Raw genomic sequence first — 109,833 nt, 5'->3', positions numbered from 1 at the left:
CCTGCAGTACTGAGCTCCTGCAAGCTTTGCTTGAAAGAGAGAGTGAAGTATTTTACACTATCTAAAGTGCTTTGATGATCACTATCTCCTCCCAACAGTTAGGTAAGAGGCCAGACAATGGATGTTTTTATTTGACAGAGGAAGCTCCTGAGATTCAGAGGAGTGATAGTCAAGTGACTCGCTCAAGGTTTCCAGAAGAGACAAGGTTGCAGGATGCAGATTTCCAATCCAACTCCGTGTTAGGTTCACGTACCACCTGACTGCCCACCTTCCATGTGGTGGGCTGTAGTCAGGTCTTGTTTTTATTTCCAGCCTTCTTGTGCAATAGTCCAAACTCATCTCCCCCTGGTCTAGCTCAGTCCCCTTATTCTCCACACAGCAACCAAAGCATTTCTCACCTCCCTTCCTCCTGCTTAAGTGCTTAAAGCCTCTCACTGGCTCCCCTTCCCATCACTCGTACTCCAGGACAAAGTCCATTTTCCTCTGCGATTTTTATGAGGCACTAGGCCCACCCCAGCCAACCTCTGCAGTTTCAGCTTCCCAATTTCTATTAGTTCCTGGAATATGCCTTAAGTGCTTCCCAATGGCTTCCTGGGCCTGCGCAAGGAAGACCGCCTCACCCTCTCGGCTTGGAGAACTTCAGCTCACTGGCAAGACCTGGTAAAATGTCATCTGGGCAGCATTCTCTGACTTCACTTCTCAGTCCCCACCAGGCCCCAAACATCTGAAAACACGAACTACTGTAAAGTGTCCAGGCTGTGGATTTAGCCTGTTCTAGCTAAAGTCTTGCTCTCTGTGTGACGTTGGTCTTAGCTTCCTCCACTCAAAAATGGGGATAATGTGCCAGCGCGGACGTGAGGACGCATCTGGTGGGGGGTGTCGAGGCCGCTGGCAGAGGGGAGCCCGTTGTGGCTCTGGACAAAGTTTGGTGGGCTCATCTCCGGTACTTCATCCCTATTAGCCACCCGCCACCCCTGCCTCTTGTGACCATGCCCTAGGCTACCCTCCACCCCCTCCTCAAGAAGCCAGACGCACACCCGCTCCACCCCTTCGGGGACGGCAAGCTCGGTGAGCACGGCGCTGAGGGTCATATTAACACCTCAGATTAGACACCGCGTGGTCATTTGGCAGATCTGCAATAGGAAGCCATTGGGGGAAGGGACTGTAAGCAATAGTAGTCCAGACGAGTCTCCCCGCAAGGTCAAGGTGCCCGCCCGACGGGCAACGAACCGCAAGGACTCCTCTCCGTAGCCCCGCCCCTCGAGGGGGCCCGAAACCTTTCTCTAGCCAGAGCCAGGGTACGTTCCCTTTAAGGCGTTCAAGAAAGTCACCACGTTGGTACACAGCGAACGAGGCGTGGCGTATTTTGTCCCTCGCCGGCCTTCGTGGGCCGGGCCGGGCGCGAGGGCGGGGCAAGGGAGCGGCGGTGGGGTCAAAGGCCATAGCGCGCACCACGTGGGCCGGTGACTCCGTCCTTCCCGCAGCTGCAGCGGCGCGCAGGGCACTTGGGTTAGTGGCGCGGCGGGCGGCGCGGACAGCCGAGGCGGACGCCCGCTCCCGCCGCCATGGTCATCAAAACAGACGAGTTGCCGGCGGCCGCCCCGGCGGACAGCGCCCGGGAGCCCAGCTCGCAGGCCGGTGGCAAGGGGCGGCCAGGCGCGACGGGTGAGCGGGGCCGGGGTCGGGGGGCAGCAGGGCGGGAGGCTGAATCGGGCCGAGTGGGCGGGGGGGTTCGGGGTTGCGCGGGGACCGCCGCCTTCCCTCCGCGCCTGGCTGGGTTGCATCTCGCCGAGCCCTCCACCGGGCGCCCCCGCCCTGAAGGTCACCTTCACTGTCGCCCCCGCCTGCGGCCCGGGCTTCACACGTGGGGTCCCGGGGCGGGCAGCGGCGGCTAACACACGCGTGCCAGATCGCGGGGAGACGTGCACGCGCATGCAGTTTCGGGGTGTGCCGGCTCCGCAGACGGACGGACGCGGCGGCCCCACCCCCTACGCCCCCGGGCATGGGGAACTCTCCGGACTGGGGTCACTTGACACTTGCTCCGTCAAGCACCCCCTTCGCGTCAGGATCCCAAGCATTCCCTGCAGGGCTGCAGGCTTGCGAGTTAGACTCAGCTTGGGACTTCTCAGGCTTGGTCTGTGGGAAGAGTGCAAGTTGGGGTGTGTGTTTCGTGAGGGGGTTTCTGTGGTTCGTTCCCGGAGGCAAGGCTTTAACCCCAGGTCTGCAGGGTCTGATCTCCGCCCTGTAAGATGTCGGCCTGGAGGGCAGACCTGGGGGTCTGCCTGTGTATGGGGGCAAAGCCAAACTCCTTGGCAGGAGGTGGTGTTTGTGCCAGAACTTGATCATTAACCCGCCTTATTGCGAAAAGTGGGTCAGCCCAGAGTTGCTGTTTTTAAGGCAAAGGTCATCAGCATGGAGTCAAGCTCCCAGCTCTCCCCCGTGGGGCTGTGTGGCATCGGCTTTGGGAGTGGCTGCAGTTTTTCTCAGGTGGGGCCTGCCTCTCTCCTGGGCCTCCTCTGTTTCCTCTGTTTCTTCCATCACATCTTTGACTACAACCCTGAGGTTGGAAGCCCCTTCCCAGCCCTTGGGTTGTCATCTCCAAACCTTCCTCAGAGTCCCAGGGCTGGGCTGTGTCCCTCTGTGCCCTGGGTGACAGTGGGAGTGCAGAACTCCCCGTGCCTCCCACTCCCCATAACTCTCCTCAAAAGGGACTTGTCATCTTCATCTCCCTTCCCAGCTTGGGTGAGTCAGGACGGGAACAGTGTTAGGTGGGTTCTCTGACCCTGTAACTGATCACAGCCAGGTTAGCTGATGGTGGGGGATAGGTACTGTGGCAGCTTTGCTGATTGCCTAGAGAAGGCCAAGGTTTGGGCAGAATGACAAATGCTGATGACTCCAGCCTGCCAGGCTTCACCCTGATGAGGTTCTGAATCAGTGGAGCAGGCTAGATAAGAGGAGGTCGATTTCTCCTCCAGCAAAGAGACCTGAAGAGATGAAGCGACTTGGCCAAGGTCACACAGCAATTCAGCATTTGGATTTCCAGCTCACAGCCAGATTGCCAAGGCTGCCCTGGCCTGTCCCAGAGGAAGCTGGGAGAGGCATGTTGGCTGGGATCATATGCTGAGAACATAGGGACTGAGGAGAGGGGAGAGTGTTGGAGAATTTCTTTGAGGGGGTCTGTCTGGGGCAACCTGGGTCAGGGGAGGGTACAGCTGTTCATTTTGGGGAAACTGGAAGCATACTAGCAGGTGGAAGGTGGAACATTGGCTCCCTAAGCCTCTGGGAAGCTTGTATAGAGCTAGGACTTGAATTATAGCCAGTCTGAATCTATTCAAAGGAGGAGGAGGCCTTAATGGAGACCCCCAACAGGCCCTCACCCAGGCTTCTGACCTCAGAACCCAGCTCTGGAAGTCCCCTTGAGGGGGACTAGTCCCCTTGAGGAGGTGATCAAGGCCTTTTATGGGGGGACCAAGGATCAGTTGCCTTGTTGGGAAAAAAGCTAGTTTTAGGGGTTAAGAGAATAGCAGGTTTTTCAAGTTTATGGTGGTGTGTCGAGTTTCTTCTGCCTAGGCGAGGGCTCCTTGGAGCTGAGGCCCAAAGCGGAGGGGAAGGGGGCTGGCAGACAGGAGAGGAACTTGGGGGCTTAGGGGAGCTCCTGGACAGGACCCCAGAGCTCTTCTTTTGGGTAGGTCTGAGCAGAGCAGCTCAGGGAACACTGGACTCTCCCCAGACCCTGCAGACCGCTTCTGGCCTGGGTGGAGATGGGAAGGAGGCAAACAGATGCCTACCTCCTTGGGATCTTCCTTAGGCTACCCGCCCCCACCCCTTTCCCTTGAAGCCCCTGGGATTCCTGGGATAGGGTGATACGCCTTCTGAGGCCTAACTTCCTGCAGGAGCCTCACCCTGTGAGGTTTTGGCTAGGGCGGGGCCTGGCCCTGGCACAGTCTACTGAGTGAGGCCATGCCAGGCTGGGAAACGCACACAGGGGCCACCTGGGATGGCTTACGTTTCTTTTCTAACTCCTTTCAGCTGCCCATTGGGTCCACGTTCTCCCGGGCCAGGCCAGGGCTGTGCTTTATCTCTTCATTCTGGGGGGCGGGAGGTGTATGCCATGCAGTTTGGGCAGCCCCTTCCCATTCTGCAGAGGATCACCTTTCTCCTTCCCTAAAGCCCAGATGCTCAGGGGTACCCCCTGGGGTAAGGAAGCAGGGGTGTAGAGGAAGGGGGTACTGTTTACCTGGTGGGTGCTGCAGCCTGGGGGCTGGCGCTCAGGCCTGGGCTTGGGCGTCTGACAGACCTGGTTGTTTTCTTGACCTGGCTTGGCTGCCTGTTGCCTCTGCGACCTTGGGCAGCTTGGTTACTAAGCTTCTGGAGCCGCAGTTTCCTCAAGTGAGATGGGCTGGTCGAGCTGATGGAGGGACCTGCCACGGGCTGGGCCTAGAGTGAGCGTTGGCTCTGTGGTAACCAGGGTGGGAGTGGTTGCAGCAGTTACGCAGGGGTCACTGCCAGGCTGCTCTGCCCCCCCCTTCTCCACAGGGCTGGGGTGTGTCTGGGGAGGGCGGCGGAAGAAGAGGGGCTCTGCCGGGGCCTGGCCCTTTGTGCCCTCCGCGGAGTGTGCGCGAGCCAGAACCCTCGGCGGGGCGGTGCGGGGAGCCGTGGGCCTGCTGGGTGCCGGCCCTTCAGGGCTGCCTGGAGGGGGCCTGAGGGAGCCTGGCTGCCGCCCCCACCCTGGTTAGTACGGCTGCCGGAGCAGGCCCGCCTGGGCCCTGGCAACAAGTCAGAGGCCCTGGGAAGGCGCCCTGGCAAGGCTGGGCATGTTCCTTCTCCACAGCCGCGCGGCCTTTGGTCTCTTGCTGCCAGCTCTGTTTTCCCCAGGGGAGAGACTTGGTTTTCTCCTGGCAGCGCAGGGGCTGCTGGGGAGGGAAGTCGGAGCCTGCCAGCTTCTTGGTGGAGCTGGAGGCCTGGGGCACGGGTGCAGTTGTCCTCTGGGCGCCTGGGGTTAGGGTTCCCACCAGAGCTAGTGACTCTCAGGAAGGGGAGAGCTGTCAGGTCACCTGCAGGGGGCAGCACGAGCCAGAGGCCCCAGCCAGCCTCTTGACCCAGGAGGTGGGCAGGGTGCTCAGTGCAGCCGGTGGACAGGGGGGCGGCCACCTCGTGGCCTGGGCCCGAGTCTGTGCCAGCTGTTGCCGGCAGCCAGCTGAAGCGGTCCTGCCCACCCCCACTGGGGTTGGGGCCGAGGAGAGGACCCCCTTGCTGGGCTCTACCCCTGCCAGCCAGTCCCCAGGGCCCTCGATCCTGAGGGGCCCAGCTACCCCAGACGCTGGGTTCTCCTGCCCCGCTGACTGCTTCACCAGCAGGGACCCTCTTTTTGGGGGTACAGGGAGATGGGCCTGAGCACTGGTGGCAGCTCCACCTGGGGTCCTGGAGCCACCAGGGCCTCCGGGCCCACGGCCGTCCTTCTGGCCGACCTTGAGCAGGATGCGAGGCCGGGGGACTGTGCCCTTCCCAGGGCCGCCCAGCAGGCCTGGCCCTGCTGAAACCCGAAGCCAGCCGGCAGCCAGCTGCATGGCGGCAAGGGTAGAGGCAGAGGCCGGGACGAGGCACCCAGGCAGTGCCGGGCCTGAGCTGGAGGGCTGGCTGACTCGCCGCCATGGAGGTCCTGTGACTCCAGAACGCGGGCTGGGGCAGCCGCCGACCACACCAGGTGGGCTGTGTGGACAGGGAGCCAAGTGGCTGGCCTCTGGTGGGGAGGCCACTGGGCCTTGATCCCGCTGTAGGGAGACCTTGAGGGTGCTTTGCAGGAGAGAGGAGGGGCAGGGCGGTCTGGCCTTAGGGGAGTGGAGGCCCCTGGGAACCAGCCACATTCCTTTGAAATCTGATAGGAGATTGGGTGCCCCCTGGGGCGGGAGCCTGCAACAGAGGTGCCTTCTGGGCAGGCTCCCTGAGCCAGGGGGGGAGTGGGAGCTGTGGCCACCCTTGCCCTCCTCTCTGTCCTCCTGGCCCAGACTCAGGGAGCACAGGCCACCTGTCTGGGTCCAGGCCTCTGGTTTCCCACTTTTGGGGTCTCAGAGACCTCAAAGCTGCTGTTCTGTATTGGGCAGGGGCCCCCTCATCCTGAGGGCTGGTCAACCAGCAAAGCCTTTCTCAAGGCCTCAACTGGGGGAAGGCCGCCTCATAGCTGTCACCCCTCTTGCTACATTTTGAAAACTGACCAACCACCACCCTTCTCCCACCCTCCTGTCCCTGTCTGCCGTGTCACAGAGTCAGCCAGGTTCTCCCTTTGGGGCCGGCTGCTCAGTGTCCAGGGGCTTGGGGTTGCCCCGCCTAGGACTGTGGGCTCACTTGAAGGAGAGGTCCTTGTGCGTCCTTGTAGTTGTTGGGAGTTTACCTTCAGGTTAGGAGCGGTGTGCTGGGGACGGAGGTGGCGACAGCTGCTGAAGGCCCGCCGTGGGCCAGGACTGAGGGCAGGGCAGCCATATGGTAGAGGGGCTCTCCAGGGGGGAATCTAGGGTCCACTCTTGACCCTGGGCAAGGCACTGAACTTCTGGGCCTCAGACATCCTTATTTGGGGGAAGGAGGAGGGGACCGTATCCGAGCTCCTGGCCGTTCTGTTTATCACTCAGTTGAGGGGACGCGGGAAGAGGGAGTGGCTTCTCTCCACGTCCCGTTCCCAGTCCCCCCGTGTGCCTTGTGTGTCAGGCTTATCTGGACTTTTATACATTTCCCGAGGCCCCTGCTCCATGTTTCTGGTAGGTCTGGGTAGAGCCCACACAGCTCTGGGGAGGTGCACCCCGTCCCCCCCCCTCACAGCTGGGTAGGGAAGAGGAGGTGGAGTCTGGATGGGTTGGGGTCCAGAGCAGAGCTGGCTGAGCTGACCTGTCTGGAGCTCCCAGATAAGCAAGGGGCCAGTCTGGCTGCCAGGCAGGCCCTGGGCCGGAAAGCCCCGTGGGCCAGTGGGGCTCCAGGCAGGCCTGTGTTTCGCTGGAGGGTTTCTGCGAGGACATCCTCCTCTCCCCCAGCGGGGCAGGGCGGGAAGGGCTCTCCGCTGTTCCCCTTAGTGCCTGCGGAGAAATGGGAGCTTTTGTCACCTGCTCCTTCTCCCCACAACATGTGTGTCGGTTGCTGGTCACGAGTGCGGGGCTTTTGCAGTAATTAATTCATTAACTCAGTGCCTTTCTGTTGAGTGCGGGCAAGACAGGAGGAGGAGGATAGAGCTGCTGGTGTGAACAGCCCCCCGAGTGCAGCACGACACTGCTGCCAGGGGTCATTGGTCAGGCTTCAGAGAAGAGAGTTTATTTCACCTAGGCCTTGACGGATGAGTAGGAGTCTGCCTGATGGAATGGCATATGGGGGGCAGCATAAACAAAAGCGCAGGTAGGAGGGAAAATGTGTGGCTTGTTCTTAGGCTTCCGAGTAGTTTGGTGTCGCTGCACCTTGATGGGGAGAACTGGCAGGGGCTGAGGTGGACTTTAGGCCTAAGATGTTCGGTTCCTGTGAGCGGTAGAGCATTGGAGAGTATTAGAAGGTTCTGAGTGGTACCTTTTTTTTTTTTTTTTCGGAAGAGGAAAAAGAGCTATATTTATTTGATTCTATGGATTTTCACTTATTCCTATTAACCATTAATTATGCAGATTTACCATTAATTGAAATATTTTATCTTTTTTACTATGGTCACCTTTAATAACAACTTAAAAAGCACTTTATTTAAAAAAGGAGTTATCTGTATTTACCAGAATTTCGTTTGTAGAAGCACAAGTGTTGTCTTTGGATCACCCTTAGCTACTCATCTAAGGATATGGTCACACCATGGAAATGAAGATCACTTGTAGACTTCGGATATAAAACATGAACAGTTCACAAAAGTTGGTATAAGAATTTGCTCGCTACAGTTTCAATGCCCTAGTTTTCTCAAAAAGCTCCTGATACCTTTTTTTCTAAATCGTACCCTGAAATAAACACTGGTTTAACAGTTGTGTCATACAATAATACAAGCTTCTTGTAAACACCTGGAAAGTACAGACTTTATAAGGAAAGGATTATATCACTCTTAATCCTGTTATTTAAGGAAAGCCACTGAATTCTGAGTCTTTCAGTCTTTCTACTGGAATAGATATAAATGTACATATACACACATAATTAGGACTAGTGCATGTTCTAATTTTTTTTTAATTGAAGTACAGTTGATTTACAACGTTATGTTAATTTCAGGTGTACAGCAAGCGGAATTCTTGAAATAGGGGAAATGGCCTGCAGCAGTCCTGTGACCAGTTTGGAGATTAGGTTGGGTGACTAGATAGGGATGAGGGGGGCGAGCATTCGCAGAGCAGGGGCTGGTTTGTGGAGGAAGATAAATTCCGTGCTGACAAGATGAGTCTGGTGAGGCCTAAGGGATGGCCACATGTTGAAAAACTGGAGCGAGGCCTGGATTGGTCACGTGAGCTGGGAGACGGGAGGGCATTTGCAGTCACGGGCAAGGGTGAGGTGGGAATGAGGAGAGGCTGGGGCCCGGGACACCCACAGCTGGACTGCCAGGAGGAGGGCAAGCTGGAGAGAGAAGAAAAAGAGCAGCAGAGTCCATCAGGGAAGAGGAGGAAGTGAGCGGTGGGGGAGGGGAGCCAAGCAGCTAGTTGCCTAAGGCCAGAGCAGACCCTCAGGTTTGGCCCTTAGGGTGGCATTGGTGGCTCTGGGGAGAGTGGTCTGGGTGGCCTATTCACACGGCTGCCAGACTGGGGGCCCGAGAAGCAGATAGGAAGCGAGGGCCCAGGGTGTGGAGGCGAGCGAGCGGGCAGTAGCCTGCAGGCGTGCCCTGGGGTGCGGTGGGACCGGAGTCTGGCGCAGGGCCGAGTCTTGGGAGGACAGGCAGACGCCATTCTGTAGGGCTGTGTCCACCCTGGTAGGTGAGGCAGACCTCGCCAGCGAGGCCCGTCTGACTCAGCTCCTTTCTTTTCCCCCGCAGAGCTGCCATCAGTCATGCTGTTGAACGGGGACTGCCCGGAGAGCCTGAAAAAGGAAGAGGGGGCTGCCGAACCGCCCCGGGAAAATGGACTGGATGAGGCTGAGCCGGGAGAGGAGACCACTGGACAGGAAGTCATTGTCATTCAGGACACGGGCTTTTCTGTGAAGATCCTGGCTCCTGGAATCGAGCCCTTCTCCCTCCAGGTGAGATGATAGAGGGGTACTGGGGGCCAGGGCCTGCGCCTGTTGGGGAGCATGAGGGTGCGAAGCCAAGCTTTGCCCTTGCCCGGTCTGGCCCCGTGTTGAGGCAGGAAACCGAGGGTCCTGTGCCTTCCAAGGTCACTCAGCTAACGTGGTGGACATGGGAGTCCAGGTTCAGGCCGTTGCCTCAATGCAAGGGGACAGATCCCAGCTGGGACTGCCAGCCCTGTCTGGGGATCGGTATGGTAGTGGCTGGGTAGTGTTGGGGTCCCAGGGCTCCCCACCCTCAGGTAGGTCAATTCTCTGGCTGGAGTTTTACCATCTGTCTGAGAGGAGAGTGGTAGTGGGTGGTCTTTAAGAGCAGAGCCGACCCAGAGGTCTTGTAAACTGTTACTCTTTGGGGAACCAGGTGAGGCCCTCTTGTGTCTTCTGGGGCCACAGGCTTCAGCCCCAGAGCACAGCTTCCTGAAGGGGGAAGCCATTTGCCCTGGGGACCTTGGCACTGGGCAAAGGAGGAGGCAAGATGACTCTTTTCTCTTCCTTGTTTTTACACCTCCTGCTGCTCTACTCAGGGCCTGCTCTTGGTCTGCAGGAATAGTTTAAGCTTGCGGGTAACAGGGCAGGGCTCTGTCCTGCACATGTGTGTATGTACCCTGCACACACATACACACACACAGGTGCAAGTGGGCATGGTATGTATGGGCAGGGCCTGGAATTTAAAATAAAAGCCAAAAAGGGGGAAACAGTATTTGGAGCATTGACTTTAGGCATCCAGGTGCTCTGGGCTGGGGAAGCAGTATGTTTTCACCAGGTTGGTCAGGGCCTTCTCCCTGGCAGGTGTCCCCCCAGGAGATGGTACAGGAGATCCACCAGGTGCTCATGGACCGTGAAGACACATGTCACCGCACCTGCTTCTCACTGCACCTGGACGGCAACATGCTGGACCACTTCTCAGAGCTGCGCAGTGTGGAGGGGCTGCAGGAGGGCTCGGTGCTACGCGTGGTGGAAGGTTTGTCCAGAAGTTGTGCGGCCCGCCGGGGGTGGGGGGGGGCATGAGGAGGCGGGGCCAGGCGGCGCTCACCCCCCCCACCCCTCCCGCTGGTATCTTGGTGTCACTGTGTCACAGATGAGCGTGTGGAGGCTCAGGGCAGCCTTGAACTTGTGGAGGCAGGAGAAGACGGGACAGGAGCACAGGTCTGCTTCGCAGGCCGTCACAAGCACACCCTCCAACTTCATGGGTTGAATATCAGAGTCGTGATTTTAAACAAAACAAACAGTACCAGGCAGGTGCTTGAAATCAGCCCGTTCAAATTTTATAGATAAAAGTTCAGTCTCTTAAGGAAACTAAGGTTTCACGGCTCTTGAGCAGGGAAGTCAGGCCCAGTGTGGGACGGTCAGCTGGCACAGTGAGTCTGGTTTGTTTGTTTAAAAAAAAAAAAAAAAATCACGTGAACTTAGGTTACCTGGGGAAAGGTGGCACTGCTGTTCTAGGCATGTCAGCCAAGGAGCAAATGTGGGAGAAATGTAACCCAGCTGTGCCCAGACTTACCTAATGACGAGACCTCTGTCCTTCCCCAGAAGAGCCCTCATTGAAATTTCATGAAACATGAGTTGGAGAGCAGTGTTGCAGTTTGAGGTCCTGTAAGTCCTCAGGCCACCCCCGGCCAGGGCTGCCCTGGGAGAACTGGACTGAGCCCATGGGGACCTAGCAGCTGTGCTGGGCTGCCCACCCGAGACACTCGTGGGCAGAGAGCAGGGGGCTTCTGTGTGCACTTCCAGAGGCATTTCTTTTGCCCTTTGGCATAGGGTTCTTTGCAAACAAGGATCCCTGCCCACCAGCAGGCAGGTGTATGTGTTGAAAGCAGAATTCCAGCTTATGTGTTCGTAAGGGAGTTTGTAAGTGAAAGCCTAAAACTAAAATCAAGACCACCCCTGGTAGTGCCATGGCCGACTTCTCTCTGCTGGGTGGGTTTTTGCCCTGGTGACGCCCTGCCCATCCCCCTCCCGACAGAGCCATACACGGTGCGAGAGGCCCGTATCCACGTGCGCCACGTTCGAGACCTGCTCAAGAGCCTGGACCCATCTGATGCCTTCAACGGGGTTGACTGCAATTCCTTGTCCTTCCTGAGTGTCTTTACTGACGGCGACCTGGGAGGTGCACGAGGCATTGGGGCTGGCGGTTGGGCAGACGGGCCGGGAGCAAGTTGTCCAGGGGCTGGTGAAGGGGCCAAGGGCTCGGCCTTCCCACCTGGAGGGAAGCGGGGCTGGAGGCACACAGACCGGGGCCACCTGAGCTGGGGAGGGAGTTGGCTCCTGGGTGGTCCTGGGCTGACCACCAGCCTCGGGTCCCTCAGACAGCGGGAAGCGGAAGAAGGGCTTGGAGATGGACCCCATCGACTGTACCCCGCCTGAGTACATCCTTCCAGGGAGCCGGGAGCGGCCGCTGTGTCCTCTGCAGCCCCAGAACCGTGATTGGAAGGTGGGAGCAGGTCTCTTTTGGGGTAGGGGATCGCCACACCAGGAAGCCTGGCCCACTCATGCTTGGCCGTTCCTGCAGCCCCTGCAGTGCCTGAAGGTGCTCACCATGAGCGGCTGGAACCCACCCCCTGGGAATCGCAAGATGCACGGGGACCTCATGTACCTGTTCGTGATCACAGCCGAGGACCGACAAGTCAGCATCACGGCGTCCACTCGGGGGTTCTACCTGAACCAGTAAGTCCTCGTGCGAGCCCGTTCCGAGTCCGTGGGCAGCTGCTTGGGGTGCCCTGCACAGTGGCCACCGTCTCCCTGCAGGTCCACAGCGTACCACTTCAACCCCAAGCCTGCCAGCCCCCGCTTCCTCAGCCATTCCCTGGTGGAGCTGCTCAACCAGATCAGCCCAACCTTCAAAAAAAACTTTGCCGCCCTGCAGAAGAAAAGGTAGCACCTTGGCCCACCTGTCCCTCATCCCACGTCCCATGGGGTGGGTGAACCATACAGCCTGAACTCTAGCCCTCCTGCCCTAAGCTGTGCCCCCCGCACCCCAGAGCTCCCTTCTAGGCAGCAGTCAGCCTAGCAGCCCTACGACAGGCGGCCGTGTGCTTCCGTCGGACTCTCCATGGACAGGGCCTTGGTGGGGAGACGGCAGAGCCAGTGGGACCTTGGAGAAGGGGCCCGGGGCAGGGCTCTGGGCTCAGCGGGCTGCCCCATCTCCCCTCTGCCTGCCACAGGGTCCAGCGCCACCCGTTCGAGAGGATCGCCACCCCATTCCAGGTATACAGCTGGACAGCGCCCCAGGCGGAGCACGCCATGGACTGTGTGCGCGCAGAGGATGCCTACACCTCCCGGCTGGGCTACGAGGAGCATATTCCAGGACAGGTGCCTGCAGCCTGGCGGCCCACCCTTAGCTCTTCCCTCCCTTCCCCTGGTGGGCGCCAGGCTGGGTTCTGGGTGCTTGGGGGGCTGTCTGTGGGGAGGCGGGGGACGGGACTGCCCCGAGCAGGTGCTGGGGGCTCAGGTTGAGCCGGTGTCTCCCTCCCTGTCCTGCTGTAGACCCGGGACTGGAATGAAGAGCTGCAGACAACGCGGGAGCTGCCTCGGAAGAACCTGCCTGAGCGGCTGCTGCGAGAAAGAGCCATATTCAAGGTGCCCGTGGCCCCTGAGGCCTGACCAGTGGCCGCAGGCCCTCCTGCCACCTACCTGCTCGTTTTCTGTGAACAAGACGGAAGCTGGGGTGGGCTGTCAGGGATCTTCCAGGGCGTTCTGCCAGCCTTCCGCCTCCTGGTAGATGACCCCAACTCCTCCTTCTGGCCTCTCTGAGATTTAGTGTCTGTGGGCCGGAACTGGTGGGGACACGCCTCCAGGATGGGCTGAGTGGCAAGGTCCATGACAGCTTCCCTCCCAGCACACCCACGTGGAGCCCTCAGCTGGACACACGTGCCCTACTGAGATATCCTTAGTGTTTTTCCTGAGACAGATGAGGAAAAAGCAGTGCTTTTGAAAAAAGTTTATTTGAAATCTCCCATAATCTTACTAGAGGTGATAATGGTGACGATAAGATCTAAAGTCCGGGGTGCTCACTTTGCCAGGGGCTGTGCCAGGTGCTGTGTAGGCATTACCTCTTGTAATCTTCCAGACACCTTGTAAAGGCTGATACTTTTATGTCACAGTTTTATAGATGAGAAAACAGGTCTGAGAGGTGATCCAGCCAAGATCACCTGGCACGTATTTAGTGATTCCCAGACCCACCTCAGTCCTCACTCTCCCTTTTAATCACTAAGCTCTGCTCTCTCTCGCATTATAAGTGTTACATTTTTTCAAAACTGGGGTTTCTTTTTTTTTTTAATAAATTTATTTATTTTATTTTATTTTATTTGTGGCTGCGTTGGGTCTTCGTTGCTGCGCACGGGCTTTTCTCTGGTTGTGGTGAGCGGGGGCTACTCTTCGTCGCGGTGCACAGGCTTCTCATTGCGGTGGCTTCTCTTGTTGTGGAGCATGGGCTCTAGACACGTGGGCTTCAGTAGTTGTGGTGCACAGGCTCTAGAGTGCAGGCTCAGTAGTTGTGGCTCGCGGGCTTAGTTGCTCCCCGGCATATGGGATCTTCCCAGACCAGGGCTCGAACCCGTGTCCCCTGCATTGGCAGGCGGATTCTTAACCACTGCACCACCAGGGAAGTCCAAAACTGGGGTTTCTTGCCCTTTTCCAAATGTGAGGAAACTTTGTCCTGCTTACCTCCACCAGCCCTGGGCGAGCTTGGCCAGGCGGGATGAACCCCGCGGCTCTCTCACCCTCCAACCTCGGGCCCCCAGGTACACAGCGACTTCACAGCGGCAGCCACGCGGGGCGCCATGGCAGTCATCGATGGCAACGTGATGGCCATCAACCCCAGTGAGGAGACCAAGATGCAGATGTTCATCTGGAACAACATCTTCTTCAGCTTGGGCTTCGATGTCCGCGACCACTACAAGGACTTCGGGGGGGACGTGGCGGCCTATGTGGCGCCCACCAATGACCTGAATGGCGTGCGCACATACAATGCCGTGGACGTGGAGGGGCTGTACACGCTGGGCACGGTGGTGGTGGATTACCGCGGCTACCGTGTCACGGCCCAGTCCATCATCCCCGGCATCCTGGAGCGGGACCAGGAGCAGAGCGTCATCTACGGCTCCATTGACTTTGGCAAGACCGTGGTGTCGCACCCACGTTACCTGGAGCTGCTGGAACGCACGAGCCGGCCCCTCAAGATCCTGAGGCACCGGGTGCTCAACGACCGGGATGAAGAGGTGGAGCTCTGCTCCTCCGTGGAGTGCAAGGGCATCATCGGCAACGACGGTCGCCACTACATCCTTGACCTGCTGCGCACCTTCCCCCCCGACCTCAACTTCCTGCCCGTGCCCGGCGAGGTGCTGCCCGAGGAGTGCACCCGCGCCGGTTTCCCCCGCGCCCACCGCCACAAGCTGTGCTGCCTGCGCCAGGAGCTGGTGGACGCCTTCGTGGAGCACAGGTGGGGAGCCAGGGCAAGCGGCTGCATCCTCTGGTGGGTGGTCCTGGGGCCTGATCCTTGACGAGGGGGGGGTTTTGGAAAGTGAAGAGGAGCTAGCTCTGGCCCTGGCCATCCCAGCCCCAGCGCCACCCACCGCGGCATCAGGCTCCCCAGCACGGACATCCAAGAGCCTTATGTGGGTCAGAAACTAGCAAGTGGCTAGACCAGCAGCTTTCAGCTGCCGGAAGCGGGGCTGTTCCCTCAGGCAGCACATAGAAACCTGCTTAGGTGTCTTTGAACCTCCCAGTGCCAGGGCCCTGGAGGAGGGGCGGGGGCGGGGTCCCTGCTGCTGCCGTTTCGTGCTTAGGGGTCAGCCCGTCAAATGCCCCAGAATAATCTCCCTGTCAGAATGCCAGGGGGTTTCCTGGCGCTCTCAAGAGCCCTGGGCTGCGTGTGAGCCCCCCACACACCAGCTGTCCTCTTCCTGTCTGGGAAGATACCCATTATTGCTGTGACCTGCTGCCGCCACCTGGTAGTAGTGCTGGACTGGCACACGCACACGTGTGTGGACGCTTGCACACTGGACGGGATGTGTCCCCAGGCCGGCAGGGTGTCCAGCCCCAACATCCCTCAGCCCCAGCAGGGCAGGAGCCAGGGCCTGGCTCAGGTCCCCCGAAGCCAGCAGGAAGCCGCCAGAGCAGTTACGCTTCTACATACCCCTCCTCCATTCCCTGCTCTGCCCCGTCCACTGTGCTCTAGGTACCTCCTCTTCATGAAGCTGGCAGCCCTACAGCTGATGCAGCAGAAGGCCAGCAAGATGGAGATGCCCCCGTCACTGGAAAACGGCGACCCCGCATCCTCGGAGTCCAAGCCTGAAGACCCTCCAGCACCCGAGGTGGGAAGCGAGGAGGAGGGCAGCAGTGCTAGTGGCCTGGCCAAGGTGAAGGAGCTGGCAGAGACCATCGCCTCGGACGATGGGACAGGTGGGGCTGCCGTGGCTGCCGGGGGAGCCCAGGACAGGGGAGGCTCGGCTGCTGCCCCACCGGAGTGGGAGTGGGGCTGCCTCCTAATGGGCAGTGTCTCTACAGCAGATCCTCGCAGTCGGGAGGTGATCCGCAACGCATGCAAGGCTGTGGGCTCCATCAGCAGCACGGCCTTTGACGTCCGCTTCAACCCCGACATCTTCTCGCCAGGTGAATGGTCCTCTAGGGCCCCAGCGCTGGTGGGCTTGTTCGCCCACCTGAGGGCTGCCGTCTGTCTGGCCACCTGCCTCTCTTCTGCCTGGCTCATGCCTCTGCCCTCCCTCCCCCAGGGGTTCGCTTCCCGGAGTCTTGCCAGGAGGAAGTTCGGGACCAGAAGCAGCTGCTAAAAGATGCTGCTGCCTTCCTGCTCTCCTGCCAGATCCCCGGCTTGGTGAGGGCACGGGTGGGACGAGGGACTGCCCAGAGGGTGCTGTTACAGGCCCTGGGGCCTCATCCATCTCCGACTCTGGAAGCTTGTGGAACCTTTGCGGGAGTGACTTAGGCCTGCTGACCTGCAGGGCAGGCAGGGTGGAGTTCTCCCCAGAATGGGGCTGCTGACACATAGGGGTCAAGGGAGGCATCAGGTTCTGCTCTGCGTGCCCTCCCCTGTAGGCTGGCAGCTGGGGTCTGGCCCTCTGAGCCCCTGTGTGATGGGATGGCTGATAGAGGGGCTGGGGGCATCTTCACCCCCACAAGCCTTGTACATAGGCCCTGTGTATATACACGGTGCCTGCTCCCCCTAAGGCAGCCCTGAGCTTAGGTGCCATGCTGTCCCCCGGTCTTTTTTTTTTTAACATCTTTATTGGAGTATAATTGCTTTACAATGGTGTGTTAGTTTTTGCTTTATAACAAAGTGAATCAGCTATATGTATACATATATCCCCATATCTCCTCCCTCCCACCCTCCCTATCCCACCTCTCTAGGTGGTCACAAAGCACCGAGCTGATTTCCCTGTGCTATGCGGCTGCTTCCCACTAGCTATCTGTTTTACATTTGGTAGTGTATATATGTCCATGCCACTCTCTCACTTCGTCCCAGCTTACCCTTCCCCCTCCCTGTGTCCTCAAGTCCATTCTGTACATCTGCGTCTTTATTCCTGTCCTGCCCCTAGGTTCTTCAGAACCATTTTTTTTTTCAATTCCATATATATGTGTTAGCATACGGTATTTGTTTTTCTCTTTCTGACTTACTTCACTCTGTATGACAGACTCTAGGTCCATCCACCTCACTACAAATAACTCAATTTTGTTTCTTTTTATGGCTGAGTAATATTCCATTGTATATATGTGCCACATCTTCTTTATTCATTCATCGGTTGATGGACACTTAGGTTGCTTCCATGTCCTGGCGATTGTAAATTGAGCTGCAGTGAACATTGTGGTACATGACTTTTTTTGAATTACGGTTTTCTCATGGTATATGTCCAGTGGTGGGATTGCTGTGTCCCCCAATCTTTGAGCTGAGCCTGCCGTGCTGGCTGCCCCAGGCCCCTGCGAGGCGCAGCACAACCGCGGGATGAAGCTGTGGCCCTGCTTCTTCCTCTGCAATCACAGGAGAGCCTGTGCGGCTCCCTCGTCCCTGATTCCCCGCCATGTGGGCCCAGCAGTCGCAGGGGTGATGGTGGCCTGTGCAGAAGGCTGGGGACAAGATCTCACATCCTTGCTTCCGCTTTGTCTCCTTCCCTCTTCCCGATTGGGAGCTGGGGTCTCAGTCCCCTCCTTCCCTCAGGGCCTCGGGATAGCGTGAGCTCCCTTGGGAAGACCCAGGGCGGGAGGAAGCGGAGGCCCTGGGCTGGGGGGGCCTGACGTGCTGCAGCCCGCAGGTGAAGGACTTCGCAGACCACGCGGTGCTGCCCATGGATGGGGCCACGCTGGCCGAGGTGATGCGTCAGCGCGGCATCAACATGCGCTACCTGGGCAAGGTGCTGGACCTGGTAGTCCGGAGCCCAGCCCGGGACCAGCTGGACCACATCTACGTGAGTGGTGCCCAGGGCGGCTGTGGGATGGCGGGGCTGGGATGGAGGCCGGGGCCTGACCAGGACTCCCCTCTCTGCACCCTTGCAGAAGATCGGCATCGGAGAGCTCGTCACCCGCTCTGCCAAGCACATCTTCAAGACGTACTTACAGGTACTGCGCTCCCTCCCCGGCCTGGGCCAGGGGGATGTCGGGGGGAGCCCGGGTGGTGACCCTGGTCCAACCTCCCTTGCAGGGGGTCGAGCTCTCGGGGCTCTCGGCTGCCATCAGCCACTTCCTGAACTGCTTCCTGAGCTCCTACCCCAACCCCGTGGCCCACCTGCCCGCCGACGAGCTCGTCTCCAAGAAGAGGAACAGGAGGAGGAGAAACCGGCCGCCAGGGGCAGCAGACAACACAGCCTGGGCTGTCATGACCCCCCAGGAGCTTTGGAAGAACATCTGCCAGGAGACCAAGAACTACTTTGACTTCAGCCTCGAGTGGTACGTGATGGGTGCAGGGGCGCTGGGCTCCCGGGCAGCGTCCGGGTCCTCCGTGGTCGTTGGCAGTGGAACGGGGAGGAGAAAGCAGGGAGCTATGGAGGGCTGCTTGCTTGGGGAAGTGGGGAGGGGAGCTGGGAGGGGGCTCGGGTGGAGGGGCAGCTGTGGAGAAGGGGGCAGAGGGGTGCTGGGCTGCCTGGGCCCACCCGCCGCTCCTCCCCAGTGAGACCGTGGACCAGGCCGTGGAGACCTACGGGCTGCAGAAGATCACGCTGCTGCGGGAGATCTCCCTGAAAACCGGAATCCAGGTGGGCTGGCTCAGAGCGTCCTACAGGGCTCCCGGGGCCACGGGGGGAACTGGGCGGGGCGGTGCCGGCCGTTTGAGCCCGGGCTGAGGCTGCCTGTGGGTGCCGGGCTGGGTCCCCAGATCCTGCTGAAGGAGTACAGCTTCGACAGCCGCCACAAGCCCGCGTTCACGGAGGAGGACGTGCTCAACATCTTCCCTGTGGTCAAACACGTCAACCCGAAGGCTTCAGACGCCTTTCACTTCTTCCAGAGCGGGCAGGCCAAAGTACAGCAGGGTGCGTGCCAGGTGCAGCCGCGGGGCAGGGTTGCGGGGGGGGGCGCCCACTTCCCTCCGGCCGGCCCTGACCTTCCGCCCCCGGGGTGCCCTGCAGGCTTCCTGAAGGAGGGCTGCGAGCTCATCAACGAGGCCCTGAACCTGTTCAACAACGTGTACGGAGCCATGCACGTGGAGATCTGTGCCTGCCTGCGCCTCCTCGCCCGCCTCCACTACATCATGGGCGACTACGCTGAGGTGGGCCACGCGTACCCTCTGGGCCTTCAGCAGGGGCCCAGGGCCTGGTCTGGCACCAGCGGGGCGGAGGGGGGCATGGGGGAGCTGGGGCTGCGTTCTCACCCCCGCGGCAGCAGGAAGCAGGAGTCCCGGCAGGTGGGACTGGAGCCCCTGTCACCCCAGGGGCCCGGGATGACCTCTGGGCCCCCCCAGGAGGAGCAGGTGGAGACCCGGGGAGGTGCTGGTTCTGCCTGTACGGCGGCCTGCCTCCCCTGTCCCCCCCAGCTCCCTCCACTTAAGAGCTGTATCCTGGGGAGAGCTGCCGTGCCCGTGGACAAAGTGGGTGTGATGGCAGGGCCTCCCTTCACAGGGATGAGGGAAGGGTAAATTCTGACTCAGTACCTAGAGCCCTGTAAGCGCCAGGGAAGCTGCTTGGGGTCTGTGCTGTTGGCCTGTACCATCCTGGGGCCTGTGGCGTTCACCTGCCTTGCTGGCCCCGGGGCTTGAGAGGCTGTTTCCTAAGCTAGGTGCACTGTAGGTGCCCCACTCCCGCCTCCAGCCATAGGACTCTTGTTTTCTTTCGCCTGTCTGCCTTTTCTTATTACGAATACTTTATTTTTAGCACAATTTTAGATTTGTATGCATGTGTTGGCATAGATTAAGACAAGTGTTTTAAAATGTGAACCGGCCTCAGAGCGGGCTGTCAACTTCCATGGTCACGGCAGCTGGATTTTGACCACTCTTCTGCTGCCTTTGTGCAAAGTAAAAATAGAAATTGCAGCCGAAGGTGAAGAGGCCGAGCTGCTGTGGAGGCTCGTGGGCCAGGCAGACTGGGTGTGGGGTGGTACCACCCGGGAGTGACAGCCCCCCACCTCCCCAGGCCCTCAGCAACCAACAGAAGGCTGTGCTGATGAGCGAGCGAGTGATGGGCATCGAGCACCCCAACACCATCCAGGAATATGTGAGTAGCCGCCGGCGGCACGGCCCGCAGGGTGGGTGGGACCCGTGGCTGCCCCGGCCTGACGCCGCTGCCCCCGCAGATGCACCTGGCCCTGTACTGCTTCGCCAGCAGCCAGCTGTCCACGGCCCTGAGCCTGCTGTACCGCGCCCGCTACCTCACGCTGCTCGTGTTCGGGGAGGACCACCCTGAGATGGCCCTGCTGGACGTGAGTACTGGGGAGGGGCAGCGGGACTAGCCTCGAGCCCGGGGAGTGGGAGCTGACCGGGGCCCTCCCGACTGCCCCCAGAACAACATCGGGCTGGTGCTGCACGGAGTGATGGAGTGTGACCTATCGCTGCGCTTCCTGGAGAATGCGCTGGCCGTCAGCACCAAGTACCATGGGCCCAAGTCCCTCAAGGTGGCCCTCAGGTGAGGCTGTGCTGGGTTAGGGGACAGGAAGGCCCCAGGCCACAGGGTGCCCGGGAGGCGCTTGCATTGAGGGCGGGCACGGGATCCAGCACTCTGTCCTCCATCTGACTCCTGAGGAAATGTCTCTCAACTTGCATCTCTTCTCTGAGTTCTGGACTTGCCTTCCCCCTTGGAAAGTTCCCAGAGTGGGTTCTGGGGTAGCCTGCACACCACCCATCCGTCTCCACCGGCCCATTCACGTCCCTCCCTCGCCTCCCCCTGCGCCGTGCCTGCCTGCAGCCACCACCTGGTCGCCCGGGTCTATGAGAGCAAAGCCGAGTTCCGGTCAGCCCTGCAGCATGAGAAGGAAGGCTACACCATCTACAAGACGCAGGTGGGCCACAGCGGGGCGGGGAGGGGCAGGGAGGGGCGGGGCTGCGGGCAGCACTGATATTTCCCGCCCCCGGCAGCTGGGCGAGGACCACGAGAAGACCAAGGAGAGCTCCGAGTACCTCAAGTGCCTGACCCAGCAGGCCGTGGCCCTGCAGCGCACCATGAACGAGATCTACCGCAACGGCTCCAGCGCCAACATCCCGCCCCTCAAGGTGGGTCCCCGAGCGGGGCTGGGTGGGCCGCACCCCGGCCTCCCGGCGCTCAGGCAGTGGCTCATCCTCCCTGCCCCTCAGTTCACAGCCCCCAGCATGGCCAGCGTCTTGGAACAGCTGAACGTCATCAACGGCATCCTCTTCATTCCTCTCAGGTGAGGCGCCCCACCCCCGCTTAGAAGTTGGCCTTATTTTTTTTCTTGGTTTTTTAAATAAATGATACATTGACATGGCTCAAAATTGAAAAGTATAGCCAGTGGCAAGGAGTTCCTTGTGAATCCTTCCAGAAATACTCTGCATAATTGGGCAGACACAGATTTGTAACCGTTTTTCCCCCTTTTTTCCCCAAGGTGCTAAATTGTAGCGAGCCATGCACTTAGGTATTTTTCTCCTGCACTTAATCTATCTTGGCGATCGTTTCGTGTCAGTGTGTAAAGAGCAGTGTCATTCCTTCTCTGGACTCCTGCTCTGTCAGTGTAGCGATGTGCCTTAGAGCCAGGCCCTGAAGGTCCCTGTGCGGCTCTTACAAACAGTGCCGTCTTCGAAAGCCCCTCGCGCCGTCTCCCTCCCACCTGTGTGCGGCATGGGTTTGGTCAGCTCAGTGTTACGGCGTTTACAGCGTATCTGCTCTGTGTTGCACTCTACACCTGTTTTTTTGGGTGCAATCAGCTATAGGAGCGGCCGGGGTGCAGTGGGTTTGAACTGGGCGTGAAGGCTGGGTAGGAGCCAGGCCTTAACTGGAGGCTGTCAAGTGTGTGCAGTTCGTACTTTTTCAGCACTCGGGGGCCTTTCTGTTTGCGGGAGGGAAGCACTTGTTCCACACGTGTGTCTCGCTGCAGAGAGCACAGAGCCTGATCTTGTTCTAAGTTTAAGCAGAGCCAGTAAGGGGACGGAGGGCCCAGGCCCACTCTGATCAACCCACCCTTCGCCCCGTCCTTCTACTCAGCCAAAAAGACTTGGAGAATCTGAAAGCCGAGGTGGCGCGGCGGCACCAGCTCCAGGAGGCCAGCGGGAACAGGGATAAGGCTGAGGAGCCCATGGCTACTGAGCCAGAGCCAGCAGGGGCCTCAGAGGATGCGGCCTCCCAGCCCCCAGCTGCCAAGGACCCTCCTTCCCTGAGCTTGCAGGGGTAGGAAGGGAGACACAGACAGACAGTCGGCCAGCTGCCCCGTTACCCAGCGATCCAGACTCCAGGAGAAGGGGGCGTGCCCTGCACATCAGGAGAGGCAGCAAGTCCTCCTCCTCCACGCTTCCAATCCCACCCTGCCCCCAGCATCCTCCTGGGACCGTGGCCTGGCCTGCCTGACCCTCTGAAAGATGTTCTTGCACTGGTTCGAAGAGTATACGACGCAGAGGCCTAATCGGAGACAACGTGAATGGAGCGCGTGGGCATCAGTTCCCAGCTGGCGGACAGGTGCCCCCTCGGGCCCCCCTCCTCAAGCAGGTGTGCGCGAGTGTGTCTGTGCCCGTGAGTGTCCCGCTGCGCCCTTCCTGACTTGCGCATAGCCCCGGGCCAGCTCCGAGTGGGTGGGTGACGTCAGGGGAGATTTCTCAGGTCATTCGTATGTTTGACATGGCTGCTGCTTTTGCTGCCACTACCCCGGGCCCGACCTGGCTGAAAGTCCAGGTTTGAAGCCGAAAAGAGGGGAGCTTTCCTGTGTCCTGGGTTGGGGAGCCAGAGCTCTGTGGCAGGGCTGGACGGCTGGGGAGCACTTTATGGCGGGGTGAGGGCCGCAGCAGCTTTACTAACCACCGGTGGGCCGGGAAAGGGTTGGGCATCGGTGGTTCCCCAGACACCCCTGTGCCCAGCCCCGGCTTGTCGGCCCTTGGGCCCCAGCAGGAGGTGCTGCCTTCCCACTCCCCGCACCCCAGCTGGGGCTAACCTTGGGGTATAGTCTGAATGTATCCTTCTCCCTGTTGAACAACCTCAGCTGCCTAACGCACAGGGGGGTGGGGGGGGACCCGGACTGAATCATGGATCCCGGGGGAGACGTCACAGATACAGGAGTGACTGTCCCTTGTTTGTGGAGCTTAGCTCCCTACCTGGTCCTAGGACACACAGGCACCTCCTACAGAGAGGAGCTCTGGGAGTGGAAGGGAGGGGGCTGCCCGTGCCGCTTCTCTGGGCCTGCTGTCAGAGCCCTAGCAGGTGGGCGGAGACGGCCACCCTTGGGAGCTGGAGGGCGCGGTCCTGCGGCTGGGGCCTCCGCCTGGTGGCTCTGCACGGAGCCGCGGCCGGGTATGGCCTGTCCCAACGCCTGGTTTCAAAGGGAGTGGGTGCGAGCTAGCAAGCGAGGCATCCCCACAGCTGATCAAGAACTTTTTCTTGTTTTTAAACCATCAGTCTTCATTTCACATTGGAATAAAGTGAGTTTTTGAAACCTGCTGTCCCGGCCTCTCCTGTGTGTTCTGTACCAGTCTTGTTTGGTTGTGAGAGCTGTTTCCAGAAGTGGTACTAGTAAAAGAGTTTAAGGCACATGAATGTGTAAAATTAGGTCACACTCAAAGCTATCCTTATAATGTCATTTAAGTGGGAGGAAAGGGGGTAGAGCTGCAGGCACCCACCTAGGGCTTACCAGTCTGCCCATCAGGAGACCCATGGGAGTGGCACACAGATGAACATCACCTGTTGTTGGCCACAGAAGAAAAGGCTGAGAATCGCTCCTATACAGGGCCCTGTGGTTCCGGCTGGGGTGAAGGGTGCTGCAAGGTGAGGGCCCAGGCCTGGGCGTGCTGGCCCTGGTAGGCCGTTGAAGACCTAACTGGGCATCCGCCCTTGTCCCTTTGCTTGTCAGGAGGACTGGGCGGCGCCCCTCAGAAAACTAGGAGTGCTAGAATGGGGGGTGTCTAAAGTTTGCCATCCTAGGTGGGCCCTCGTGGAGATCTAATGAACGGGGGGAAGTGGAGCCCACCTACGTGGGCTTGAGAGGCTGGGCCTGTGAGATGGGAGGGTTGTGGGCAGGAGGCCTGTCTCAAGAGAAGTGTCTACAGCAGGCGGGCCCTCAGCCTCATGCGTAGTTAAATGCCTTTTTGAATACTTGGAGAGTCCTTTGTGTCTGACGTTGTGGAAAAAAAAAATTCCAACCCTGACGTCTGTTTTCTGGAGCCAACTGAAAAAAAGATGTCCCTGACATCGTCGAGGTTTTCTTCTAAGTGATGCCCAAGGATGCTCGCTCCCACCCCGCTTTACAGTCTCCTGGTTGTGTTCTGAACGTGCATCCCTTCCTAGAGCATTTATCCCGTGAACGCCAGTCACGTGTTTCTCAGCACTTCTAGAATTGTGGGCATGATCTTGTAAAGCTGAGAAGGGATCAAGTGTAATTACCGTTGTACCTACTATCACCTGAGGCCCATTTTTCATGGTTGATCCCTTAAGCGTATTGGTGCTGTCAGGTGCCTTTTGACAACCGAAATGACGAGGGACTGTTGTTTTATGAAGGACACAGAGGTGTGAAATCCACCTTTTCTCCTCTTAGTTGACAGATGGCAAATTTTTGAAAAGGGTGAACAGTGGTATCCAGGAAGGGTTAGTGTGAGAACTGGCATGCAGGTCGTGGGGCAGCTGCGTGAGGTGGAATACAGGTCTAGCTTGTGTGAGCCTCTTTGTGTCCCCCACGCTGGTCTTTCACTTTCTGCTCTACTTTTCTTCCCTGTTTGCATTTCTCTTAACATGCATATTACTTTTACAACTTAAAAAATATTTTTAAAAGAACTGTTACTACTTTTAAGTTGTATCATCTGTCTCCACTCGCTCCTGCCCTCCAGACTCATTGGTTTTTTTTGTTTTAATTGAAGTATCGTTGATTTACAACGTTGTTTCTGGTGTACAGCAAAGTGATTCAGTTGTACATTATCTATACCTATGTATGTGTATGTATGTATTCTTTTTCATATTCTTTTCCATTATGATTCAGTACAGGATATTGAATATAGTTCCCTGTGCTACACAGTAGGACCTCGTTGTTTATCTAGTTTATGTATAGTAGTTTGTATCTGCTAATCCCGCACTCCTAATTTATCCCTGCCCCACCCCCTTCCCCTTTGGTAACCATAAGTTTGTTTTCTATGTCTGTGAGTCTGTTTCTGTTTTGTAAATAAATTCATTTCTGTCATATTTTACATTCCACATATAAGCAGTATCATATGGTATTTGTCTTTGACTTAACTTAGCATAATAATCTCTAGGTCCATCTATGTTACTGCAAATGGCATTATTTCATTGTTTTTATGGCTGAGTAGTATTCCATTTTATATATGTACCACATCTTTATCCATTCATCTCTTGATGGACATTAGATTGCTTCCATGTCTTGGCTACTGTATTGTGCTGCTATGAACACTGGGGTGCATGTGTCTTTCTGGATTAGGGTTTTCTCCGGATATATGCCCGGGAGTGGGATTGCTGGATCACTATTTTTAGTTTTTTAAGGAACCTCCATACTGTTTTCCATAGTGGCTGTATCAATTTACATTCCCACCAACAGTGTAGGAAGGTTCTCTTTTCTCCACACCCTGTCCAGCATTTATTATTTGTAGTCTTTTTAATGATGGCCATTCTGACCAGTGTGAGGTGATACTGCATTGTAGTTTTGATTTGCATTTCTCTAATAATTAGCAATGTTGAGCATCTTTTCATGTGCCTATTGGCCATCTGCATGTGTAGAAATGTCTGTGTAGGTCTTCTGCCCATTCTTTGATTGGGTTGTTGTTTTTTTTTGTAATTGAGTTGAATGAGCTGTTTGCATATTTTGGAAATTAAGCCCTTGTCGGTGGCATCATTTGCATTGTTAAATATGAATATTGAGAGAACTGTTAGACTTAGTTGAGGAATTCCTACATATCCTAAAGGTGAGAATAAGGTATCCTGATGTGGCCCCAGTATTTCCTGCCCCGCCGCCCCCGACTCCCAGTATCTACACTAGCGATCAAACAAGGCATGCATGATCAGGACACCTTACAGAGGACAGGAGGGCCTCCTCAAATGGAAAGAAATACCCCCATTAAACAGGGAAATCCACTGATTAAAAAAAAGAACTCAAGACACTGGGATGCAGGCCATTCAGGACACAGTTGCCCTGAGCATAGTCATTTCATATAGAATGAGTGAGGAGCCTTCCTATGTTGCAAGTGTGGGCAACGTTAATTCTTATCCATTCCCAGCCTCTACCCCATTCCTCATGGTCACCCCACAGTGGAGCTGGCAGTGTGGTGACAGAGAGGGGCTTGGGGATGGGATGAGGGTCTTTCCTGTATGGCTAAATGTAGGTTAAATGATTGTTTCAGAGATGTCAGAAGGCCCTCCTTATACATAAATAGCTAATTAGATGCTTAATACAGGCAGAACCAGATAAGGGAAAGAGCTAGTGCATTTGGGTTCAGGTCCCAGCTCACTCTTTAATTAGCTTAATACCCTTGGCATATGACCTCACCTTAAGTGAGCCAGTTTTCTTGTCTGTAAAAATGTGCTAATATCCACCAGCAGGGGATGTATGTGAGGAAGAAGGTATGTTGAGAATAAGGGTGTTGGCCTGACAGGCATTCAAATGTTGGGTATTTTCCTTCCTTTAGTCCCTACACCAGCCACTTTCATTTAAGAGGGCTGGTGACCAAGTGGGGCTGATGACAAAATGGTGTTTTGTGAAAATGATGGTTATTTATTATTTATTCTTGTTCAGAAGCAAACAGTGATCTCAAAACACTCTTAGGAGAGTGTTTGCATGATGTGTCTAAACAATTGCAGGAAAATGAAATCTTTTTTTAAATGCAGGTGTGGCAAAGTGCTGAATTTATTCATTTATAACATTCACTTTTAGAAGTTTGTGTTTCTGATACGATGGGGAAAAAATGCAGTGTTTCGGTTCAGCCTTTTCATTTACTGGATTTATGTATAAAAGATCTTGGAAAGGCAGTTACTTTGGTGTAAGAGAAAAATCCTTGCCCTTCGTCCCTGGATGTAACTATCCTGTATGTTTACATAAGAAATAATAAACTGGAGATGTGAGTGGAAGAAAAATATTCACAAAGGAACAAAACTTCATGTATGAAACTGTCGGCGAAAGAGAGGTTTGAGTTCAAACCCCAGCTGGAGGGCCCCGGGACCAATGACTTGTCTAAATTTTTGTCTTCAGTGAAAAGTTAGTTCATTTAGATCAGTGGTTCTCAAACTTGAGCCTGAATCAGAATCATCTGGATGGTTTATTAAAACGGATTTGCTGGGTCCCATCCTGTGACAGATACAGCAGGTCTGAGCTAGAGCCCAAGGACTTGCATTTCTAATGAGCTCCCAGGTGATGCTGATGCTGGCACGGGGAGCACACTGAGAATGACTTTCCTAGAGGGTTCTGGTACGTCAGCAGTGGAGCATCGTCAAGTCTGCGGGCAAGACAAGTTCCACCAAAGACTAACAGGGATAGAGCTGCCTCATCCAGGATGCAGCACCATTTCTCCAAGTCTTCCATGTTCCAGTCCTTGTCCTACACCAGGGAAAGACGCAACCATGAGTCTTAGAAGGAAGCTTGACGTGTGTGACAAACCAACAGGTTTGAAGAGCTAAGTGCACTTCTGGATAGTGATACTAAAGCTGGAAATCTCCACTCTCAGTGGTTAGGCTCATCATCTGGATCTCAGCCTAGGGGAAAAGAGGAGCCCTGCAAAGAAATGGAAAAGCTGCAAAATGCAGGAAGCTAACTTCAAGCAAATTATTTTGTGCTCTTGGCCCAGCTTCCCATTTGGAGGAGGGGGGTGGGTAGAGAAGCTACCTTCTAAATGGCAGGATGACAGTTGGGCTGTAAGAAAAGAGCCACCACACCATTCAACTTGTCCTTTGCGGGAGACCTCACGGGTGCCCTAAAACACTCACGCATGCTAGCTGGGCAGTAGTCCAGGGATGAAAGGCAGGACATGGCCGACATATGTAAAGCACATAGAAAGCCATGGGGCTTCTGGGAAACGGGTGAAGATTCTTGGTACATTTCAACCAAAATTTTTAAAACAGTATTAATAATCTCCAAGAATCCAAGACCACTGGGCAGAATTAAAAGGCTCATTCATTAACAGAACAAAGGCAGTTAGGGTCACTTCTCCCCGGGGCCCTGAGGCTGTAACAGGTCCTTCCTGGCCTCAGCTGTAGTCACTGTCAGAAAGGGCTGCTGGAGGGCAGGGTGGAGCCTTGGAAAACAGTCTGGAGCTGCCTGACCCAGTGCATTGTGCAAGCCCCTCAGGCAAGAACCCCTGCAGCTGTGCTCCTAGTTCCCTCCTGCAAATAGGGTGAAGGAAGCAAGACAGCAAAGGCAGTGCTGGCACTGCCCTGAAGAAAGGCCTTCCATCCAGGCCCTGCTAGCAACTTGCATTATCTTATTCTCCATATGACTGGTGCTGAACACAACCCTGCTTCCTATTAGGACTCAATTTGAAAGGTTTTAAATCTGTGCACAAAAAGACTAAAAAAAAAAAAAAAAAAAAACACATCTAGTTTTATAGGCATTTAATAGTTTACCAATTGGTACAATAAGATTTTTTTAATATGCAGAAAACATGAATAAATCTTGTTTTACACAGTCTGAGAGCAACAAATCTTACTGTAAAACACAAGAGCAATATTATATACATTCCTTTACTGATTTTTTTAAAATTGTGTCAATATCTTCAGTTAACTCTTACAATCTGGGGAACTGTTTTCTCCAATCACCACCTCTGTAACTGTTCGTTCGTATGAAATCAACGTTCGCCTTCATGTCAGTGTCAGGATCAACTTCTAACTCGAAGATTGTGTGTTTTGTTTCTACCATCTTCAGAGTGAGCTTTAGGGATGCTTGAAGGATAGGCAGGACAAGAAAGCAGCCACTTACATGATATAGTGGAAAGATAAAAAGGCCAGTTCGGTCCAGTCGTGACTTGTAAATCCAGCTTGCCCTCCCCCTCCCCCACTGAAAAAAACCAAAACCTTTTTCACCGATTTCGTACATGTTGCTTCTCTACCAGGCGATTCTTCTTTGCATCATCTAGGTTAGTTAACACACTGGACTTATATACAGCTGGACAGAGAGGAACCATTTTAAGTGCCTTTTCCTTCAACAATTTTATCTTCAGTTGCTTAAGGATTATCAAGCCACCACTGTCAACAAAACAAAATATCCTTTACTGCTAAATAGTTTTTCTTTAAATAAATATTAAAAAAAAACTATTTAATGAGTGATATTATCTGGAAGTTCACATAGAAACAGAAAGAGGCAAACAGGAGAGCAGGGCACTGACAGTAAGGAGACTGGGCTTGGTGATCTAGAGCCAAAGCTTCCGAAGGCTACAGCGAGCGCCCACAGCCCTGACAACGTGCTAACACTAGTGAGTTTTAGAGCAGTGCTCTGGGCACACCATTGGTCACACCACAATGGACAAAACAGGACAGTCTCAGTCTCCTAAAGTGCAAGAGGCCATGTCAAAAAGCAACTATTCTCCAAGCCATGTCTAAACCAGTTTCCGTGGCTTGCACTTTCAAGAGTGCAGCTAGGACTTCTTGGGCACGTTATATTAGGGTGGCAATGGAATGTCTGTTTTCACACACACAAAAGGTCAATCATCATCTGAGGATGCAATTCTACCAGCTTTTTATTTCTTAAATAAGTGGCCAATTTGATTGAGACAGTGACAAAGCAGCAGTGAACCTCTAAACCAATCAATAAATTCCTCTACTTACAATCCAAACCAGTAACCTCATCATTGTACTTATCCCAGGCAAGGCACAGGGTTAGACAGCAGACAGAGAAAACGCAGGAAACAGGAAGAAAGGGCATCAACAGGGCAGTGTCAAACAACAGTGCAGGAAACCTCTGCAAATCTGCTTCCGGATTGTGGATGGATCACTCTCCCCACCCCCTTCATTATTCAAACAGGGCTCGTTACACTTGGATCCAGTTGAGGACCATCCCTGAGATTCAGCGTTCGCTGCTTCGTAAATGGAGGATGTCTGGTAACTCAACTAAGCAGCAGGCTGTGGCAATCTCCCAATAAGGATGACTTTGTTTACAGAGTGATAGTTTCTCCTTGTCAGTGGAAGTCACTGCAGGCTGCAGGGAAAACCCAGCGACAGTGGCTTTGTTTCCTCCTAAATCGGTACCATTTTTTTTCCTTTATTGTTCGTATCTAGGAGTGATTTCTAGATGTTGTGGCTTACCCTTAAACAATTCGTGTTGCTACATGCTAAAAATGAATTAAAATACAAGACATTTATACATGTACAAACAAATGTTAAAGATGCACCATTTCTATGTATTTATATTTCTTAAAATAGGACAGGAAATAGCAGCAAACAAGAACAAAGATATCTTCCGTAGCTTCTGTAGAAAAATCCAGTCAGAACAGCTAAGGGGAAACAAAAAAAGACTTCTCAATGTGAGCAGGGTTGTGAGGCAATATTGTCCTGAAAGTTATTCTACTGTATTTAAGAAATTAGCTTAAGTTGTAATTTTTGTCCTCAAAAATAGCCATTAGTTTTCAAAACACTTCCTTCCAGAGACATCTCTCGGGAATTATTAAAAACAAACAAGCAAACAAACAAAAAGACAAAAGCTAGACATAAAGCTGCTTCTAGTAAATATATGGCCTGTTCTCTGTGTGTGTATCTACAGGACATTAACTCTAACCCTTTGTCTTTTTCAGGAACCAAATTTCCACTGAATACTAAAAGGGATATTTTTTTTTTAAAAATCACATATTACACAAATGAATAAATGCAATCCAGGATAAATTTCTTTGTTAAACTATCTTTGTTATTTCATTGTTCTGTTAACTTTTCAAATGACCTTCTTTAAAAAAATGTTGGTTAGCTAAGCAATGGGATTATTTATTAATAATCTGCAATGGAATATTGTTTTCAAAGTCATAGATAAAAATTTTCTTAAACCTACTTGTAGTAACTTTGGACCACAATATACAATATATCAGGGATGTGTAAAATGCTCAACAGCCAAACTGGGGGTGGAGGTGGCGGATAACGGAAGTGATTTTCCTTTAGCTGGGAAAAATTCCCACAGAGTCAGACCTGGTTTTCAGAAGCGTTAGGATCAAAAAGGATTTGTTCTAAAGCATGGTATTCCACAGCAAGATTTATTCTACTTATATGTTTTAGCACTTCTTCAAAAACCCAGGACCCAAGGACATGGAGGTTGTATGTGTGTGATATACATACATATACAGACTTATCCACTTATAGATAGGCCCATATACTCATAAACATTTATACATAAACAAAAGGTGAAAACACAGTACATTTTTATGCACGCTCCATTAAACCCTGTCTTTTTATAAACTTGTAAGTTAAACACAGTTCAAATCGATATCAGATTCATGTTGAAAAACAAACTGCTGTATTTCTCCCACTCCCTTAAAATGGGCAACATAACCTTTTCAATATTTCTTTGTCATTATGTTATGCACATTGCACATCCCTAAAAAACATCAAAAACAAATAGTGATTTGTACCATGACACACTCAATGGGAAGATTAAACTCTACTTGGAAGTCACATCACTATACAGTCTAACAGTATGGAGAATACAACTAGAAGTGTGTCTAGTGTGGAAAATAGAAGCTTAGAGTATTACAGTGTTTTTTAAACCTGTTTACAAAGCATTAAGACCCAAATGAAATAAATGATTTGTTATTAGCTGCTGAGATTTTTCTTATTTCAGATTTACAGTCATTTTCTTACATAAATATACCACTAGCCTTTGCTTGATAGGCTGCCAAAACAAATGTATCCTACTGATTTGGCAAATGTGTCATGACAAAAATTCCAATGTGTAATCCCCATTAATTACATAGATGGTTCAGAAGATTCTGAATTGTAGCCTTATTATCTAACATCCTTAAAGAAGATTTATTAAGCACACTTAAGTGATGTTACATAGATACACATTTCAGAAAAAGCCCTAGTAACCACCACTTTCCCCCAAATGAGGCCATCAAGTCAGGCACCAACAGACAGCAGAAAGGAAAACAGGAATTAATAATCCAACATAAAACGACACTGTCAACTATTCAGTTTAGTGCCCTAGTTCAATTTATTCAACTTCTGCCTTCTTAGGCCTGGTGTGACCAATGCCAGCCCAGGTTTTTAAACCCTATGGTACTTCTAGACAACATATGTAAATTTACAGTATACAATTTGGATTCACCATGCATGAATACTTTGTGTGTAACATTTAATAAGCTCAATCTACATCCAGAATAATTTACATGAAAGGACAATATTTATTTAAACAGAGCTCAATGGGGTAACCATGGTATCATCAGAGTGCATCCAGAGGAAACAAGGGAGGAGGGGCCAAATGAAACTCAATCAACGGCACTCCCACACCTTTACTGTTTGATCTACACTGCCAGTAACCACATATGGTGCCGTCTTATGGAAATCTGAAAGAAAAAGAGAAGGCTTATTTTAAAATCAGACTGAGCCAGATACAATTTTTAATAAGCCACAAAATAAGCGCATCCAAGTGCCAGGAATACTCATTCTTTTTCTCTATACAGCCACACATCTACCCCTAGCAGGTACATCAAGCTTATCAACTAGGTGAAGGAAGCTGAGCCTTCATGATTAAATCCTGTACTACTAACACCCTAAAAAAATACTTCCCCCACTATCCTCATCCCAACTGAGGTTGAATGAACACTGAATTCTAACAACAAGGACAGCCTCAATGTATCCATTTATTGAACACTTACTATGTTCTAGGCTTAGTACTAATGCTTTATATTCACATTTGATCCTTCTAATGACCCTGTAAGGTTAAGCATTAGCCCTATTCTACTGAGGCTTTACCTTCATTATTAGATCCATCATACCCTAGTGTATTGTATTTTACTTTATTCACTATCTTAAATTCTAGATTCAGGTCCAGATGATACTGAGGATGTTTATTAAGTGTAAATACAGTTCCCTGAGTTTACAATAGTATATATCTGCCAGAGTAAAAAGGTTGAGTAAGATTTCCTCTGAGAAACTTACAAACTAGTAGGGAAGAAAAATTACCCATCATAGTGCTCAGTAAGCATCCTCTTCATAATTCTAGCTTCCAAACCAATGTTGTGCAATGGAGAAAATAATTTTTTTTTATTATAAGGCTGATGATGGAAAGAGAGAGTTAAGAAAGGAGAATTTAAAACAAATGGCAGGAATCCATAAAGTTTTTAACCTGTCTTCTCTATTCTGCCCTGAAAGAACATGTTCATTTCTTACCTGGAAACATCCACATGGTTACATAAAACTGTTAGGTCTGGCACCCCAAAACCTAACTGCTCAGAAACCTCGTAACTTGTACATACCCAAGGAGGTAACAAAGTGTTCATGCGCATTGAGGGTCTTCATGCATCGCTTGTTCTTGTAATCCCACACACGCAGGGTCTTGTCATCAGCGCAACTCAAGATAAACTTCCCCCCAGAATGGAACAGAACTCCACGTACCCAGTTATCATGACCCACCTTAAAAACAAAGAGGTATTTGACTTAATAAAGGGATAAATAATTTAAAAAGCATCTATGACAATAGTAAGTCATTACTCAAAGTCGATTGGAACTACATACACTAAAAACGTCAATGCCAAAAAAAGACAAAAGGGGGAAAAAGTCTAAGGAATTCTAGGTTAAAGGAAAGTGGAAACTAACAATATATGACCAGTAAATGCAACATATAATACTTGACTGGCTCCTGGACAGAGGCTAAAATAAAGTTATAAAGGACACTACGGGGGTAAATGGAGAAAATTTAAATACGTAGTGTATTAATGTTAAATTTCTTCAGTGTGATAATTTTATTATGGTTATACAGAATAGCCCTTGTTTTTAGGAGATACATGTTAAAATATCTGGGGTCAAGTGTCATGATGTCTACAAGTAACTTTCAAACTGTTCAGCAAAATCTACATATACACACACAGAGAAAAGAAAATGTTGACAACTGGCGACTCTAGGTGAAGGATATATAGGTATTTACTGCATATCTTTATTCATCCATTCATCTATCTATATCCCCTGTCCAGCAGTTTCATTTCTTGCAATCTATCCTAAGAAATAATTAAGAATGTGTCTAGATGACTTGGTTAACGAAGACGTTCAGCAAAGCACTGTATGTAATAAGTGTATCTAATGATATGAGCAACTGCCACATACCTTCTAAATTAAAAGTCTGCTGCAAAGCAGTATGTACGGTATACCATTTTTACATAGAAAACCCCCCACCATATTCATCTACATAGTAATTTAAGAAAAAGGTTTAGAACTGCACAGTCCAACAGGATAGCCATTAGTCACGTGTGGCTATTTAAATATAAACTAAAATTAAATACAATCAACAATTCAGTCCTTCAGTCTCACTAGCCACATTTCAAGAGCTCAACAGCTGCCCGTGGCTAGTCGCTACCATGCTGGATAGTGTAGACACAGAATATCATCACAGAAAGCTCTACTGGACAGCTCTAGTCTACGAAAATACACCTGGTAGGTATTGTTAGGTATGGTAAAGTGATCTGAGGGTGATTTTTATTTTCTTTTAACTTTTCTGTTTATTTCTCAAATTTTCTAAAATGTAAATAGCTATATTGCTTTTGTAAAAGAACCTCCCTCCCAAAGAGCTAAAAAAAGAAAAAGAAAAGAGACAACCAAGGTGACATTTTTTGGTTTACTTTGGTTTACTTTTGGTTTACTTTTAGTTTACTTTGGTTTACTTTTGGTTTACTTTTGGTTTACTTTTGGTTTACTTTTTTTGCCTTTGCCCTTACTCAAAAAAATACTTTGTTGGGCTTCCCTGGTAGCACAGTGGTTGAGAGTCCGCCTGCCGACACAGGGGACACGGGAAGATCCCATGTGCCGTGGAGCGGCTGGGCCCGTGAGCCATGGCCGCTGAGCCTGCGCTCCGCAACGGGAGAGGCCCCAACAGTGAGAGGCCCGCGTACCACAACAAAACAAAACAAGAACTTTGTTATCTGTAAAAGCCACCAATCACTGGAGTTGTAGAAGCTTCAACAAAAATCAAATCACATTTCTTGTGGCCACACCAAAATAAAGCAGAGAAAAGAATCCTCCTTCAGTTGAAAAACAGGAGCCAGAAACCTCCAGGGAAATTAATGGTGACCTGTGTTGTTACAGAAGAGAGCACGTGCTTTCTGATTTTTACAGCAACACAGTATACCTGAACTCAGCTCAGAATACTAAGAGGAGAGTTTAATTTTCTAATCAGTTCTTGATGATACTTCCATATGTGTCTATCATATGCTACAGAGAGACAATCACTTCAAGGTATGATTAGCACTTAAAGAATCTCTAAACCAACATGGATAGCAAATTAGAAAAACTGCTACTGGATTAATGTCCACAGATCCCCTACTATCATTTATATATCCTCATACTAAAATCTAGATGAAATAGGCTCCTAAATGAAATAAACATTTCCAAGTCATAAAGCTAACACCATTAATTTCAGAATGATAAACCAAATGAACTCCAACATGCAAATATATAGGTAATAATTAAAAGGATTCATATTAAAATTAAATATAATGAAATCGAAAAGCAAACAGCTTCAAAAAATGAATGAGTCTGTAATATTACTGTTTCCCCTCCTCAGGAGATGTCACATAATTTTTAGAGGTAGAGTGGCTAGACTCTCCCTCCTAGCACTGACTGGCTTTGCAGACCCTTTGTATAACATAATATTCTACAGGAATGACCTCCATATCACTGCAACCATGGACTTAACGACAAGAAGTCTATTTATAAAGAAGTTATTTTAAAACCTCAAATAATTCAGATTATTTAATAAGATATCACAAGGCATCTGACCCAAAAAGATATGCACACAGTAAAAATGCGAAAGCAGCAGTAAGATTATGCAAACTTACAAGGGTCATAAGGCACATGCCAGTACTGACGTCCCACATCTTGATAGTCTTGTCTCTGGATCCAGACAGTAAGAATGGTCCAGGCTTGCCACTTTTTTTAGTCTACAGAAAACATATAAAAATTAAGTTTCCCAGGCAAGAAGTTAGGTAAGGACTTTAAATGACAACTACCTAGCAATGATCTATACTTCTAATTTTGTAAAAACCATTTTCTGACAATAATAAAAATTGTATCTATTCAAGGTATACAACTTCATGTTTTGAGACATGTATACGCTGTAGAATGGTTACTATAATCAAGCTAATTAATGTAAACATCACCTCACAAAACTACGTTTTTTTGTGTGTGATGAGAACACTGAAGATCTACCCTCTTAGCAAATTTCAAGTATACAATACAGTACTGTTAACTATAGTCACCATGCTGTATGTACATCAGATATCCAGAACTTATTCATCTTGTTTTTCTCTACTGAAATACAGAAGTCTTTTGACATACCTAGGTTACACAGGAAGGACCTAGATAATATAAAAGTAGAAAATTTCCACTTAGATTAGGATTCAGTTTCTACACCACCAATGGATGGTAAATTTATTGCTCAAGACTTCTGTAATCACGAAAAATTTAAAAACTATTTAATTTATCATTTATATAAAGTCCAACCACAACGAATTTATGACATATGGTACATAAACACCACCAGGTGGCAGTAAAAAAAAAAAAGTCTGAAAATGTAACCAAGCCAGCCAACTAGAAAGAGATTACAATAGAAGATTCATTTTGAAAAATAATTGGGGGGTGGAGGGATGGGGAATCCTCCTTCATTTATTAAAATGTAATTTTAAAAAACCCATGATAGGAACGTCTCTATAAAAAAGAAATGTGAAAGAAAATAAAAAAGAAATGTGGTCAATTTTGGCTCATATAACTTATTCACAGAATTAATTATTCTGTAATTTTAAGGTAATAATTACAAAGAATGAAATCATGAAGAGCACAAATTAAGAATCATGAAAAAATAATATAACTCCAGATTCAGCTAGTGTTTCTAATGATCAAGAGTATCGGAGGCCTCCATATAAAATATTCTTCATTTAAAACAAATATTTAAATGCTGAACTGCATCTCACCATAAATTTATAAATAAAATAATTATGTTCATTAAGGAACACTATTCTTCTAAAAGATAACTTTAACCTCTCCCATAAGTTTTATTTTTTGCATTGGTATACTCTTATAACAATGACATTTCTGACTAATTTAAATGACCATTTTTACTCTTCAGGAGAACCCCCATCCCAGTACACATCAAGGGTCAGCTGACAGCAACAGTAACCACTAGTTAAAAAATATAAACACATCTATCTGCAAGTTGGAAGAGTAAAGAGTTTCAAGATTCAGAATTCTGGGATGCAGATTTTTAAATGCATTAATGGCATGAAATAGAGAATCAGGAAGGTTATTTAAAGTTCTGAGATACTAGCAACAAAACCATGAAATAACATATAAATCATACAGTACCTCAGATCCTGTCGCTTCAGAGATGCAAGAATAGGAGCTTTCTGGAGCCCAGGAAATGCATTCTACCACATGCTCATGTTCTCGAAGCTCAGCCTTGCATTCCTTTGTTGCTACGACCCACACGCGCACAGTCTGGTCGTTGGAACAACTGGCTATCAGAGTGCCGTCTTGATTTGGCCGCACCATACGTACCCATTCTCTGTGTCCTGTGAATGTCTTCACACAGTAGCTATCAAAATAAGTAATAGTTTGCATCGTGAATGGCAATCATTGGGACCCTTCCCAGAAGTGATACAAAACTAGCTATGCACTGGAATGAAGAGAATGGCATCATATGCAAGTCAACAGAATACACATACATTCCTGGTTAATAAAAGATGGGGACAGGCTGGAAAGTCAAACATCAGTTAAAATAAGCTGATGGAAGTATCATTAAGGAGCTAACCAAATCAAAATCTACAAGGTAAAAAATAGAGAGAAATAAAATCTTTTAACTAAGCACACACAGTAAACCTAACAAAAATATTTCTAGCCATGTTGGGGAAAAGGCATGCTCTTACTAATCTGGACAAAACCAGTAGGTTAAGGTTTTATTATAACAATCATGTAATTCTAAGCACAACCAAATTAAGCCTAATAGGGGCATACCTGCACAAATGTTATTTACATTTTAATTCAACCCAGAGAGATAACCTAAAAGAAGACCACAGAGAAAATAAGCCATTACACAGAAAATGGCTCTCAAGGATATAGTTTCTTTCATAATTTCTGTTCCTTTTGGATAGACATTTAGAGATTGAAACTTAAGTTTTAAAATATAACTGTCATGGTGATCATTCTGGGTTACAGCCAAATTTACTGGAACAATCAGAATATAATTGTGGGTTTTTTTGTTGAATATTATCTCTTTAAGCTGACGCCTTTTCAACTAAATCTACTTACCCAGTTTGCACTTCCCACATTTTTATAGTTTTATCCCTTGAGGCAGATACTATATGATCTCCATTGGGCATGATGGCTACTGAAGAAACATTGTGGTCATGGCCTAAAACACAAAACACAGTAACATATTAAGTAATATATCATCAAGAGCAATTAAACCTCAGTTCACCATGAGATTTCATCATGGGATTTCAAATATCACAGCAACTTTAAATACAATGGAGTTTTATATAAATTTGATAAGAAACCTGGATTTACACAAAAAAAGTTAAGGGATTAATAACAATAAAATAATCCACAATGAAACAAGCAGCCAGCTCAACTTATAATTACATTTCAACCTGTACAACTGTTTTAAAATCACAGGGAATCAGTATCATCAGCATTTGAATATATTAACACACTGAATGTTTATGAACACTAAAAAAAAAATTTTCTATGGTTGTTATTCTAAGATATAAGATAGAAATAAGATTTACAGAGATGAACAGAGTGGATAAGAAAAATGGGGATTTGGTTCCATATTTAAAATAGTTAAAAATTATTTTGTTGTTGTTGATATTCATAGGGGTAAAAAAAATAAAATGCATTATTCACAATGCTAGTTAGCTATCCTTTGCAAAAGAAGCCTCAGAGAATCCTTATAAGTATCACATTATTTTAAGGAACATAAAAGGACTCTTTAAGTTAGAGCAATAAGATACAGGCTACTTAAAGAAACAAATACAGATTTTACAAAAGGATTCAATAGAACTCCCTTGATCTGTAAGCTTCCCTAATGCACTTAATTTGGGGGAGTGGGGCGGGGGAGCATACCATTCAAATTACACCATCTGTGTAGTCACACAGCTTACTCAAGTGCTAACATCACTGGATAATAATTTAAAAATTGTTTTTATTAACACAGTATGTGTTCCTTAAATAAAACCCAAACATTCATATTTCAACATGTTTAAAAAAACAACAAAAATCCTTATTTAGTGAGCACCTCCTATGTACCAGGTACTAAATCAGATGATTTGAGTATACAATCTCATTTTATCCTCACAACAACCCTATGACTTCAATTCTTAATTCAATACTTAAGTATTATTCATCTTACAGATTAGAGCTTACAATTTCCTAATGCCGTTAAGTAAACAAGTAGGAATCGGAACCCAGATATCTGATTCCAAAGCCCATGCTCTTTCCATAAAGCCAAACTGCTTCAGAAAACAGGCTCCATGACAAGGGCTGGGAAAACAACAATGAGACTATAGTGTATGTGGAATATTAAAAAGTAAGCAAAGGAATATGGGTTCCAGCTTTTACTACATCTACTCTCTCTGACTTCAGTTTCCCAACTGCAAAAAATGAGAAACAACAATAAAACAACCCCAATAAATTCATTTTCTCTTCTTCTCAAGAACACATAGATGTCCTAGCAGTTTTTCTCATTCAAAAATATTTGTGAAAACAAGTATTTTATAACCACTAAGAGATACTTAAAACCTCATAACAGAAAACAACTCTCAATTACCATAATTATCCATGGACTATCTACATCATATGCTCCTCCACTATAGACAGTAAGAATTGAATGTAGGGACCCAGTTGATTGCATGACTGATTTGACCAATAACAGAGTGATGTGAGTAACAAAACAAACAAACAAACAAACAAAAAACACAGTCTGTTCTAGAACCATTAAGATTTCTGTGTTTGACTACTGTTACACTGTAAAATTAAAACCTAGTAAAGAGTAAAAAAAAGAATGGAATGTAGGAAACTTGCACACTGTTAGAAAACATTATCCTTCTCTCTGGAATACCATGTTAGAACCCAATATCAAAATGCTGTCCTCCACCCCTTACCATGCATGGTTCTGATGCATTCGAAGCCCTGAAAATCCCATAGTTTAATGGTCATATCCGCAGAACATGAAGCCAGAAGCTTGCCACTATGGTCGAATGAAATATCCTGTACAGAGTCTGTATGCCCCTTAAGAGTTCGTTCAAAATCTCCAGTCTCATAATCCCACACCTGTCAAATGAACAGAAAATTGGTTAGCATCATATCACTCCTTTCTCAGTTCACATCTGCACTCGGCAGGCCAGTCTGGCACTATACTGACTAACTAAACAAGTAACAAAGGGTAACTCTCTTAGAAACAGCACATCTTCAAGTATAAATTGGACTTTTCTCTATAGAGAAAATCGATTATTAAATGGACCTCTAAAACCACATTTACTAAGCATCTACCATATATCTAACCATGCTAGTGATTAGGTATATAATGCAACAGGACAGAGTCCCATCCCAGTCTGACAGCAGGCAACAGACATGTTAAAAAGTAAATATAAGTACCGAAAAAAAAAAAAAAAAAGGGTTTCAGAGGCCTATGACATGAATTTATATGTAGAATATTAGGGGAATGATAAAGGAGTATTCAATTCTACTAGACAAGCAAAGCTCAGACATCGAAGAGGCCAAGGAAAGACTTCACAAGATGTAACTATCCTTAAATAGCAGATTTACAGAAGCATATGTCATTATGACATAAAAACACTGAGCCACAGTCACATTCTTAAAGATAATTTTTCTAAAAAAAAAATAATAATAAGCTATCAAGAATAATTACTATTAGAAACAGATCTCAAGAACATACTAAACTTCTATCCTGGTGGCCAAATACTAGTCTGAAGTTAAGTCTTTAACCAACACTAATTACATGCTCTAAAATCAAGTGACTGATTTCATTCTTTCCATAGTAAGTTCAAAGGTATCTGTGGTAGAGTGTATTTCACCCAATTTAGAGAAACTTAGAAAATGTATTTTGAAAATATAGAAACAATCTAAACATCCAATATTAGGGAAATGGCTACGCAGATATAAAATTTGCTACTGTAAGGAATTTATGGCATGTATACAATAATGTTATATAAAAAAGACACAAAATTACACACGATTACAACTATGTTAAAAAATGCACATAAGAAAAATAAACTATCCTCTAAAAACATTTCTTTTACAGTAAACTTACATAGCCTTCCCAAAATAAACATATTAAAATTTTACCATTTAAATGTTCAAGTATTTCTACATGGAAGTGATTACTGTATGTTTAGTTTTGTTCATATTTTGTTAGATGTATCTTGAAGTATTCTGGAGTTTTTTGATGCTACTGTGGCATTTTTAAATTTCGATTTTCAATTATTCTAGTTTATAGAAATACAATTACTTTTTTTTTTTTTACAATTACTTTTTATATATTGACCTTGTATCCTGTCATTCTGTTACACTGTCATAATTCCAGCAAGTTTTTGTAGATTCTTTGGGATTTTCTATATAGAAGATCATGTTGTCTGCAAATAAAGGCAAGTTCCATTCTTTCCTTTCCAATCTATATGCCTTTTATTTCTTCTTCTTTACTGCACTGGCTAGGCACTCTAATACAAAGGTGAATTTAAGTGGTTGAGACTGGTCATCCTGGCCCTGATTCCTGAACTCAGCAGGGAAGCATTGCTTTCCACCATTAAGTGTTATGTCCACTCTAGGTTTTCCAGATAGCTTTACCTTTATCAGGCTGAGGAAGCTCCCTTCCCAGCTTGTTGAGAGTTTTTATCATGAATGGATGTTGGAATTTTGTCAAATGCTTCTCCTGAACCTACTATGTTTTTTTTGTTGATATGGTATATCACACTGATTGATTTTCAAATGTGGAACCAATCTTGCATTCTGGAATAAACCCTATTTGCTTATGACATAGTAATTGTCCTTTTTATGAACTGCTGGATTCAATTTGCTTATAATTTGTTAAGGATTTTGCATTTATGTTCATAAATGGTATTATATCGGTCTATAGTTTTCTTTTTTTTTGTAGTATCTTTACTCATTTTGATATCTAGTCGTTTCAACACCAAGAGTTCAGATGAATACTTTACATACTGAAAATAAACAAGGTGTGACCTTGAAGTTCACTTCCATTTAAGTTAATTTTCCTTCCATGCATTCATTAAAGAACACTGAAGCATTTTCCTCTAAAATAAATATACCCAGAATATGAACTGTGTCTCTTCATAAATGGTAAGCAAACAGAGCATTTTAGTGTTTATAAATGTCAGGAATTAATGAGAATTTTTTCTTTATTTGATATTTACCTTTTGTATGATTATAAAATAAATGCTCATGATAAAAAATATAACGTACTGATATAAAGGCAATAAAAAATATCCATTATCCTACCAATGGCATAGTTTTTCCATTTTTTCTATGCTCCTTTTAAAAAAGTACGGTGACTGTGTATACTTCATTATCCTGTTTTTCCCTTTGCATCTTATCATAAGGATTTCTCCATGCCATTAAAAACTTATTAGCAAACATTCTTTTAAAAGTAATTCCTAATATTTTCTAAACAAAAGGAAAAACTTTTTCATTATTATAGAAAACATTATAGTGAAAACCTTTGAATAGTGAAAAATATCTGTCCTCATTCTGCAATAGTTAGGTCAGACAGTGATGGTGAAGAATTGAGTCAGAAAGTGTAAGCTTTCTAGCCCTTCATATATTCTATTAAATTGTTCTCCGGTAAGATTGTATCAAATGTAATGAGAATGCTTGCTTCATCAAATTCTTATCACCTCTGGGAATTCTCATTTAAAAAGTAAAATATCTTGGCAGATTTGATATATATTTTAACCTGCATTTCTTCTTCTATTAGTAGTGACGCCAAAGCTCTACTGTTGTTGGTTAGCCACTTTTTCTTCCTCTGAATTGTCTGTTCATGTCCTATAGTCCATTTTTCTGTTGAGATGTTACTGTTTTCCATATTTGTTTGAACTCTATATATTAAAGTTGGCAATCCTTGATCTGCTTTATTAGTTGAACGTATTTTTCAGCTTTGTTTGCTGTTCATTTTTCTTAACATTTAAGAACTAATTCTAAATGACAACCAGAAATAATGTTTCAAAAATTTAAATGATGCAATTAAAAAGTCATGAGCTATTCCTCTACCATTTTTCTTAAATTGTTGTAGTTCAAATGTTGATAATGTAAATGAATGACTCTAAAAGGAACACGTTATATTTACCAGATGCACAAGAGAAATTATATAATAAAATTTTAATTTTGTTATAACTATAACATTATCTACAGTTTATTGGTGACTTACCATCCATCCACCAAACACTGTACTGTTATATACATTATGTATACATTACTTCATTTTAAGCAAAAGAATCTTATAGATATTTTTAATCCCCCTTCCAACAAATGAGAAATTTGAGCCTTAAACATATCAAGCACTTTGCCCAAGATAGTCACAAAATTACAGAAAATTCTGTCTCTGTGTGCTCCTTTGAGTTTTTTGGAAGGTAGTTCAGTCACAATCATCATTTAGGGATCCCCTAGCTTTACCGTAATTGAAGAATGAAAACCACTGGTAGAAACAGATTTCTTTTCATTCCACAAAATATCCAACAAAATGAGAAAGACTTATGTATAAAATAGAACAGTATTATTTAAGATAGTAGATGACTGGAAATAAAAATCCAGTGGAAGATTTGTTAATGGTGTTGAGACACTGCTGACACTGAGTACTCCTTCAGTATTTTAAGCAGTTTCCATGTATTATTTAATCTTCCCCAAAGTCCTGTGACACAAGTACTAATTATCTTCATTTTACAGATGAGAAAACAGAAGTACAAAAAGTTAATTTGCTCATATCACATAAATCATTAAGTGGGGGGTCAGAACTTGAACCCAGAGCTTGTGCTCGTGACCATTAACTACTCTATAAGTCTCCACATATAAGTAAAAAGATCAGTTTAAAATCATTAAAAATGATGATTCATTAGAAACAAAGAAAAGTATTTCTAAAATAAGTTTAATCAAAGAAGGAAGCAAAACTAAATACAAATGCTTTTCGTATGTGTGCACATTAAAGACTAAATGGAAGGGAGAACTTTTACTAGTTGTTGACATACATGGTATGGTTATAGATAAAACTTTTAAAACTTCCATTTGTAATATTTTAAAGCTGAACCAATAGCTAATTTTAAGATGGCATATTAGCAGTTTTATTTTCGCTTTTAGACCACTGCTGCAAAATCAATAGTTAAGACTGAGTTTTCCATCTATTTGATAAATCTATCTTTACCCCCATGCTTCATGACAGCAGTGCAGTTTTTAGTAGACAAGACTATCGTGAAATTAATAAACTAAATACATGTCTACATAATGTGAAAGACAGCAATATATTAGTGTATTAGGCAATCACCTCAGCCTACAGAAATATGTAATACAAATAGAATTTAAGACTCTCTTCCAATTACTTTGCAGCCCGACCCATGGATCACCAACCCACAGGATGAAAGTAAGCCACTGATTTAGAAACTAAAGAATCCACAAAAGGAAAACATACAATCATGTTTAAAGAACAGGTTAAGTATATATATTTAAGTCATGCCTGCGTTTTATGCTGACTGCTGCTATATGATAAATACAATCTTAGCAATCTACTCACATTTTCTTATTTATACCTCTACAAATGAAACTTAAAATCTAGAACTTGGGGGCTTCCCTGGTGTCGCAGTGGTTGAGAGTCTGCCTGCCGATGCAGGGGACACGGGTTCGTGCCCCGGTCCGGGAAGATCCCACATGCCGCGGAGCGGCTGGGTCCGTGAGCCATGGCCACTGAGCCTGCACGTCCGGAGCCTGTGCTCCGCAATGGGAGAGGCCACAACAGTGAGAGGCCCGCGTACCGGAAAATAAAAGAAAAAGAAAAATCTAGAACTTAATCTGAAATAAGCTTTAGATAGAGAAACCTACTTAAATTTTTAAAACTACATTTTACTTATCTTTCTGTACGTGGTTTATACAACTATCACTGTATTGTGTGTCTGAATCAAAGGAAATTATAAAAACAACTTTTTTCCTGATTAAAAATATTAAAATGTATATGCTTATCATGAAAATTTTAAAAAATGACAGAAATAAATAACTTATAAAATGGAAAGCTGCTACATTTCCATACCCCTAGAGAGAACTACTGTTTAGTTTGGAATCAAAACCATCAAGGAGAGTGCAATTTAAATAAATCCTCTATTGATTTTTTTTGTGGAAGATAGTCACCCCCGCAATTACTAGTTCTGTAATCCTGTATTTTCATCTACCACCTCTGCTAATAAGTAAGGCACATACTTATACTTTAATTCAAGAACAAAAGTTATTCAAGCACTGGGTGACCTATATTTGTCCAATGTTACATTAGTGACACCCAATTTTCTCAAAGTCATCAGTGAACTTATTTGGCAGCTTGTCTCTCAGGAGCTACAATGAAATTTTATTCTGTCTTTTAAGATTTAGAATCAATCACACAGTTTCAAAGAGGCCCTCCTGTTCCTCTGCATAGGTCCTCATTTCAGGATCTTTTCATTTCTTTCACTCAATTTAACATTAAAGTTGCTTCTAACAATTATCCTATTGTATGTCTTTCAATTTTGAAATCACTACCTTAATTGTAGCATCCTCTGAAGCAGAGACCATAACACTGAACACAGGATGGAAAATGACTCGAGTGACTGGACTCCTATGACCACTCAATGCGTATTTTTCTGGTGGACGGGGAATCCATTCTTTTGGGTCTCTTTTTTGACCAAGAGGTCCACCCGACGTAAATTCTTCTTTTGCTTCATTTAGCTTTGATTCTAATTCCATAACCTTAAGAGGAACACATAGTTATGTACAGAAAAATTCTGATAAAAATAGTATATTTTTAAAAACCTGCCTTTATTTTGCATTCATATACGCAGAATAAAATTTCAGTAATTTACAAAGCATTTGTCAGATTTAATTGAAAATGATCTATATTAAATATATCACTAAAATCTTAGTGTGACAAAACTAAAAATTGAGAAAAATGCAATACAATTGTGTCTTACCTCCTTAACTCAAAGAAAAATTTGGAAGGTGCCAGGATACAAATTAGAGGAAGAGTAGGGAACCTATCTTGATCCTTTCTAGTTTACATTGTACATGCTAATCAGAATATTCATATTAAAAGCTAACATTACTGAGCATCTGTGTGGCTAGGCACTTTTCTAAGGGTTTTTTATGGATTAACTCATAACAATATTATTCTAATTTTGCCTACTAAAAGTATAAATTTTAGGACCAGAATATTACCTATTGCCTTCACTTTATAGATAAAAATAAAAGGTCAGAGATGAAAATGACTTGTCTAAGAGCACACTTTAGTGCTCTTTCCCCAGCATCATATTGGCTCCATGTGTTCTTCCCATCTAAGTGCATAAATGGGTTCTTCAGTACCAATTCCTTGAAGTCAGGGTTGTGTTAGATTCAACTCAGCCAGTAGCCCTGGTTGCATAAATTACCATTTACCAGCAATGATCTGTATAGGTCATAATGCATAGAAATAATAATGCATAGAAATGTATTTTTATTTGCCTTTTCAAGGTTAAATATAATTATTAATTAATGTAAAAGAATAATTTATGTTATGTTGATATTTTCAGTTTATATAATACTTTGAATACAACTAACTTAAAAGAAAAAAGACTTAGTTACCTTCTTTTGTAATCTAATAACAGATGTCCATTTTTTTTCCAAAAGACCAGCATATTTCTTATCTAATTCTTCATTCTAGAGAAAAAAAATGAGAACATTAAAAAAAAAAGGCAAAAATACAATAGTTCAAGCCATACAAACCATTCAAGCTCTAGGTTCAAACGTTACGAAAAAGATCCTGATTATAAAAATAAATAAATAAAAACATCTGATTATACCAAAAAAGGGGGGGGGGAGGGTGAATACTAGGTTTAGTGTCAAGTAAACCACAATAACAAATGACAAGATCTGTGAATAACTCAGGTGACTGTTAACTAGGGATACCTAAGTAAAGTCCACTCATATATACTATGAATAACTGTAAAAAGTCAAACATACCATATCTAATTCAGCTTCCTTTTTAAAAACTGAATATGCTTCTTCATAGCCATTTGAACGAAGATAATCTGCTATAGCTCGATTTCTGAAAGAAAACAAATTCAAATGACTCCTAATAAACTCTCATTTCTATTTTGAAGAAAGAATATTTTATTTAAAAACTCATAAATCTTAAGACACTCTTTTAAGAGTATTACCTTCCAAATCATACAAGTATTTCACAAGAAAAGGAACCCCCCCCCAAAGCCTCTAAAACAGCTAATCCTGTCATAGTACATCCTTAAGATTATAACACTGTTCTTGAGCTTTTAGTTATGTTTCTAATGTGTTGCTTGCCTCACAAGCTGTAAGATCAAGATGTGGCTTATATAATTAGTTATCACTTTGTGACAGTAATGAAATTTAGTTTTGTAGGGAGAATTGTTCTGATAAAATTACAATTATTAAGTATTTTAATTTTAGAGACAACTTTAAACCATGAGCGTGGGTAAAAAAAAAGGCATAAGCTACAAACTTAGTATATTATTATAGAATGAGAAATTAATTTAGAATTAGAAAGAACTCAAAGGTTAGAGAAGCTGAATTAGCAAATGAATTTCATGCTCTCCTTATATTCTTTGAAGGCAAAAATCAGCTACCTGTCTCCTGAGGCAACCTATTCCAGTGTCTCTCAATTTTTTTGAGCCTAAGTCCCACTGTGATAGAAATAGTTGTTTCCTTAGTATTGCCTTTAAAACATTTCAAATTAATTTAAATAATTTAAAAGTTTATACATACACAAGGTTAAACAAACTTTAAATATATAAGTATACAATAAAGTGTGGTTTCCACCACTGACCTCCAATATTCCATCACAGAGGCAACCACTTTACCAGTGTTTTGTGTATTCTTTCAGTGATAATCTACCTATAACTACATATATTTGCATAGTCTTCTAGAGATAATTAATATGTGTTTTTAAAACAAACTGCAGTACACTACAGATAATGTCTTACACACAATGTCACATAAACTCATTTAATCTCAGCAATCATTCTTTATCAGATGTAAATCTGCCTCTTCAAAAAAAATATTGTATTCCATTACAGAGAGACATAGGCTTTTACTACCACAAACAATGCTGCTAGGACTATCCTTGTATAAATGTCAATGCTACTGCCCACCTAATGCTTTAGGAAATAAAACACTCTAGCAGTACTGTAGAATTGGTGGGACTAAGTTTTAATTCAATGGCATGTTAAGAACAAACAATGGAGAAAGATAATATGGAATTCGAGCAAACACTTCATATTCCAGGTAATTATTAGCATACCAAAGATTAAAGTACAATAACTAGGGACTTCCCTAGTGGCGCAGTGGTTAAGAATCCACTTGCCAATGCAGGGGAGACGGGTTCAAGCACTGGTCCAGGAAGATCTCACGTGCCGCGGAGCAACTAAGCCTATGTGCCACAACTCCTGAGCCTGTGCTCTAGAGCCCGTGAGCCACAACTACTGAAGCCATGTGCCACAACTACTGAAGCACGCACACCTACAGCCTATGCTCCACAACAAGAGAAGCCACTGCAATGAGAAGCCCGTGCACCGCAATGAAGAATAGCCCCCGCTCACTGCAACTAGAGAAAGCCCGCGCACAGCAACCAAGACCTAATGGAGCCAAAACCAAATAAATAGATAGATAAATAAATTTATTTGTTTTTAAAGTACAATAACTAGTGGAGGGGCCTAATCCCCCAAGTGATGGTATTTGGAAGTGGGGCCTATGTGAGGAGGTCACAAATGGCGTTAATGTCCTTATGGAGAGACTAGGAACCAGGAAGTGAGCCCTCACCAGACACCGAATCTGCCAGTTCCTTGGTCTTGGACTTCCTAGCCTCTAAACTGTGAGAAATAAATCTTTGTTGTTTATAAGCCACCCAGTTTATGATATTTTGTTAGAGCAGTCTAAGAACAGACTAAGACAAAAAAGATATACATTTTTTAGGACATTTTGATAGCTGTTGTCAAACTGCTTCCGAGAGTTGTAACTAGTTTATACTCCTACCAGCAGTTGCGAATGTCATCCCTTTACCACCTTTACTTTTCAAACATTTGGGTTAGCATTTACTGACTTAAAACAAACAGTTGATGCCCTTTGATTCTGCTTATATAGCTTTTATGAAAGTGTAGACGTTAAATTTTTAAGATTCTGCAATATTTCCAAATTCTATGTGGCCTAACCCAACATCTATATTTTTAAAAAGATGCTGTGTGGTAAATGTGATTAATTAGAAAGATACAGGTAATTCCAAATGTGCATAAAACAGCACCTCAAAAGAGTTGTATGTTACATTTATACTTTTTATAAAATGTTAAATCTAATTTAAAAAACAATATTCACTGTCTCTTTTGATCCTAAAACCATCCTGTAGAAAAGTATATTACCCCTATACTATATAACTGACAGACTGATTTATCCAAAGTCACAAAACTAAGATGAAGTGAAATAATTTAGGATAATAATTCCAGTCAACATTCATTAGGTAGGTGGGGAAGAAACCGGCTAAGTAGGTGGAATGCAAAACCTTCCTCCTTTAACTAGAATTGTTCCATTTTCATATACTTCCATATATTGTATTTCTTCGTAAGTGTTTTAAAAGTGGATCTATACTGCAATTAAAAAAGCCTGACACTCAAAATTTTTTTATTGAAGTAGAGCTGGTTTACAATGCTGTGCCAATGTCTGCCGTACAAAGTGACTCAGTTATACACATACACACACACACACACATATATATACATACACACACACATATATATATATATTCTTTTTTTAAATATCCTTTTCCATTATGGTTTATCCCAGGAGACTGGATATAGTTCCAGTCCTTGTTGTTTATCCATTCTATTTTTTTTTTTTTTTTTTTTTTTGCGGTACGCGGGCCTCTCACTGTTGTGGCCTCTCCTGTGCTCCGGCCGCGCAGGCTCAGCGGCCATGGCTCACGGGCCCAGCCGCTCCACATGTGGGATTTTCCCGGACCGGGGCACGAACCCACGTCCCCTGCATCGGCAGGCAGACTCTCAACCACTGCGCCACCAGGGAAGCCCTCCATTCTATTTTTTTTTAATTTCTTTCTTTATTATTTTCTGGCTGTGTTGGGTTTTCGCTGCTGCAGCAAGTGGGGGCTACTCTTCACTGCGGTGCACGTGCTTCTCACTGCGGTGGCTTCTCTTGTTGCGGAGCACGGGCTCTAGGCGTGCGGGCTTCAGTAGTTGTGGCACACAGGCTCAGTAGTTGTGGCTCGCAGGCTCTAGAGTGCAGGCTTAGTAGCTGTGGCACACGGGCTTAGTTGCTCCGCAGCATGTGGGATCTTCCCAGACCAGGGCTCGAATCCATGTCCCCTGCACTGGCAGGCTGATTCTTAACCACTGAGCCACCAGGGAAGTCCTGTTTATCCGTTCTAAACATAATAGTTTGCATCTACCAACCCCAGACTCCCAATCCATCCTTCTCCCTCACACCCCCCGCCCCCCGCCGTGGCAACTACAAGCTTGATCTCTATGTCTGTGAGTGTGTTTCTGTTTTGTAGATAGGTTCATTTGTGCCATATTTTAGATTCCACATATAAGTGATGTCATATGGTATTTGTCTTTCTCTTTCTGACTTATTTCACTTAGTTTGATAATCTCTAGTTGCATCCATGTTGCTGCAAATGGCATTATTTCGTTCTTTTTTATGGCTGAGTAGTATTCCATTGTATATATGTACATCTTCTTTATCCATTCATCTGTTGATGGACATTTAGGTTGTTTCCATGTTTTGGCTTTTGTGAATAGTGCCGCTATGAACACAGGGGTGCATGTATCTTTTTGAATTATAGTTTTGTCCAGGTATATGCCCAAGAGTAGGATTGCTGGATCATATGGTAATTCTATTTTTAGTTTTTTAAGGAACCTCCATACTGTTTTCCATAGTGGCTGCACCATCTTACATTCCCACCAACAGTGTAGGAGGGTTCCCTTTTCACCACACCCTCTCCAGCATTTGTTATTTGCAGAGATTTTAATGATGGGAATTCTGACCAGCCTACACACAAATTCTTGAAACCAAGAATGACTCATACTTTTAACCACTAAGCTTTTGTTTTGGTAACTGACTAGATCTGGGAGATGGGAGAAAATAGTTGATTTACAAGTTTCTGGTAGATGGTAATACCATTTACTTGGACAGGAAACAGGAGAAGAGGAGGAAGGAAAAAAGGGCGGGGCAAGAATATAATTAGTTCAGTTTTAAACCTTTTGACTTGAAGTAGCTAAAAGATATTTAAGTAAAGATATATGATACAGGAGGTAAATGAATATACAGGTCAGAAGCTTAAAAGATCGATCTGACGTAAGGAAAGGATTTAGGAAAATTACTAAACAGGTAGTAGTGATTCAAACCATGTAAATGGTGAAAGACACTTTGGACGAAGGTATAATGGGAAGAAAAAAGGAGACTAGAAAGTAAATGATGGAACCTTGACAGATACCAATAATTAAGAAGCCATTAGGGAGTGAAGAAGCCTAGTATGAGAATTAAGAGATGTCAGCAAGTCAATGTAGAAGGGAGTTTCAAAACAATGGAAATGGCTAACAATGACAAAGATTTGAGAGAGGTCAAGTAGAGTCTAAAAAGTGTCCAAACAATCTGGCTACCAAGAGGTCCCTGCTGACTTTAGCAAGTGCAGTTCCAGAACTTAAAGTAGCCTCAGTATTCCACTCCACAGTAAGGGTTCAAATGAGCACTCTAAAATACTGGAGTTGGGGAGGAGCAGTGAGATTTGAGAATATCAGGGATGCATTCTCCTTCTATCTAATGAAGGTTAAATGTTAACAGTATTACTTGTTAAGAGTTTAGAAAAAGAGCTATTACATAGCATTAAAATATCATAATACTGAACTACCAAAGGGCAAGGGATATATACAAAAATATGGCAAATAAATTAAAACTGAAGTTTAAGCGAGTATGATACCATTAGGGGTAGTACAACATACTGATGATGTACAAAGCCTACAACCCAGTCCCAGAAAAGTCTAGTCAATTTTATTTCCACATCAAATATAATTTAGACCTCTTAGTCACACTTCTAACCACAATGTCAGGTGAGTGGTGTTGACAGAGTCAAAAAACTTAAGTCAGGTTCCCATGGCCAGATAACCTTGGCACTACTGCCCCTGTTACCTCATCACTCAATATCTAAGCTAACTATCTGATCCAGAGAATGTGGAACCTCTAACTCAGGCAAGGTGTACCACCATCACTTAAAGTAAGAATAAATAAGACTGAAGAATCTCTTGGTTCTAACAGCCTAAAAGGTGCTTCTAGAGTTTGCTACTAATTTCAATTGTTGACCTAGAGTTGATTTTCATCAGTTTTATTAGGATGGAAGATTTATCCCCTTGGAAACAAGTGGACATCAAAGCACAAGTTTATAATAATCTCTCAAAGAAACTTCATACACGAGTTAAATAAATCTACTAAGCCTTAGGAGATGAAGAAAAACAACTATCACTAGAATCAAAGAAAAATTCATGCAGAAGTGCAACATTCTGAGTAGAACCAAAACCAGTAACCCCATGCAGAATCAGAGAAAATGGTTAAAATCAAAAGTATGAACTGAGATGAAGGACTTTTATGTATGAACAAACAGAATTGGTTAGACAGAGTTTAGGCTTACATATGGAATAGTACCACATTGGATATATTCTACTGCTGTCCTTTGAAATTATTATAATAACAAATGAGATTGTGTTTGTTTTTCTAAACTATTTCAAGTTTATTAAAATGCAAGGATTATATTCTAAGCATTTTAGCTGACTTCTTACACTCTCTTCATTGTTCTTATATCCCTAGGATAATTTTTGTAGCTGTGGTATCAGTCATAACATAATATGCCACAGTACCAATCCATACACACCCTCACACTCTTATAAAGGGAGATAAGAGTTTCAAAAGTTTTTCTAAATGCTATGAACTGCTAGTTAAACAAAAACAACTCTAAAAAGATTGGATAGCACCAACAATAGCACCAACAATAAAGGCGGAATACTTCAGGGTCCCCTGCATCTCTTACGAATATAAATTGAAGCAAAGGGTATTACAGAGCATGCGTTACAGGAGACTGAGATGGAAGCTGTTTTTCACAGGTAAAGAAACTGAGGCTCACAGAGCTTAACTGATATTTTTGGCTAATAAATGGTGAAGCTGAGAATAAAAAATTCGGCCTTTTGAAACCAAAATGACAATAACAGTATTTCTTCAAACTGTGTACTCTATTTTGTTTATTTATTTTTTGTGGTGCGCGGGCCTCTCACTGTTGTGGCCTCTCCCGTTGCGGAGCACAGGCTCCGGACGCGCAGGCTCAGCGGCCATGGCTCACGGGCCCAGCCACTCCGCAGCATGTGGGATCTTCCCGGACCGGGGCACGAACCCGTGTCCTCTGCATCGGCAGGCGGACTCTCAACCACTGCGCCACCAGGGAAGCCCTAAACTGTGTACTCTAGCATTCTAAGGTTGAATAAAAATGTTCTAGGAATTCTATAAATAGTTAAATTTTATTGTTTATATGAGGAGAAACAAGGTTAAGTCAGTAGCTGACAAACAGATGTTTTCTTACCAGGCCCATCAGAAAAGATACACTGATCTCACATATTCAAGAATGAGGAAAGCAATGGAGTTAATGTGCACTGTTCTAAAAGTCTGCAGTGGCCCAATGACTGTGGGATGTCTGCAGGGTTAGGAGGGCACACCACTAAGATAATGAGAAGACCCAGCAGGATCAAGCATACACGTTCACACCCCCAGAAGTACATCATCATCTTTAGTGCCCTGTTCCAGAAGACAACCCTCACAACACCCCAGGCTATGCCATTTTAGACAAACACCAAGATGAACTAAATAGTACTGGGGAAGATGTGAATAAAGTTCATTTCAAGTGCAGAGACACTACTGCAGGTCATTCCATAAGCTGCTGCCATAGGATATTAACCAAGTCTTAGACAGGTAGGTAACATGACTTCTTAAATATGCTACAGCCACCCACTGAATCTCTGGGGAAAGGGGAGCACTGATATGATGAGTTCCTGGCCATAGGTCTTATACCTCTCCAACCTTATGGGCCTTGACAAAGGGTTACAATGATCATCCTTCATCATCACACTTGAAGATACTTACCCCAAAAGGGTAGTCCAGGATTCAACTACTACCAGTCTTGGGACAAGTATAAGCACAGCAAGAGGTTACAATGAGACCTTATTCTGGCAGTGATGAAGTAAAGGAAAATAAAATTTGGGTGAGCCAGGGTGAGTGGACCTTTATCTTCATCATTAAGCAAAAGAATATGCGCCTGGTATACTAGCCTGTCAGTTACCATTTCTCTTCAGCAGAGCTCTGGGTCTGAGGTAACATCCATCCCTCACTCTCCGTACCACAGCAGCAATAAAATGGTATGTAAGTATACCATGTTGGATTTCTTTTAAAAAGGCAAAAACATGAACACACAAAAAAAGCATTACTACTTTTCATTCTCATATTTAGATGAAATTTTTTGAGTAATGGAATGACAACAAAGCAGAAGGCCCCACTGAACAGTTCAGTTTTGATCCTCCCCCTTGTTTATGTCTTCTTCTTTACTCTTTTAATCTGTTAAGAAAAGTAACCTTACTGGGCTTCCCTGGGGGCGCAGTGGTTGAGAGTCAGCCTGCCGATGCAAGGGACACGGGTTCGTGCCCTGGTCCGGGAAGATCCCACATGCCGTGGAGCGGCTGGGCCCATGAGCCATGGCTGCTGAGCCTGCACGTCCGGAGCCTGTGCTCCGCAACGGGAGAGGCCGCAACAGTGAGAGGCCCACGTACCGCAAAAAAAAAAAAAAAAGTAATCTTACAATAACGTAAATGAAGGTGTGATTGTGACATCATTTCACACTAACTGGGCCAGCCTCCCAATTACGTTGTTTCAAATTAGTGATACACATGTGTATTACTGACTGACATTAAAAAGAAGTTGCGGGCTTCCCTGGTGGCACAGTGGTTGAGAGTCCGCCTGCCAATGCAGGGGACACACGTTTGTGCCCCGGTCCAAGAAGATCCCACATGCCGCGGACTGGCTGGGCCCGTGAGCCATGGCCGCTAAGCCTGCGCGTCCAGAGCCTGTGCTCCGCAGCGGGAGAGGCCACAGCAGTGAAAGGCCCGAGTACAGCAAAAAAAAAAAAAAAAAAAGGAAAGGTCTTCATTAACATTAAAAAAGATATTTCTTATTCTTTCGACAAAATTCAACACCCATTTATGATAAAAACCCTCCAGAAAGTAGGCATAGAGAGAACTTACCTCAACATAATAAAGGCCATATATGACAAACCCACAGCAAACATCATTCTCAATGGTGAAAAACTGAAACCATTTCCACTAAGATCAGGAAGAAGACAAGGTTGCTCACTCTTACCACTATTACTCAACATAGTTTTGGAAGTTTTAGCCACAGCAATCAGAGAAGAAAAAGAAATAAAAGGAATCCAAATTGGAAAAGAAGAAGTAAAGCTGTCACTGTTTACAGATGACATGATTACTATACACAGAGAATCCTAAAGATGCTACCAGAAAACTACTAGAGCTAATCTATTAGCTCTAAACTAGAGCTAATGAATTTGGTAAAGTAACAGGATACAAAATTAATGCACAGAAATCTCTTGCATTCCTATACACTAATGATGACAAATCTGAAAGAGAAATTAAGGAAACACTCCCATTTACCACTGCAACAAAAAGAATAAAATACCTAGGAATAAACCTACCTAAGGAGACAAAAGACCTGTATGTAGAAAACTATAAGACAGTGATGAAAGAAATTAAAGATGATACAAACAGATGGAGAGATATACCATGTTCTTGGATTGGAAGAATCAACATTGTAAAAATGACTATACTACCTAAAGCAATCTACAGATTCAATGCAATCCCTATCAAACTACCAATGGCATCACAGAACTAGAAAAAAAAAATTCACAATTTGTATGAAAACACAAAAGACCCCGAATAGCCAAAGCAATCTTGAGAAAGAAAAACAGAGCTGGAGGAATCAGGCTCCTGCACTTCAGACACTACTACAAAGCTACAGTAATCAAAACAGTATGGTACTGGCACAAAAACAGAAATATAGATCAATGGAACAGGATAGAAAGCCCAGAGATAAACCCACGCACATATGGTCACCTTATCTTTTTTTTTTTTTTTTTTTTTCTGGGAGGTCACCTTATCTTTGATAAAGGAGGCAAGAATATACAATGGAGAAAATACTGCCTCTTCTACAAATGGTGCTGGGAAAACTGGGCAGCTACATGTGAAAAAATGAAATTAGAACACTGCCTAACACCATACACAAAAATAAACTCAAAATGGATTAAAGACCTAAATGTAAGGCCAGACACTATCAAACTCTTAGAGGAAAACATAGGCAGAACACTCTATGACATAAATCACAGCAAGATCCTTTTTGACCCACCTCCTAGAGAAATGGAAATAAGAACAAAAATAAACAAATGGGACCTAATGAAACTTAAAAGCTTTTGCTCAGCAAAGGAAACCATAAACAAGATGAAAAGACAACCCTCAGAATGGGAGAAAATATTTGCAAATGATGCAACTGACAAAGGATTAATTAATCTCCAAAATTTACAAGCAGCTCATGCATCTCCATATCAAAAAAAACAAACAACCCAATCCAAAAATGGGCAGAAGACCTAAACAGACATTTCTCCAAAGAAGATATACAGACTGCCAACAAACACATGAAAGAATGCTCAACATCACTAATCATTAGAGAAATGCAAATCAAAACTACAATGAGTTTTGCATTAGAGAAATGCAAAACTACAAAAACCTCACACCAGTCAGAAGGGCCATCACCAAAAAATCTACAAACAATAAATGCCGGAGTGGGTGGAGAAAAGGGAACCCTCTTGCACTGTTGGTGGGAATGTAAATTGACACAGCCACTGTGGAGAACAGTACGGAGGTTCCTTAAAAAACTAAAAATAGAAGTACCATATGACCCAGCAGTCCCACTACTGGGCATATACCCTGAGAAAACCATAATTCAAAAAGAGTCATGTACCACAATGTTCACTGCAGCTCTATTTACAATAGCCAGGACATGGAAGCAACCTAAGCGTCCATCGACAGATGAATGGATAAAGAAGATGTGGCACATATATACAATGGAATATTACTCAGCCATAAAAAGAAACAAAATTGAGTTATTTGTAGTGAGGTGAATGGACCTAGAGTTTGTCATACAGAGTGAAGTAAGTCAGAAAGAGAAAAACAAATACCTTATGCTAACACATATATATGGAATCTTAAAAAAAAAAAAAAGGTTCTGAAGAACCTAGGGGCAGGACAGGAATAATGACAGACGTAGAGAATGGACTTGAGGACACCGGGAGGGGGAAGGGTAAGCTGGGACGAAGTGAGAGAGTGGCATGGACTTATATATACTATCAAATGTAAAATAGATAGCTACTGGGAAGTAGCTGCATAGCACAGGGAGATCAGCTCGGTGCTTTGTGACCACCTAGAGGGGTGGGATAGGGAGGGTGGAAGGGAGACGCAAGAGGGAGGAGATATGGGGATATATGTATATGTATAGCTGATTCACTTTGTTATAAAGTAGAAACTAACACACCATTGTAAAGCAACTATATTCCAATAAAGATGTTAAAAAAAAAAAAAGCTCAAACTCAAAAAAAAAAAGACATCTCTTATTAATATTTTAGAGATTTCCTTGGTGGTCAAGCAGTTAAGACTCCACGCTCCCAATGCAGGGGGCCCGGGTTTGATCCCTGGTCAGGGAACTAGATCCCGCTTGCCTGCTGCAACTAAGAGTCCACATGCTGCAACTAAAGATCCTGCATGCCTCAACTAAAGACCTGGCCCAGCCAAATAAATAAATATTTTAAAAAATGTATTTTAAAAAGAAACCCCTTAAACCTTCAACCAACAAATGTTATAGTTAATGGTAAAGCACTAGAAATATTTGCATTAAAGTTGAGAACAAGAAAAGCATGCTAATAATCACTTTTACTTAAAATTGCTCAAAAGTGATCTATCTAAATAATAGATATAAAAATGGAAATGAGATTAAGATATGAGAAAAATGGCTGAAAGACAGGACAAAACAGATTATGAAGGACATGCAAGGCAAGAAAAGGTAGTTTAGTTTAAGTGATATTTTTAAGACTTACTTATCAGAAGCATATAGGAAGATTAGATGGGATACTAACTAAATAAAGGAAGAGCATCATAAGTTAGCCAAGCCCTAAAGCATAAAAGTAAAAAGTAAAGATCCCTTAAAATCAAGTCATAGTCACAACAAGCATCCTCAGAATTACCTGGCTAAATACAAGTTCCATTTGCTGACGGAGCATAATTTTAATTCTGCACTGAACAGCAAGATAGTCAATGATCTACAATACAGCTAATAATGGATTTGTATTTTTAGAACTGGTATGGGTCAAGTGGTTGTCATTCCAGTGCTGCCTGATGAATCATTCACTTGTCCCTGGTCTCCTTTTCGCACACTCAAATACCTAATTGCATCCCACCTTTCAGTTGACCTTCAATCTCACATAGACAATAGGAGCCACTCAGCATACAATTTTCTCAACTTCCTTAATAGTATTTGTGGCACTGCCTTCCTCTCTTTTACAGTATGACTTCTCTTCTAATACAATCCTCTAGAATACAATAAAAAATTTCAGTGAAATGAAATGTCATATGACACAATAAAAGCTTTGTATGAGTTCTATAGAAAAATCAACAACTTTGAAATTGATGACCACATCTTTACTATCTTTAGAGATGCCTACATTTCACTCTTCCCTACAAATGTCAAAATATAGTTTTTGAAACATTCAGCAATTTTATAATTTTGGTTTAATTTCACAAATGAAGTATGTGTTTTTGTTTACTAGGTTATTGTTTTGACAAGTCTAACATTAACAAAAGGAGAAAATACCAGTACTCCTAAATTATAGTTAAGTCATTATTTGTTATCTGGAATGATGAGAATATGATGCATTCTACTGAATGAAATATTTCAATTAAAAACTTACAAGGAATAAAAAGATTAAATATAACACAAACTGAGAATATTTTAATCTTCCTTTGAAGACTCAGAAGGCATCATACTCTTTCACCCCAAGGAAATATGGTTACAGGTTTCATTATTATCAACCTTTTAAAGTTTAAAAAGCAGCAGAACCTCAAAACATAAGCCAGATGAAAGCAATATATTAAGAAGTTTATGTTTAAATAGATACTTATTTTTATAGTCAAAGAAAATACATAGCTTTTAAAAATAAAAATTTGAAACTGAGAGGATATGAATTAGTTACAGTCTCATTTCAGTCCCAGCACCCAATTCATGTATTTTACTTTTCTTACCCAGTATTAGGAAGATTCTAATTCACAGAGGTAGTAGTGTACTCCCATGTACAATTTTAAGTGTGTAGGGAAGTACAGATCTTTACTTTTTTTTAAAGGCCAGGACAGAACCACTCTTTAATAGATATTAAATATATACAATGTTCAAATGTATGCAGAAGAGAAACTTGAACACCTCAACTAACTGAAGAGGTTAGTTTTTTAAAGCAAAACACAGCTTAAAAATATATTATAGTAACAAAAAGACATGAAGGAATCTTAAATGCACATTGCTAAGTGAAAGAAGTCATTCTGAAAAGCCTCATACCACGTGATTTCAACTTTTGGAAATGGCAAACCTACAGAGACAGTAAAAAGATCAGTGGTTGCCAGGGGTTTTGGAGAGAGGAAGGAGGAACGATGCAAGCACAGGGGATTTTTAGGGCAGTGAAGCTGTCTACAGGTAAAGCAGAATTTAAGAGAAGGGTAAAGAGAATTAGCTTTACACGAGCCAGCCAGAATTAGCTAACAGAGACAAACAATAAATTATCCAAAAAAGCCTTGAGATCACTTGAGGAAGATTAGCTCACCTGGGAAGGTTGTGGAAAGCTGAGGTAAAACGCCCGAAGGGCAAAGGACTGTACTAATATGGTAGAAAGGTGTACTAAGACAGCACACTCAATTTCAAGCTATGCCAGCTTTGTCTCACTTTTTCCCACGAACAGAACTGCCCTAAAAAATGCCACAAAGGACCCGTGCAAACTTTTTTAAGAGGAGAAGAGGAAAAGTAGCAAAGCAAGTAAAATAGAGAGAAAAGCATGCTTTAGAGAGGAAGAATAACCCCTGGAAGCAGCAGAAAATTATAGATGAACACTCTATACCTTCAAAAAAAATCTAAGGTAACATAAAACTAAAAATAAATCAAAACAAAAGGAATCCAAAAAGACATAATACGATATAACCAAATACTGATATAATAAGAGCAAATGTTCTTAAAATACGGAATATCCAAAACCTACCTTGGTGAACATGAAGATAAGTGAACAAATACTATGGATACCCTAGGCAGAAAAGCAAGGAGAAACAGGCTGACCTAAAGCTTCTCCATTGCAACCTATAATGCCAGAGAATATTAATTATCTATAGTTTTTTTGTTTAAAAGAAAATCCATTAAATTTTTATTTTATTTACACAAAAAGTAAATATATTTGCTTTCTAAAATACTGAAACAATACTGTCAGAAATCTTTGTTCTACCTTTATCCAATTTCATTCTTCTCTTCAGAGGTAACCACTGTTAACAGTTTAGTGTATATCCTTTCAGGCCTTTATCTGTGCATCTACACAGATATAGGCACAAAAGAAATGCATAGTTGTGTGTGTGTGTGTTTAACAGAAACGTATCATACCATCTTATTTAACAACCAGATTATTTGACTGAACAATAGATTTTACACCTCTTTATGTGTAGATACACATAAATATACCACATTTTTAAGCTGATATACAGTATCCCATAGAATGGATGTACTATATTTAACATACCCCTAATGATAGACCGTTTTAGGTTGTTACCAGTTTCTTACCACTGAAAACAATGCAATAAACATACATAATTTTACACAGCTATCCATACAGAAATATTTGCATATGTGCTAAAAAGAGCTCTTTATAAAGAAAACTGTTAAATCAAAGAACATATTTTAAAAGATACTGTCAAACTGACCTTTAAAGAAATTATAACAATGTATACATCCATCCGGTACCTGAGAGAAGCCATTTCCCTTCACCCTTGCTAGCCAAGGTTATCATCATTTTCATTTTGGACAACTGTTTAAAGAACAAACTGTATCTTGTTTTGTTTACAGATGTTAAATACTATGTCACATGTTTACTGGCCAATTTTAAAATTTGTTTTGTTTGTGAATGGCCTTAGTAATATTTTTTCTTTTTTCTACTGGTAGTTTGTGATAATTTTTTAATCAATTTTTAGGACTTCTTTATATACTCTAGATGCCATTCCGTTGTTATATGTGTTGCAGATATTTTCCACAGCAGGTCGCTTGTATTTTAATTTTGTTTTAGGTCTTTCTTCTTATAAAAATTTTATAATTCGATATAGTCAGATTTACCACTTCTTTTGTTTTCCACATTTGGTATCTTTAGGAAGTCTTTTCCTACCAAAAGGCTGTATTTTCTTCTACCATTTCTATACCATAATTATTTATTTATTTATGGCTGCGTTGTGTCTTCGTTGCTGTGCGCAGACTTTCTCTAGTTGCAGCAAGCTGGGACTACTCTTCGTTGTGGTGCACGGACTTCTCACTGCAGTGGCTTCTCTTGTTGCGGAGCACGGGCTCTAGGCGCGCGGGCTTCAGTAGTTGTGGCATGCAGGCTCAGCAGTTGTGGCTCGCAGGCTCTAGAGTGCAGGCTTAGTAGTTGTGGCACATGGCCTTAGTTGCTCCATGGCATGTGGGATCTTCCCAGACCAGGGTTTGAACCCCTGTCCCCTGCACTGGCAGGCGGATTCTCGACCACTGTGCCACCAGGTAAGTCCTCTACACTGTAATTTTTATGTGTTTAACAACATTTGGGCTTTTACTTCATCCGAATTCAAGTTTATCTTAACAATGTGCTGTACTAACACTATTTGCTGAACAGTACATCTTTTCTCTATTGATGTGAAAAGGCACTTTTACCATACGCTTAATTTCTATGGATAAATGGGCCTGTCTCTGAACTTTATCTGTCCCCTTAACCTATTTGCCTAGTCCACAAATATTTTACTTACCACCTTTGTATTAATGTTTGGATATCTGGTACAATTAGTTGCTTTCTCATTAATCCTTTATAATTTTTTCATAACCATTTTTCTCTTCCAGATGACTTTTCAAATCACGCTGGTCAAGTTCATGAAAAATTCTGTTTGGATTTTGATTGGGATTCTATTTAATTTTATTAATAATATGAAAGTTCTGACACCTTCCCATTATTCACATTTTTCACTAGAAACAGGGCAAAGTATCTTTTCTACTATATTACCTGATAACAAAAACAATTTATTTTTGAATGCCATCTTGTTTATGGCCACCATACTAAACCCAATCATTCTATAGTTGATTCTGTTGGATTTCCTACGTAGATGCTATCACCTACAAATATATTTGGTCTCTTCCTTTCCTGTAGTTTTATCTAATTCTTTTTGTTGCCTCACTGCATTGCCTAGAATCTCAAATAAAGTTTAAATAGTAGCAGGAACGTAGGAATTCTGAACTTCTTCTAGACTTTAATGGAAATGCACTTGATATTTCTAATGTTTGCTGTAAATTTCTGGCAACAAGCCTTAATCATGTTAAGAAAATATCCTATTCCTTATTTTCTCAGAAACTTCTAACAATCAGGATTATTAAAAATACTATTTCTGTATTTCCTGGATTGATCACATTTTTTTCTCCTATTTATTAATATAGTAATTACACTAACAGGTTTCTAAATACTGAAAAATCTTTGCATTCCTGGGATAAATCATACTTGGCCATGATCAACTTTTCTCATATGCTACTGGATTCAGTTGTTATATTATTTAGTATCTTTATATCTGAGTTCACGTAAAAAATTAGTGTGTAATGTTCACTGTTATTTTCCTTTTGCCTGGTGTCGCTATCAGGGTTATTCTATCTACCCTTACAAAATGAGCTCCTAAGTTTTCCACCTTTTTCTATGTTCTGGAATAGACAACATAATCTGGGAAGTTACTGGTCCTTAAAGACTTGACAGAAAGTCTAGGCTTGAAAATCGTCTGGACTTGATATCTGTAACTATTTTTACCATTTCCTCTACAGTCAATTATTCAAGTTTTCCACCTCTTCCTGAACAAATTTTATCATATATATTTTCCTAGAAAATCACTCAGGTCATTTAGATTTTCAAATCTAATAGGATAGAACATTCTCATAATTTTGAAAATCCCCTGAGTTCATTTTATGCTGCCTTTTTCATTACTATATTGTTCATTTGTGTCTTTTTTCTTTCAGTTTTGTCTATTTTTTAAAAAACCTTTTCATATTTACATACTCTGTAACACCCTTTTTTTAGACTTTATTTTTTAGAACAGTTTTAGATTTACAGAAACAAATTGAGTAGGTAGTGCAGCATTCCCATATTCTCCCAGCCCCACTGCAATTTCCCCTACTATCAATTATTTTTATTAATTTTTGGCTGCGTTGGGTCTTTGTTGCCGTGCGCAGGCATTCTTTAGTTGTGGTGAGTGGGGGCTACTCTTCGTTGCGGCGCACAGGCTTCTCATTGCGGTGGCTTCTCTTGTTGCAGAGCACGGGCTCTAGGCATGTGGGCTTCAGTAGTTGTGGCTCGCAGGCTCTAGAGTGCAGGCTCAGTAGTTGTGGCGCACTGGCTTAGTTGCTCCGCAGCATGTGGGATACTTTCTGGACCAGGGCTCGAACCCGTGTCCCCTGCATTGGCAGGTGGATTCTTAACCACTGTGCCACCAGGGAAGCCCCAGTTTTGTCTATTTTTTTTTTTTTTAAAGCTAGTTTTTAATTTTACCAAACAAGTTACCAAGTTATATTTTCTATTTCATTAATTTCTGCTCTTATTATTAATTCCTTCCCTCTGCTTCCTTTAACCTTATTTTCCTTTTTTCTTGAATTGAATGTTCATTTCTCATCTTTGTTTTTTTTTTCTTAAGAGTAAAGACCATCTAGTTTTCTGTATGCTATGTAGGCTATATCCCTGAGGTGAGTACCCTCACTATTACTGATTTCTTCACTTCCTAAGTTTTATTTTTCTCTCTTTATTCCACAGTTATTTAGAAGTATATTTTTAAATGTTCACATGAATAGATTTCTCTTTTCTCTCCTTTTGCTATTAATTTATATTTTTATTGCATTATGGTCAGCAAATGAGCCCTACGTGATTTCTGCTTTTTTGGAATTTGAGATTTTCTTTGCAGTCTAATGCATGGCAATTTTTTTTCCTTAATATTTATAACTCTGGGAAAAATGTGTAATCTAAAAATTGTTCACTTTTCATTTGTCATTCATTTTGGGAGCAAGAAAAAATTAGTCTCTAGCATGCAAAGACCCACAGAGGTCTATTTATGAGTCCATCTTCAAAAAGGTACATAATGACAAAATCTACCCAACAATAGAGGAATCAAAATAAGAATACAGGGGCTTCCCTGGTGGCGCAGTGGTTGAGTGTCTGCCTGCCGATGCAGGGAACATGGGTTCATGCCCCGGTCTGGGAAGATCCCACATGCCGCGGAGCAGCTGGGCCCGTGAGCCATGGCCGCTGAGCCTGCGCATCCGGAGCCTGTGCTCCGCAACGGGAGAGGCCACAACAGTGAGAGGCCCGCGTACCACGCAAAAAAAAAAAAAAAAAAAAAAAAAGAATACAAGAATGGTCCAAACTCATCAAATTGTACACATTAAATAGGTACAGTTACTTGTATATCAATTATACTTCATTACAGCTGTTAAAAAATACAAGAATGGGAAAGTTGTGGCACAAAGGAACTAGGGGTGAACATCAAATCAAACAGTACAAATATTATCAACCAGGACAACATAAAAGTAACAGACTTCCTTCATCTTTCATAGGGGGAAATCAATGTGTAAAATTTGATTAAAAAAAACAATAGAGGGCTTCCCTGGTGGCGCAGTGGTTGAGAGTCCGCCTGCCGATGCAGGGGACGCGGGTTCGTGCCCCGGTCCGGGAAGATCCCACGTGCCGTGGAGGGGCTGGGCCCGTGAGCCATGGCCGCTGAGCCTGCGCATCCGGAGCCTGTGCCCCGCGGAGGGAGAGGCCACAACAGTGAGAGGCCCACATATCGCGAAAAAAAAAAAAAAAATAGAGGTATAAGTTTATTTTGCTATAAGTAGCTATTAGATGAACTAACAACAGATAGTACCATTTCCAAACTCAAAGAAAGGGTGACAAAAAGTATTAAAAACAGGTTGTAAAGTGTAATTCTATCTTATAACTCTTAAGGAAAAACAGATGTTCATGTAATTTTTGTAAAAACATGAAAATATGTGAAAAAATTATAATATACAGAGGTGATGGTGGACACTTCTGGAAAGTGGGACTGAGAAAGTAGGGGGTTATGTTTACTTTTGACATATATTAATTTTGGTAATGGAATTTTGTTTAATGAATAGTGAACTTAAAGTCAGAAAACTGCCTCTATTAGTGTCACAAAATTGGATAATTTTAATTTCTCCCATCCTCGATTTATCTATAAAATAAAGATGTTTGTCATAACCACAAAAATGTTTTCATGTTATTATTCATGTTTATATGCCCTAGAGTAGTAAGAACACAGAAGGCAGGCAATACACATTTGCTGAGCTGAATCACAAATTACCTGTTTCAAGTTTGTTAAAATTAATTTCATTTCTTTTCCAAAAACACCTCAAAGAATTTTATAGCCTAACTGCTATCCAACCTTCAGAAATGCTAAAATGTTACAAAGGCTAACAGAGGTGCCAAAAAATATCTTACTTGTAAGAGGTACATAAACATTTGTTTCTTGCTATCATAGTAAATATATGTGCACATCCTTTTCAAAAACAGGAGAAAAAGCAAATCCCTTCATTTTATTTCGTTACTAAAAATTGGAAGACACTAAATCTACTTCCCAAAATTACATTTAGATCTGTAAGACAATTTTTTTTTGCTTGATGAGTCCTTTTAAGTCAATTCTTATCTCAAATTCTATAAAAACTTGGCCACCTGAAATTAGGTTCTCCCCTTCTCAACTGATTTTTAGCCAAATTACAAGCTCTATTCTTGGGCCTTCCCCGGTGGCGCAGTGGTTAAGAATTCACCTGCCAATGCAGGTGCCAATGGGTTCGAGCCCTGGTCCGGGAAGATCCCACATGCCGCGGAGCAACTAAGCCCATGCACCACAACTACCGAGCCTGCGCTCTAGAGCCTGTGAGCCACAACTACTGAAGCCCGCGGGCCTACCACAACGAGAAGCCATCACAATGAGAAGCCCGCGCACTGCAACAAAGAGTAGCCCCCGCTCGCGGCAACTAGAGAAAGCCCGTGTGCAGCAACAAAGACCCAACGCAGCCAAAAATAAATAAATTTATATATATACACACACACACACACACACACACACACACACATATATAAGCTCTATTCTTGGCCATGTTTAAATATTCATCCATTCATTCATTATGAGGGTAATAAGCATGACTTGCAGTCAGCTCACACAGGTATCTAGAAGAAAAGGATCTGAAGTGACTTAGAAACAAGAATGATTAAAAACCAGACATGCCTTCAATAATATAAAAGTACATTTGTAGGCTTATAAAAGTTCATTTGCAGGCTTCCCTGGTGGTGCAGTGGTTAAGAATCCACCTGCCAACACAGGGCACACGGGTTTGAGCCCTGGTCTAGGAAGATCCCACATGCCGCGGAGCAACTAAGCCTGTGTGCCACAACTACTGAGCCTGTGCTCTAGAGCCCGCGAGCCACAACTACTGAAGCCCGCATGCCACAACTACTAAGCCTGCACACCTAGAGCCCGTGCTCTGCAACAAGAGAAGCCATCGCAATTAAGTCCGTGTACCGCAAGGAAGAGTAGCCCCAGCTCGCCACAACTAGAGAAGATGGGAAGGGGATGTGATGCAAAACACAGAAACTGAAACACTAGAACACATGAACCCAACTGTATTTCAAATGAATGATATAACTACATGAAGAGTGAAGAAAAAACAGTACAAAACAAATCCACGTAACTTACAAACACAGTATTTGATTATATACTCTCAGTCTTGGGCAGGATGGATGGGGGGATAACTGCATACAAACTCTGGACCCTTTCCAGGAGATTTGTTTTTTGTAGTAGTATGTAAAATAGTAAAACTATTTTGGAAGTATGACAGCCCTCCTAGAGGACAGTGGCAACATCTGGAGATATTTTTGGTTGTGGCACCTAGTGGGTAGAAGCTAGGGGTGTTGCTAAACAACCAAGAGCGTACAGGACAGCCCCCACAGCAAAGAATTATTTGGCGCAAAACGTCAACTGTGCAAAGACTGAGAAACTTTAGTACACATATGAGCTAGGGGGTCTGTATATGTGTTAATACATACATGTATGTCCTAGTTCTGTCTACTTAAAGGGCCCAGAAGCAAAGACATCCCAGTAGTAATGAGTATACTTAGTGCCCATACCTTGGTCTCAAATACCATTCCCCACTAAGAGGAACCAGGGCTTTCTAGAGCAACAGCTCATTCTAAGGTTAAGACAGGATAGGTAAACAATAAGCTTGGAATATCCTGTTATTCTAGAAAGTAAGGAGGTGCTCACAAAAAATGACAGGGGCATAGATAAGAGCCAACTGAAGAGGCTCCTATGGGACAATCTGGGACAATTCAAGCAACAAAACAGTACAATAGTAAAGAATGATAACTGAAAATATAAGAACCCATGAGTTAATACCAATAATGAAAAGAGAAGTATATAAAAAGGAGAAAAAGAAGGTCCACTGATTACAGTAAAATGCTGAGTGCTAACAAATACAGAATGAGTAGTGGGGTTAGAAAATCATCACTTTGCCACCACTGTAGTATAGAATCATTCAAGCAGGAATCATCAATGGATGTTAAATCTAGGAGAGAAATTATCGACAGGAAAGAAAAATGTTTGCATGATCTTAAAATATCTCCCCACTTATCTGCTGAAAAGGAAATAAAAGCAACTATATAGTGGAGACATCAGACATTTAGACTGAGTGATCAAAATTAACATCATCATTGAGGGACAAATGGACATTCTGTGTCCCTAGATATGATATCCTGAAAAGAATACAAAATTATTTATGTAGTATTCTGTCCAAGAATGCATAAACTGGATCTAATCATGAGGAAACAGACAAACATAAAATGAGAAATACTCTATTAAAAAAAAAAAAGACTCACAAATAACAAACGCTGGCAAGAAAAGGGAACCCTCATACACTGTTGGTGGGAATGTAAATTGGTGCAGCCACTGTGGAAAAAGGTAAGGAGGTTTCTCAAAAAACTAAAAATAGAGCTACCGTATGACCCAGCAATTCTACTCCTGTGTACATACTGAAAGAAACAAAAACACTAATTTGAAAAGATACATGCACCCCAATGTTCATAGCAGCATTACTTACAATTGCCAAAGTATGGAAGCAACCTAAGTGTCTGCCAACAGATGAATGGGTAAAGAAGATGTGATATATATACAATGGAATACTACTCAGCCAAAAAAAAAGAAAGAAAATCTTGCCATTTGCAGCAACGTGGATGGACTTGGAGGGCATTATGCTAAGTGACCTAATCCAGATAGAGAAAGACAAATACTGTATGATATCACTGATATGTGGAATCTAAAAAAAATACAACAAACTAGTGGATAAAACAAAAAAGAAGCAGACTCACAGATATAGAGAACAAGCCAGTGGTTAGTTACCAGTGGGGTGACAGAAGTGGGGAAGGGGCAACTTAGGAGTAGGGAGGAAAAAAGGGTTACTATGGGATTATATAAAATCATGTGTGAAGCTTCTGAAAATTGTAAAGCACTATAGAATTTAAAGAATCTTTCATTCAATAAAAAGAATTTTTTTAAAGACTATTCAAAAATATTAATGTCATAAAAGACAAAGAAATGTTGAGGAAATGTTCCAGGTTAAATGAGACTAAAGTGACATGACAAATAAATATACCTAATCCTAGACTGGATGGTGTACCAGAGAGGGGGAAAAAATGCTATAAAGGACATTATTGGCCCAATTAACAAAATTGATGTAGATTAAATAAAAAGTATTGTGACGATGTTAAATTTTACTGAAACTGCTAACTGTACTGTGGTTTTATAAAAAAATATAGTTATTCTTAGGAACCGCACAATGAAGTACCTGGGGGAAAGGTCGTTCATGCATGCAACTTACTCTCAAATGGTTTTAAAAAAAATACTGTGGAGTGAAGTAAGTCAGAAAGAGAAAAACAAATATCATATATTAACTCATATATGTGGAAGCCAGAAAAATGGTACAGATGAACCTATATCCAGGGAAGGAATAGAGACGCAGATGTAGAGAACGGACATGTGGACATGGGTGGGGGGAAGGGGAGGGTGGGACGAATTGGGAGATTAGGATTGACATATATATACTACCATGTATAAAATAGATAGCTAGTGGGAACCTGCTGTATATAGCACAGGGAGCTCAGCTCGGTGCTCTGTGATGACCCAGATGGGTGGAATGGGCAGGGCGTGGGAGGAAGGTCCAAGAGGGAGGAGATGGAGGTATACATATAGCTTATTCACTTCATTGTACAGCAGAAACTAACACAATATTTTAAAGCATTATACTCCAATTAAAAAAAAATACTGTACACACAACTAGAGTGCAAATGATAGAGCAAATGGTAAAAAATAACAATAGGTGAATTTGGATAAAATGTATGAGTATTCTTTGTACTAATCTTACAACTTCTCTATAGATTTGAAATTATTTCCAAATGAAGTTTTTTAAAACCCACAGAAAATCTTTTATTATATCTTTATTTTTATTTATTTATTTTTTTTTGTGGTACGCGGGCCTCTCCCGTTGCGGAGCACAGGCTCTGGATGCACAGGCTCAGCGGCCATGGCTCACGGGCCCAGCTGCTCCATGGCACGTGGTATCTTCCCGGACCGGGGCACGAACCCGTGTCCCCTGCATCAGCAGGCGGACTCTCAACCACTGCGCCACCAGGGAAGCCCAGAAAATCTTTTAAATACCTAGAACATGAAGTTAAATGTTCCCCCTATTTCCTCACCTACAAAAATAGAATATTATAAAATATGGGATGCTATAAGATACTATAAAATAGCAGTAGTCAAATCATTTCATGCTTCTTTCATTAATGCACTTGCATTAACTATACTAGCCACCTCATAAAGTTCAAATACAATAGCCATTGGATGATAAAAGATAACACAGTAAGACAAAAAGGAAAGGCATTAGCAGTAAAAACAACAAAAAAGCTTTCATTTTTCTAATACATGGATTCCAGACAAAAAAATTTTGAAGAGCTTTGAAGCACCCACCTTCCTATTAAACAAAAGATAGTTAAGACACGCTTAGGATAGAACTTATCCCAACTAACTTACTTGTTTGCTCTGCTTTAAACATACACACGTTTATGTCAAATGGGTAAATAATACTATGTCAAAATAAGATCCAGTTTTAAAATCAGACCAAATAGTCCAAACCAATATTTGAACTCTCATAACAATAGTTTTAATTTAGAATATGTCTCCCAAAGCTGTATTTTAATTTATTACTTTGTCCTTTATGAGAGGATTTTTTAAAAATCACAAAACAGAAAAACTTACAGTTCATCTCGTTGTCTCTGGGACAGCACCATTTTGGCTGTAATGTCAAGCTTATTTGATATAGTGGTATGTCCCTCCTTTGGGAAATCAAAAAACTTTGCAATCCCTGGATTTATAATTAAATATGCCACTAAGTGGCTTCCACGCAGGGGAAAATGATTCTTCCACAAGTGAATCCAACGAGTAACCAGGAGATATTCAACAAGTAAGGTTCATTCCACCTAAGAAGAAAGAGAGAAAGATTATTTCTTTCACTTAGAATTTAAATTATTTCTAAATTATTATTTGCAGTATACACTTTCAAAGGTGAGGTATTACTATGATGGTAATATGAGTATCAGATGATGTTTTTTAACCTACTGTGAAAATCAATGCTAAAATAGTCATTTTACGAATTTTAAATTATCTTTAATAGTTTACTGAGCCAAAAGAACACTATTTTAAAATTTACCCACTCACAACCATGTCACCTACTAGATATATTGATATCAATTTTATTAAATTTTGAATATTAACATACAACTTCTAGAGAAGACAATAATTTTCCATTAATGATAAAAAAAACAAATTTTCTAATTTACAAAAAGAAGCATTACCTGAAAAAAGTAACAAAGATAAGTACTTCAGAAACTGTCCACAAGCCAAAGGTTCCAACCATAACTGAAGTAACCTTCAAGATTGAATATTAGTTACTAGTGATCTTAGAATAGCTGATATTACTTATAATGTAAACAAGCCATTTAGCAATCTCATGCCTTCTTAACCAATGCATTTAATCAAGAAATAATTTTGGGACTTCCCTAGAGGCACAGTGGTTAAGAATCCACCTGCCAATGCAGGGGACACGGGTTTGAGACATGGTCCGGGAAGATCCCACATGCAGCAGAGCAACTAAGCCAGTGCGCCACAACTACTGAGCCTGCGCTCTACAGCCTGGGAGCCACAGCTACTGAGCCTGCGTGCCACAACTATTGAAGCCCGCGCGCCTAGAGCCCGTGCTCCGCAACAAGAGAAGCCACCGCAACGAGAAGCCCACGCACCACAAGGAAGAGTAGCCCCCACTCGCAGCAGCTACAGAAAGCCCACGCACAGCAACGAAGACCCAACACAGACTAAATAAATGAATGAATGAATGAATAAATAAATTTTTAAAAAGATAAAGCTGAAGAGGTAAGCACAGGCTAGGCCACAAAACAAGCTCTGGTCTTTACAATTTATCCTAGGGACAATGGTAAACCATTAGATAAGTTTTTTAGAAAAATCATTCTCATTTATATAGTGAAGAATGGACCATAAGGACGGGAAAGGAAGAAACCAGATAGAAGGCTTGCAGTAATGAAGGTGATAGATGATGGCGATCTACACTAGAATAGCAGCAGTAAATAAAGAGAATTAGAAAGGTGAGAGTAAAAGGTCAGTCAAGAAGTCAACTCAAAAAACTTCTAGATTTCTAGATTAGAAATAAGTTGAACTAAGTAGAACTATGTGTGAGGGGATGAAGAAGTAAGTGTGACTCATTCCATCTTTAGATACACTGAATCCAAGGTGCCTGTGAGATTTCTAGTCAGAAGCTGTACAACCAAGTCAGTTCTGAAAATAACCAACCTATGGGGGGAAAAAAAAAGGTCTGGTACTTACCAGCTAAGAGGCGGTATAACTGAAGCCATGACAAAGGATGAGATGACCTATGGAGAATGTGTAGAGTACAATGAGCAGAAGCCCTAGCCTAGAGCCAGGCAGAGCAACACCAACACGTAAGAGTCTACAACAGAGGCTAAGAGGAAGCAATTAAAGAGGTAAAAGTAAAAAGAAGAGAGAATATGTCACAAGCCAAGGAAGTATTTCAAGGAGAGGCAACCAACAATACCCAAAGTTACCCAACTGTCAAGTAAAATAAGGTCTGAAATGGGTCTGTTCCATTCAGTATAGAGCTCCCACTGATAACCTTGATGAGAATGATTTCAGTAAAATGGTAAGGGCATGGTTCAACACCGCAAAATCCATATCCAAATGGGCTGATGAGTGCAAGAAGATGAAGTAAAGATGGTACCATGAATAAAAATCTTAGAAACAGATGGAAATGTTAAAAAGCAGTTTTTCTGGGTTGTTGTTTTTCTCAACCAAGCGAGATGCTTAAATGCTAATGGTGGAGAAAAAAAGAGACTCAAGAGAAATAAAGGAATGAATAATTTTAATATGACCATTTTCACTCCCTAATTAACCAAAGGCAAACAATGAAACAACCAGACATGATGTATCCACTGACAGAATAACAACACGCCACCGATAAAGTATTCTTGCCACAAAATCAAATCTGAATCTGTTCAAGTCTCTGGCTCCAACTATCAATTTGCAAGAAGTATAGAGGGCAGAAGAATATGTTAAAGACACCATGGGGATATAACCAGCAAAATCCAGATTGTGAAAAGCCCTATAAAATGACCCAGTTTCTTCAAATAAATTCCAAGGAAATTTAAAAAAGAGTTGGAAAGGGAAACCTATATATTAAAAGAGATAAGTGATATAACCATTAGACTTCACTGACCTTACTTAGATCTGAACTTTTAGAAAGTGTAAAATAAATAATTTTTGTAAAACAAACCAATTAACAAACATTTGGGGAAATGTGAACATTGACTGGATGTCTGATGATATTAAAGAATAACTGAGTTTTTCAAGGGACAACGGTATCGTGATTATTTTTTAAAGTCGTTTAGAAATATACAATGAAAATTTTATCAGTGGAATAACATGTCTGGGATTTGCTTCAAAAAAATTTGGAAGTGTGGATGGAGGGACATATATGAAACAATATTAGCTTTGAGTTGATAACTGTTGAAGATGGATAATGAATGGTTATTATTCTCTACTTTTGTTTATGAGTCTGATGTTTTCCATAATAAAGTCTTTTTTAAAAATCAGAATAGGGAAATACTCAATGGAAGGAGGAGGAAGAAAAAGGAATGAGAGATCCAGATATAAAGATGGTTTACCTCTTCTACTGTATTAGAAAGGAGAAAAAGATGCAAAAATTTTTATATTCCGGGAAAACAGGAAGTAATGTCATTTGCTGGCTGGGGGAGAAAGGAAGAAGGCAATAAGAGGCTTGAAAGAGTTGCTATGAAGAATGAGGGCAAAGAAACACAACAGGAAGTACAGGAAGGACATTTTTAAGATCGGAGACCATGAATTTTTGCTGGTGCCAATCTACAAAGATGTGATTTTTCTGTAGCAAGTACGTACAGTCGTCTGGCTACAGAAACAAAAAAGTCATACATTTAGAGATCTAGGATTGGGTTGAGGGTTGACAGGATATGTGAGATGAATGCATAATGAAGGGAGTTGAAACAATGGATTAAAGAGCCTAAACTACCTTGTGCAGAAAGTGATAACAGGAAAGGCAAATAAAGAGTAGAGGGATTAAGAAAGCAGAGGTCTCTATCTCCTGGGAGACGAACAGTTGAAAGGTTGTAGTAAGAGAGTGGGATGATTAAATTTAAAACGTCTCAATTTGCTAACTATAATTAATTATTATTTACTACTATAGGTTAATAATGTTTTTATTACAACTAGCTAAGTATTGATGACAAATGGTAGAGAGAGACAATAGGTATGATGAGCCCTAAATGCAAATTAAGAAAGAAGATGTGGGTTTGAGCCAGTCATCAACTCGATAAATCTGAGTAATTCATCTAACTTTTCTGGAAAGAAGATAATACCTAAGGTTCCTTTTAACTCAGATTATTTTATCCTCTATTAATTTCCTAGCTTTAAACTTTCTTGCCTTTATTTAACATACATATTGGTTACCAGAAAGCCCAAGTATCATACTTAAGAATTTAATATAGACAAGGTACAGTATTTCTCAGATTTACCTTTGCAGTTACCTTTTAGCTTAATATTTTAACATAATTGCAAAATATCCCATAACAACAAAAATAAATGGTTCTCAAATGGAGCAAAAGACAGAGTTTAGAGTACTTTGCAATGAACAATCTATATTTATAACCAACAGTACAAATAAACCAGGCAGTATTTTCATACCACCTAGTGGAGGAGTTCTAAATCTTTTGGGGGGTCACTGGACTCCTTTGAGAATGTGATGAAAGCCAAGACCTCTTCCCTCATAAAAGGACATATGAAGATAAACAAAATATTACATACATGCATTTTAAGGGGGTTCACAAATCCTTCCGAAGTCAACATAATGAATGAAAAGACTTATCATTTTTGAAATGTATTTTGGCAGTACTTCAATAATCCCCTCTAAGCTACTTGTATATATCACAAACATATTTCAAAGAGTTTGGTTTGTTCATTTGCAAAGACGAGTTTGGTTTGTCAATATCCAGACGTTCTTAAGAGATCAGATCTGTGTTGCCTGAGCACTAGAAACAGAGGCTTCTTCAGTATGCTTTCTGGAATGCAGAATTCTTAAGTATTCTGTATTCTAATACTATATCCACTTTTCTGCTACACCAGTGCAGCTCTCCTAGACAACAATGTTTATGACTTGGATAAGTACCTCACCACAGAAAGAGAAAGAAGAAAAGTAAAAAAGAAAAGAGAAGTAAGAGAATATTAAAAAATAATCTTACAAATCAGGATGGTGAGTAAATTATTAAAGTTCCTCTCATTTTGTTTCTATGTGTTAAAAACATTGGCTAAGGTTTCACACTTAGCCAAGTTTGCAAGTTCTTTTATCTCCCATGGACTTCCCAAGGACACCAAGGCTCACTGCTAACGGATTCACACTTGAGACAGATATTTCAACAACAATAATACCGTCCTATAATCTCTGAGCAAACGATTTGAAATTTTTCTCCTGTCAAATTCTTTTGTATTAGGCTGTGTATCAATAGTTAGTTACGTTAAAAATTACCTGGAAAACTACAATAGAAAGTGGTAACACACTGAAAGAGACTACACGGACAGGACAGAGCTACAAGATCTGCAGAAGTCTAGTTGTACCAAGGTGGGAAATAAAGTCCACCACACAGCTCTCAATTTCACCCCATTGCAATGAGAGCTTTTGGTCTGAAAGTTAGGGACTTAAAGCTTCAAGGCTAATGGGAATTTTCTGCTCAAACAATATTGTTTTAAATGCTAAAGCCTTCAATATTAACATATTGATTGGTAAGGTCTTATCCAGGGATTTTCCAGTTGAATATTTATTAAAAAGAAGAAAATCACAATACTTAGACCATTCTTAAAATGGGACAATCAGCCTCATGTAAAATTGGTGTAAATCAAAAGAATATCCTAGAATTTGAGGCACTGTGATGTTAAGGCTTCAAATTTTGAGATCAATTTCCAGCTTCAAGGAAACTAAAGCAGAAGGTTGTTACATTTTTTTATGAAAGGCTTTTAGTAGAGTTTTTTACAGTTTTATTTTAGCAGAGTTTTATTTCTATGCAATGCAGAATTCTTCTGTATTATTCTCTCTCTTCCTGGTAACACAGTATTACATACAGTTGTGAAGTAATGATGCTTACACAACAGCATTTTGGGGGAATGTTACATTGATCTCAAATTATAAGCACTACAAAATGTCAAAATTATGAGGACTGACACAACTTTGCCTTAAAGAGTACTAGACTGGAACTTGTCATATTATGTTTAAGGAAGACTTAGAGTGTTCACTGATGTTTATGATTTTAATATTTCTGAAGGCCATTACAGTGACTTGGATATGTGCTGAAAGCCAAGCTTTTTAAAATTTTTGGCTTTTTAAACAAAGAACTTTTTTTTTTTTTTGATTTATTTATTTTTGGCTGTGTTGGGTGTTCGTTGCTGCGCGCGGGCTTTCTTTAGTTGCGGCGAGCGGGGGTTACTCTTCATTGTGGTGCACGGGGTTCTCACTGCAGTGGCTTCTCTTGTTGCGGAGCACAGGCTCTAGGTGCGCAGGCTTCCGCAGTTGTGGCATGTGGGCTCAGTAGCTGTGGCTCACGGGCTCTAGAGCGCAGACTCAGCAGTTGTGGCTTGCGGGCTTAGTTGCTCTGCGGCATGTGGGATCTTCCCGGACCAGGGCTCAAACCCGTGTCCCCTGCACTGGCAGGCGGATTCTTAACCACTGTGCCACCAGGGAAGCCCAAACGAACAACTATTTAAAATAAATCCTATGTCAACACAGACACAGACACACACACACACAAAACACCTTTATAAAATATTATTTCACTAAAAATCTACATTGTTCTTTGCTAACCAGGAGTTTATGAAATAGGGGAAAACAATACAGAAAATAAAGGATGTGTCTGAGGGAAAACATAAACAGCCAATTATATGGTAACAGTAGAGGTGTACTGACATAAAAAATGGAAACTGTCAGATTTACTTATTATTAGATGTACATTAAGTGATTACCAATGGTTCCTGCTCTCATGAAATTGTCACTCAACAATGCCTTATTTAAAGAGGGTCAGCATGGCTTCCCTTGTGGTGCAGTGGTTAAGAATCTGCCTGCCAACGCAGGGGACACGGGTTCGAGCCCTGATCCAGAAAGATCCCACATGCCGTGGAGCAGCTAAGCCCACGTGCCACTAATGAAGCCCGCACATCTAGAGCCCATGCTCTGCAACAAGAAAAGCCACCGCAATGAGAAGCCCGCGCACCACAACCAAGAGTAGCCCCCGCTCGCTGCAACTAGAGAATGCCCTTGCACAGCAACGAAGATTCAACGCAGCCATAAATGAATGAATGAATGAATGATGACAGCTAAGAGAAAGGGGTATATTTTTTAAAAAAATAAAATAAAGAGGGTCAGCAAATTATCTACCTTCCTTGAATAGCACATATTATATTATAGCTCATAACCCTAATCCAAATAATATATTCCAGATACAGCAATGAGGCAAGGCAGAAGAATTATTGAGTACCTTTTCATACTAGTTTTCTAGAGTTAAATAGAATCTCCTGTTTCTTCATAAACTGTGCGCTTCATGAGAAATGAAACCTGAAGCAGTCATCTCCCCAAAAATGGTCCTGGCCCCTAGATGAGAAATGTTTTTTCACTTGTGCTGTCTTCTCTTCCTCTCACCATCCCCAAATTGTCTGCACCATCCAAATCATTCTGATTTCCGTACAACTAACCCAACAGAACATACACATATGTGTTTTGATTTGCACAGTCCTCACTGTACGGACTCATCCGTGTAAATAGTGGTGGGTATTTTGGGTGTGCCAGCAAATTCTTCATCACTTCAGATGATGCTCCTTATCACAGCATCAGACATGAGGTTACAGGTTTCTCTAAGTTCTCAATATTTGACTTTGACTATTACTCTAGGTAAAAACAATGTTTAAAACTACATCATTAGTGCCATACTGCAATGCAGTCAAATAATGAAAAAAAAATAGGTACACTTACCTATGAAATCAATGCATTGCATATTCTGAAAAATACCCAGTCAAACTTAAATTTTTAAATTTACAGTTTAATTCTGTAAGATTACATCAGACAACAAAGTATCCCCGAGAGTAACTTCATTTCCTTAAATCAATTTTTGTCATTTCCTCACTCTCCCACCTACAGAGATAAGCTTCTAGAGTTCTGAAACTGTTTTCTAATAACAAATAAGATGACAAAAGTAACTAAAACATTAATTGTCCTTGCAGTATCTTGTGGTCTGCGTGAACAATTAACATGAAGAAGTTAGATTTCCCCTATCCTCACAATTTGAAAGTGTTAGATCACTGAAAGTTTTTAATCAAATACCTAGGTTTTTTGTTTGTTTGTTTAATTTATTTAGTTATTTGGCCGCACTGGGTCTTAGCTGCAGCATGCGGGATCTAGTTTGCTGACCAGGGATCGAACCCAGGCCGCCTGCACTGGGAGCACGGAGTCTTAACCACTGGATCACCAGGGAAGTCCCTCAAATACCTAGGCTTTAATGTCTACTTGTTCTTATTCTCCTTCAGCTTGGAGGTCCATGATTCACTAGGACCTGCTATTGGCAGGCAGTAACAAAAACTAAAGCAAAAAAAGACCAGGTTGGTTCATAATTGAGGGACAGACTAAGCTCAGGCATAGTTCACTTTTTGAAAAAGTAAAATTCTTCCAACAGCTGCACCATTTCCTCACTTTCCTATTAGTTACAACTGACTACCATATTTCATTTTGCAAGATTTAAGTCACTCATCCAAAATACTCTGCATTTTTCAATTAGCCTTGGACCAATGATTAAGATATCACTTTTTTCTGAGAATTACTCCTACCAATCTCAAGTCTAGTAACTCTTAATATTAAAGGCAAGTGTTGCAAATAGATGCTCTACAGCTTTAGATTATAAATCTGAAGAAAGGAGATAAAGTATTTTTAAGACGAGATGAACATTTCAATCAGTAGGCTCTGAGTAAAGCAGATGACCCTCCATAATGTGGGTGGGCCTCATCCAATCTGTTGAAGGCCTTAAGAGAAAGACTTCCACATCCCCCGAGATGCCTTTGGACGTGGAGCTGCAACATCAACTCTTCCCTGGCTCACCAGCCAGCCAGCCTACCCTGCAAATTTTGGACTTACCAACCTTCACAACCACATGAGCCAATTTCTTAAAATCTCTCCCTCCCTTTCTTTCCCTCTCCCGGCGATTGACTGTGGTCACTTTTTCCTTTTAAATTTATACGTAAATCCTATTGGTTCTGTTTTGCTGGAGAACCCTAATAAAGTGCCCCCAAACCCTCAGTTCTGTTATAATAATATAGCAGCCTTTATTATTATAGCCTTAGCCTATCACTAAACTCTACTGGAATGAATACTCTTCACCCCTCATACTGCTTAAACACTACTCCCTGGATACTCTCCAGGTAAATCAATGCCTTCAACGGTTATCAAATGTAAAATACTGATTCCCACTTAAAACTGACAAGAGAGATGTCCTGAACAAAGGGCTACTACTGAGGCACAAAACAGATAACTGAGAACTCTCCTGTCCTCTGTTTCTTCATCACTCTCTCCACTAAGTTTTTGATATTCACTGCCATTGCAACTTACAAGTGCCATCTCATTACTGTTGACCTTTCAGCTCTTCTCTTCCTCTCCTTGTTTCTTTTTCTTGGCCGGTCAACCTCATCATTCTTGGCTTTCCCTTTATGGACATTAATCAGGATGCCTCCTCATTCTCACAGCACACCCATTAAACTCATGCTAGATATAATCTTCACCCCAGCAGTGTTCACCTGTTGATGGGTGCTCAAAGATCGCTTGTTTTTTTCTTATTTATTTTTTGACTACATTGGGTCTTCGTTGCTGCATGTGGGCTTTCTCTAGTTGCGGCAAGCAGGGGCTACTCTTCGTTGTGGTGCGTGGGCTTCTCATTGAGGTAGCTTCTCCTGCTGTGGAGCATGGGCTCCAGGCGCACAGACTTCAGTAGTTGTGGCACGTGGGCTCAGTAGTTGTGGCACACAGACTCAGCTGCTCCATGGCATGTGGGATTCACCCGGACCAGGGATCAAACCCGGTCTCCTGCACTGGCAGGTGGACTCTTAACCACTGCACCACCAGGGAAGTTCCAAAGATCGTTTCTCTGTTGATTAAAATCCCTCTCTGACTTAAGGCATGAAGCCATTTGGAACATCTGATGGTTCCTAAGAAATGGAATTCTGACTGACCTGTTTAGATTTTATTGTATATCGCTTTCTAGTGCTTTTTATCTCAAATCAGTTTTCTGTGTGATACAACTGTGTATGCCTGTAAACAGTGAAATAGAATGTGAAAAAAGACAAACACTTGTTGTTTTAGTATGCTTTTAGAGGTTGCAGGTCACTTTTTTCTTTTAACTTCACTCTGGTGTCAAAATACACTTAAATGAAAACAAGAGGAAAAGATCTACTATTTAAACAGTTGTTTTACAGACATACAGCCTGATAGAACTACTGACAAAACAAAATGAACTATTCCTTCTAAAAATATTGAGTCTCATATAAATTGTGTTCTACCTCATTAAATCCATTATTTCCAGATTCACTGGGATTCTATGATGCCAAATAAATATCTCATAAAAATAAAGAATACTAAATTATACTACTTGCTCTCTAATGTGAATTCCAACTTGTATTCTACTATTCTATTGAGTGACATCAAAAGAGAAAATGAATTTACCAAACTGATGCTGATGACCTCTGTGAGTATACATAAATTTAGGCAATGAAAAAAAAAATTTAGGCAATGATTCTTTAGGTTGAAAAACACCTCTGGGACACAGAACAATAAATGCCACATATGTATTTTTTTTCAAATAGGATTTACTAAAATAGTTGAAGGAAGTAACTATGGATTTTAACCAGGAGTGTACATTAGAACCCCCTGAGAAACATCCTGAAAATAATCTTGGCTAGACCTTATCCTCAGAGATTCTGAGACGCCATCTAAATTTTAAAATTTTCTCCAGATGATTTTGATACACATCCTTAGCAGAGAACCATATATTCAACATTACAGACTACAGCCAGTCCTAAAGGGCCAAAAGCAAAATTATAAAGAAGGGGAAATTGAGAAATCAAGTGTCAGAACTCATCTGTGTTCCAAGGGCAAAAATCAAATCAGGAGGCCAAGGTACTCAGATTTCAATGGTAACTGCAACAACTGTCACCCAAATTCAAAGAAATATTTACAAAGCCCTTCAGATATATCTGGAGGAGAAATTTTATATCAACAGGAAAAAGAGGTCAATACAACACTTTGAAATAACTAAGTATTTTTCATTATAGTTAAGCTGTTATTAAAGATTTTTTTTAATTCTTCAAGAAAATACTGCTGGCTTGTTCATCATACAACTCTGTGTCGTCCTCATATTCCTGGTATGTGTCTAATAAAGACACATTCTTTTGTAACTATATTATTTTGTCGCTTTTTGTCTGGATTCTATCTCCTTTCCTTTGAATCTACACCAGGGGTCAGCAAACTTTCTATAAAGGGCCAGACAGTAAATATTTTAAGTTTTTGGACCTTATGGTTTCTGTAGCAAGAAATTAACAACAATAAATAACGTATGTGGAATATGTGGGTCTCTGTTTCAATAAAACTTTATGGACAATGAAATTTCAATTTCATGTAACTTTTAAATAAATTATTATTGATTTATAAAATTAAAATTTGAAATTATTTTAGAAAATAAATTGTATAAAATTTTTTACAAAATATTATTTTGCTTCTTTCCAACCACTAAAAACTGTAAAAATCACTCTTAGCACGAAGGCACAGTGGTTAAGAATCCACTTGCCAATGCAGGGGACATGGATTCAAGCCCTGCCTGGTCCAGGAAGATCCCACATGCCGCAGAGCAACTAAGCCCGTGTGCCACAACTACTGAGCCTGCGCTCTAGAGCCTGCATGCTACTACTGAGGCCTCGTGCCACAACTACTGAAGCCTGTGTGCCTAGAGCCCATGCTCCGCAACAAGAGAAGCCACTGCAATGAGAAGCCCGAGCGCCACAACGAAGAGTAGCTCCCACTCGCCGCAACTAGGTAAAGCCCACGCGCAGAAACGAAGACCCAATGCAGCCAAAAATAATAAATAAATAGATGTAATCTCTCATCATTAAAAAAAAAAAAGTAGAAGGCAGAATTTGGCTTGCCAGCCATAGTATGGCAAGCCCCCTTATCTAGACAAATGAAGTTATCTGATAGTCTATTTTTAATTAACAGTAATATCTCTTTCATAGGGTTGTCAGGCAGATTAAATGAGTTGATACATTTAGAACAGTAAGTGCTGTATGATTTTACACACACACACACACACACACACACCCCACACACAAAGGAGATACAGAAAGACACTAAGATAGATATTTCCATATCTTCTCTATTTTGTTTAATACACCTCCATTTGTTAGCCTATCACACTGAAATGTTTTGCCTAAAATCTGATTGTTATAAAAAAGAAAAATCAGGGGACTTCCCTGGTGGTCCAGTGGTTAAGAATCCACCTTCCAATGAAGGGGACCAATCCCTGGTCAGGAAACTAAGATCCCATGTGCCACGGGGCAACTAAGCCCGTGCGCCGCAACTACTGAGCCCATGTGCCTCAACTAGAGAGCCTGTGCACCACAACTAGAGAGAAGCCCGCATGCCACAACTGAGACCAAAAAATATGTAGCCAAAAAATAAAGAAATAAAATAAACATTTTAAAAAATAATAAAATTTTAAAATTAAAAAAGAAAAATCATTGTTGAGGTAGAAAACGCATCCAGTGATGTTTCATCAGCTTTTTCTAGAAACTAATTTGCTAGTTCTCTTTCTCAAAATCCAAAGTAAATACATCCACCTGCAATTTATCCACAGCAGTAGTCTCATATATCTGAATCTCAGGCAAAAAAAAACCCCCTTACCTACCTACTGAAGTAAACATTTACAAAGATCTATATTAAGACCTCAAAGGAGGACACAGGGATCCTAATTTTCAGTACACTAATGCAACTGCAGTTAGGAAGGACTTTGTCTACAAATGCATCATTACATTATAACCAAGACACGGCTTACAAATTCAGGTTTAGAGTACTTTTTCCTTTAGTTAAGTAGCCAATTTAATTAACCAAGGAAAGTCAGCGACTCTCACCCTGGCTTAACCCAGTCTAATACTAAAGTGTGAGTCAAAGACTGTAAGGAAAAGCTATGTAGAACTCAGGTGAGGCCATTTATCTCCAGAAAGGGATAATGAGGCAGCATTCCACATACCGAAGTCTTCATTATGGATATATTTCACTTTGGGTGCATGCCTCTCACCCATATGTTTTGCAATTTTTCATTTCCCTTCAAGAGTCAGCCTGAAGGGGACTCCCCTGGTGGTCCAGTGCGTGAGACTCCACGCTCCCAATGCAGGGGGCCCAGGTTCAATCGCTGGTAGGGGAACTAGATCCCGCATAGCCATACCACTACTAAGAAATCCACATGCCTCAACTAAGGCCCGGCGCAGCCAAAATAAATAAATAAATAAATACTTTAAAAAAGATTCAGCCTGAAGGCAGCGCATCACCACCTCTGTGAAGCCCTCCTTAGCCAGCCTACTCCCTACTCTTCTTTAATCTCACTGTGTCATGTACATATAATCCTAATAGCTACCATTTACGGAATGACTTTATATGCTGGGCCCTTTTCCTGCAATGTTTAATTCTTACAACACCCAGCAAAAAAACTAATATACTTATTTAACAGTTGAGGAAACAAGTTCACTAAGGTTAAAGCATGTATTCAAGGTCAAACAGCTAAACAGTGGCAGGGCCAGGATGCAAACCCGATTTGTCTCTGACTTCCACACCAATGGTTTCAAACAGTAGGAATGAGGACAGAGAGGAGGCCAAATAGGCAGGATTCTGTTTTTTATCTGTTTATATATTGGATTTCTGCATAAAAGCTCTTTGGAAAAGTTTCCACTGTTAAAATAAATTTGAAAAATCACTGATTCTACCCTGTGCTGCCTCCCACAATCTTTGTAACTATATACATGCTGTCTCTAGTACCAGACTGATCTCCTTGGGGCAAACACTGAACTGAATTTCTTTGCCTCTCTAGTGCCGGGTACAGTATCTAGCACCCAACAGATGTTTGTATGGAGTCAAGCTATGAAAGCAAAACTTTCCAAATCAAATAACTATATTTCCATGGTTACAAGCAATTATAAAATAACTACACAGCAATTTATAGTTACTAAAATTCTTTCATATATTATCTTTTAAAAAAGAGAAACCAAATGAGCTTTAAAAAATGTTTTCCAGGGCTTCCCTGGTGGTGCAGTGGTTGAGAGTCCACCTGCCTATGCAGGGGACACGGGTTCGTGCCCCGGTCCGGGAAGATCCCACATGCTGTGGAGCGGCTGGGCCCATGAGCCATGTGCGTCCGGAGCCTGTGCTCCGCAACGGGAGAGGCCACAACAGTGAGAGGTCCGCGTAGCGCGAAAAAATAAATAAATAAATGACTGTTAAAAAAAAAAAAATGTTTTCCAGGGCTTCCCTGGTGGCACAGTGGTTGAGAGTCCGCCTGCCAATGCAGGGGACGCGGGTTCGTGCCCCAGTCCGGAAGATCCCACATGCCGCGAAGCGGCTGGGCCCGTGAGCCATGGCCGCTGAGCCTGCGCGTCCGGAGCCTGTGCCCCGCAACGGGAGAGGCCACAACAGTGAGAGGCCCGCGTACTGCAAAAAAACAAAAAAGAAACAAACAAAAAAAATGTTTTCCAAAAATGGCACATTTATTCAATATTCAAAGCTTTATTTTAATAAAATATCAATTATCTAACAACTGTCAAACAGTATTGGCAAAAGACATTAAGCATGTTTCATTTTCTTGTTTTAATTGCCATACTGAAATACTATTAGAGTTAAACCATATAAAATTGCCAATAATGGCAATTACACAGGTTCAACCTAATGCTTATCAATGGCGTTTAAACACCATTAGCAAGCTCTCAGCAGCTAGCAAAAAGAGAACTTGCGGGATTTATTTACATAGTTTTGACAAAAAAATTAAGCAGAGTAACTCGCTCCTCTGTGATTTTATAGTTCTTTGTACATACACATATTTAACACTTCTCACGGCACACAGTAATTATCTGCCTTGATGTCTCCTCAACAACACTCCTCCAAAGCTGCAACCCTGACATATTCCTTATTATATCTCTACCAAATAGCATGGTAATTAACACACAGTAGGTACAGAGTAAGTGTTTCTAAATGTCTGCTACAGGAATCACAGTAAAACTGAGATAAAGATTTACCATGTTCGCAGAACTAAAGATACACTATATCACTTTATTCTCAGCTTTCTTTTTTAAAATTCCCAAAAATCAAATTCTGAAACATGGGCAATAAAATACATTCAAAGTCCAGCTGCTTGGAGCTGGTTTTGATGTAATTTTTTTCTTTTAAAAGATTTAACACTAATTAATATATGTCAGAGAAAGTGTACCAATTTAAAAATCCTGTAGAAAATCAACTGACTGTCTCAAACTTAATACTAAAACTTAAAGGCCTTTTAACCTTCTACCATGCATATTACTCTTTTCGCTTTTGCTTACAAAGGCTACATTTTCAAGTGACAATTAGACAAACATAGCTACAGCCTGTATATCTTTTTTTTTAATCAAAACTAAGTCACACACACAAATCCACTGCCTTAAAATTCAGAGGAAAAAAGCTTATTAATACTTCTAAGCATACCAACAATAACAGAAAACACACTGTTCTGTGTACCCTTTTTTTTTTTAAGTACAAGTTATGGTGAATATTAATGCAGATAGCCCAAAGGAATTATGACAATGCAGAAATCACTGCAATTCTTAAGCAAGGGAGCAATGTTCTAAAATTGATGTTTCGTGGTGATTTTTTTGGAGATGTATAGGAGATATTAGAACAAGGGAAGGCTACAATTAGAAGATAAAAGAGGCCTGGACTAGGATGGAAGCAGTGAGAACGATTTGGGAAAAAAAGAGCTTTAGAGTCAAACGGCAATTATGCAAGAGTGCAATTTTTTTTTTGACCTGGTCTACTACTACTTGCTCTTGGTCTTAAAGATGGCGTTCTCAAGGATATGATTTGGTCCTAACGGTGGATCCCCTGTTTACAACCAAAGCCACTGTCCAGGTGTTGTGCCAATCCAACTGGAAAACTTCCATTGTCTCTCGAACTGATTTCTAGTTTACTACTATCCACACCAATGCTTGCCTCCAATGAAACAAATAATGAGAAATAACTACATTCTCAGTGTCAGTTATTCAATTTATTTACTGAGGATCTACCAAGTGCCAAGTATTCAAATCAAACAACACATATCTGTGTTCCATGTAACTTAAGTGTCTCATCTATGGAAAACTACATGTGACCTAAAAGCACTGCTGAGAGATAGTCCCTGTCCATAAGAAACTTACAATATGGTTGAAGATGTGAGCTATATATACATATCCTTTAATTCATTCATTGACTATTCTGCTAGGCTCTGCGATATAAGGTTTTACTATAAATAAAGGTGAATAAAATGCAATCCACCCCCCTAAGAGAATGTACAATCTAGTTAGAGTAATATGGGAGAGTGGAGAAAGGAAAGGAGGTGATAAAGTATATAACATGAGCCCAGGACTGACTGAGTCAGCTTTATAAACTGAAAGGCTAAAGATGGAAATGACTGGCAGTTTTTTGAGGCAGGTTTTAGAGGAAGGGAAAATAATATGTTGAATATAACATGAATACAAAATAACCAAATGCAAAATTATTTTAAGCAGCTGAAAAATACAGTATTGCTAAAAAGTTGAGGCTACATATGGCAAACTGAGAAATACAAAGGGCAGTCATCAGTAAGAAAACAGAGTGGTATAAACACTGAATTCAAGAGATTCAGTAGTGAAGGTAACAACATAAAAAACTGAGTTCCAGTAGGGTTGAACAAAAAAATCTTACTTGGGGAATCGAGCACATGGAAAGAAAGAAGGGGCAGAGCCACATATTAATATGTTTCTTGAGCGAAGAGACCATATCTATTATAAACATAAATAAACACAATACCTCCTTACATTTAATCTATGCTAAAAACCACCAAGAGTCCATTTTCACAGGAATGGTCTGCTGAAGCAATTAATTTCCAGCAGCATGAAACAGAGTTGTGTACTGACCCCCTTTTTCTTTAAATATATTTCTTAATGACTTTACCAGTTTTGTATACTCTGGAAGAATACTGCTCTGTCCACCTTCAAACAAGACAGGAATGTAGCAGATTCTAAGAAGAATCTTAACCTTCAAGCAATCCCAGTTTTATTTGGGTAAAACTAAGTTTTCACAAAAATATTTAAATCCTACATATGAATGGTCTGTGTTTGATATATGGAACACCTGCACTTTAGGTACTTGTCAAGGAGCTTAATCTCAATAAATATCAACAACTGGATTGAGGGAAACTATATCCATTGGTCAGACACCAAAGGACAACCTACCCACTCATTCAGACTGACTCTCATGTGATGTGGTTGGTCTTCCCATATTGAGTGCTGTTAAATACTAGACATCCATCTACCTTAGAGATGTTGATGAGGGAAATGATAATTACACATAATCCTCTTTATGAGGACCCCTATGAGAAGTTATAGTCTGATAGTATCAAGTTAGTTACCTTTCTGAACTGTTTATTTTTATCTTAAGGACTTTATGAAAAACGTCACCTCATAGAAAAGCTCAGAGTCAAATCTGTGCTCTCTGCCTGCAACAAGACCATTGTGATAGACCTTTGTGGCCTAGATTCTCATTCCATTTTGTCCCTACCCTTTGTTTTCGTTTCTTCTTTCTCTTTGTTTTTAATTTGTGGTATTTTCTAGTTTATACATCTTTATAAATTGCCTTAAATAGGTTACAAATCAAATACTTACAGAGACTAGGCAGGTAAAAGTGTGAATCAGCTAGAAATAAGGGAACAGTGGTAGAACTGGGTTTTTAAAGTAAGTCGAATTAAAAACAAAAACACTGAGCAGACAAAACACATTTTTGATCCAAATCCTCGACCATCCATTTGTAGCCTCTGAAAAAGGTACTTAATAAATACAGTGCTGAAAGGTAGGATGGTTTAGAAGATTAAACCAGTTTCAACCCCTCTGCTTAAAATCTTTCTGGAACAAGGGTGTATGTAACAGCTAAAAGAACAGGTAAATATCCTGCATTCGCACAAAACTTCACAATTTACAAGCCATCTTCATATCCTTTTGATCTTCAACTTCACTATGTGGCAGCCCTCACAGCTATGTGCACAAAATGCAGAGATCACAAACTCAAAACAATGCAGGTAATATAAACCGGTGAAGCAGGAAAGGCTGTGATCTTTCCATACAAGACTCATTTTGTTTCCATATTAATCATGTTACAATATTCTTCACTTCCAGAGAAATATGCTATTCTACTTTTCTTGAATATTGCAGTTGTCTAGCTACACTTTCCCCCCATTTTTTATAAAAACATCAATAGAAAAGTATTTCTTCACTATAAACAACAGTGCAAGGGCAATAGTAAACAGTAACAGGAAGTGGTAGGAACTTGTTTTCCTGGAGAGCTTATGCCCATCTAAAGGAGGGCAGCTGTGGGAGTTCCCTGGTGGAGCAGTAGTTAAGACTCCACACTCCCAATGCAGTGTTCACATGCCACAACTAAGGAGCCCTCCCACTGCAACTAAGACCCATCACAACCAAATAAATAATTTTTTTTAATAAATAAAAAACATAAGGGAGGGCAGCTGTGACTCAGCTTAGGCCAACTGTTGCCATGGGAAAACGTGAGCCCCACTGTTGCCAACGCTTCTAATTTTTCAGGATAATCCAAAAATAGAGACTTTACACAAAATACCTAACTCCAAAATATTGACTCAAAAATTTTAACGATACAAGGCCAAGCATTTACACTTAGTTTGTCCTACAGGCCACCAGTGTGCAACTCCTGGCTCAATACTGAGTTAAACACAGGTTTTTGAACAGCTGAACAGACTGAGGAAAGTGGTACAAAATTTAGGAATTTATGGTCTAAAATCAATGTCAATATTATTCATTCTATTTATTCAATTCAAAGCATAAAAATTACTAAAGAACAAATATTTAATTAACCTTAAGATAAACTCTGCAATGAAAAAACAAAAAACAAATTTTATCATCTTATCTGCAGATACCTTTCCCATGTTCACTGCAGCACTGTCTGTAATAGTGAAAATCTGAAAACAATCTAAAGACCTATTTCTGTACTGTAGGTATAAACTATAGTATGATTATATATAAGAAATTCTTTAACATAATAAACTAGATCTACATATACCAATACATCTAGAAAACATTTTTTAGGTGAAAAAAACAAGTTGTAGAATAGTATACAGTATAACATTCAAGTAAACTCTAAGCATTATTGTACATTGTTTATGCATACATATATGTATAGTAAAAGTATAAAAACAGAACAAAAGAATATATGCAAACTTTAGGAGGAACTTTACCACTGGGAACAGGGAGGGAGGGGAGTAGGATTAGAAAGAGGATATCAACTCTAACTGTAATGCCATATGTCTTTAAAAAACAAACAAAAACTCCACAAAAACTATAAAGCAAATATGATAAAACGTTAACATCTGTTAATTCAGGTAGTAGTTACGTGGATATTTTGTTATATCACTGCAGGTACTTCTCCTGCATGGTTGACATATTCCATAACAAAAATAAACAAACTATAAATATGTAAAAAAAAATTTAGAAGAAAAAACAAAAAGTACTTTCCTATGTATACGTCCCATGGTAGGCCCTCTTAAAACAAGCTGAATATGTAGATGATATGAAAGCAATGAAGGAATAAATCCTACACTTTTGAGGTCCTACTGTGTAGAATTTTGGAGTCAAATAGTGGAAGTTCAAATAACAACTTGGCCACCTACAAACTGACCTTGGGCAATCTTCAAACTTCCTAAGCCTGTTTGCCCACATATAACTGGAGCTAACACCACCACCTACTCAAACAACTGCGGTGAAGCTTAACGAGATAATCAGTGTTAAGGGCTTGTCTACCATTTTACTTCCCTCAGTAGAGTTCTAGAATAGTGAACATGTACAAAGAGAATAACTTCACTTTGAAGATGATACGGCACAGTACCTTTTGCACTTCTATATACATTATCAATGTAAAAAAGACACTGCTTTCCTAGTGTCCAAGGACAGAGAACGAATCAGTTTTGCCATCACAAGAAGGCAGAAGGTAAAGGCAGACTGCCCTATTACTATTACATCAATTTGTTTTAATCATCTTAACATTACCATAATAACAGCCACCATTTACTGAGTACTATGTGCAAGGTACCGTTCTAGGCTCTTTAAATACATTAACTCACTTGATATATCAGATAAAGTTTTATATAAGCTATAATAAGAGACAAAAATAGTAGATACCTTAAGATTATGAATTCAAAGAAAATTTCTTTCAGGTAAAAAAAAAAAAAAAATTAGGGAAGGTTGCCTGGAAAAGGAGAACCTGGTATGCAGATTTGAAGGCTACATAGGTCAGAAGATACACAGAGAAAAAGAGAAGGGAGGGAGTGGTAAAGAGTGAAAATGCCATAAGGAACAGAAAGTATCTTCATAAGGCTGAATCATAGGATACATGACAGGCAAGAAGAAAAAGAATAAGCAAGTGAGCTACGACACCAAAGAAAAGACCTTGAGTGTCCATTTAGGATTAAACAAACATCTATTAAATACCATGTTTCTAGTAAGGTACCCTTTGCATTTATTCATATACAAAGCTGATTAAATATAGTAAAAACCTGGCAATGGGTTTTTGGCAAGAAAGTGACTTGAGAACCGTGGTTCAGGAAAATTAATCTGGCACTTTATGTAATATCCCACACATAATTCCTCCTCTTAATCTCTACTATGGATGGCTAATGACGCCCAGTTTCTCAATTCCACCCAGACACCCAAGCCACAAATCTGAGATGTCTTCTAATACTTCCCTCTCCTCGTCACAGACTACTCATTCACAATTCTACCTCCTAAGCCTTTCTCCAATCAACAACCTTCATTGTCACTGTCTTATTTCAAGCACTAATCATTCTTTCCTGAAAAAGCCTCCTAAGTGACCTTCAAACTCCCATCTGTATTCCTCACTGCCACCTACATAAACTACCTAAATACACCTGATCATAATGCTCACCTTTGCTTAAAATTGTGTCTTCCAAATTGCCTACAAACCACACAGAATTTGTAAATTCTATCAATCTGGCTCATATGTACCTTTCCAGCCTCATATTCACATGTACCCTACAATGCCCTCTGCAAACTACTTTCCAGCATACACATAATAGTTTTTCATGCTTTTGTACCTGTATATGTTGCTCCTCCCTCTACCTCAAATGACCTTCTCCCATGTCCACTCCAATTATTCATTCAAGATTCAGTTTAAATATCATCCCTCTCAACTGTCTTTAGTGGGGAGATTTGATGAGCCCTGCAATAGCGTAATTGACAGACATCATACACTATGTACACCACTACAACCCAGGACCCAGATTTAAAATACTATATAAGGACACTGAATTTCCTATCCATTTAATAATTTCATTAAGAATCTAGAGAAAATTCAAATTCAAGAAAGTTCTAACTTCAACCAAGTTTTCCCCTTTTTATAAAACTGAATGGCAAGAAAAAATATTCTTAAAATTTGACAAATCTAGATTTGGGGAGTTAAGATTTATCAAAGGAATGAACAGGTGATGAATGTTCTGACTATCAAAGTTATTTACCATATATGAATAAACAATGAAAAATTAGATATAATAGAATTAACAAATTTTAACCTCTTTAATGATTCAGCAGTCACTTCAAATTTTTACAGCATTACTATGGTGCTATATTTTTATAATCACAAATCTTAATATAAAGTTATAATATTAAAACATAAAAAATCAATATTTAAGCTTTCTAGCTCTTTGGACGTGGGCTAAATGAGAGTTTTCCACATAATAGTGGATCTTTAAAGAGACATTTCTCTCCACATACTGAGAAAAACAGCAAAGGCCTATACATTAAGAGAAATTAAAAACTATCTCAGGCCGTTATTTCTCATTTTTATGGAAGCATCATAACATACACCAAAGCCTCAAATATAACTAGCATAGAGGACATCTAAGATCCAAAGTGCTTGAAATGAATACTGCTTTAAAAATGTTAGAAATAATATCTTATGTGGGAATCAACCTTGACTCTTTTCTTTCTTCTTCTATATTCAATCAATTACCTGGATCTGCCAAGTTTACCGCCTCAATATTTGTTGAATTATTCTCTGTCTACCCTTAACAGTACTACCACAGTTCACACCATCATCTCTCACCTGGACTGGACCAATTTCAACAGGTCTTCTTAAACCTAGTCTTGGCCTATTAACATCTATCTTCTACTCAGCCCCAGAATCATCTATTTAAAATACAATCTGACCATATCTCTTCCTTACTTAAAAACAACCCTTCATTGGCTCCCTATTTTTTATTTAACAAATATTTAAATAGCACTTACTATATGCTAGTCACTGCTTTAAATGTTTTAGAAGTGTTCATTTAGTCCTCACAACTACCTATGAGAATTTAAATAACGAGCTTTTATATTGTGTGTGTGTGTGTGTGTGTGTGTGTGTGTGTGTGTAATGTAACACAGCTATGTAAGCAGCAGAGTTGAACACAGGCATCTGGGCTCCACAATTGGGGCCTTTATTCACTGCACTATGCTGCCTCCCTATTTCCTGAAGTCCACATGCTTTAACACAGTTTATAAGGTCTTTGATTAGTATCTGGTCCCTTCCCACATTTCAAGTCTTATTTCTAACCAAGCCCCGCTTTGCTCAAACTCCAGTAACACTGAGCACCTTGTAATGCATGCCTTCCCTCTCCTCATTTTGTGACCTTTATGATTTTACTGCTGCTGTCCCGTCTGGAGTACTTTCTAGCACCTCAGCACAGTTCTTATAACAGAGTGCACTGAACACACTCTGATGAAAGAATGAATTTTTAATGCGTCATAAGAAATAATAAACAAAAATGTTCTACTATTAATTACACTGGTAGACATATAAAACATGAAAACACCAAATATCTTAGAATTCAAGTCTCCAATACACCTAATGGTTATCCTGTTAAAACACACACAAACAACAACCAAAAAAACCTCCCCCGACCTTGGTTCTCCTCAACTCTTTCTTGCTCCTTCCGAACACCCATATCTGCTCAACAGCCCAAAACAAAAAACACCTCAATTCTTCACCTTCCTCATTCCTTGTTTCTCTTACTTCCCATATCAAACTGGTTACTAATTTATACATACTCAATCCCTTTCAAATCCATTCTTTCAACCTGCACTGCCTCTTAAGTAGTCTCCGCAAGTCTATCTACCTCCATCCACTCCACAGCTGCATCTTCCACAATGCTGACAGTAGGCTTTTTAAAAGGGAAATCTAATGATGTCACTTATCATAACTTAAAATCATCCTCTGGCACCTCAAGGGTAAAAACTGGTTTCAGTAAGCTTCTCAACTAGGAAGCTTACTGACAATGCAGATATCCCAGGTGCTCCCCACCACGGAATTTTTATTGCTTTTTATTGTATGAGTCTAAGATGAAGTCTGCAAACGAAGATGGTCCATGTGCCAACCCACTTCACAGGCCAGATCAGGGTAATGTTCTCACTCCTCTATACTCACCAATCACTCCAGCCATACTGAACTACAGCTACATGTAACTTCCCTCACTAACCAAGGTGTACTTATGAGACTAGGTACAAATTACTCCCCAAACAACATGACAAGATTTCTTCAAAAATGTTTAACCAACATCTTTGTGAAGACCTCCTTGAAAACTTTGGGCCCTCAGGACTTCCCTGGTGATCCAATGGGTAAGACTCCTCACTCCCAATGCAGAGGGCCGGGGCTCGATCCCTGGTTGGGGAACTAGATCTCACAGGCATGCTGCAACTAAGAAGTCCGCACAACGCGACTAAAGATCCTGCGTGCTGCAACTAAGACCTGGTGCAACCAAAATTAATAAATAAATATTTTAAAGAAAGAGAAAACTTTGGGCCCTCATCTCACCAAGTACATATTTTGATTATAGCACTATTATGCTACCTTTGCATGTTAAATATGTGTTCATAAATTTTAAGATCTTTGAGGGCAAGGGCTGACAATCATGTTTGTATCCCCAATGCTTAGAATATAATATATCTAAATAAATGTTTGCTGGACAGAAAAATTGATGAAAATTTAAAAGAGAAACAAAAATATGTAATGGTACTGACTAAGTTTCTTTTTAAAGTAGAAGCCCAATGATATTTTCTGTACAAGTGATACAATGGAAGGGCAAGATATAAAAACAACTGAAAGAACTGTAATAACTGCAATTCTCAAGAATTACCTTGCACTCAAGTTATAAATTCTCCTTAGGGTAAAATAAATATCTTTCAGGACACAGATCTACCAGTTCTGTTTTTAAAGTAAGAGTCCAATTGGTCAAAAATACCGTCTTTTCTGCTGCAGTATTTACAAGGTTTTTGAGGGAAAGGGAAGAACAAGGAGGATTCAAATACTAGCACAGCACCAATGAATAAGATACCCTATTTGCTTTGCTTCTCAGATTACAGCAGTCTCCCTCCAAACAAGCCCCCAAATGTGGAGCTCTTCTCTAAAATCCCAACACTGAACTTTACTCTCAGAGTAATTTCTAGACGGATATATAATTCACTTAAACATAGCTCCTTCAAAGGCTTTCTCGGATCTTTATTCTCCAAACCACTGTTAAAATATTTTATATTTTTAAAAAGCTAGAAAAAATTGGGGGTTATTTAAATTAATAATATTTAAAATTCTAAACAAAATTTTCCTGATAGTTAAAATAAAGATGTAAATTGTTTTAATAAATGGGGAAGAGGAGGTGAATCCACCTTACAGAAGAATTCCAAATAACATATGTAAACAGACACTCCCCCACACACACCCCCACCGCCGACATGGAACTGGAGTCACTTCCAAAGGATAAAGTAAGAGAAAGGTAAAATAATAACTTTATGAGAAAACTGGCAAACACTACGTTAACCAAGTGATGAAATATCATGTAGCCTCTGACATGATGTGATGACAAGTGCACTTCACCTCTGTGGTATTTTTTCCAAAAACCCATAACCCATCTAATCATGAAAAAACACCAGACAAACCCAGTGTGGAGGACATTTTACAGAATACCTGACCAGGACTCCTCAAGACTGTAAACGTCACGAAAAACAAGGAAAGACTGAGAAACTATCACAGACCAGAGGAGAGTGAGGATAAAAGACAACCAAATGCAACGTGGTACCCTGGATTAAATCTGCAACAGAAAGAGGCCATTAATGGAAAAACAGTGAAATCCAAATAAAGTCTGGAGTTTAAGCTAATAGTAAATACCAAGATTCACAAATGTAGCACAGAAATGTAAGATGTTAACAACGGAGGAAATTGGATGCAGGGTATACACAAGAACTCTCTGCACTATCTTTACAACTTGACTACAAATCTAAAACTATTCCAAAATAAAAAGGTTTCTTTAGAAAGAAAAACAGAAAAAACTTTTTGGGATTATTTAAATAATATTTAAAAGTACAAACAAAATTTTTCTTAAAATAAAGATATAGGGCTTCCCTGGTGGCACAGTGGTTGAGAGTCCGCCTGCCGATTCAGGGGACGCGGGTTCGTGCCCCGGTCTGGGAGGATCCCGCGTGCCGCGAAGCGGCTGGGGCCGTGAGCCATGGCCGCTGAGCCTGCGCGTCCGGAGCCTGTGCTCCGCGGCGGGAGAGGCCACTACAGTGAGAGGCCCGCGTAACACAAAAAAATAAAAATAAAAAAATAAAGATATAAATGTACTCTGCAGTTTAAATAACATGCTTATGAGCAATATAATTTTATATTAAAAAAAGGAATTAGTCCATTTGGCATTGATTTACATAGCACTTCTTGCCCTACTAAGAAACTCTGAAGTCATCTCTGGTTTCAGATACACATAATGGATAAAGGGGAAAGAATCCCTAATACTAATTCTTAAGAAATACATTTAAAACTATAAGAGCTATATTAATGTATTAATAACTGCTTATTTATGATTAAATTGTATGTTAATTCTCTTCCTTAAAAAAAGTCTCTAACAATAAAAAATATCTACTGAAGGGTTTACAGGCCTTTTATCCAATAATAGCAACCACCCTATGAGTTACATTCTGTCAATGTTATCCATTTATAGATTAGGAAACTGAGGCTTATTGCTCAAGGCTCATAGCTGATAAATTGTTGAGTTAGGATTATAATCTAAAATACTCATTTTTGGTTTTAGTCAACAGCTTTATTTAATTTTCTCTGATAATGATAAATGTATAGCTTTTTCCCACCCTTAAGAAATAAGTTAACCAAAAATAATAATAATAATCAATACAATTGACTCTTTTTTTATTGGCCACATCACATGGCTTGTTGGATCTTAGTTCCCCCACCAGGGATCGAACCCAGGTCGGTCCCCGGTAGTGAAAGCGCAGAGTCCTAACCACTGGACCGCCAAGGAATTCCCAATACAATTGACTCTTTTATCTTCACTTTCCCTTCTTCTGCAGTCAGCATATTTTTGATAAAATAAAAACAACTATGGAAGGGAAGATGAAAAGATAAAATATATGCCTTATGCATACAAAATACTAAAATCATATCCTTTTATTCTTTGCCGCAGATTAAAAGTGAATTTAATCCACAACATGCAAATCCTTAATAACATAAGCTTTCAATTGAATTCCTTAAAAATTTCCCAGATTCTTAATTTCACTGTTATCAAAAGACAGTCTCTCAGAAAATTTCTTAACAGCCTCAGTTAACTGTCAGTAATTCTTGTCAGCACATAAGCGCTCAAGGACCAGCTAATCAAAATGCAAAGAACAGAAACGCAAATGTAATTTATCCAGTTGGGTTAATTCATTTCTTATAGGTGAGAGTTTTGTGGCCCTGAAACAACTATGTCATAAGTATGACCCTGTTCCTGGGACAACATAAAATCTCTGTAAAGGAAGTATGAACACTTTTCCCTCCTTCACCTTAATTCCAGAGAGATCACTGGAAGTTAGCCACTACGAAGAACTATAGGATATCTCATTTCCTTTCACATAACCCCATATTCAATCAAATGCAAAAAGTATTTACTTATTAATACCACTTGTATGTATTTAAATAGATTTAATATTGATTTACTGATATTATTACTACTACTTGTATGTATGCAGCAAGTACTTATTTACTTATTAATATTACTATAAAGCAGTATTAGGCATTTTCTGCAAGTCCCTATTCAAATGCCTTATGCAAGCAAAATAGTTACAATATAAGACCATGTTAATAAATGCCAATTTAAATGATGCAGGCAATAAATGCCACCAGTTTTCACCATTTTAGAAAAGAAATTAACAAACATAAAAATAGTTTTGAAAAGAGTCCATTCTGTCAAAAGAAAAAGGAATGTTTGTTTGATCATGCAAGGCAATACCCAAGTGATTCACTGACTACAATATTTACCTCATTCTAGCTACTAACCCAACATGTGACCTTGGGAAAAGAAATTCTCTGAATTTTAGTTCTCTCATCCATAAAAAATACTATTCTATCTCAAAAAGCAGCTGACAGAACAAATGCCATGTTCAATATATTTACAAAGTTCTAGGAAAAGGTTTACAACAATGTTAGATGACAATAACTTTAGAGGATACTTTTCCAGAAGTATCCTTGACAAATCCACAAATCAATCCTAAATAGGTAAGTTTCAACTAAAAGCCACCAACTTTTAAAGAGAAAACAATAAATCAAAATAAGCCCTTATGATACCTGCATCCAATGACTATAAAGCATTTCACCAATATCAATTAAAATTTGTAACTGCCGTGGCAAGGTTAAAAATTATACACACAGCAGAAGTTAAACTAAGGTTCCACTTAAATGACTAGCCAACATGCCATATCAAACCAGCAACAAAGCTAAAAGAATTCAAAAAGCCTTCACTGCAGTTACCTGTTACGCTTATGTAATATAGCATCTTTCTTCATGAAATACAGATTTCTCAAAACATTTGGACTTCAGCAACTAAGATTCACTCTACAGCTAAGCATCTTCAGGAGAACAGGTTTACTTTTTCTTTTCAGAAGTCCCTATATCATCAGTTTTTTTGTTTGTTTGTTTTTGTTTAGTTTTATTTTAAATAGAGCAACTTTTAAAGTAAAAAAAAGTTGTATAGTAAAAGTGGCAAAGAATTCCCACTTTAACTATTTCTCTCTCTCTAAAGTGCATAAAAACAGATTACCCATCATAATGAAATATTTTCACAACAGAAACTTACAACCAAGTAAAAAAATCTCTTTTAGGACCACAGCGGACATGACAGGCGCGGTTTAAAACCAACTGAGCCTCAAGTCCCTTTGGCAAAAGAGTGCATGACTCACTGCTTTAGAACTCAATGGGAAGAACTGGAAAATTCACTCTGATTGCCCTAAGATTTTGTTTTGGATTTGTTTTTTAAGATATCTCCATCCTAATGCTGACAACTGCCACAGTTTCTATGGCTTACCTATTGAGATTAAGATGACAAATTCTGAATAATATGAACCACAGGTAAACAAAAAGTAAGGTCCTATATTTTCTTGGACACTGAAAATATGAGCCAGAAGGTAAAGTCATATATACAGTATTATTTACTGCATAAGAGGGAGCAACACTTACACTGAAAAAATATAGACAATGAAACACGGATATTCTAGCTGGAAAACCAAAAATTATCAGATACTTATTTTTCCCTTCCAGAAAACATCTCTAAATCTTTTATATACCAGAGTAATTGTATCTGGAAAAAAAGATACCAAGTAAGTCTACTAAAAAATTAACCCATCCCAATCTCATTATAAGTTTTATAAGTATAGAATTATGAAGAATTTTAAAAACTGCTCTCCAAATTAAGCAAAAGGTTCTGCCACATGTACCAGAAGCACACATAGATACACATTTGTAAGTAAAAGCTCTCTTACTTAAGTCAAATTATTTTAAACTCCTAATCAACTAATAATCTACTGAAAAATCTCAGCTCTTAGTATGCTTTTATAGCTAGAAATACTAGGGGTGGGGATATGTTAGACACATAACAGTGAATTATCATACTAACCTCATTCCTCACCACATGAACCCTTCTACTTTCTAATCACATTAAAAATAACAAAAATGTAAAAATATATCATACACTGACAAAGTCATAAGGCCCATCAAAATCACATTTACAACATGAATTTGACATTCTTCTGAGAACATCTATTCACATGAATGCTTGATACAAGACATTAAAATGACCTACCCTCTCTTACGGTAGTACCTTACTGAAAGGTCTCTTCCAAAGGACAACACAAGAGAAAGGGTCTATATAAAGAGCATTTAACACAAATTATCTTATCCTTTCTTACTCACTTTGATGTTCATTATTTAGAAATCACAGATTTACTGTTTTAATGCAAACTAAAGTTAAAGAAAACATCTGCAATGTTCTCATTAGATTTTTGCAATATTCCTACTACTATTTTTTGCCAAATATTTCTGGCATTCGTTAATCTACACTTACTTGACTAAAACAATAAAAAACATTAAGAAGTGTGTATAAATATGTGTGTGTATGTATACGTACAGATACATAGAGACAATAAGTATTTGCTTTAGAGCAGGGACATTGCTTTTTACCCCAATCATTCAATACCCACCTTGCAAAAAAGGTGGAAACTAAAAACACGAGATTTTAAAATTTACTACAGAGAAACGCCTTTGTTGTAGTACCAATTAGCATCAAATAACCTTACAAAACATAAGCAAGAGAAAAATGCTATGAAAGGGCAATCTAGCATTTCACAGCTTCTGCTCTTACTCCACCCAGTCTCCTCGGCTCAATGGCTGTTCACAGCAACCACAAATATTAGCCCATTTTTAAAAAAGGTGTGGGAGAGGCACCGAAATAGGGCTAACTCCATCAAAATCAAGATATACAGAAATATTCTGTGAAAAATTAAGTTCCATTCTGATTTATAAAAATAACAGCTTTGTTTCATTTAGGAGATCCTCCCCTTGTGAACAATCCAAACAATGATCATTTATAATAGAACATGAAAGAATAAATCACCCTAAACACAGATTACTCTTCTGCTTTAATAAAAACTGCAATTTGCAACTGCCAATTATTTTGCAAAACTGTGTCCTGAAAGATACCCATGAGAGATTAAAAGCTAGCTTAATGCCTTAGACCCAAATCAGAATTTTTTAAGTAACAGCTTTTAATATATTCAACATTATATCACTACCGACATACCCAACCAGGAAATTTTCCCGATTAAAAGACTGGACCCTGCAGCAATCAAGCTTGCTGCAGAAAAAAAGAAAAAAAAAAAAATTTCAAGCAAATACTACTGTGGCAAAAGGGGAGGGATGACATTACTGGTATGAAAGGCCCAAGCACTGTCTCCTCCGCCCTAGCCTCAAAATGAAATTCACACAAAACGATCCCACCTCCCAACAAAAACAGAATTACCAAAAATGGCACAAATTTTTTGTTTAGCCTTTAAAACGTTATAAATCTCAAGGATTGTGTGTTAAAGTAAAGGTCGGAACATCGGTAATATCTTTATTCTCTCCCGACTGCCTCTTAAGGAAAGGGGGAGGGGGGGACCTTGGCATGACATCGCCCATTGAGAACGAAACCACAAATCTGGTTCTTCGCTTCCAAAGCACAATTTCTTAACCAAAGGATTGATATAAATTGGACCCAAACCCCAACCCCAAAAGAAAATCTCCTGCCCTGCTCCCAAGGAGTTTCTTGCTAAGTCACCGAAGAAAGGCATAATCACAAATAAAGCCAAGGCACCTTTCTGTCTTGTCTCACGATATTGAAAACCTCCTCCTCCTCTCCACTGTTCTGTCTAGAGAGAGAGAGTGAAAATTTGCCCACCACCTCAAAGGCATTTTCTCACCTGGGAGGCTACGGAAGGCACTGCGTTTCCTAAATGAGTGGGGAGATTAAATTAGAAGGAGAATGGCTGAGGGCCTCGAAGCTCAGTGCTATAACGTCAAAAGGCAACTCCCGTTGAAGGAGCCGGCGGCAGAAAAGAAAATCCTGCCTGATTTGGTGGGTGGGTGCTGCGGATGGTTCGGTGGGTCGGGCCGCTCCTCCTCAGTGGGTGCAGAGGCTGGACCACTGCACAGGGGGACCAGGGAAGGGCTGGACCATCATTCTCAGGTCAACCCCATCCTAAGGACAGGTGGGGGACAGAACGCCTGAAGGCCTGTGGGTGCCGAGGCGGCTTGGGGCTGAGCCCAGTCCCTGAGCGCCAGCCGCGGGTGGGGTGGGGACTGCGGAGCTCGCCTTCCGCGGCGGGGGAGAGGAGGGCCGAACCCTTTCCCCAAGATCAGAGAGAGACCTGCTCTCCACGCCCTTCCTACCCAAGAATACTTTTCTTGCTAAGTCACCAAGGGAGGAGGGCGATCCCTTCCCAGGGAGGGCCGCGGGTGGAGCCGCGGCGGCCCTGGCAGCCCCCGAACCCGAGCCAGGGAGGAGGGGAGCGAGGGCAGCGCCCTCCCCGGCCTGTCCCCCCTCCTCCCGTGTCTCTCACTCAACGGCCGTCGCGGCCGCCATTTTGAGAGCGAGAAGAGAAGAAGAAGGAGGAGGCGGCGGCAGGGGGAGGGGAGTATGGGAGGGAGGGGACCGGCGCAGCCACATCGTCAGGCCGCCGGGCCCGGCCCGCAGCCGCCGGAGCGCGGTGGGGAAGACAGAGGGGAGGACGCAGACCCTTGCCGCCTTACCGGAGCGCTGCACCGCCGCCTCCGCAGGGCCTCTTCCGTCCTTCACTCCCATCCACCGGCGGGGGAGGGGGAGAGGGAGAGGGAAGGGAGGAAGGAGGGAGGGAGGGAAGGAGGGAGGGGGAGGATGGCGCGCTGGGCCCTGTCCCGGGGAGGGGGAGGGGAGGGGAGCGGGCGGGCTCCTCAGCCGTTCCGGGGCTCGAGCCCACGCCTGGCGCTCGCGGTTTCTCCCGCTCGCACCCGAGCGCTCCCCTCCTTCTCCTTCTCGCTCCCTGGACCCCGGCGTCGCTGCTCGTTCGCTCGCTCACTCGCTATCTCGGCCGCCGGACTCCGCCGCCGCCCCGCCGCTCCAGCTCCGTCTGTCACAGGAGCTGCCCCAACGCCCTGACGTCACCGCGCCGCCGCCGCCGCCGCCGCCCCAGACCCGCGGGGAAGAGGGAGGGGAGGGGAAGGGAGGGGTCCCGGAGCGGAGGAGGGGCTGCGGCGCATGCGCCGGCTTGGGCCGGGCCCTCAGCCGCGCTGCCTTCCGCTTAGGCGGCGGGTTGCCGGTGCGGCTTGGCGGTACCTAGGCGTAGACGGACGAGTTTGCGCGCGAGGCGCTTCTTCTCGCCCTCAGCACGCCTCCGTAACCTGGAAAAAGGCTCTCGGCTCCCTTTTCCTAGACCCTCGTCTGACTGCTGCGGCCCCTCACGAACTCCGGCTCTCTTCACGTCCCCGCCCTGGTCTTGGCCACGAACGGCGCTCTCCCCTCTTCTCCCCGGCCAACAGAAGAGACAAGCTGGCCCCGGTGGATTCCGGGCCCCGATAGGCTTCAGAAAGCGGAGCCCGGACCAGGATGTCGCCCCTTCTACCTCCGGCCTTTGGGTTTTATTTCCCAGGGGCCGGGGGAGGGGGGGGGAGGAGAAGGGAGAAGGTTGGCTTGGCTTGGGGAGAAGAGCTGTTGAGGTTGAAAGGCTGATGGAATGCCTAATTATCTTCATTTTTATTATAGATTTCTAATTGGGAGAATTCGCTTTTAGATGTGATTCAGCTATTCTTTTCCTTAGTCACACACACGCACGCACAAACACATCTGCGACTCTGGAAGTCTCGAAACTGATGCCCAAAGAAAGACCTGGAACTTTATCCCTACAAGACTTCAGCGCGCGCGCGCGAGGCCGCGCGCGTGTGTGTGTTTGCTAATTTATGGGTTGAAATACTGAGGACAGGTCTTGGGGATTTGTAGTCAGTGTTTTGCACACAGACATTTGATTTAAAAGCGGCCAGGTTTGAGGTTCTGAATTATCCAATGTGGAATATCCTTTTAGTAAGAGTTGTTTAGTGTGATTATCTCATCACTAATTTGTATTGTCCAAGGAAACTCTTTTCCTAAAACATAGGTTTAAGCTTGTGTTTATTGATTTTATTGCTTTCCTTTATTTAGGTAAATACATACACTGCTTTTGAGAAGCAGCTGGGTTAATGAGAGAGAGAACTTGGGTATGTGTAACTGTGACCTTGGGTAAATTACTTTCTCTGGCCCCAGTTTCTCTATAAAATAGACCTAATAAGTAACTTGTAAGGCTTTTGTGAGAATTAGGAGATGCTGCATGTGTACAGTATATGGTAATTAATGGTTACCATATACTGGTAACTCACAGGTAACTCATGTAGCAATTACTGTTACTTAATACCCAAAGAAGTTTCCTTTTATCAAGAAAGATTGTATCTCTAACCCTGCAGGTGTTCAAGAAGAATATGAGTGAATTGCCTGGAGGGTGTGGGTTCTCTCCTTTATGAAGGCAGGGAAGGAAATCAGAAGGTTTCTGGAATGTTTTTTCCAGGTTTACAGTTCTGGGATTCTCTAGCTGGGTAAGGACAGCAAGAGAGGAACAGAAGTTTGGTCTGTGCCACGTCCATAACAGTCAATAAACATGGAATAAATTAACATCCCCTGTTCTAAGAGCTGGTTCATTTTTACCTTTTAAAATATTTATTATTGCCTGACATCACGCTATTAAGATTTAATCAGCTGAGTATATCAGTTCTTATTTCTTAAATCAATGTTCTAAAAGCCAACAAAATTGCCCAGAAATCAGAATCACATTGATAAACACTGATTTAATACAAACAGGACTAACCCCCCTAAACCTTGAGCTCATAGACTCAGGTATTCAGAATACTTTAAAATGTGTATTAGGTAATTATGAATTAAACTGAGATCAGGTTTTATTTGTATAGCAATTCTTCAAAAAACAACGGACTCCCTTGGGAGGAATGCATAAAAGCTTTCTCCCTGGATTATAATTTTTCTGAAAAGAAATAAAACTGTGTTATGTGCTTAACTTGATATGGAGCGATGTGTTCTGGTTCTGTGCACTTTCTTTTCAATTGCTAAAATGATAGATGCATCTTAATAAACACCTGTCTATTGAGAATGGAGAATTAGGACATCTATGCTATTAACCATAATTCATAAGGACTTATACAGAACCTACTACATCCATCCAGGAAACATTTAATAATGAATATTTTGGGTGATGTTTCTTGAAAAAATAAGTATAAACATCGATTTTACTTAACACAATCTTACAATCTCCCCATTCATTTGAATTGCAAATCTTTATTTTTCCAGCAGACATTTTCAAAATGGAAACATTTGTTTCAGTTGCTGCAGTAAAATTAGTGTTAGTTTAAACAATTCTGCAAATAAGCTGACTGGAAGAAGCACTCTAAAAATATTGCTATTGGGGAGTGGACAAAATATCTTCTAAAAGTAGCTCCAAAGCAAAAATCTGTTAACAATGAGCACAAATGTTAACACATTATTTTGAGAATGAAACTGTCCTCTGTTTATAGGCAAACATACATCACTGTATGTGTGTACCTGATAGAAAGCAATTAGCAAATGGTGAGAAGGTAGCTTTCAGGCATACAAGTTATGTGTATCAATGTCCCATTTGAAAGAAAACCATGAACCAACTGGCAAGACTCACTCTAGGAGATTTTGGCTAAATAATTTGTGTACCTGCATTTCCCCAAAGCATGGACATGTCAGTGAGGGCAAGTGCAACTAAACCAGTCATTCTTCGTCTCAGCATCATGACACCCTCATGTGTCATGAACATCGGGAGGCCATAGAAATAAATGACAGACTATTAAAGGAGGTGAAACGCACAGCCTGGACATAGGAGAAATATTTAGAAGCAGCACCTGGTAATCTGAAACCTTAAAAAAAAATACATACATACATATATATATATATATATATATATATACACACACACACACATAGAAAATAATTTTTTAAAGTGCTAACATAAAGAAACAATACAAAAGGATGTATCAGATTCATTCTAGATGTCACCTCAGTAGACCAGGCAAAGGGTAAAACAAGCTTTCTTCCCCTTCATGCCTGTACGCCCAGTAAAGTAAAAGATTAATTCTTACCTAGAGGACTCAAAGCTTTATGAAGGAGGAGATTTAAAGCAGACTTTTTAAAAACGACTAGAGGGCTTCCCTGGTGGCGCAGTGGTTGAGAGTCTGCTTACCAATGCAGGGGACACAGGTTCGTGCCCCGGTCCGGGAAGATCCCACGTGCCGCGGAGCGGCTATGTCCGTGAGCCATGGCCGCTGAGCCTGCGCGTCCGGAGCCTGCGCTCCGCAACGGGAGAGACCACAACAGTGAGAGGCCCGCGTACCGAAAAAAATGGCCAGAGTTTTCATTCATTCATTCAACAAATATTTAAATGAGTATCTTCTATATACCAGACCCTGTGCTGAGTGCTCAGTATATACAATGAATAAAACAAACAGAATCCCTGAGCTCATAGAGTTTATATTCTGGTGAAAGACAGAAAAAAGGTGACAAAGCTATGAAGGCAATAAACAGTTTTGATGGAGAAAAATAGGAAGGACCACATGAGTGAGTGTGGTAGAAGAAGACATTTCTGAGGAATGAGTGACATTTAAGCTGAGACTTGAGTAGCCAAGAGATTCTAGATTAAGGAACAAGTGCAAAGACCCTGAGGCAGGAAAATGATTGCTGTGTCCCAGGAAATTAAAGGAAGTCCAGGCAGGTGTAATGAAATGATGGTGAGAAAGGAGGCCTCTTGACTGCACTGGTCCAGCGGACACCCTTCACATTTTATTCCCTGAATAGCTCAGAGAAGAAAGAAGAAGAGAAGATCAGAGAGACAGTTTGGAATCAGATAGTACAGGACCTTGAGACCATAGTAGGGAGATTGGATTTCATTTTAGTAGCTGTAGATAAAGGTAAGGACCAAAAAAAGAGCACATTTTGACTATGTCTTTTGATCTTAAGGACTTTAAACAGATAATTATGCTATTATCTTACCTTTTTAATGTGTAAAATTTCAAATATATAAAAGACAGAGTGATATAATGAACGCTTATATACCCATCACCAGGTTTGACAATTATAAACTTATGGCTAATCTTGTTTCGTTTATATTCTCACTCATTTCCCCCTTCTTATTTTGAAGCACTTCTAAATATCACACTATTTCATTCATTAACAGTTTAGTATCTCTAAAAGAAAAAAAAAGCCTTTTCTAAAAAACATAATCACAATACCATTACTACACCTAAAAGAATAACAATAATTCCTTAGGATATTTTGACCCTGCCCTTTGATTTTTGCCTCACCAAAGACATGGAGTGATCAGAAGTTCTGGAGAAATTGGATAAGCAATGCAGTTAAGCAAGCTTGGACAACAGAACTATCCTGGGTTATTTGAGATCTCCCCACTATTTTCTCATGAATAAGTCTAAAAATTAATATAAACAATTGGTTTTTTATCCAATTAAAATGAACATTACTGGTAGAAATGATCTGCATAGCATATAAGCAGCAATGGCAAAACTGCACACAGTGAAATTTGACCGAGGAAAATTGCATGTGGTGAAAATCATGGCCATGAAAGGGTTCTCACAGCAATAGAAAAAATAAAAGAGAGACTGAAAGAAAAACCCTGATAAGTAAATCAAACTTCCTTTGTAAAAGTATTAGAGGAAAGAACGTTTCCCCAGTGAAAATAATTTCATTAAAATAAAAATGAAAATAGAAAAATTGGAAATGGTTTTACTCTGCAAAATAGAGAATTGATCAAATAATTGAGTTGACTAGAGTCTGTTCTAATAAACACATTTGCCTTAAAAATTCACTGAAGTTGATATAATCATGATTACAACACTAGGATTCACAAATGCTGAGGTAACATGTCCTTATACATTTACATATATCAATATATATATTTTTAAAATTTTGTGGTGACCACATTTTAAAAAGTTAAAAGAGATGAAATTAATTTCTATCTTTTCTTTGTACTCTTTGAAATCCAGTGTGTATTTTACATTTACAGCGTATCTCAATCCACACTAACCCTATTTCTAGTAGCCCATATGGCTAGTGGCTCTCCTACTGGACAGTACAGGTCTAGAAGAAAGGTGATCCAAGTGGAAAGAGTGGTTTAAGCAAAGGCGTAACATTGTAAGTGTGGAAGGCAAGTTCTGGAAACAAGAAGTGATTCCAGGGTAGATGAAAAGGAGTGTATATGTATGTGAGAGAGGGATGTGGGGAGAGTGAAGGGTTGGAGAGGGAAGAAGGGAGAAATGTACGGGCTCTAAGACTGGAAAGATAATCTGGACTGGAAGGTTTTGAGTATCTTGATCACTAGTCTGTCCTGTTTGCTAAAGGGCTGCTTATATTTGTCTTTGTGCAAGACCATAAACCATCTTCCAAAGAGAACTTTTCTGACTCTCTTCAGTAGTGTCCTCTTTCCCCCTCCCAGTTGGTGTTTCTACTGTCCCTTCTTCCCCTATTGACTGTTCAGAGAAAGGAAGGACTGAATTCCAGGTCTCCAAATGATGGTCCAGGAAAAACCACTAATGCTAGGTTACATCAAGACATAACCTAAATCATGGCTTTTTTACTTTCTTTTTTTCCAAAGCCTTTTTTTTTTTCAGACAATATACTGTACAGAATGCCCATGTGCATATAAACAAACAAACACAGAACTTCCCTGTTTGAAACAGAGTTTGGGGCACAAACTGACACCCCCTCTGCCATACTATCCCAGCATCTCACTGTGCATCTTTGACAGCATTCAGAACTCACAACAGATTCATTTCTTCATTTTAAAAAAATTTAGTACACTAACTCTTTCCTTCTTTAAAGGTGAATAGATTATGGCTGCATATCTAAAATTTTCTATTTCTTCCTGGACTACAGTGCACAGTACTTAGATAAACAAAATAATATTCTTTTCTCTACAATCACTTTTGATACATGTATATATAAAAGTATGTAAAATTTTGTTCCAAACTTCTTCCTTATAAAATTGGGGTTCGTTTTAAACACCTACGCATCTTCTAGGACTGCAGACATTTTAGTGGGAGCACTCTGACAGGTGAGATAGGAAATTAATATAGGACAGAAGGCCCGTTTGGCCCACAAATTACCGCCTGCTTATTTTAGAGAATGCCTTTTCCGTCTCACTATCTATGTTTGTTTCCTTATTTCATTTATTTATGACTCATGCTATAGCAAAAATTTTGGAAAATTCAGAAACCATGAAAAGAAAATGAAAAGTCTCAAGTAATCCCATAATTCAGATATAACCACAGTGAAAAAAATCACATGTACCTTTCATTTTTTTTGCAGATATTGTCAATATTTTTCACAAAATCAAGATCTTAGTTTAAATGAAGTTTTGAATCTTAATAGTTTTTAGTTGAAGGTTAAAAATCAACAATTTCCCATGTCATTAAGTAGTCTTCAGAAACACAATTTTCAATGGTTGCTAAATAACCTATTGTTTTAGTGTTTCTCCCAAGGCCATGCTCCGCATTTTGGTTGGAACAATACTTTTTTTTAAAAAGTTTTATTATATTTTTTATCTTGAGATAACTGTAGATTGACATATAGTTGTAAGAAATAATAGAGAGATCCCTTACACCATTACTCCCTACCCCAATGGTAACATCTTGCAAAACTATAGTACAATATCACAACTAGGATATTGACATTGATATATTTCCATCAATGGGAGGATCCTCCACGTTGCTCTTTTTTACCCACAGCTACTTCCCTTAACTGTCAATTTAAGAATGTTATATAAATGGAATCAAGTAGTATATAATCCAGTCCTTTTGAGATTGGGGTTTTTTCTAACTCAGAATAGTTCTCTGGAGATTGATCTAAATTGTTGTATGTATTCAATAATTCATTCCTTTTTATTTCTGAGTACTACTCCATGGTATGGAGGTAACATAGTTGAACTATTCACCTGTCAAAGGGCATCTGGTTGTTTCCAGTTTGGTGTGATTACTAATTAAGCTGCTATGAACATTTGTGTCTATGTATTCCTGTGAACATGTTTTCATTTTTCTTAATTTTCATTGTTTTCATTTCGCTAGGATAACTGCCCAGGAGTGCAATTGCTGTATCACATGGTAGTTGCATGTTTAGTTTCCAAAAAAACTGCCAGACTGTTTTCCAAAGTGGCTCTACTATTTTATATTCCTA

General features: G+C 42.2%; 2 protein-coding genes across 4 annotated transcripts; one reads left to right on the top strand and one right to left on the bottom strand.

Moving 5' to 3' along the window:
- The first annotated feature begins 1,460 nt into the window (after positions 1-1,460).
- CLUH (clustered mitochondria homolog) lies at positions 1,461-23,227 on the top strand. Of its 2 annotated transcripts, none has more exons than XM_082861075.1 (26): positions 1,461-1,665; positions 8,957-9,159; positions 9,994-10,165; positions 11,168-11,311; positions 11,511-11,635; positions 11,714-11,868; positions 11,950-12,075; positions 12,366-12,513; positions 12,688-12,780; positions 13,944-14,638; positions 15,377-15,600; positions 15,709-15,810; positions 15,930-16,030; positions 17,463-17,615; positions 17,704-17,766; positions 17,849-18,093; positions 18,314-18,398; positions 18,518-18,671; positions 18,768-18,907; positions 19,767-19,847; positions 19,927-20,052; positions 20,134-20,255; positions 20,535-20,628; positions 20,705-20,839; positions 20,921-20,994; positions 21,786-23,227. In XM_082861075.1, exons 1-26 carry the CDS (start codon positions 1,566-1,568, stop codon positions 21,970-21,972), a joined length of 4,047 nt encoding a protein of 1,348 aa, XP_082717201.1. In that variant the 5' UTR covers positions 1,461-1,565; the 3' UTR covers positions 21,973-23,227. The 2 variants fall into 2 exon arrangements, with proteins under 2 accessions (XP_082717201.1, XP_082717200.1); XM_082861074.1 differs by having other exon boundaries at positions 15,706-15,810.
- A 4,914-nt stretch (positions 23,228-28,141) lies between these two features.
- Positions 28,142-102,657, bottom strand: PAFAH1B1 (platelet activating factor acetylhydrolase 1b regulatory subunit 1). Of its 2 annotated transcripts, none has more exons than XM_082861512.1 (11): positions 102,309-102,657; positions 70,961-71,181; positions 47,139-47,223; positions 46,761-46,835; positions 45,687-45,893; positions 40,049-40,217; positions 38,196-38,298; positions 37,254-37,482; positions 35,732-35,833; positions 33,161-33,317; positions 28,142-32,248 (listed from the first exon to the last, which is right to left on the bottom strand). In XM_082861512.1, exons 2-11 carry the CDS (start codon positions 70,990-70,992, stop codon positions 32,175-32,177), a joined length of 1,233 nt encoding a protein of 410 aa, XP_082717638.1. In that variant the 5' UTR covers positions 70,993-71,181; positions 102,309-102,657; the 3' UTR covers positions 28,142-32,174. The 2 variants fall into 2 exon arrangements, with proteins under 2 accessions (XP_082717638.1, XP_082717639.1); XM_082861513.1 differs by lacking the exon at positions 102,309-102,657 and adding an exon at positions 71,557-71,575.
- Positions 102,658-109,833: the final 7,176 nt, after the last annotated feature.

This window comes from Leucopleurus acutus (genome assembly GCF_964270905.1).
Source record: "Leucopleurus acutus genome assembly, chromosome: 19".
NCBI lineage: Eukaryota > Metazoa > Chordata > Mammalia > Artiodactyla > Delphinidae > Leucopleurus > Leucopleurus acutus.
This window is presented reverse-complemented; position numbering and strand designations above follow the sequence as displayed.

Excerpts from the sequence above, each read along its gene's own strand:
- PAFAH1B1 (XM_082861512.1), bottom strand. The coding sequence starts at position 70,992 with ATGGTGCTGTCCCAGAGACAACGAGATGAACT. Across the intron at positions 45,894-46,760 it reads TTATTAGATTACAAAAGAAG|GTTATGGAATTAGAATCAAA; the intron begins GTAACTAAGTCT and ends GTTCCTCTTAAG. Across the intron at positions 32,249-33,160 it reads ACACTTTGTTACCTCCTTGG|ATTTCCATAAGACGGCACCA; the intron begins GTATGTACAAGT and ends TTTTTCTTTCAG.
- CLUH (XM_082861074.1), top strand. The coding sequence starts at position 1,566 with ATGGTCATCAAAACAGACGAGTTGCCGGCGGCCGCCCCGGCGGACAGC. Across the intron at positions 12,076-12,365 it reads GCCGCCCTGCAGAAGAAAAG|GGTCCAGCGCCACCCGTTCG; the intron begins GTAGCACCTTGG and ends TGCCTGCCACAG. Across the intron at positions 18,094-18,313 it reads TTTGACTTCAGCCTCGAGTG|TGAGACCGTGGACCAGGCCG; the intron begins GTACGTGATGGG and ends GCTCCTCCCCAG.